The sequence below is a fragment of the Anopheles stephensi genome, chromosome 2 (genome assembly GCF_013141755.1).
Source record: "Anopheles stephensi strain Indian chromosome 2, UCI_ANSTEP_V1.0, whole genome shotgun sequence".
Classification (NCBI taxonomy): domain Eukaryota; kingdom Metazoa; phylum Arthropoda; class Insecta; order Diptera; family Culicidae; genus Anopheles; species Anopheles stephensi.
In genome coordinates this window covers 25,055,793-25,199,971 of record NC_050202.1, presented here as the reverse complement: position 1 = coordinate 25,199,971, position 144,179 = coordinate 25,055,793, and the positions used below count along the sequence as shown (strand labels likewise).

The window sequence follows — 144,179 nt, the reverse complement described above, 5'->3', positions numbered from 1 at the left end:
CATAGAACTATTAAAGTGAATTAAAAAAAATACTCTAAACGTTGTAAAGATGCAGGTTGCTTTATGCAGGATGCCGAGGTTCAAATCCCATCCAGACCATCTCCCCGTACGCAGGGCTGACTACTGTGCTACGGGTAAAAGCAAGTCACAGATAGCCAGAAACGGCAGGCCAAACCCTGTTGAGGTTGTAGTGCCAAAGAAGAAGAAGAAGAAGAAACTAAAATGTCATGTGCCTCTCCCAGGCGGCATACATTTTCAGTTGCAAAACATTTTCACATTTAATATTATAAATGAACGCTATATATTTAATATTATAATTTTTTTAATTATATTTTCATTTAGAAATATGAAATGCAACTGGAACAAAATTACTTGTTCCTTTGATGGAACCGCCGTTTAAATGTGTTAAAATTGCGCTGAGCTCCTCAAAAATTGAGCCTGTTTAGCAATTGCATAGATTAAGGTGTTATGAAACAAATCCTGACCGAAATAAAACATTATCAGTTACGTGCTATTTATAAAAAAAAAAAACAGTTAAATTGATTTCATGGTGCATTCGTGTCATCAGAAACTTACAAAGTCTTCTTTTTTTTTGTGGACGATTTATAAGCACTACAGGATTCAGTTCATTTTGAAAGAGTCTTTCTTCTAAAATATCATGTTCTGAGCAAATACTTTGCGTGTTTAATTAGACAAACATTTTAGCTCTTATAAACACTTTTACGTTATTATGAATACTATGTTTAGTACGATAATTTAAGAACAGCTTGTATAAGAATCTAGCAACTAGTAAGAACAACAGAAGTATAGGAATCGTACTGGTTGTTTCCCAACTATAATAATATGGTTATTCAAAATTTTTCTTCCTTTTGATCACCTCACAAAAAGACGCTGCATAAATGGCAATCAAAGTGTCTGCCGTGCTGCATTCGCCACGGTCTTAAACTTCAATTTCCAGCTGCATTACAGCACCGCTTAGCACTAATTAAATCTCGCAGATGTTTTAACGGCCAACCAGCACAGAGCAATGTTTTGCATTTTTGTTTGTCTCGGTTTCAAGAACGCCTTGTACACGGCTGCCACATTCATTCTCGAGACAGGCAAATCTCGTCTCCTGCCGAGGACGAGCCCAGTACACCGCGCATCGGCTAGGCGAAAATTTTTATTACAATACTTTTCTCCTAATTAGTCACACCGTTCGCTACGAACTCCAGCCCGGCAAGAGGAATCACTTCACCCGCCCGAAAGCTTAACTTCAGCACGGGAAAGTGTCAGGAATGCACACTAACTTTCACCCCCCTGGAAAACGGTTTCGTTTCGTTTGATACATGCCTCTGCGCTTCTTATCGTCCGACAAGGACCAATATGGTGTATTTTATTCGTTTCACTGCCACGTTCTCATTCCATTTTCCCACAAAAAAGGAAAGGTTGGTATCGCTTCGCCAGCATCGGAACACTTCTTGTGGCCTTCTCACGAGCCACAGCTGTTTCTTTTCACTCGAGCTTTTCCGAAGCCGAAGAAGGGTGGAGTGTGAAAATTGAAAATTAAAACTTGCATTAAAATAATATTATTAAATTATAATCATGCTTCCAGAATCGGCAAAGAATACAGTCTCGCGGGTCGCTAAGGAAAAGAGAGAGAGAGAGAGAGAAAGCCAAGGAGGGAAGGAATTGTAAAATGATTATACATCGCGTCTTGAGTTTTCGCTCACTTTTTTCCTCCTCCTTTTTCTTACAGTGCACTTACATTTTCTCCGTGTTAAATTTTCTTGTCGTGGTGGAAACTAATTTTCACAACTTAAATTCAAAGCTGGGAGTATAGTTCGGAAAGTGGAAAAAGAACGCGAGTGTGGGAAGCGTATAAATCTGATATTACTGCTCCCGTCGGTACGCTGTTCTTCACCGCTCTCCGTTGCCGCCCTGTAGCTGATGAATTGTAAAACGTGGAAAAATTCTACCACAACCCAACGTAACCGTGACGATCGTTATCGTGCACGGTGTCGAATAATCCCGATGCCAATCCCGTAATGGATGGTTAGAAGAGTAATCATAAGCATTATTCCTTCCCGAGCTAGCTGCAGGCGAAGGATGGGAAGTTCCACTCTTGTCCAGTTGCGGGAATTAAATTATAACTTTATTTGCCTTTCTCTTCGCATTATCTCATGCGAAGCTTTCCATTTTTTTTTCTGTTGCCTTACTGTCGGTCTTCGCGTACGCCGCGTACTTTCGAATCTCTCCAATTGCCATCTGTTAAATGGTGGAAAGTATCTTTATCTCGGCTGAACGACGAACTGGAGATACACAGATGGAGAGGAGGTTCGCTGCGGAGAGACAAAGATTTTCCACATGGAAATCGCATTCGCTGGCTTCACTCTAGCATCCCAACCGGAGCAGCGAAATTGGCACAGAAGCTCACGATGGAAAATTAAAACTCCACAAAATGGCAGAACAGTGAAGCTTGGAAAAGAAAGCGAAATAGAGAAGAAAGAACAAAAAAAAAACCCATCCGCCAATAAGAATCCCACAGAATGTACCCTTGTCCGGGGGATCCCTTTTTAAATTGGACGCTCGTGCCAGCTGTGTGCTTGAGTGGAACTGGGCAGTGAAATTAGCAAATGAGTTACACACTTTTTACGCTGTGGCCGGATGACCGGATGGTGAGTGTAGAACTGAGGCAAGTAATAATTGGAATGGGAAGGAGCAAGAAAGAACGCAAACTTGATCCGGTCTTCTGTTTTTTTGTTTTCCAGGGGTTGAAGAGCAGAAAAGTTGTTAAACCGATAAAGGTTGGTCAACGGAAATTGATGCGGATGAAATTTGAAACTCACCGGAAAAGGGGTAATCTTATGAAAAAGGGTTAATAATGTTGGAATGCTTCGGGTGGGCTGAATGGAATGATGACAGATTTCTAAAATATGTTACTTGACACCTGTAGGACGAGTTTGTTTTATTTGAGATTTTTTGAGTAATTTGGAGTTTTTATGCTTTTCATATGGATTCTAATAATTTGAACGATTTTTTTATATTTTTTGTTAATATTCTTCTCAATCAATATGAGCCTCTTCACCAGCATAAACACATAATAAAATTTTATATCGATCCATTAGCCTAGACGATGCTTTTAAATTGCATAACTTTAGGCGCTTTGTTATGATTGAAATAGCAAACGGTTCAAAAACACTAAAACGTACTAATTAGGGATGTTTTGTTCAAGAACTTTAAAGCAAATTTGCTCAAAATGTTTGATTGTAACAGTTATTTTCCCTCCAGTTATTATGCCACCCAAACAAACAAACATTTCTAAGCTCTTTAAACCCCTTTAAGAACTTCCGTCTAAACAATAACATTCAGCTAAAAATGGAAGAAACAAAATGCCAAACTTTCCCGCATACAACCAAAATCTTACTCTTCCCGACTTACACCACAAGATGAGTCTATTTCGTTGTTTAAGCACTCCATAATTCTCCCATCCACTCTGCCCTTCTCAGGCTTCAGTTGTTGCCCCACTTGGCACTGGGAAGCATCTCCTCCCATGTACGAACATTCCCCCTTTTGAGCGGCACTAACCACTACGCTACACGGTGCCAAAATAACCGCAAACATTACCACCCGAAAAACTACCACGAAACATTGAAACTTTACGATCCGCGAAGCCATCCTCTCGGGACATCGACATCGTGCCGGTGGGAATTGCCAGGACACGGTGCAGCTCTTATTTCCTGCTCACATGCCAAACGCAAACGGTGGGGGCCCCCTCTCGGAAACTGGAACCCCGGCCCGGTGTGGATGAAAGACAGTGAACCTGTGCCCCCCCCCCCCTCCCGAAATCGGGAAGCTTTGAACTAACTGAACTGCAACCACGGATGCTGGTGGAAAGTTTTGAATGCCCGTGAAGTAGTGGCGTCGTATACGCGAGCTCCTCGTGCAAGGGTTTGCGCCCGAGAACGATGTAAGATTTTAATTGCTTTGCTTTACACCGATAGCCATTGAGCTGAGGGAAAGTTGCGATATTAATAACGCGAGATGGTGGTATCATTCATTGGGTTCGTAATGGCACCTGGGTAGATGGTGAGACAAAAAAAAACAAAAGCTGGATCTCCGAGGGCGTCGTGCTAAATAGAAATCTTGGATCGGTGGTCTAAGTGCTGTTAAGAGGTTGTGAAGATTTTTTTTTTACCCTAAGATTGTGATCGTTTTGCCACCATATCTTGTGAAAATACTTTAAACCTCGTAGAATACGAAAGAAGATAGGGAGAAAATTAATGGAAAAAGTCTGCTGCGCCTCATTGATTTTGTGTTAGCGTTGGTTCACTCAATTGACGGACGAGACTGTTGGGACACTGGCCAAGCAATCATATTCGCAGAATGTTTGAAGGTGAAGAAAAGCAGTTTACGTTTTTTACTACCACTTGCTAAGTATTCCGGTTTTCCGTATTATACCTCCTTCAAACACGCTTCTATCTGCTTCAAAGCACACAAGTGCATCCGTTTTTGTTTTCTCGTTGCAGAATTCCTTTTTTCCCTTCTTGAGCGCATCACAGCCGGACAAAGATTAAGATTACGGAAAGGGAAAACAAACTGAGATTCTTGGGAAGAAAAGTTGTAGGCAAGCGAAAGCAAAAGCTGTTCTCGAGTCAGCTGTTTTTACCGTGCACGGCACACTTTTGATGATAAGAGCATCTGACGTGACCTAAGCTGTTTGTAGTGCATCGTCGGTTACAAGATTTATTTCGTGTTTACAAGTCGTGACCTATACAATTAAAGATTTTTGATTAAAAAAATTCTCAAGGGTTTTCTTGATTTTAAGTGATTTTTCTAATTAAATAAGAACAATTAGTGTTTCTCGAATGAAGGTTTTAGATGCTGCTGCTGCTATGGCACACTGTCAAATCACTGGAAAAACTGTCAAATTCCGTTCTATCTGTCAAGCAAAACAATTTGACAGCTCTCTCATGAAATTTTAGGAGAACAACGTGCAACGAGTTTTCTCTTCGACGAACTTGATAGTTCATTTAGTTTCCCTTACTATAGTCTCAGCGGGAAGATTCTGATTATCCAGTACCAAGCTCGCTCCGGTTAATCTCAATGGGTGACTTAAGCCAAACTTCGCAGCAAAACAATAGACCAAGTATCAGTTTCTTAGGAAAGTCATACCAGCGTTCGCTTTATGCTGCCGACTTTTGCAACTCTGACTTCCGTACTCCCCGGGGCAAGCGGTCCCTCCCCGGCAACGCAGGACATGACTCAGAATTACAGCTAGTCCACGTCCAAGTTTTCAATTTATTATGAATAAAATTAAATCAGTACACTGTTTATCAAAAAGTTCGTCCCCGTTGGCCGCTTACCAACCGGGATGGCGTAGAACCATTCGATAGGTCGTCAAAAAGAACTTCACCGTGTACGATGTGGAAAGTTTTCGGTATTGTTTTCCTCAACTTCCTTACGACGAGTTAAGCGACGTTATCTTACAGTTGTTGGTGGGGTTTTTTTTCTTCCTTCGCTCTCCCTAATGAAATCTTCAATAGTTCGATCTAGCGGATGAAGCAAGAGCTATCGATGCTTTCCGATGCGCTAAAGAATAACTGTATTGACAAAACGGATGTATTAAACCGGAGTTGAGAGAAGGCTTAATGAAGGTGCTTCCTCCGGTAAATCGTGCCCTTCATCGTGGTTCCCGGTTTTCGTCCGCAACCGCGCATATCCTCCACGAAAACCCGTCCAAGCGTACAAGTTGGACATTACGAGGATGAATGCTAGTTTGTGGAGGTTCGGATCGTGGAAAGTTCTTCGATTCCCTTCATTAACTGGCAAAGTTTTGAGGAGGCAGCTTGCCTTTAAATTTCCACGAACACAACAACACAGAGCAAGGGGTTGAACCCCGCGTGGCCAAGGGAGCGTGTGTCTCGGAGTTTACGGAGTTGATAATGGAAGGGTAAAGTTTTTGTTAAATGTTGTCATTTAAGCATAATAGTTTAGTTTTATATTTGACAACCCTCTCATTAGCCAACCACACCCCAAAAAAGCCCCAGAACTCGACCCAGAGTTGGTGGTTACGGCATTATCACCCATGTTGGACCTCGAACTTTCGGTTCCGAAAGCGAAAAACCACATGCTAAACGCCATCGGCCGCGTCTTTCACTGCATGTATACGGTTCAAAGGTTCAGATGGACTTGCGAACGAAAGCGCCGGGAATGTTCCAAGACGAATTTTGGGGGAATCTTCATGATTGTGTATTATCGCGCCGCTTGTTCGGCACTCGGTGACGACTCATCGCACGGGTGTGGTTTACCGAAACGCAATCAGGTCACTTTTGGAACCATACTGGTTTCAACCGAGCTGGTTTGTTGCCGTCCACTGATAGACTGCGGGCCGGATGTGTGCCCACAGTAACGGTGGCCTGACCAATGTGTCTGGACCAATCTGAGATGATTAATTGTGAGGCTACGGTGATACAAGGGAACTGCGTGATAATGGAACAAGAGGCAAAGGTTTTGCCGGTCTCGGCATGTTGAAACGCATGATCAGTTGAATTATGTTCATGCAAAATAAAACAAACAACACTGCACGAAATTGATATTATTCTACACAAAGACGCACATACCAATTAGACTTGGTCAGATTTTCACTTAAAAAGTACTCTTATCACTTAATTTTTCGGGAGAATTTATGACATGCGCCGAGCGGTTTTTACGTCATTGGGAGAGAAAGGAGGTTAGGCAAGAGATCTTTACGATTTCTTGCTAATCTCTTGATTTGACGCCATTGGAAGTTTATGGTTATTCTATAATTAGAGATTTAGTTCTATGAACAAAAAACTATAATAATTAGATTTTTTCTGTACGTAAATCTATAAAAAACTTCCTTTTTTTCGCTCACATTTAATCATGAACAAAGCAAGAGCGATGTTTTAATCAGGACTTGTATTATTTGTATAATTATACGTAATTCAATACAACAAATATAGACAAATGTGAAACGAAGCACACAAATTGTTTAATGAATTTGCTTGAGAAGTAATAAGTAATGAGGGTTGGATATGTTGTCCTCAACAAGTAAAAATGATTATATTTTCTTCATGTTGTTAATAGCAAGTATTGAAAAGCTCATTTAATACTTTAAACTAACATTCAAAAAGTCGATTGATTGTTTTAAAAGTTTTAAAATAGATCATTATCAACGTTATTCAACGAAAAAGGTTTTTTGAATCATTGACCCCCGGTGAGGATTGACTATCCAACAATGCGCCTAGTTAGCCAGAAATGGCAGGTATGACCGTTAGATCATGAAAAAAGAAGACCTGCTCCAATAATTTTCAAGATCACCTGATCACTAACGTCAAGAATGACTTGAAAAATATGTAAACATCGATCGTGGGGTTACTTCCGAATCTCGGGAGGATTACTTCTCATGCCTTTGGTCCCCTCAGAATTAGTACATGAAAGTCCGTAGGCTTAGTGGCCAAGGTGCGGCCGTTCAAAAGTAAAAAAAAAAGATATTTGTTCATCGGACACGTGTGATCCTTGGAGAGTTGTTATAACTTGCTCCAGAAGGCAAGATACAGGTTAAGAGCAGGAAAAAGCTTAAAAGGCAACCTACTGACCAAATTTCCAACTGAGAGATTGGTACAGGGATTTTAAAATAGTGGTATCAAAAGGATTATTATCGATGATCGATGCATCAAAGAGATACGGGGGGCGGCCGTGTGACAGAGTTGACAAGGGCGTCCGTCTTCATACGGCAGGACTGGGGTTCAAATCTCATCCGGGCCGTTCCACCATAGTGAGGACTGACTATCTCATTATCATTAAGTCTAGTAAACCAAACATGGCAAGCATGACCATAACCCAAGAAAGAAGTTTGAAAAGAAATATGAACAGCAAAAACACGATCTACGAAGGAAACGATGTTGTGTCTATTGGCTTCTTTTAGGAGTTTCAAATAAGATATCTAGTCGAAAGCAATAAAATGTTTGGATATTACTTTTCCGTAAGCTTTCAACTATTAAATTACGCTTGTAGTTTTACACAAAAAAGTGTTTTAAAATAAAGCAGTCCGGAGGTCAAGGCAGTAGCGGCACCGATTTTCAATCGGTGGGGCTGTGCATCGAAACCCATTCGGACTATTCCAGGGTGCCATAAAAGGAAAAAGGGTTTTAAACTTGCATAATTGATTTTTATGTGTTTTTTAACTACTGTAGAAGAATAAATTTAATGAAAAGAGGCATACAAATTTATTTTTCAACACGAGAATCTCGAAGACAAGCGAACAAGAAGGGTAGCAATGCGTATTGCATACTTTTAGGCTTGATTTTTCAAATCAACGCAACCTGTAAAACTTCAAGCAGAAAAGTATAAAGCAATTGTTTATTGCTTTCAGTTTTCACTATCGAATGTTGCAAATTATGTTTATTTATGATTAATTTTTGATAGGTTTTATGTCAAATCCTGTCTAATAGATGCATTTCTCTCTCAAGCATTACTATTAAATATTATAACGATAATAACGTTCTTTCGTATACCAATCCAAATTGTAACTTCGAGCTTGTAGATTGTCAATCATGTGAGCTTTTTCCATCTCGTTTTTTTCATATCCCATCTCCGAAATGGAGTGGCAGCCCCTCCAAGCGAGGTTAGTGACCGTGCACTCACTCACTCGCACCCCGACTGTCCCCATGATTTATATTATTTCATTCGTGAAATTTATAACAAAACTTTCTGCCCACGAGTGGCTACACGAAAAAAAAAACCACTCACAACCATCGCGCGTACAACGCACACAAAGTCACAGGTTCAAAGTTGTTTGCCGGGTTATGGGTGTCACGGGCACCCAAACACGCACAGGGCAAAGAAACGAACGCCTTGCGAAATGTATTAGATGGGACGAAACTTATGGGCGAGAGGGCGTAAATTGAAGATGTTTGAAGTTTCCGGAGGCAGAAAGAAATTGCCCTACAAAAACTCCACCGTTTCCCACCGGCGTGCCAGCTAGTGGCCTGGAGGAAAAACTTTCACGGCAGAATGAGCAAACAAAAAATGCACAAAATCAAATATAAAAAGATACGCAAATGAACACCCTAACGTTTATGGGGACCGTTTATTACAAGTGTCATCGTTTTGTTGGACTCACTCAGTTTCACTCGCTTCGGCCGTTCTGCGTTTGCGTGCGTTTCTTGCGTCCCGGAAGGAAAATGAAGGACCAACATCAAAGCTTTCCAACTTTGTCATTTCAATTATCTTACACCATCATCTGTGTGCCTCGGGGCAACAAGTAAAAGCACGACAAAAGAGTTGTCTCGTTGCGGAAGCGGTGTCCAAAACGGTCAGGAAGGATATTTGGCAATTTATTGTCGAAAAATGCTTATCAAAAGTTGTCAAACGTCTCTAAACGGTTTCATTATGCGAACATAACACGCAAGAAAGAAAACTTTCCCACTCGTTTTTTTCCTGCATTCGATTAAATAATAGCTACACCGCTTAACAAAGCAGAATAAACACAGACAAGCGAGCTTCACTTAGCATAAAAGGGGAAAACAAATAAACGGCTCAACTGTCCACACGCGCTCTCGATGGGGAGAAAAAAAAGAAGCTTTCCCACCCTAGTATAAATCAAGCAAAACAAAAAAAACATTTCCACCACTGACCATATTTTTTCTGCTTCTTTCTTTCTCAACTCAACAGGTTACAAGGCGTCAACAAACAATAAACATCCCCCGGCAGCGCTTTTTTTTCGGTTTCTGCCTGCTCCAACCATCCAGCGCGTTCACACCATTCGTAACCGGAAGGCCGAGTCCTCCGAGAGTAAGTGGGCATCAAAAGCAAATATTCCGAAAATTCTTCCAACCGAGACACATCGGTTGGCTCCCACACCGGTGTTTGGAGTTGGAGAAAAATATACTTCCTCTCCCGTTCTCCCGAGTTGGAAACGGGGAAAAGTTGGAACAGTAGGTGGCACGGTGGGAAAAATAAACCACCCTAGTAGCTCAACCTAACCGCAAGAGAAGAAAAGCTTGTCGGGAGACAAGAAAAAGGTAACGTGAGAAAAAAGGAAAGGAAAAGCCCGGACTGGCGACAGATATGCTTCGAGCGGTGACGAGGACAACCGAAAAACCTCAACGCAAGTAGACGCTACGAAAAGTTTCCACGGTCAGAAAGGAGAAAGCGAACGAACGAAGGCGTTCGTGCATGAGAACGAGCAGACGAAAAGGAGGTGCTATCATCCTTGTATTTTTATTTTTTGAAAGCATTCTTATCACGTGTGTGTAATACGAAACGAGGTTAAACGTAGGGTGGTGTAAGTCGCTTTTCCTGACCGAGAGCGCCAAAGATTGACCGAGTAGTCTAACGAAGCACGGTAACAAAGCGGGAATTAAATTTTCCACTAAACGGGGTGACAGAAATCCTTCCTTCAGTCCCACCCCGAGTACGAGTACGTTGAGGAGCGAAAAATCCAGCCCGAAGGCCGTGACCGTGACGAACAATTCATCATCAAACACACACACACACAGGATGAGGATTAGAAAGGGTGTGAATATTAGCAATGGCAGTGTCTTCCATCTGGCGCTCGTCACTATGGCAGGTAAGTACTGCCTAGCATAAGCCTTCCACAGTCGTGTGTGTGTGTGTGTGTATGTTTTGGGTGCGTGTGTGTGTGTGAACTTTTCTTTGGCTTGACTTTGCTAACACCTTTGTAACACCCGGGAAGGTATTGTTAACACGTGGCAAATCCGTTTCCGTTTCTTTTGAACTATGCCAGCAAAAACGAAGAGCAAACACTGTGCGTACGATTAATCACACTCGTGGAGGTCCTCTGGGCTGTGCAACGTTATTCAGGCAGCCTTTGACCTTTTTCTAGTGTTTTTTGTCCGGGAAAAAGGTGTGTAAAACACGTTTTTCCAAGAATACAGATGTATTCTTTGATATGATCGCTTGGGGTGTGTTTGTTTGTTTGTTCATTTCAATATCACAACCAAAGAAGACATGTAAAAAATGAGCCTTTATTATTGATTTTAATGTAAAATAATGTTATAACAAAATTTTTCCTCATTATGGTTATATTGTTCATCTATTACTTGATGTTCGGGAACATGTGATGGTTCTCTGTAATATGACAACTGAAGCAAAACCAGTAACCTGACGAATGTAACGCTTCGTAACGCTTTTCTAAAAGTCTTATTTTTTGCAGGGGAATTTCAAAAACATGACAGTTATGTAAAATTATTAAGTTAATAGCTATACTTTTAAAACCAGCAAAAAAAGAGTTATTATTTTTAAAATTTTAGTTTAGTTTAGTAGAGATGGTATTGGTGTCCCAACCATTCTGCATCCTCTTAAGGTCTTGGCTTGTTATGTTTGGCTTCCTTGACTTGTTCATGACCGTACGGATCAACTAAAGCTGTTGATTATTTTGGCCAATGATTTACGAGAGTTTTAAAACTAAAAATGTAGTTAATTTGTGCATGCATATAACTGTGGTACAAATTTGAAGAGGTAGCGATGCACCAAATAGTATTTTAAAGACATCTTCGATTTTACATGCCTCAAAACTTCAATATCTTACGATTTATTCTATCTGAAAGTTACCCTCATCGAACCATGTCGAACCATGGCTTGCCTGTACTAAATATCCCTCGAAATAATCTGTGAGAGGTCACCACAATTCTTAACAATCACCCCGAATAATAAAAAAGAATATTTTGTCTGTAATGGAGCGGTCCGGTGGCCAAGGCGAGAGCGGCGCCGATCTTCAAACGGGAGGACCGGGGTTCAAATCCCATATAGACTGCCTTCTCCCCGTACGTAGGGTTGACTTCTTTACTACGGGTAAAATTAGGTCACAGAAGGCCAGAAATGGTAGGCTGAACCCTCTCGAAGTATTACCTCCAAAGAAGAAGAAGATTCTGTATTTTTTCTAAAATATATTCTGATATTGTCAAACATACTCGTTGGTGTTGTTTAGTGATGTTAGTGAGACATGAACAAAGCATAAAAAACGCATTTAAGTCCAAAATAAAATGTTCAAATTTGCCAGTGCTCACATGATCAAATACGCCTTCAAAACCAATAACACTTTAAAAGCTACAACCTTTGCATACTTTAAGGGGCAGTTTTAATGAGACCTTAATTCATCGAATGGTTGATTAAAGCCTTTTTTCTAAAAAATTGATATGGAGGCTAAACTTACATTGTCAACATTGGAAAAGAAGTAAACAGATACCAAACCAAGGATAATAATCTCTTTTTCATTTGACTAGATAGACGAGTATTGTAATACTCATGAGCATTCCCTGAATGATGCATTTCATAATGTCCTGTGCAAATCATTTTACCATCATGCAAGATCGGATGCAGAGTCGAAGTTGGCAGACTTACCCCCGAACAAGCAAAACGATAGCATCCACCAGCTGGTTAATGATTCCCCTGGTGTGAATCACTCAAACGGGGCACCAATGTTGCTCACAATTCACCAACGCAAACCCCGGAAAACGGGAAAGATGCCCATGGGGTAGCAAGAAACACAAAAAGAAAATGCTCCTTAGCACTGCTGCACCACACAATGTGTCCAACTTCCGAAGCCACCAGGCAAGAACCGTGTACGTAAGCAAAAACCGGTCCAACCACGCTCCGACTTCCGTTTGCGCTGTGTGCGCGAGTTTGCCAACAAAAACGCATCCTTTAAGTGCTGCCGCTAGTGTTTTTCGCCAGCCCGGTTCTGCAAAATCGTACACCATTATCCGTGCATTGAACGCGGATGCTGATCCCGGTGCAGCAGTTTCCGATTTTCCCGCAGTTTCCACGCTTATCTCACCTTCCCCGGGGGGCCGATTTCGGCAAATTACATTTATTTACATGTCCCGGGGATTTCGAGGAGGGAAGAAGGGCCGGGGATTGCGGTGCGGTGGCGAGAGGATGAGGAGCAAGAAGGACGAAAAACACGTTCCAACCTTAGGTCAGTTAAGCTCCCGCTTTGACTGGGGACAAACACGCTCCGAGAAACGGGGCTAGAACATGATGAAAGGGCGCAGCGACTCGGGCGCTGTTCTGCTAACGAAAAACCAACATTCGATCGCAGCAGTAAAGCAGACCGCAGTACCAAAGCTAATATACTAACGGGCCGGGTTTTGTGCTGCTTAACGAACTTTTCCCACCTCACCGAACGATACCCAATGCGGATGAAACGTGGACCGGGATGTGCAGGAGGGTTTTGTGCAGAGGGCACCTGCTAATCGGATGATCGGACCGGGGAATGGTGGGTCAGCACAGCCTAGACCGGTGTTCCCATTTGGGGCGTTGTGGCCACACGCTCATCAGACGCTCGCGACAGTGCCGTGGACAGTGTCCAGTCGACGGGTTTGTTGTTAACAAAATCAATTAAAACGAAACCGACCGACCGGCCGGTGGCGAGGGAAGGGCCTGTTGTGCGTGTGTGTGTGTGTGCAGTTCTCGAAAATTGTGCGACGCTTTTGGTGTGCATTGGATCGTTGCATAAAGCAATCATACTTACACGCAAATGCAATTGCCACAATGTTCGCGGTGTTTCAATTTGGCGAGTGCACGTTCGGATGAAAGAGAAATCGATACCGGTTGTGAATTCCGGTGGAAATATCGTGATGCGACGCTTCTTTTTTTCTCTCTCGTGTATGTGTGTGCGTGTGTTATCGTTAAAATCAAAATCGAATTTTAACGGGAAGAGCTTTGGTACACCGCTTCATCAAAATCGATCGGTGCAGGGCGGTTTGGTAAGGAAGTGAAAGATTTGTAAAAATTGATGAATGTATATTTCGCTCTGTGTTCGCTTGTGTTGTTTTAAGGGTGAAATGAATTTACTTGATTTTTTCTCCCGAATGTTTGATGATCAACGGTTTTATCCATAAGATTTGTTAGCATTTTTTGTCGCAAGCTAGTTGATCAACCTGACAAAGATATTCGATATCAAATTTTAATAGTCACACCTAAAAGTATGCAATCATAAAATGTCAAGCAATTTTAAATTCTGCACGATATTTATAGAGCGTTTCAATTAGAACTATGACAAGAACATTGAGCCATACATTCAAGAAATATGCTACAAATGTATTTCTTCCTGGTTCGTAGCGGCTCAACGCCAATTAAATAAAACAACGCTTTTTTTTCAAAAATAATATTTGCATCTTTTCAAATAATACTTGATTTTGATGATCGCTTGCTAATTCATACTGGGGGACATATGATTAAATAAAGTCCTCCGGTAGAGCTCGAACTTCGAAAAAACCTGTTCTCTGATGAAGTCAGTTGGAAGCATTCCTGATCGAAGAAATGCTCTTTGATAATTGTAAGGCTTGTCTCATGAGCTACATCTCAGATATGACCTGTGAATTTTCCGAAGTAAAGTTTATCTTGTCCATCTCGTCCATTCTTCACCAATGAGAAAGATTCTTTGACTCCAGGAACCAAGTTGCCCAACGGTTCAACCTCGATACATTTAATCCTTGGGGCACTAGCATAAGCCTACTGTGCGAATACTGTACAGGTGAATGTGGTCTTGAAGATCCAAAGCCTCTATGCATTAAAAAATACTTCAATACTGTTGGCAGGGGGTCCATTCCTAGGTTTTATCGTCTTTTTCTAAAAAGTAAATAAATATTTTTTGAAGACATAGTAACATGTTCAATCGATCATTAGAAAGTATCTCATCATTTCCAACCTTTTTAGCTCAAGGATACAGCTCCAACTTTTCGACGGTTTTGGCCACATCCATAGCTTAAAATCAGCTGGTAACGCTTTATACACTGTACTGGTGTACACTTTATACAAAAAAAAACGTTTGAGTGAAATGTTGAAATGGAGAACCAACGACTGAAAAATCTTTGAAGTCAGTCAAGTCAAGAATGCTTGAATGCATCCAAACAGTCCTTAACATTAAGAATTGCATAATTTATTTAAAATAATTTCACAATCGAAAAACATCCAATAATCGAAATTAAACCACCATGTTCTGCTCTCCGCTTAAAGTGCCAATAATGATCGCCTCACTGCAACATCACGTTCAGCTGCGAACATGTACTTGAAAATGGTAGCCAAGGGACACGCGTTTCATAATGGCGACAACATGCGTCACCGTGATCTTCCCTTGAGAGAGTACTCAGCTGAAACCGGCCCACACCGGTGCCCGCGTAACGGCCTTCCCATCATGTACCCCTTATTATATTCTTTCCACTCCCATTTGTGAAGGCTTTAATCGAAACCCGAAATAAGCCCAATCCCGTCCTTGTGTCTCGCGAAACCCCATTAAACAGCGCTGGCGCGAAACCCACAACCGTACCGTGCCTGGGTCAAATTCTCAAATGCATCTTGCACACGATTGAGCAATCATCCCCAACTCTTTCGATGATTTTTCCACGGCACACAGTACAGTATAGTTGGGCGTTGGGTTAAAAACGAATCGAGCATAAAATGGCAACAAGCTGTACGGAACGAAATTGTGGGTTGTGAGAAACATTTCATCCGGTTCGGTCGGACTCGGATACATCGGTCTCCGCTTTGCTCCATCACATGCGCCGATCCGGGGTCAAATGCTTCCATTTTATACGTTTCGCCGTCCCTGTGCGTGCTGTCCCATGTGTACCGGCTCGTTATTCATTAACGATTTCATCTGTTGTTAAATAATCAAATAAAATTTTAAAACAAAAGACCCTACGCTATGCGCCGTCCGGTGACCAGCGACTAAGGGATGCCCGGTGGGATGGTAGGTGGTGGATGAGAAAGGGGAAGCGAGGACTCACGAAGGGACGAGGGCCTGGGTGAATAGGTTGCGGACAATTATGGCTGACACGAGGGCTGCCCTCATCCAATATCGCCCGGGTCAGGATATCGGTCGAAAGACAAATGTCGAATCCAGCAAACCGAACAACCACCAACCAATCACCCACAAAACTACTACGTGCTGCGCGTGCTGTCAAAGTGTAGCCTTGCCAGGGCACAATTGTGATTGCAATATTTTCCCACCCACCCACTTCACAGTCCTCCTACACACACACCTACCCTCCCTGGAGCTGTTGGAGCGTTAAAACATCGCACCAAAATATAACTATAAACAGCCACTAGCCAAGCACTCAGTCGAGCGAGCCAGACAGCGACAGAAATGCGTTATGAGCGGAGAGGGCAGCAAAAAAAAATAACAGCTATAGAACGAACTCTCTGCACTGTGCACATTTAATTAAAATTCACCCTGTCCTCGAACTTTATCCTGTGACCGGTTAAAGGAAGGAAGCACACGTAAAAAAAGAAGCTGTTCGAACGAACCCAGGTAGCTGTGTAGCTTCCCTGACCCTTTCAAACAGCCGGGCAAAATGGAGCGGGAAGTTGCAGTAAATCGATCATGCCATTTCCCGGAACTTCGCGGCACACACTCACTAGCTTAATTTAACTACCAGGCCAAACACAGACAGGGGTAATAAATGGGCAAAAAAAAGGTGGAAAGAACGATAAAACCGAGCAGAAGGGAACAGACAGATAGTTTGCAACTTCATCTGCAACCACTGACTATCATGAGGATGTGGAAAAGTGTAGATAGAAACACACGAAGAAGAAAAAAACACAACAAACCCGAAGTAGTTAATAGATTGAACATAAACACAAGAGCACAGGCGGTTAGCTTACTTGATTAGGCAATGTTGTTTTTGATTCCGGTTTTTGTGTACTTCATTAGTGTGATTTTGATTTGACGAGGAGCGTGAAGCGTGCATTTAATTAGACTTTATTTTCAACAGACTGTTGTTCTGTTTTATCGGGCACCGCTTTCCCCGATATCGGCTTTTTTTTTTGTTTTCTCAAGTATTTGTTTTCATTTGAGGTGTTTTTTGTATCGTTTTATTTGATGCTTTCATTCTTATTTAATTGTTATCTTCTCTCGTTTGATTGTGCATTGAAGTGTGATATTTCTGTTAAACAGAGTAATAGGTGTATGTTCTATTACGAGTTTTTTATGAGGAAAATCAAATTTTATTTGACGTTACTTCCACTTATTCTTTCCTTTTCTCATCTGTAGAATGCTTATTTCATTCATGCACAATGGGCTGTGCGTTTTGCTGCAATTAATATATAGAATCAATTATTTGCAATTTGAGTTTACACAAATGTGTATCTTATTTATTGAAAAAATCTGTAAATAAGTAAAATAAAGCCAGTAACATTGTTGAGGTTTAAAAACATGCTGCAATTTTTTAACTTCCAATTTCGGTCATGTATGTACATTGCATAATTTTAGGCGCGTTTTGCTGCCCGAACCTTTTTCAACGATAAATTTAAACTTTTAAGGAAACTGCAAGATTATTTAGGGAGTACTTATCAAAATGTATAAACGGCACCAAATTGATCCAAGCCTATTTACGTCTCTGCTGTAAACACATCGTTCAAACTACTTTTTAAAATCATCCCGCACATTACGGTTTCGATGGAATTTAATTTGATTCGAAGCGGCTTGAAAGCTACAACATTGAATGTAATTTTGTAAAATCTAATAACAACCACACCTAAGCGCATTCCCTTCACTAAGCTCATTTATGTATGCGTGTGTGTGCGTGTGTTTCCTCCCCAACATAACTTGCACGAGCAAAAGTTCATCTGGCCACCGAAATGTGCACGTTACTAAGGGATTAGTCGTGCTTGTGCCGACTCGAGTGACGTAACAATGATGTTGGGGCAGTATTTTATTTTATCCTCGTCCCATCCCAACAATGGGGATGGGATGCCCCTTGCTCTGCAAATGTATCTACTTATCAGAGCGATTGGCAACCGTCGGTAGCAACACAATCGTTTCGTCTAAAAGCCCGGTAGCCGTGGACAATTTATGCAGGCATAAGTAGGCAGTTTTGTGCGTGGCCAGGTATGCGGAAACAGGGATCGTGGTTGTGAGTAGTTGTAATTAAAATCTCTTACCATTTCCGAGCAAGCACACGAGCACCGAAAGGTTCGAAAAATATTAGACGCATTACCCCTGTCCGTTTCGTTCGATATTTTATTGCACACGCACAAAATATGCCCGTCACGCAACGTACGCGTGGTGCATCGCTGCCATCGACGGGTGCCTTCGAGTTCATAATCTTCCGGTAATTAGTCGCACCGTGACAACAATGTTCGGCTTACCGACACGGATGCGCACCGGATGTGTCCGCTTAGCGAGCTTACCGAGGCTGGCGATTCGATTCGGTAAGCGTCGACCGTAGCCGGAAGACTAGAGCGAGCGGTCACCTCGTTCGGACATGAAAAATGAATACATAATTAAATAAATTAATTTATTTCCCATCATCGGCAGTTTGGTCGGTTTGCTATGAGTGGTATGGTGGTCTCGATCTCTGCCCTAAGGCCAGAGGTACGGTACCGGTTGATTGGAAAGAACGCTTCAGGGCCTCGTGCAAAACTTTAACGGGTTGACGTACGTACGTGAACATGCTCGAACTTGTCGGTTCAGTCGATGGAGCTATTCTCTAGCGAGAGAGAGAGAGCACAGCCGCCTATCTAATGAGCAACTAGTTGAATGCGATTGCATCAAAAACTGGGCACTGTCGTTGCAAGCTCGATGAGGCTTAACTACCTTTTGGGATAACGAGCCGGCGATAGTTTTAGGCAAGACACAAATTATTTTGGACATTTGTGAGTGCTTTTTTTCTTAAAATAATATTGTTCTAGGGTTGTTAATAGTGTTCTAGCGCGAAGCAAAATTGCTGAAAATAATCATCCATGTTATCCATGAACTACCATTTGTTATGATCATTGCATACTTTCAGGCGCTTGAAAATAAAATTTTACTTTTGGGAGGTTTTTTTGTGTGCCATGCGCGAGTTTGCCAATTATATGGTAATATTAATTTATTGCAGCTTATTATTTCCTGGCATGATGAACAGTTGCCAATGTGTATGGCTTGTTGATACAACATATGAATCTGTAATTTACTACAAATAGAGAAGTATCCGACCAGATAAAATCTTTTTCCGGAAATTCATCTTCGCTGTTCTATGAATAAATTATAGCTTATAGAGTATCCTTTAGTTATCACACACTTGAATCAGTTTCATTTTCACACACATGCACCTTTAAAAGTACCATTAAATATAAAATGGTTCTCTCATAGCTCAACCCCGTCAGAGCTTTGCTATTCCAAAACGAACACAACGAAAAAAAAAGCCCTTCTGTCCACCGATCAGTTATCGACTAATTCACGCACCCGCCAGTAATCTAAAATAGATCGAAAATGTTGTTTCCGCTGTGGGCATAATCGCATTTGAATATCATCTTTTGCAATCGTGAACCACCGGGCCCCTCCATCGCACCAAGGAACGCTTTTAATGGGTGCCTCTTTTAAATGATTCCCACCATCGCACGATAAGCACTTATCACGTATGTGTGTGTGTGTGCATAGGTTCCAAAACTCCCAAATGGAATGGTTCCCAACTCCAGAAGGCGAGTATTAAATTTAAGTTTGAAATCAATTACCTACTCAGTGAAACGGCTCGTAAGCGTTTAGCAAAGCATGGGTTTTTGGGACGATAATTATTATAGACCATAACGCTGCACACACACACACATACGGACACTCGGGTGATCTCTCGCGTTGGTAAGGTGGAAGCCGTATAAGTTAACCTACCAGCAGCAGGGCAGTAGAATGTCAGAAGGATACATGCACCCGTCTATCCTTTAGCTCCAGAAAATAGCTCAGCTTAGAAATATCTTTCTACGGAGCTTTAACATCTCATCGAGATTCCTCCCAACAAGCAGCCTGGGACAATCTGGGGGTGGGGAACGGTCCGGGTTGGGCCATGTTTGAGATGGACTTAATTGAGATGTACTTCTTGCTTGCACCGTCCCCATTGTACCCCGTTGCCCCCAACCTAGCTGGGAAAAAGGGATGAGTGCGCCCGGGATAGATTGATTGAAATGGCGTAGCTAAATAATGGAAGAGATTAGTCGATGTGGAGTGGCGTAGTAAATTTGCAGTTTTAACATGCTTGAGCGAAGCAATCCGGACGCTGATAGGAGCTGACCTGAACTCACTGTGACCTGCAATCGATCCCACCAGGGTGCGCTGGATAGGATTTTCATCGAATAAGTTATTAATTTTAAAATAAACTATGGGCTTCAGTAATGGACCACCATGATGAGCCTTTACCAAGAATGAATAATTTTCAACAAGTTAACACGAATTTTAAAGAAACATTTAATCCTGCTTGTTTATTAAATCGTTTCACATAATGTGTAACAAAATTAAACAGCTCACAGCACGAGTCCAAAAAGCCACTGCACAGCTCGCTGTTATTAAATGAGATTTTTAGAGTCATGAGATGAATATCGTCCAGCGACACTCGACTCGAGCAGCGTTCGACGTTCTAATCCACCGTTTGCAAAGCGATGTTTTTTTTGTGCAAAAATGCACCAAAACTCGCTTACTAAGCCACCGGCCGATTAACCTATCAATGTTAACGGTTGATCGGAATCGCCACCGGGGACATTTTGCACTGATCCCGGGAATATCGCAACCATTCGTGGACTCACATCGAGGCGAGCGCATAAAGCGCCACATGTATCGCATCGCCGGAGTTGCTTCACTTTCGGTGCTAGGGAAACCGTTTCTTTGGGGTCATCAGTTTTGGTCGCTTTCTTCGCGCGGGTTGGTAGCACCGTATCATGATTGAAATTGTCCTAATCGCCCCCGCACACCCACGCATATACACACACACACACACATGAAGAAGGAGGTTTGGATCGTTACCCAGGCCGCTACGGACATCCATTGCCAGTGCATCCAACCGATCCGATGCATCGTTGCACGTTCTTGTCTAACTTTTTGCCTTCTTTTTTGCACAATTTCTCCCACGTTCTTGCAGCGCTCGTGCGACAGGTTATTACGGAGGACTGTGGACAGGAGGAGCTGGTACAGTGCACGAGACCCCTACAGGTCCTGTCCGCCACATCGGAGCTATCGTTCGTGACCAAGAAGGAGGAGCTGGACAAACTTTGCCCGTGAGTAAACCTTCGCCTCACCATCTCTTTTTTTTTATACGCTGATGCTCCGGGATAACCTCATCAACAGCACACTGGCACACCGGCACATCTTCCGCAATATATTCATTGAATCTAGCAGCTCGTTTCTGGTGGCTTTCTCTCGAAACTTTATCCCTTATCCCAGCCGGGACACCCCGAACAGGGTACCGGTTGGTCGTGTCGTCGGTCAATTTTGAGCCGGTAGCTCGGTAATCACGTACCCTCGTACACGTACGTTCAACATTCGGGGGCGAGATTTTGCACGACCGTATTGATTTCATACTGGGTTGGGGTTACGGTGGACAAACCCCCTCCACGCACTAGGAGGACCTATGTAACGGTCCTGTGGTCTGGGTCGTCATCGTTTGATGGACAATCAATGCATCGGTTTTTGGGGGTTTTCTTCTTATTAACCTTTGGCACCGATGCACCGATGCACTGTAATCACTTTTACGCTCCATTGCTAAACGGAACGGATAGATAAATTGACTTTAGCAAGGGGATTACGGTGAGATTGATATTGATATAGTGCCCCTTAAATGGGGCTACACTGTGTGTAAAAATGTGACTCCCCTTCTGGTGCATTTACCTGTAATGGTGCTGATTAGAGGTCACTATGGGACGGAGTAGAACAAATCGCAGTCAGATTTTTTGTTTGTTAGTTGTCTGTTTAGCTGGAAACCGGGAAGTATATTCATTATGCACTGCAAAATTTATTCTACGCAACGGTTATGAGCACATTCATTTTTAAAGCACTAAAAGTTAAATAAAATCGTTTAAAATTTTTCAATAAACTCATTTATAAAAATTTATTTATTGGACTTTACTTATTTTAGTAAAGTACGAGGCGTCTCCATTTGCAGATAGTATGCATGCCATACGGACACGATATAGAGTGATATAAGTTGCGTTTAATGTAAGCATTATGAAAACATATTACACACATAGTTCAATTTAAAGTTTGTATAGTTTTTCAGTTGAAATATTTGATTAAAAATTTATCAAAATAAAAGGACTTTCTTTACTTATTCAGCTCATAAACCTCATACTTTTTTTTAAATGCATACTTCTGTTTGGCTAAACAACCACTCCTGGATACCACGTAGATGAATAGTCAGTCCTTACTCCGTAAGACTTTCCGGATAAAATTTGAACACCCGCTCTGTCATGTGAAAACAGTCGCCTCAACCTCTGGGCTACCCCTTTTTTAACTTTTAACTTTTAACTTTTAATGTTAGAAATACGCACGAGTAACAGTATTAGCATTTATTATAAATACGTATTCATGACGTGACGTTTCTTTAAGTAAGGTACTGGGCGTCTCCATCTACAGACATGAGCCATTGGCATTTACATTACATGAACACAGGCCAAAACTTTCACACTGGAATTCATTAAACAAATTATTTAGAAGAAATGGAGTGTGAAACATACAAGAATAGGTCAATATTTAATTTTTGTAAAACGAGAGGAAACAAACCTAAGGGTGGTCCCCTGGCCGTGGCGACAACGGTCTTCGCACGGCAGGACCGAGGTTCAAATCCCATACAGACCGCCTCCCCGTACGTAGGGCTGTCTACTTTACTACGAGTAAAATTTGGTCACCGATAGCCAGAAATGGTAGGCCGAGACCTTTCGAGGCTGTAGCGCCAAGGAAGAAGAAGCAGAAGAAGAAGAAGTTTTTTTTTCATTTTATTAAAGATATTGTTTAAAATATCCCTTTTTATTTAAACATAAGTTAAAGTTCCAGTTAAAAGCCTTCTTTTAAGCAAAAAAAAATTTGAACTACTTTGAAAATCCCATAAAGTTTATTTTTTACAGAAAATCGATTGCACTTTCTATCTCGATTTTTGAGGCATTGTATCTCAGAAAGCCTTCAAAGTTAGAGTTAAGCTTCAGGTAGTGTAGGATTTTTGTCCTAGTGTGTTGCTACTTCACGCTGCTAATGCTAGTGTGTTAAAACTTCACGGCGGAGGTGTGAAAATAACCTTCATTAGATGAAAAAACGCCTGAAAGTAGGCAATCAGGCGTACTTCATGGGAACATATTTTACAAACCGGTGCAATAGGTCAATCTGCATTCCGCTTACAAACGCTTCTGAGAGCAAGAGTTCTACTTAGACGGACACAGGTTAGAAAGACCTTCATTCATTCAAGTCATGCCACATACACATTGCCCTAACACTGGTTTATTATCCTACCTCGTTTGAGTAAAGCGAGTTCACTCCGTCTGCTAACCGTTTCCAAGCGGGCGAATTATTAACCCACGCCAACCCCATCTTTAACACTAATAGGGGCACTCGTACTCGTGCCCTGTCCACAGTGGTCATGGATGGTGCTGTTGGTGGGATTGTTGGAGTCAGCTAGCCCTACCGACACAAAACCACAGAACGATCCGGTCGGATGCAGTTGAAGTTCGGTTGAACCACATGCTACATGCTGTTGTGTACTGCGTTCACAGACACGTCCCACAAAGACCCTCAGTTGCTTCCCCCCTATCGCTGCCCACCGGAAGCAGCTTTGAAACTTCGGAAAAGTGACTCCCATGCGAGCATGTACAGCCGGTACGAAACCTCAAAACAACCGCCGGAACAACAAAACGATCGGGTTGGGCTGTACCAAAACCCGAGTATCCACCGCCATATACGTCCGGTTGACCGGATGGGGCAAACAATGCGAACTAACGCAGGGCCACGCGGAAAGTCAAATCCGGGCATCGGAGGGTCGAAAACGGAAAGCGTCAAACTATTTTCGGGTTGTCGTCGAGTTCATTCACAAGCGGGCACACACACACACGTAGATACTATCCGGGCCAACTATTCTACACCGTACCGGGGAAAGTGTCGTGATAATATTCGAGACTCGAGTCGGGCGAATAATTAGAAGTGAGAAACTTTTCTAATTTAACGTTTTAACACATTTCCGTTGGACCGAAGACGAAGGTGAGGGTTGACGTGAAAAGCGCTGGCTGCAAATTCGAATTCTAGCTGCATAGAATCCGGTTTCGCAGAGCATTTTCCTCCCAAAAAGGGCTCCCCCTTAGAAAAGAGGTTTAGATTGCAAAAAGGTTGACAAGTGAGTGTGTGCATCCTGTGTGCACGAAGTGATGATTCGAAACCACCTTCGGGTAGTTGAACCTTCAACCAGTATCAACCAGTGTGGAATTCGACCATCGGGAAAGCTCCCGCATCCCGAACAACGATCATCGTGGCGGTCGAGCCAACGAAGACGACGTCTGTCATTCACAACCTTTGGAGCTGGTGCCGGTTCAAGAAAACTCAGTCCCAGTGGCTGCGAAATGAGCTATTCGATGTTCGATGGGAAAAGTTTGTGGCTAGAAGTGGCGTAGGTTTGGTTTCCAATTTTCCGAATAATTTCAAACACCAACAACCGTTCAAAGAAATCTAATTTCAACCGTTCATTTGGGATTGTGGTGCTGTAAATTAGGCAAATTTATTGAGGAATTTGATTGCTTTCCGTTTTCTTTGCATTCTATACAGCAGAACAACTTGTTTCTCAATGACTCTTACGGAGTGATGTCTATGACAGTTGGTAATTTGGAATATGTTGACAGTTAAAAAGCTTGTATGAATATATTTAGATTAAAATCATGTCACACGATCTAAAAGCTAGTACAAATATTGAATCAGGACATTTATAAATTAATAAATTATTTCAAATATTTCCATGAAGATTAATAAATAAATGAGGAATTGGAAACAAACAGTGCTACGCACGATTTTAAATGATAAGCTTAGGAGTAACAAATTGCATACTTTTGGTAGTTTCGTCAACATGTCACCTTTGTATAGAGAATGTCAAGGCATAGAATGATTTTGTATTTTTTTACAATTTGCTAACAAATCAATCAAATAATTTTACTGGAAATTTTTAGGCATGAAAAAAGACTTATTGTCCCTGAAAGTATGCAAGAAATTGTTTAATCGATTTTTTTCATGTCTCTATTCGAAGACCTGCGATCGTTAGAAGAGTGTTTTGTCCATTTTTTATCAATTGGTGGTTTCAGAAACTCGCCATAGCATTGCTGAGTTCAATTACCCTTGAAGAAATGAAAAAAAAAAGATTTGCAATTTGTTTATTTTTATTTTCAAAGAATTGATTTATTAAAGTCTCAATTTCTATAAGAGTGCATAGTTAAGCAGTTTTTTCATGCTGCTTCTTTCATTCAAAAAGGTGGAAAAGACTCTTATTGTCTTACCATCGAATGCTGCTTAAAAGAGCTATGATTTATAATTAAGAAATGATGATAGTAAGCATTAAAAGTTCTAATGATGATTGTTTACGGTTAATCCAACCCAGTTGACGAAATCATCATCCTTTCTCGCTTTGGTAGGTTTACTTTTTACTTAGATAGAGCGAGAAATCATTGCGATTTTATCAACAGGGAATGCCTTGCGCTTAAGACTATGCAACGTGCCGCACAATAGCAAGGAGAGAGTTAGGAGAAAAATGTTTTAGTGAGATAGAGGGTGAGAGAGAAAAACTTAGGCAAATAAGAAATTTGAGATATGAGAAATGAAAATCTATTGAATATAGTTTGTCTTAAACTAGAAACGACGGCAGCTTAATTATGTTGCAAGCGAAAAAAAAAATTATAAAACGCTACAAGATTAGGAAAGAATTATTTTGAAAAATATCTCGAAATATTCCAATATCAGAATAATCTTCCAGAGCAGCTGATTCTATCAATCACAATAATAGTTTAAGGCTCCTCACTAACAATATCTCAAACCTTTCCAATATCAGTTCAAACTCCTTAGCGGCGAGCTATTTCTCTATTGCAAATCGCTCCGAAATCAAGATATTACATTGCACACACGCTGCGTTTATTATTCTCCAAAATGGCTTACTCCTGTGGCATTCCTCATCGGTAGTATTACAAGTGTAGTTCATCGTACATCATAACACCAAACGGGGAAACCTTTCATTAACTTTATTCTTATCCAACGCAACATCCACAATGGGGAAACGGGAATGCAATAGATTTCAGCATGATTTTCCCTGATCGATTTCACCTGAATGTTGCATTCAATAACACCAACGTCCCTTTTAGAGTACGCACGAACGATGATCCTATCGTACAGGGAAAAACCCGGATTAGAGAATCTCATTCCCAGCACAACACGATATGCCCTCGATACATAAGGTTTGGTACGAAAAATTCAATAAGAAAACTGCATTCCCGTTCGGCGAAGGATATTGCAAATAATTCAAACCCTCCCGACCGATGCACAGCGATAGTAGCTGGCCGACTATATTGTCCCACAGCCTCGTTTTCGGAAGCAAGCGGCCATTCTGGGAAAGCGGCTAGAAATTGAATGCAATTGCTCGCAACTCCATCATACCATACCACGGGTTAAACCTAGCAAATTTCCTTTCCGAATGACCTATCCCAGAGAAAACTCGCCCACCAAAGGCAAAACATTTCTTTGCTCCATTTGCTTCCCAAACGGTGTACAATCTTTCCAACCATCAGTGTACGCCCCATGAAGTACGTTCGCGCGCTGCAGTCGTTACAACGAAACTATTGCTATTTGCTCGGCACAAATAAAACATGTATTTCAACATAAATAAACATTGCTTGAGCGTTTGTGGACGACTGTAGGGTTTTTGCCCTGGCAAAAGGGAACCCTATTTTGCCCCAAGAGCTGGGTATGAATGCGTGCAAAGACACACGATAGTAGTAACGTGCATCTGTTCCCCATTTCGGTGGAGCACGAGGACTCTCGGGTACAACTTCAACTGTCCATCCACAGTGGACAGTGTGGGACACACTAGCTTTACACGCAGGCCGGGGCTTAGTCATCTGCCAAAAAGTTCACATATCAAATCAGATGAAATATAAATGAACTAGCAGCACTGGCCACCTTTGAACGATCAAAGAAGAAGGAGGTTCGTCGCGCTCCACAGGCCCAGTTTACGTGGGCTTCGATAAGGGAAAGCTTGCCCGGTCCCCTTTGCGGAAGTGTGAGCCAACAAAGTTCCGGGCAAAGCTCGCTCGCAAATCCAACCTCTTCCCAAACAGTGTGGCAACAAACAGATGTACTTAGTAAATACCAAAAAGCTAACCCGGGTTCGTGCCATGTCACCCTTGCGCCCGTAGACGGGTCCGGTCAAACCTCACTCGAATGACGATTATGCAGAAATGCTGGTGGTAGAAGGGAAAAGCAAATCGACTTAAGCAAATACACCGAACCCTAGACGCTGGTGCGTCTGGGAAAGGATACAGTTGTTATCGTAACAAAGTGACCGGAAATGGAGAAACGGGGATTGAGATAAAGCTCGCACAGTCTTGCACTGGAAGCCGTTCTACGGAATGGTCCCCGTCCCCACAAGGTACAATGTGCTGCTGCTGCTGCACTCCGGGAATAACGGTAACGAGTATGTGTATGTATATTGTAAAGTTTGTACGAGTTGGACATCACCGACCGGATCGGACCGAATCCCCCTTCGGCACGAACCAGTCATCGTTGTTCGACCGAGAGTGTCAGTAAGGCAAATGTGTCAGAACCTCAATTCAACGACCGGCTGGTCGTTGGGAGTCCGTCCGTTTATCGGATTCATGCATGTCACACGTCGTCCCGTGACTTTGAACACACACACACGCTCAAGGCAAAGGGCTCGGGCAGGAGAGTCCCGTACCAAAGGGATCGTCCAAGAAAAACGAAAGGGATTAATCTTTCACAACCCTTTTTCACAAGTTCTTGAAGAAGTGTGAAAGAAATGGTAGGGGTTTAGGTGTGTAATCGTCGTCGTCGTTGTTGGTCCATTCGAACCATCGGAAGCAAGGCATGTTTGAAACTAGGAAGTTCGATAACTATAGATGGTCAGGGCAGGATGCAATGGATGGAGGCAGCGTGAAATAGAACACGGTCCCACAAACAAACACTCAATTACACACTCGAATAGTTGCTTCTTTCGGGCGGAGGATGGAGAACGAAGCTTAGTGTTGCTTCGGAAATGGAAACAGATTTAAGATAGAACTTTGGAAGGGGGGATCTTTAGTACAGCTGCATTGGATTGAGCTGTGTTCAGTGGCAGTGGCGTAAGGAGAATGTGTTTTTGAAGCCATGTAAAATTTAAATTGAAATGTAAAGCTTCATTGAATATAAAAGTGACAAACTGTTGTCCTTGTGGGTTTTAAGTACAACTTATAGACTCTAAAAATACTGAGAAATTATTTCTAACACAATCGAATTTTATTAAGAAAAACTAAAATAAATAAAATCACCTTCCTTCTCGAGGGTTTCTACAAACATAACGAAGCACAATGTCACCTCTAAACGCGACCAACCCCACAGAACACAACTTAATCAGAGCCCAAGTCTAATTATCTCCCACCAGACGAAAAGCGAAACTTTTTGTCACCTTTGCAAATCTTCTACAAATCAAACCCACGTACAACACGTACGTGGCAGCTAAAACACACACACACACAAACAAAATTGCTCATTCAGACTTCGTGGCCACTGTGTGGTGGTAGACCAGTGCCGCTCTACCATTGCTCCAGTTGTTGTTTCAGCACTGTGTTTCATTTTAATGACAGCTAAAACTAGCAGCTAAGACAGCGCTTGATCTGTCAAATCGTCTCGAGCAAGTAAGGTTTGGTATCGGCTCCACTAAAAAACGTAAAAAATTGTGTGTAAAATTATTTGTCCGTTGTGCTTCCCTGCATCAATCGTTTGTTTGTGTATCATTCTATCCGTGCTTACCATCTCCTTGCTTTAACGGTTGTTGTTTGTGTCCTAATTTGGTCGATTTTGTTTAGCGTCGCTCAGCTGTTCATTGTTGTTTATTCCGTGGGCTTGTGTGTTGCGCTGTGTGTGTAAATGGCTCCTGTGTGTTCGGCCTGTGCAGCAGATGCCTCCGTGGCCAATGATGTGCTGTGCTGCTGTTTTTGTGATGCGGTTTGTCATAGAAGCTGCGCCTCAGTTCCTGACGCCGTTCTAGAATGCATCAGCCCTTACCAAAATGTCCACTGGAGCTGTTCCACTTGCACGGTAACCGTTGAAAACCGCCGCAGATTGCCCACGAAGGATGGTAGCTTCCAAGCGGGCTTCCAGACGGCGCTAGATTCCATTGTCGCGTCGCTCAAAGATGCCATTCTGCAGCCTCTCACTAGTGAGATTCGCTCTCTGCTATCTCCTCGGAAGGCCGGCTTAACTCATGTCTCTCACCAACCAGGTACTGATCATGGTGCGCCCACCTCCTCTCCGATCAGGCTTCCTCCTATCCTTAGCACCGACCGTCCTTCTTCCTATGCCGCGATCGCAGGACAAACCCCCGCTCCGAGCCTTGTCGGAATATCGGGCACAAATGCGGTGACGTCACCTAATCTAGTAGCGACTCAAGCGCGCAATCCTCGCAGATTTTGGTTGCACCTCCTTGGAGTTGCACACCATATCACGACCGACCAAGTGAGAGCATCGGTGATACGCCGTCTCAACACCGAGGACGTGCTCGCTTTCTCTCTCTTGGCTAGAGGTGTTGATCCAGCTTCTCGACGCTCTCTATCTTTTAAAGTGCGTGTTCCAGATTCCTGTCGTGAGTTGGCTCTCTCCCCTGAAACGTGGCCTGTTGGCATCCGTGTGAGAGAGTTTATCACCGCTACTCATCACGAAGCAGTTAGACGTCCACCGGCTCCATACAATACTCCTGTTTTAACAGTTAGTAATTCTCTCATCGCCGCTCGACACCGTCGTAGAGAGGCTCCCTACATCGACCGCACTCAGCCTCTCCACAGCACACCTTCCTCTCCTGGACACAGTTCGGACTTGACGTTGATCCACGCTACACCACTCACTTCACTTCCTCATCCCGCTCCCCCTAGCAAGCGTAAGAGAGTACTAACTTGTAGTCCCCATCAGCAAACATTGGACCAATTCTTTCGTGCATAATTCGGCGCCCAGGAAAAAAATTTATGCATACTATCAGAACGTGCGGGGTCTCCGCACGAAACTCATTAACTTCCGCCAGGCCTTTGCTGAATCTGACTATAACATATGTGTCCTGACCGAAACCTGGCTTGATGATTCGATCCCATCGTCGCTTCTTTTCGATGAAAACTTTATCATCTATAGATGCGACCGCAATAACAGGAATAGCAACCTTTCGCGTGGTGGTGGTGTGCTTATTGCATGCTCATCACAACATGCGGTCTCGTCGATCTCGTCACCATGCGCATCGTTGGAGGCGGTGTGGGTTCGCATCAACCTGGGGACCTCGCACCTGAACCTTGGAGCCATCTACATTCCGCCATACAGCAGCTCATCCTCATCTGTAATTGATGATTTGATGGAGGGCATCGGTGTAGTCCTGGGGCGCATGCGATCCGAAGATAAAATTATGATTTTTGGCGACTTCAACATGCCGGGCATCTCGTGGACTGCTGATCCCCATAATAAACTGTGGTTTTATCCTTCCGATTTTAGGCAGCGGGATACGACGTTCATTGACGGTCTGAACTTTAACAACTTGAAGCAACTCTCAGGGGTAACTAACGGTAACGGACGTCAACTGGACCTGATATTTGGCAATTCCGCTGCAGCCGCGATCTGTGATTCAGTACACCGAGTGCCTTTGACGATTATTCCCGAGGACGCTTATCATCCAGCATTGGAGACGTGCATCACCGTCTTCGCGTCGCCCTCTGATCGTCCGTCTCGTTTAGTTTTGACGCGTGAGCTGAACTTCAGGAAGCTCGACAACAGAAAATTTACTCGTCTCATCTCGACATACGACTGGAGCTCCCTGGACGCTGCTCCTAGTATTGACGAGGCAGTAGCCAAGTTTACGTCTGTGATTTTGTCTTTCCTCTCCCAGTGTTGTCCCTTTCGTACCCCTCCTCCAAATCCCTTGTGGTCAGATAGACACCTTCGTTCACTTAAGGCGGATCTTAAGCGTGCGCTTCGTGCGTATCGGATGCACCGCTCCACTTTTCACCTGCGTGTCTTCAAATACGCAGCATCTGCTCATCGCAGTTATAACAGGATCCGCCTTCGTACCCATAACGCGCGCATTCAATCCCATCTTTATACAAATCCTAGGTCATTCTGGAGATACGCCAATAGACAACGTGGATCCTCCGGTATTCCAACAAATATGTCTTTGGGCGATTGCTCTGCTTCCTCCCCGTTGGAAATATCTAATTTGTTTGCGCATCACTTCGAGGGTCTTTTTGTTGATCCGACCCACTCTACCGCGTCTCTTGTGGCCGGGCTCTCGAGTGTTCCTCGGGACTATATTAACGCTCACTCGGTGCATATCGACGAACAGATGGTGCTCACTGCACTTTGTCAGCTTAAGCGCTCCTTCTCTCCTGGTCCTGACGGCATCCCTTCTTCCGCACTCATTGACGCTAGAGAGGTGATTGCTCCTGTGTTGATTCGCCTATTCTCTAGGTCGGTTGATACGGGAGTTTTTCCCTCTCTTTGGAGATCAGCTTGGCTGATCCCAGTCTTTAAGAAAGGTTGCCGGACGTCCCCCTTAAATTATCGAGGCATCTCCATCCTCTGTGCAGCGTCCAAAGTCCTCGAGTCTGTAATCTACTCTTCTATCCTTCCTATTGTTTCCCCGTTAATCCCACCCTCCCAGCACGGTTTCGTGCCGAGACGCTCTACCCTGTCGAACCTTATGTCGTTGATGATCGATCTGTTTCCGCACACAGCCGCTGGTAGGCAGGTTGACGTCATTTACACAGATTTCAAAGCTGCGTTCGACTGTTTGTCGCATCAATTGCTTATGGCAAAGCTCGAGCGAATGGGTTTCGGTGGAGCCCTTCTTCTCTGGCTCTGTTCCTTTTTGAAGGACCGGTCGTACAGGGTAAGGGTCGATGGGGCTCTGTCGGACCCGTTCATCAGCAAATCTGGGGTTCCTCAGGGTAGTGTCTTGAGTCCTTTATTGTTTTCACTCTTCATCGCCGATTGCATTCAATCGCTTCCCCCTAACGGTTGTTTGTTGTATGCCGACGATGTCAAGTTTTATCTTCCTGTGTCTTCGTCCCGCGACTCCCGCTCCCTCCAATCCCACATAGATGCTTTCGCTGGCTGGTGCATATCCAACGGGCTCGTTCTTTGTGTCTCGAAGTGCTGTGTAATTTCGTTTGGTCGCTCTTCTTCCAAACATATACACCAGTATCGGCTCTACGACTCAACACTTCCGCGAGTTTCCTTGGTCAGGGACCTTGGGGTGTGGCTGGACGACAAATTGTCCTTCGAGCCGCATCTCAACTCGGTCCTTGAGCGGGCTAGCAAGGTGTTGGGTCTAATCGCTCGTATGTCCACTGATATTCGAGACCCGTTATGCCTGAGAGCGCTGTATTGTTGCTGGGTGCGTCCCATCCTGGAGTACGCCAGTGTTGTATGGTCCCCCGCTGGTGTCACCGCTATGAACAGGTTGGAGAGGGTGCAGAGGAAATTCACGCGGATAGCCGCTAGACGTTTACTGAACGACCCCAGCACAACCTTACCTTCTTATTCGGAGCGGTGCCAGCTACTGGGTTTGGCTAAGCTGGAAGATCGTCATGGTCATGCTCGCAAGTTATTTATTGCCAACATCCTACTTTCCAACATTGACTCCCCCGCCCTTCTGGCAGCTATCCCTTTATATGTCCCCTCCCATCGCTTACGCGTACGTCCTCCCCTGCTTATCCCTTTTTGTCGTACGCGGTTTTCCCAGAGCGATCCATGGATGCGCGCGTTACTAGCATTCAATTCGGTTGGTGATCTGTTTGACCACAATATCTCCATTAATTGTTTCCGCTCCCGTCTTTTGTCTTCTTTATCCTAAAATCTGTTTTTCTTTTCCTCACTAGCCATCTCTATCTGCTCCCTATATCCTCCTTGTGTGTCATGTATGTTTAGTTATAAGATAAATTGACTTTGTAAAGCCCTTGAGGCAAACAATTTGAATAAAGAATAATAATAATAATAGCAGGGCAAGACAAATGGCTTTTTTTTAGTACTGGCGAGCCACCTGCCTGGGCAATGACTGGCCGTTAAAGGATTTTGTTTTAAGTGTTCTGAAAGGGGCACAAAACAAGCGACAGCTTTTAACTTTGAAGATTCTGGTTTTTTTTACAATTCACTTTAGGACTTAAAACGAAGGTTAAAAATAATTAAGAATATTCTCGAAAAATGCTTTATTGTCTGCTTTCCATTGTAAAAGTAATTATTATTTTAGTACATTCACCTAATATAGCATTTGAAAGTAAGAGCGCCCAAAGTTATGCAATCTGCTGTATTAAATCCTAGCCTTCTATTTGAATCCACAGCGTGTGAACATTAAATTGCATAACGAAAGGCGCATATAAATCCCCGTAAACACAATTTGCCTGCCCATGCCGCTTTTGCTAAACTTTTATAAAAACCCTTCTACAAAACCGGTAGCTTTCAATGTGCCACCTTGTGACATCTTTCGGGACTTTCGCATACACAAAACAAACATCTAAAACAAATCACAAAACGTGCGACACGACGCAATGGCAGCACAAAACTATACGCCCGCCGACACACACACACACATACACATGTGGTACGTAATTAAAATTTATGACAAAAGCTGGTCGTCTTCAGTTTCGGTTTCAACTGTTGTTGCGCGTTGGTGGGCTACTGTTTTAGTTCCCTTTTTTACCCTCCCTTTATCAGGCTGGCTGACACAGATATCTGTTTGTGTGAATGTGCTTGGGGGGGGTGGGTTTTTTGTTTTTCCCTTTAAATTATCTGACTACGCTGGCGTTGCTGCTTTACGTATCCCGTCAGTCATTCGGTCAGTGTGTCTTTTCGACGAGCTCTAGCCAAAAATTGGAGGTACCGAACAAAACACGCATCCCGTTTGTGTGTGTGTGTGTGTTTGTGTACGTGCCGCATCGTACTAACAACTCGTATCCTCCACGGATGCGTTTGTCTTCGGTACGGTGTTGACGACATAATTTCGACTCCGACTCGAAAGCTAGCGGTGGCAAAATGGAGGTTAGCAGCCGTTGGCCCATTCAAAAGTATGACGGTGGCCACCGCAGCAGCTTGGTTGACATTCCCCCTACGGACACACACACACACAGATGTGCGACGTGCAGAATGAATAATGACTGTCGCGCAATGGGTTTCCCATGGAAGAGGGGTCGAAACACATACGCATTTTTTTTCGAAATGTTGTTACTCAAACAAAAAAACCCAACAACTGGCTGCACGTGTCGGGAGCAAAGTTTCGAAGCCTATTTTAAGCAAACAAACACACACACACACACATAGCACTCGGTATGTCTATCTGCCGTGCGAGTAAAGAAATGGGGATTCTAACAACATCTAACCTCACTGGCTGGCTGGTACCGTGCAGCCAAAACCTCATTCCAGCGGTGGTTGTGTATCGTAATGAATGAAACACTGGGAAAACGGGGGAGGAAGTGATTCAATTTATGAAAATTTTCCTAATGAAATTAACTCAATTTAAAGGGAGTAATTTACCAAACCCTTCCCTTTTACCCGTGCGTCCGGTCCGGTGCCGGAACCGGAAATGGGTTGGCAATTATGCGAACGAAATGAGCCCGTAAAACCGGAGTATGTTTGGTACTACTGTCTGTGTGTGGACTGGCTGCTGCTGCTGCTGCTACCCTTACTTGGCTACTGATAAGCGCAAGCACTGCCGTGGAAAAGAAGGACTGCCGGTAATCGCCCAAAGTCACCACATTCACCCTCCGATACGGAAAAACGGGTTATGGCCACAAAATCATTACCATGCCAAATGTACGAAATGTGTACGTACACGTATCTTCCGGGCCTCACTTTTCCACACCTATCCAGCGGTCTGCATCATCCGGAAATGTCAGAAGAAGATATGTTGAGACAAATTACACCATCATTTTCAGTGCCTTCCTTCCGTTCGGGACTTCCCCTTTCCCCGTCGCTTTTTTATTGCTCGCTGTTTCAGGAAGGTGTGTGGGAGCGAGATGTTTTATCGCGTAGGATATGAGCGTCAGCTCCAAACATCATCACCGTCCTCCACCTTCCCCCCACTGGGTCTAATGAATAACAACCAAATAAACACACCATCCGGAACCGGAAGAGAGCGCCCCCGGGGGCACGAGGGTGATATGGCTCATTTTTATGGCTCGTTATCAGATCATGAACTGTAAAATGTGCCTTCAAATGGGTGGGAAATTCGTGCAGGGGGGGGGGGGGGGGGGGTGGTATGGTGGAACGCAATAAATACCGACACTCCGCGTGTGTGTGTGTGCGACATAATTAGCTGTGTGTAAATCAATAATTGTTTACAAAAACACACAACCATCCGGCTTGTGGCGTGCGTTCACAGGCGAGTGTGCAAGTGTAATTTTACAGCTGAAGATGATAGGTTTGATGATAGGTGGGGTGGATTTAAGCCCGTGCCGACAACCGTGGGACATTTGATGAACGGTTGGTTGGTTCATTCTATTCCGGTTGGGGTGGGCTAGGGCTTTTTGCGCGACGCTACCCTGTGATCAAGATGAAAGGAAGGGCAGTACGGGGATGGTGGTAGGGCCACGGTGGAGGCTATCAGCTCATCAGAACATCAACTTTTGAAATGCATCCCACGCGCCTTTTGTTTTTGCGTGTCTGGCGCTTTTGAATGTGTGGGTAGCAATAGCAAAGAGAGTTGTAGTTCAAATTTATTGAATGGAATGCTTTAAAGATGATGGATCAACTCACAGTTCCACATCGTTAGCATCGGAGTAAACAACACATTTATTGCTCGAAGTGACCTTGGAAGTGCGAATTACGGTAAAAGACTCGAGAACGTCCCCCTAGAATGTTTTGTGCAGCACTGAGGCCTGTCATTTTTGTTTCACAGTGTGATTTCTATATGATCAAATCTCTTCCCAATTGAAGGGCGGCCTGTCTTTATTGCTTTTCATAAAAGTTAACTCAAACAAATATAAAAAAATTGTATATTCGTTTTTATGCCAGCAAAGGAAGTTTAAGGTCTGAATTTCGATAAGAGCACTCTCCCATTTCTTTCAACTAAATGATTGACTGTGGGAAACTATAGTCACTTAAACCTTGCTGCTAGACATGATAGACCAATATCGCCAAAGGTTATAGATCCATAGAAGATTGAAAAATGTTCCTTCTAAAATTGTTTGATCTTTTTGCAGGATTTGAGAGACTGTAGGCTCGTATCAATTTGCTGTTCGCCAAGCAGATTTGCATTTTATAGGTTCTAAAGAAGAAAAACATTCCAAATGAGCAATCTTGTACTAAAAAACCTAAACAATTGCATATTTCACTGATCAAAAATAAATTATCAGAGTTCAAAATCAAAACCCAAATCCCTCAGTGCATGGTAGTGTACGGTATGCTTAAAATATAACCATTATGTACTGGGCATAACATCAGCAAGGTCAGCATCATTTTCAGCCCTTGACATACTCACACCAAACACTAAAGAGCCTTTGCCTTTCCCTCCATCTTTGACTTACCCAACCTTATTGTTTTACCCTCCTCGATCTCAAATTCCCAAGCAACTACTTACCATCCGAAACGTGGAAATGCGGTTTTGTTTCTTCCGGTCCTTTTTGTCCCGCCAACCATTAAACCAAGCTAACCGAAAATCTGGCGCCAGCCCAGCTGGTTCGATGGCGACATCATGGCTAGCCGACGCTCATTATACAGTAAATCAATTCAATCAAGCGCCGACTCGCTGTCTGCGCCACAGCATCCTTGTGGCGACCAAGCTAGCGCCACCCAGGCAGCGCCACGATCCATGACAACGAACCAACTTCGACCCAGTTTCTACGGTGCTACGGAAAAGGATACCGAAAATGAGGGCACGCACGCAACGCATCGCATTGTCGTCGCGAAACGGCAAACGGAAGCTGAGCTAAAAAGGCGTTTAGTCCTGCTCGTTTTGACCTACTACTCTCAGGGGTGATCTGATGCTGCCAAAACTCCTGCGCTTCATTAGAGCATTCAGCAAAAACATGAGGGCATGCTTTTTTGTCTCAGCTTGTGTGACGGGTTGTTACAGTGCCGGTCGTAAAAGTGGGTGATTGTCATAACAAATAGATGGCTCGTTGCAGGAAAGGCTAGGGCACGAGTGTTTGTGTAAGCCGTAAGCCGCTAGACGAGAGAAAACTGCGCCTTGTTTGATCAACTCTTGATGGGTAAACATATTGGAAAATGTTTATATATTTTCTATCACACCACAGCCAAACAATAAAACCTTTTATCATCCTCCAACAACATTCAATCATCTAAATCATAGTGATAAGTACTGGCAAAACATTGGTGATAGCTCTAACCCTCTTACACTCCTTTCCTTCCACAGCGATCTCCACACCGGACTGCACTGCATACGAAGCTACACCCGACGCTGCATGAATATTCATCAGCGGGACCACTTTAACAAACTCTACCACGGCACTAATGAAGTGATACACGAGCTCTGCGAGGAAGGCCCATATCAGGAAGGCACGTACGTATTGTAATAATTATATCAATGTGTTTCATCTCTGTTCCGTTCATTCTTTCATTTGCTTCAAACCCCCCTTCGTCCCATACTCCATTCAATCGCCCCAACCCCGGGTTTTTTTGTGTTGTATTGTGCCTGCCGTAGCTTATAGAGGTGGCTCGTGTGTGTGTGTGTCTTGCGGTTAGTCTGCATCAGCACGTAACTCGTGCGTGTACATGAAGGTGTCCTCACCGTTACAGGCTATTGTTCGTTTCCGATGGCCATACGCTCGGGAGATATAATTTGTCGTACAGTGATGGGAGAACAATTAAAACGGAGTAGTACGGTTGAAATTAGTTCACTACTATTGAGCGAGGAAGGTTGGAAAGATAGTGAATGTTAAATTTTGCACAATGTTTGCATACATTTAGAAGTTAACAAAATTTCAAAAATAATTTGTGTTGCTTATTGCATACCTTTTGGCGTTTGTTTATAGTTTTTTCCCCATATTGTTACGTATCACAAATTGCATACATTGAGGAGTAGAATCACAAAATCTGAGCAATAAAGCTACTAAATACAACAACTTTGATCGTAAAGTGGAAAACATTATAATTATTCCGCTTAGCAGCTTACGCAAAAATAAATTGCCATTGCTTGTACGCACCGTGGTTGATCAAGAGTTGCTCCAGAGTTGTAGGCAGTTCATTTACGACCAAACAAAAAAAAGACAAAACCTTTCCCATTCTCCGATTACCAGCAATCAGTGCCTTTTGAGATGGTAAGGTGATCATTAACAGCCTCTCATCCACGTCCTTAACAATCAAACGCTTTCGCACCGCCGGTGCACCCACCGTGCCGCCCATTATGGTACCAGTTGGCCATTGGGAGGAAATTACGCTGATTATCCTGTCGGTAAAACTTTACCACTCAGATTCTCAGGTTGGTTTTTGCTGGTCGTATCACTTTTTTCCATCTCGCTACGCCTGATCGGTTCTACCGGTGAAGGGTGCATTATCATCAGCCAAACAAGAAAAAAAAGGAAAACAGCATAATATGAAAAAAAAAACGAACAACTTTCCCACTTTTCCACTACCGTTTCCCCCCTTCGAACTCCTCGCTGGGATATAAAATTAGTCATCAGCATTACGCTGACCAAAGAATCTTTTCGCCACCATTTTCTCTTTTTCCGGCCGTTGTTTTTGTTTTGGCCGGTGGTTTGCTGTTGTGTCTTAATTAGCTGTAATTGAGCCGTTTTCATATTCAAGTAGCTTAAACGCAACCCACCCTTACCCCAGACTACTCGCTCACGGGTGCCCATCGTTTCGCGATCATCGCGAAACACCGCGGGAAGCAATTGTGGGACGAGATGAAAATTGCCTTCTCAATGGGTTTTTCCCGTTGACGGTAATGCTTCTAAAACCGCACAACTATCCCCCCCCCCCCCCCTTCTGCTCGCTATTGCACTGTTGCTCTTTTATCGGTGTATGTGTGTGTGTGTGTGTGTCTAGATTGAATGCACCTGGAAGCGAACCGAACCGGCCTGAGCCCGGTGTTTGGCTTAACGAGAAAAGTTTTACTTCCCATCAACAAATTGCCGGCGTGAAAGTGTTAGGCAGCGTGCAGTCTATGGGATGGTAGGATCAGGCTCGGACGGTTCTCGATGGAGTAGGTCCATCGCCAACCCGGTTCACCGTTTAGCTGACGCGTCGGGCAACACTCGCCGTGGGAAAGCTAATGTACAGCGAACGTAAATGAGTTACGGTTTCTTCGCGCCTTTTATTTGATGGTCGCTTACGGTGGTTTGCATCGTTAATTTGGAGAAAAGTTTGGAAGGTGTAGACGCTAGCATAGAAACAATTACCTAAGAGGTAAAGGCTAGCAACTTTCTAGCTTGAAAATTGAGGTCGGTTTTAAATTGTAAAAGGTACATCTTCTTGTAAGAGGATCCAAATAATATTATGAAGGAGAAAGATTCACTTTTAATCACTTCACTTATGTAGAATTAATTATTAAAATTTATGAATCATTTGAATGCCCTATATATTAAAAAGTACAATCGTTTTACCTATTTTCCATTCGGTGATTTTGTCACCCAGTGGTTTTTTCATCTGTACAATTTATTCCTGCCACTTTTATAGACAGAAAAATTATTACCGTGATATTGATTAAAAGCAGCTACTGAAACTGTCGAGGAATTCAAATTCTAATTGGTTCGTACAATGATTCTTAGTAACGGGGTAACATGTTCTAAAAAGGATGGCATACTGAAGTCCTTTTTTGACAACTTAAAATTTTACATAATCTTGTTTAACGTGGAGAAAGTTGGAGTTATTTAATTTAAGTCAGAACCCAGCTCAAAAAGGGAGGCAAATCAACAAGAAAAAATCTCATCTCGAAAAGTACATGGAGGCGCCTGGTGTTTTACGCGTTGTGTGGTTAACGCTTCAAATCACCATGTGCGTCATATTTAATCCGACATATTGAGATCTGTTTTCAAACATTGGAAAATTGATCGAAACTGCATACCAGATTGATGAAATGCAATCAATTTTGTAAAATTGTTTTTCTCTCTCGTGTCCGCACCAACATCTTAGCAGGTGTTATGACACCCTGACACGAAAACCCACCCAACCGGTGTGGGGAACACGGTTCTGGAGAAGCTGTAACTTCAAACGGATGCAATGCCTTATCGATAAGCCCCCTTGCTGAGTGTTATTCTATTTCCCGGCCTTTCCTTATGGCTCTCGGTTGGACTGCGGTAGGACAAACAGGACCGGAGACCATTCGAGTCCGATCATCACTACTGACCTGAGCGTCCTCTAGTGTGGTAGGTGACAGGAAGCATTTCGAACGTCCACAACTCGGGTCCTTCTGCCCGGGAGTCATTCAGTCAGTCAGTCAGACGTGGAAGGCAGGCCGGCAACACCGAGGACAATGGTTAGCTAAAAGCACAATAACCATGCGCCTGAAAGTATGCCCGGTTCGTTGACGATGGCGGCGCTCGGAGGGCGTCCTACCTTCAAAAGGATAAACGTGCCCCAGCGCTACCGTCGGGTGGCCCGACGATACAAAAGCAGTACCTTCGGTTATGGAATCAGCACACGGACGGTTTCGTAGGAAGGACAACAAAGAGACCGACGCCGACGTCGTATGGACCTTCGTGGTGGTTGGAAGGAAATCTTATCAATTTTCCTCTGACTGATGATATCCTCCATTTGGAGCAGTGTCACGTACCCAATATCACACGTCCGCTCATGCATCAAAACGACGATGACTTCAAAATGAATACTGTGATGTGTGTGTGTGTGTGGGTGAGAGATAGAAAGGATTCCGGAGATGCATCTCTAACGATGACCGATGTTGTCCGAAACATCGGAAAGGGTTCGTACAGCACAGGATGCAACTCCGGCGGGAAGGATGCGAAGAAAAAGAACTAAACGAGGGAAAGCTTTTTCGTACTTTCGCACTTCCCACTCGCCAGGCTAAGTAGCAGCACATGTGGAGGTGCATCCACCAATGCAATCCGATTTACGTCGGCACCTTTAAACTGGATTTATATGCATCGAACCAATAATATGATACCAATCTTTCAAACTGTCAGGCATACGGGTACGCTGAATCAATGCATTGTTCATTCGTCTAACGGGCCTGATGTCCGAACGGTCCCCGTACCGGACCTGCTTACGGACGTACGTGCGCCACATATTCTATTTCCGTTACGCTTTCGAAACGAAGCGTGGTAGCGCCTAAATGTAGGCTCCTTGCGCTGACGCGCTGGTCACCACGCGATGATGGAATTCTTCTGTATCTATCACGAAAGCTTTGGACGCTTTTCGCTCGCACGTTTTGCGAGCCATTCGTGCTATAATGGGTTGTGCTTTCGGTCGTATCGGTATCGTCAATCATTATGACGCGCTTGTGGTTCTAGATGGACGAGAAGGGTTGGGTTGCTGTCGTGCTCTACTGTGAAGAGTAGACTGCACCTTTCTCAGACACGTCGCGGTTCGTTAGGTTGGTCGAAATCACCAACGAGATAAAGAACCACAAATATTCCATAATGTACTGAACTTCGGTGTACGTGTTGGTATGATAGGTTTGGGAATATATGTTGGAGCTACAGATGAAGTAGCTCCCCAATCTGTACTTCAATCAGGGTTATGAGCTTAATGAGATGGCATGGCGGTGTCATTCGGACTTCACGGATTTACTTTTGAAATAACAATATTTGAGCTACTATTTCAACAATTTGGGGGGGATTTTGTCGCATTAGAAAATTTATAATTGTTGGTTTTAAACAATTCAAGACATTTTTTGTGACATGAATTACTATTTGTAAAATTTTTGCGAGATGTTAAGCTAAGTATGAACTACCTTCAATAAGAGAAACAATATTTTGATTGCAGCTTACCATATTAATTTTTACGTAAATGCGACAAATGATCACATTAAAAAGAGTTTAAAACGCATCTGGCTTGCAAAACATCAAGTCTTTCTGTTCAATTCAACGAAAACGCCTTAAAGTATGCAATCTGTAAAACAATCATTTAAACAAATATCACATGCGCGCGTGTATTTGCTTTCCATTTAAAATTTTAGGGTTATTTGAGTACTTAATCAAATACAAACGTACTCTTAGTATTTTAAGCATAAATCGCAACCTTTCATTAGTCCACTTTTAAATGCAGGATCTTAACAATAATTTCGAAAAATCGCCCAATAACGTTGACTTATGCTCTACTGCGTACGTGATCAAAGCTAAACCCCAGCTGCTCTCAACTGCAGCAACAGGATGTACCTATCCCTCCAGCCCGGAAAAGTAACAAAAACAAAACGCCAAACTAAAATCAAAGCGTACAATTCACGCTCCAGGTGGTACAAAGCGTCCCGGAACAACAAAAAAGTTACCAAACCATTCAAAAACATTACGCCGTTTGCCTGCTTCCGTTGATGTGGAACGAAATAAACTTACACCTTGTGTTTGTGCTCGCAAAAGAAACCATTCAAAAAATTGTTTCAACATGCTGAAAACTTATCAAGAAAGCTGGCCACATTTTAACGTTTTCCCACAGGCTCACACGATAAGCGTGGCGCGTCTTAACCTGATCGTCTGAGATTTTGCGCCCCTTTTTTTGCAGCTAAAAGCCGAAGGCAAGTTCCCCATTTCCATCTCATTTGGTCCGTGATTGGGCACGTCAATGATGTGAAGGAAAAAGTTTGCCACACCACAGGTTCCTGCACTTTTCGGACGCTCGAGGAGGACGTTCGTGGGGGAAGGTGCGTGGTAAATCGTCAATTAGCAGTCAAGTTGAATGAACAAAAGTTTGCTGAGTTGAAAATTGTGCTAAGCGTGGCGTGCCGGAGTGTGTTTGTTTGTTCCTCGAAACATCACCTCCGTGCTACCCATGCTAACGAGTCATCGGGCAGTCGATAGCTAATGATCTCCCGTTGGGCTTGGTGTGATGAGAAGAAGCCAAAAATCGCTTGATTCAGTAATGAGAAGGCCGAAGAAAAAACGAGGCTCGACTTCAATCTCAGCACCGAGATGTACACAACGTTTTACCCACATTGCGCATTGCGGAAGTCCTCGGGAAGTCCTGCCCAACCTCGGGTCATATGTGACAAATCGCACATGAGCAGTTACGGAGAAAATCCACACACTCTTAAGAACACACCCATCCGGTTCCAATATCCGACACCGGGTAGTGAAGTGGAATTATCCCATTTAATTATGACCCAGGTTTTGCTTTTCAGGGGGTAAAATTTTGTTAAAAAGAACTTCCCACAAGGAAAGCTGAAAAAGAATGTTCCTCCGGCGGGGAATTCATTATTTGTCTGGCGGCTGGGAAAGGTACTGGCTTCTTGTACGCTGCTAATTAGTAGCGATTGCTGTGCTTCGGGGTTTTTGCCTTTTTGGTAGCAAGCAAACACCTGACTGCGAGTGTAGAGCACAGTCGGGAGAATGGATATGGAATTGCACAGCTTCAGCAAATTTCGCTCCAGTTAGTTGTGGCTGAATTTGCTACTTAACGGATAATGGTTAGCTTGTGTTAGAGTGTGCTTCTGCAGCTTGTGCTGCGGTTTGAGGCAGAAATACTCCTCAAGTACGTTGTTTACATTATTATCGTTTAAGAGATATTGGAGGTACGACGTAGGGGTTGTATTTATCGCAGTACAACAACGGAACACATCGGAATAAGGCTTTCGGAGATGTGTACAATGTAGTGCACAACTCAACTACCAAATACTGATGAACGAGGTTAATTCAAGCTTGATACTTTAATTTGTGGAAATATGTGACAAATAATCGCACTTAAATGTGTTACAAACCCATACAAACCGATCTTCAGTTTTGCATTTTTATGCAGCGAGAACGCCTTAAAGTATGCAATCTGTAAAACAGTAATTTAAGCAAGTGCCACAGACGGGAGAATATACGCATGGCATTCTACCAGTTATTATTTTTTGAGCAGTTATTTAAATACAAATCTATTTTTATAATGCATGAGAACACTTGTACATTAAAATCTAAAAAAGTTCAACACAAAAAAGATGAACACCTTCTCAAAATTTATAATTTTTTAGCCTCGCTGAAGTGATATTGCAACAATCTTTCTTTTGGGGAAAATGTGACGATAAAGCTTGAATGGTATTGGAAAATCACTTTTAAAACGTCATTGTATCGAGCACAGTTCTCATAGAGTGAGTTTTTTTTGTTGGCAAGGATCGTTTGTTAAAAGTGAATAATTTTCAAGCTATTCATCTCTTCTTCCTCGTATGCGACAGCGTTTGCTTTGACTAGTTTTAGCACAGTCAAAAGGGCAAATTAAGTCAAAAAGATTTTTAAATACGCAAAAGCTTACAGCATTTACAGAAGTCATTGATTTAAGTTGTGTGATTAATTGAAAGCCCTTGACCACGGCCTATAATATTTAGGAATCACAATACGATACAATTTGACCAAGAATTCTGGAAGAAAACTGAAGAAAATATTATTAAAATAAAAAATACGTAGTAGAATCCGCTTCAAAGTGTGCTTAACTAACTTCACTTTTAAACTGCCTTATAATATATCCCCTTTCTTTGTATATATAATTATATCCCCTTTTCTTTGTAAGTCTAATAAATTTCTTCCTTTAACTCAGATTTTTTTTTTTTTAAATAATTCATTGAACATTATCGTTAAAAGTGTGTGAAGAATTTTCAACTTACTTAACATCAAATTACTTAAGCAATAGTAGCTTTAGTGCCCAAAAGCTATTGTTTTAACTTTGTTTAACTTTTTCTGATTGTCAAATCCGGCGGCGCCGGTTTTCAAACGCCGGGACCGGGGTTCAAATCCCATCTGGACCGTTCCCTCATAGTTAGGACTGACTGAATGGCTATCCAACCATATGAGGTATCAATAAGTCTAGTAAGTCAAAAATGGCAGGCATGACCTAGGAGGTCGTTATGCCAATGAAGAAGAAGAAGGGAGTTTATTTATTTATTTTTTTATTTATATTTATAGTTAGACGGCTTGGCGCCATATTGACAACACCGCGTGTGTTGACAAATACAAGTACAAATAAATTAACAAGGCATTTCCTCCCTGTTATTTTGCCTTATCCCGGGCATGCTCGGTTGTCGGTGTGTGGAGATTGCAGTGAAGTTGTCCACGTCCAATGTGGAGGTTGTGTTGATGGTTTGGTCCGGGTCTATTGCTTTCTATTGGTTTGTTGGTGGTAGTTTAGTGTGTGAAGCGGAACTTGCTTCTGTGTAGCGGATCTGGACTAAAAAAATTCAAAAAGAAAACAGTAATATGTACAGTACAAACATTTGCCTGCGCACAGTGTTCCTCAAACTGCCCAGCAATGATAGCCCTAGCTCGATCAAGCCAGCACCGAGCTCAGAAGCTATCGGCGAGTTCCATCCCGTAACAGCAGGGTCTCTGCTAATTACGGGGTTGAACCCGCCGACCACCTCCGAACCCAACGCCAGCCAGGCCGGGCTCGCTCCATCAAGGCTAGACAGAGATGAAGAACACTGTTACAGAAAATTCTGCCTCTCTTCTTACGACAGTGTCGACTTTGACCCCGGATGTTGTTGCTTCGTCAACGAATCACCCGTGGCACTACAAAAAAAAACTTAACACTTAAGACAAAGACAACACAAGAAGAAGGGATTGTTAGAAAATTTATTACATTTCTTGAAAATGTAAGTACCCCTACAATAGATTTTATTGGAGAGCAACAATTAATGGTAGTTATCAAACCATATACATAGATTTCGCTAAAAGTAGCCTCGATTTTTCAGTGTACAAAAGTTATCTTTAACGCATTACAAAATTGAGATCGCTTTAATTCCTATTTGAACACAAATGGGCACCGTTGTCACAAACGTTCCCAGAACGAACAGTCGCAAGAATAGTTCACGGTTTCTACTTTAGGATGTCTGCATTGATTAAAGTCTTCAGGTTGTACGCATCTTTTCAGTAATTTCTTCTCCGAAAGTAGAACGACCACTTCTTGTTACACAGTCATCAACTTATTACGTAGAATCTGGAAATGAATGAATTAATTATAATGGTGTTCTAGCGGACCTAGGACCAACAGAATCTCGAATAAAACTGACAGTAGCATTATAAAGTGAATTATTAAGCCCAAGAAATACGAGGAATTGTTTAAAGTCAAACCCAAAAGTCGAGCTTCAATTTAATCCATCTGTGTAGAAATGCATTAGAGGTCAACCTCCATCGTGTTTAACACGCCTGCTCCTGTCCCTTCCAAGTGCTCTACTCTCCATCGGATATCGATAATTGAGCAATTTACTCTCATACTTAATGATCCGTTTGCCGTGTTGCTCACCAACTCACCAACTGCTCCATCGTCAACTACAACATTATCCACAAACCAAAACCATTGCGGTTCGAAGAAACCACATTATGAGCTCTTAGTCTCGTAGTGTTTGCGTTTGCTTGGAAAGCTTGGAAATGGAAATTGTGTTGTCAGATCTAGGGTAGGTAAAGGCTTGTGCAATTTCGTTCTCAGTATCATTTCAGTCAGTATCATTTCAAACGGAAGGTAAAGCTATTATGAGCTATTGGGAAAGCTTTCTTCTGTGAGCTATCTTCTTGCTTTTGAGATTGTTTAGAGGGATGTTTGTTTTTCTCGTCTGGTTTTGTCGCCGTTCATGTGCCTGCAATGATTTCATACTATTCTTTCCCATACTTTTTCATCTAATCACTAGTCATGGACATAAACCGTATCGTTTTCGTTACCCATTTTCTTTCGCTAGCTTCACTGTCTCTCCGCCGCTAGAGTCGTTGATCGTGTACGGGGCAAGCGAATGTCAACGACAGGACGTACCCCGAACGACAATGACACTAAACGGCAAGACCGGAGAGAAAAGAAAGGAGACCAACCAAAATTGAATTGACATGCACGACATAAGGCAAAGAGCCAGACAAAAACTAACCTTATCTTTTTCTGCTTTTTCCAATTTTTCTCCTTCCATTCCAACCCCCTCACCGGGATCCGGATCGGTCACAACGGAATGTTTTCGGATGCGGTTTCGGGCGTGTTTGGACACTGGCGTTTAACCCCTTCGAACCCCACCTAAACAGACTTTCTTAGACATGCACCGTGCATGCGGCACGTGAAAAAAGACTACGAGGTGTGTGCGGCCCGGTACCAGAGCACCATGGCGAAGATTGGGCAAACGGTGGCGACGACAACCACCACCACGGTAGCAGCCTCACACGCCTATCCAACAATGGCCACACATCCGGCAGCTGTCCTGAGCAGTGGTAGCGGTGGGCAATACCACAGCGGTGACATGAGTCAGCATCAGCATCACCATCACAGACAGCAGCACGAACATCCGGGCAGAAGCCATCCGAACAGCACCAAGTCGATCGAGGATGCCGAAGAGGAGCGGCTGAAAACGGTTTGCTGGTAAGTGTTCCGGGAAGAAGTATTTAAAGATGCCTACGGGCAAAGGGAGAGTTTTGTAAACATGAATCGTGTCCTTCCGTTGAACACATGCGGAGAGAAACTAGAAAAGACGCCCAAAGACCAAAAGAACTTTAAATATTGATTTTAAAGCTTTTTTGAGAGCTGGTAAGCTTTTTTCTCTCAAAATTAGTGACGTATGATTTGTGAATTTATTTTATAAATTTGCGGTAGCCAAACCACAATTTAAATTTTTCAAACAATAACATCGAAACTTTGCTGGCAGCTCATATGCAACGAAAATTGCTAATCAGTTCAGTCAGTTTTTGCTGAGTTCATTATTTTATTTATTTATACATACAAAGCTATCCGTCAAATAAAGACCTTAAACTGGATCTCGGAAACCGAGAGGAAAGCTGTGACCAAAATTTCACCGAACGATCTCAACTGATCTTCACTGTAAAATTGTCCACCGAAGAAAAGTGAATATGGAGCAAAGATAGGTTATAAAAATTAGCTGTTTAATACTAGTTAGAACGACTTATCCAAATGCTCTTACTAAAGTGTCGGTCTTCATACAGCAGGACCGGAGAACCCCTTACGGATCATTCTCCCGAAGTGAGGACTGACAATCCAACTTCTTCTTCCTTGGCACTTTATCCTCGGCCTGCCGTTGCAGGCTTTCTGTGACTTAATTTTACCTGTAGTAAAGTAGTCAACCTTACGTACGGGGTGGCGGACTGGATGGGATTTGAGCCTCGACGCCGTTATCGCCTCGACCACCGGTTCGCCCTATCCAACTAGATGATATCATTAAGTATAGTGAGCCAGAAATGACAGGCATGACCTCGTTATAAGAGGTTGTTAGGCAATGAAGAAGGGGAGTTCCTCAAATAAATAAGGGCTGTTGTTGATCTAATCAACTGCGATAAATGTGATGGTTGCCTTGGTTTAACTAGTTCGCAATGAATCGCACAGTTTCCACAAACTCGAATTTTTTGAGCCATCGATCTTTGACCGATACAAACAGAGGGTCCTTTTTGTGTTTTGAGTTTAGGACTTTAGAAAAGGATCGATTCCTGTAACCACCTTTGACAATAAGCAGGAAACCCTTCGAATTTTGCCTCTGGCGTAACATTTCGCATATGAAAAGTCGGTTTCTGATATTAACTACTTGTTTCTTTACCATCAAAGACCACCTTTGAGATTATTTTAAAAACATTTTTGATTTGGATCTTTTTTATAAATTGTTTTGTGTCATATCAAAGATCAACTTATCAATATCCATTACATTTTTCATCTTAAAAGCATGATTAAGCTTGTCATGTCGTTGCTGGAAACTGTCAAACCTACGATGAATCGGATTCCAATCCGACTAAAAACTTTCAAATCATTGTCTTTCTCATACAAAGATCGAACAGGAAACCAATCTTCTTGTAAAAACTGAAAGCTTTTTTCTCACACGAAGACATCATTTTCGTCCAAAAAGACAACAAAAAAACCCAAATCATTCCAATAGCTACCAAACCTACCAGAGTAATAGCCATTGCCTTTCGATTACATCCCAACAGCACAGCAATGGATGATGGTGCCCCGGTGCGCATCAAATAAAACCCAGCGAACGATTGCCATTTCATAAACAGTAACTAACTACCATTAGCGCCTACCAGGGGGCCGGGTAGTTGTAGTAGGGTGATCCGTACACACACACACACAGCCCAGGCCAATCAAATTTATTGTTTCACACGTAAGCTGACAGGCGGCCGGGTGAGGTTGCTGTGTGACGGTGCACTATTTCCTGGACGCGGACACAGATCTCGTTTACACCATCTTGTGGTTTTGTGGGTTGAGGTTGTTTGCTGGTTGTTTTTCTCTTTGCCCTCTTGCGACAGATGAAATTGAAGCTAGCCCACGGAGCTGAGACAGCAAAAGTCAGCCTGCCAATGACCATTCAATTTCGCCCGAGATGTACCGACCGGAAACGGTTCGCTTTTATTGTACTGTTTCTTATGCCTTCGTTCCGCAACAAAAGATGATGTCAGTCAGTTAGCCAATGAAACGAAGGACAGGGAAACCGAAACCGGACAACAAATTAGGTTTTTGAGCTTGACCTCTGGCTAAGTGTCATGGCCGATAAAATGGCGATTCATTTACACTTGCCCCGGTAGGGCTGACCTGGGTAAACGTTTGCTCCATTTCATTGTCTTTCTCGGTCACATTTAGTGCCCATTACGTTCGTTCCAAGTACCGGGAATTGGAAACTCATCAAATTGCCATCGGATCGATAAATGGAATTCTGGTGTTTGGTTGATGTGAGTGATGGTGGTTTTTGCTTTTAAAAATTAGTTGAAAAATGTATTGGAATTAATAGCAATGAAGCTTAATCAAGTTGAAATGGTTTTAGTAAAATAAATTTAAAGATTTGTCAAGCAGATTGCATACCTTTGGGCGCCTTACAGCGTACAATTTCGCCACAATTTAAAGCCGTGCTCAGCCATCCACCACGGGCAAGATTCAACCGATTTAGCCATCATTTGATGTCACTACATACGCTCATAAATGTAACCGGTGGCATCATCAGCAAGCTGAGTTTCTTACCATCTTAGCGTCTTGCGAGACATAAAGACTCTGCGCCTTCTCCTCGGGCGCATTACGCTACAAGTCAGTATCACCACTTTCCCGTCAATTGCATCGAGTGCATTTCCCGTCAATTTCACACCGATTACACGCTACACTAGCGGCACAAAGTCTTCTTCATCGCGTGTGTGTGTGTGTCTGGAGTGTATTTATCTATCATTCTGAAGGCCTAAGACGGCCCACGGAGCGCTAAGTCGTTCGAATCCCATCGTGTTGGGTTTCCCTCCGTTCGCTGTCTTCTCGACTAACCACCACTCTCTGCTCTCTTTTCCCTTTCCCACTCAACAGTGCCTTCCAGAAGTACATGCAGTGTTCGGAGTTTACGGTGCGGCATGCCTGCGGCGACGAGACGGCGCTTTTCACGCGCAAATTCCTCGACAAGATGTCCAACACGCTGATGCGGGTAAGTGTGTGTACTCGACCGGAAGCGCCCGGTGTGTATACCCGTTGTGCGCCGAACAGGATAGCGTAACCTCCCCCCACCTGGACGCCGGTCCGTTTGGTGTTGACTTTGATTGGTGTGGCAAAACGGGGTTTGGTGTCCTGTTTCTTGGAATGTTGGAGTTTTGTTTATTGATGTGCTGTGGCTTTGGGAAGGTGTGGGCGCTCGTCTGTTTGTGTGTGTTTGTGTGTGTATACTCGCAAGAACAAACATCAATCGGTCGGAGGTTCGTCTTTCGGTCCGTTTTCTGGTCCACTTTACGGTTCAGCTTCATCCGCAATGGTGTGACAATGGTGTGACAAAGTGGGAGCTAATTAGGGACTGGTAATTGTTCTATTAGCAAAGACATTGTAACGATGTTAAACGCAATCAGGCATGCGTTAGCCTTTTGTTCCGGACGGTTCGTCGAGTCGGATGGTGTGATGGATGCTTCGTAATCTTTGATCAACACCATCAAAGAAATGCCTTTTAACCTTTTGGCTTAGGGGAAAGTGTCAAGGTACAATTTGGAGGTGTTTAATGGAATCATCATCATATTGTTTTGAAGCTAAAATGTTCAAATTATTAAAGGAGAATAAACACATTATTGAGGATGAATATATTGTGTTGAATATGAGAGTGACATATTTTGCAAAGTTTATCTTTTGGATTTTTACAAATAAAAACTGTCTTAGTTTAAGTGCCAATACAAACTAATATATAACCCTCTATATATTTATAAATTCTTCATCAACAAGTTTGCTTTTTTCTAAACAAGGTTAAAGCATTGTTATTGAACTTACGTCGCAGAAAACGTGAGGTACCAGGCGCCTCCATGAGTTTTGCGAGAACAAATTATTTTGTGATGTTTGATAAAAGAATTACCAGTCAAATATCAATTCAAAATTTTGTTTAATATTTTTTATGTGAGAAAATTATTTATTTTAAATTTAAATCATTTAATCTCGTTAGATTACCAGGAAAATTAATGGAAATCATAAATTAAATTACCATGTCACACCAAACCATGGAAACGATTAACCTGAAGCAATAATCACCAACCTTCTTTAAATTAAATCGTGTTTTTCCAAGTCATATGCTTCAATTACCCAACGCCCCAACTCAGCAATAAACAAGTTCTGCTAAATCCTCTGCCATTTGTACACCTTAACACACCTCTTAGCGTAACCGATTAAACCAATTTGTATGCCCAAATCCACCTCACACCGTCCCTGCCACCCGAAAAAAACCCCTGATCCTCTTTTAGCATATCGTTTAAGCTAGCTTGGGATCTGCATATGCGGTAGCCAGGATACCTCCCCCCCCCACTCCTCGTTTTTATTGACGAACTTAACAACGTTGTACAACTTTTTTACAAACACAATACGCTCATCAGAACGTCTCGTCACCTCCGCGGTACGGTGGTACAATGTGATGAATAAAACATGGCCCAGCACACACACACACGAACAGAGGCATAGCCGCACCACGGGTAAATACCGGCAACAGATAGTGGGTCCTATTTCACCGCACACTTAGTTGTGCGTGAAAACAACACACACTAAATTCAAACGCTTAACCTTTCGAACGGTGGCCAGTGCAGTAACCCATTGTAATGGTAGGCGTTGCTGTTTTAAATACTCAGGTCAGGGTTGTGTGTGTGTGTGTGTGTGATTTTTTGTTTTGTTCTACTTCGTTCCTATCTAGTTGGATCCGTTTTTCGGCTGGAACATAAATACTGCTTCTACAGGCCAGTTCATGCATATTGCATCGGGGTTTGCACCCGTTTAAAACTAGAGCAAGCCTCGATTCACTGTCCCGCGCGCTATGTTTTCATGGTGACGGGCACACGGCGGTGAAGTTGGGAAAGGAAACAGTAGGCCATGATTTATGCTGCCCCCGTTTACTGGGTGACAATGAAAACTGTTCCATCGGTTTTGTCGAACCAGAAATAAACACATGCACCGTTTCGATGCACCAGCGTGCATTGTCCCACCAATACGAGTAAGGTGGGATGTTCTCCACCGGGGGTGGATGACCAAAATTTTAGGCAACAAACCATGTTACTCTTCTAACTCACCCAATCCCGATTCTCACCCCAACACCCCATTGAAAACCCATTTTGTCCATCCCTAACACTATTGATTTTTATTGTTCTTTCTCTCACTCGCTCACACCCACCCGCACCGCTTGCGGTCAACACAAACGTAAACCGGAAACAGATGCACTGCGTCGATTACACGCCGGAAAGTGGCAAATGCCGGGATTACTTCAGCTCAAGCGCAACCCGGCTGGGTTTAGTGTGGTGGAGTTCATCAAATATGGTCACACTCGCCCTCGTGACGGTGCTTGCGGTCGTACGTGCAGCGCGGCTGGGAACGCTTATTTAATCGCCAGTGACGACAGTGACGCCGATCGGTGCTGCCCGATCGCACCCGGTACGATCTCGATGACGGTGAGCGGCGAGAGGATGCTGCTGGAGCTAATCGCCGGCCATGGAAGGGCTGTAAATTGAGTGGAAAAAAGGGTTGAACAGGCAAAATAGAGGATGAAAAACAAAAACGCTCAAAACAGTAAAATAGTTTAGTCACACAAAAAAAAACAAAAGTGAGTTTTGTGAGAGAAACATACGCAGAAAGGGAGAGAGAAAAGGTAACAAAAACAGCACACAAAAGTGCCACATTGTGTAACAGAGTGGTACAGAATGGCATGGCACAGTGTGAGCTTGTTCTGGCTACATCACAGGAATGAAAAAGAAGCTAAAAAGTTGTTCCCTCCTCTGTTGTGTGGAATATACCGCAAAACTGGAACTGGTGCCGCGACCAGGATACGAACGGTCTATTGTCTTCTGCTGGCGATCATGTCTGGCCCAGGTGTATTAATTTGTTTTAAGTTTACAGCTAGACAGAACAGAACAGGAAAACGATGACTATAAAAAAGAGGAAAACACATAAAAGAGAGTTAAACAAAGAAGGACTTTTATTATTAACGATTGTTACTATATTAATTGATTATTCCTTATAAATACTGCCTTCACTAGAAATGTTTCTTCTCCCCGGGAAAAAAAAATAAAAAGGCAAGCGGTGGGTAGAAAATCCGGAAGGGAGAAAAATGAGGAAGCAAAAGCAGCACATGCACAAAACTATTAAAAAGAAGCAGCTAAAAGCTCAAAGGAATATTAGTAAAATTAAACTAAAAGAAAATGGAACAAGCGTGGACTAAAAACGAAAAGGAAAAGGATCAAAATCTTGCTTGCCATTATTCTGCTCCACGTTTTCAGTTACGCTCAACGCTCCTTCCTAACAACTATTTAGTAAGTAGCAAAAGAAAATGAAGAGAACAAGCGAAGGATAGGAAAGCTAATAACAAACAAGCAACTTACTATTAAAACTAGGGTCTCACCGATCGCCATTTCGTAACCCATCCATGGGTAACGCTTCAAAAACCTTTAACCTTTTACACTTAAACAAAACATTGCCCTCCCCTAAAGCTTAGCGTGCTGTTTCTGTTTTTGCTTTTTTCTCCCAGCTGCTGGCAAACAATCTGTTACTTCTTGTCCTTCAAAACGGAAAAAACAAGCAGCAGCAACAACAGCGAGGAAAACCTATATAAAAATATATAAAACGAAGGAAACTGTTGGGCTTTTAGAGAACGGGACAAAAGGGATGTAGCCATTGGGATGCAGGAGTGCAGTCGAGTTGGATTTGTATGTAGATATATGGTGTGAAGGGTAGATGCGGATGAAACTGTTTGTAAAGTGTGAGTAAAGAGCGATAGGAAAACGTGGCAAACGGACTAACTAGCATGATTAACATGAAACAAGCGATACGAAACTCGGAAGGCAGGCAGCGAACGCATAAAGAAAAAAAACATTGAATAAAAGTATCAAAAAAAATCTGTACACTATGAAAACCGATACGCAACCTCGTTGGTAAGTTGTTTTATTTACACAAGCCATTTTGGTGTTGGTTGGATGGAATGTTTAATAAGCTCATTAATGAGCCGGGCATTCCATTCTCCCATTTAATAGCAACTCTCTCTCTCTCTATCTCGTGATTAGATGCGACCCGATTTAAATGCGCTAGATTGTGATAATATTATGCACGCGCAATAAATCAAAAATACATCAAACGATGGTGTTATGAAAGAAATTAATAAGCGAACAACAACAACAAAAAAAACGAGCGGGAGCACAGCAAATGAGATGCTGCTAAGTGATGGACCTCTTTTATTTCGCTTTGTTTTGTTTACAGCATGTGCAGTCAGCATTGAATCAGCATTTTATGCTGGGTAAACGCTTCACCGGCCAGGGCTGGTCCGGGACGGGACAACCCCATTCGCTTGCTCGCGTATTCTCCAATTATGGCGTAATTATATCAACAAGACCCTATCCCCGTAAATCAATTTAAAATAATGACAAACATGAAAGCGACCGAGTGCATATACACTACTGCCGCATACATATCATTGGGTGCCGTTGCATCTCGCGACGGAAACACCTGGGGATGCCAGCCAACAAGCGGTGGACGGAAAGGGATAGCGCTGCGCGTTGATAACGGAAAATCGTTGCGGGTATTAATAGAAAGGGTGAACAGTGAGGTAAAAAAAAACGGGGAGGAAAAAGGAAAAGAGAAAGCGAAAAAAGCAAACAGACACATGCACACTCACGTCACGAAACCAATGCAATGAACGCCGGGCAAAACCCAATATTTTACTCATAACGCATGGATTATTTCCCATTTTAGCTTGCGCCCGACCGAATACCGATTTGCACAGCGTCAGCAAACACTTTTCCTTGCCCTCCTCCTTTTAAACCCCTCCCCTCCTCCCTCTCCTTTCGATTCCAATCACCCTTTGCGTACATATGTATGTAAAATGATTAATAACAACACACTAGTTCAATAGGCTGAGTGAAGGGGGTGAAAACAAATGTGAGCTCCATATTGAATCACAGAAATCCTGCCCACACACATACACGCGCTCAATAAAAAAAAGTACCCAAACGAACACACTCCTGTAAAGATTCGGCTAGTGTGAGGTTTTGTTTCGATACAACAACTATAAAAAATGTGGCCCCCACGAGGGTTCATCTCCATTCCCAGCATCGCAATTGGCTTGAGCTTGTTAGTTTTTGTGCAAATTCTCGTTATTTATTGGTTATTTCAATTACAAACCACATAACTGTCTTAATTAATACCGCCAGCTCGCTTTTCCATACAACCCCGTCTTTGGTGTCCGTGTAATTGGATGCTTTTGATATTGAAGCCATCCAATTGGTGGGGGAAAAAAAGGTTTGGTTGTGTTTTTATCTCTCACAGTTAAAAAATTAGTAAAACTGTAATGATACTTTGGAGTAAATAAAAGCAACAAGAGGTTTACTTTTGCTCCACAAGAGAGCCGTTTGTCGTTTTGTTTTAAAGGGAGAGTATGCAACGAAAGGACCTGTTTGAAAGTAATAGATTTAAAACATCAGAATGTACTTTTGTGATTAGTTAAATTTGATTATTGTCGTCTGCCATATTGGGCTGTCGCTTAAGGCTTTCTGTGACTTAATTTTACCAGTAGTCCTGCTTACAGGGAGGCATTCTGGATGGGATTGTAATACTTTTGGTTTTATTTTAAATAATTAAAACTTGTAATAACCATATAATAATAGAATGATGAAAATTTTGAATTGTTTTAATGACCTTTCGTTATTGTAAACCGATTCTGGGTTTTGTTTAAATGTTATTTTGCGTGGTCCAGTGGACGAGGGATCCGGTCTCGATCTGCAGATGGAAGTGCTAAAGGTCAAATCCTATCCAGACCGCACTCTCGTATGTAGGACTGACTATCCTTATCCTTAGTTATCAGGCGCTGCGGCTGCTTCACGGTCATGGTCTGCTGCAATAAACTTCGATACTACTCACGGTTTAGCACCGTCGACTGCCAATCTATTAACCCGGCCGTTCTGGCGGACGCATCAACGCCATCACTCCATCTCAATTTGGGCCTACCACGCCTCCTCTGGCCTCGTGTGGACGGCCTAAAAGGACTTTACGGGCTGGGTTGTCCGTTGTCATTCTCATGACGTGAGCAGCCTACCGGAGCCTGGTGAGTCTAATTCACTATACGATGGTGAGACAAGAGGGTTTCGTCAGTTTTGCAGGACAGAGTCCACATCTCAGAGATGTTTGTGAGTACTGGGACTATAAATGTTCTGTACAGCCCCAGCTTCGTCCGTCGCGACAGGTATTTAGAGTGGAGAAGTTTCCTCAGTCTGTAGTATGACCGGTTGGCAGCCAGCACCCTTGCGCGTAACTCAACATCAATGTTGTTGTCGGTGCTGACTTTTGACCCCAGATAGGTGAAGTTTTGGACGACTTCGAAGGCGCAATCACCTATCTGTACATCCCTGCGTGAATCAGTGTTTATTAGCATGGCTGATTGTGGTGTCACCATCATTTTGGTTTTCGCCTCGTCAACCTCCAACTAGCCTGACTATCCAGCTACAAGTAAAATTAAGTCACAGGAAGCCAGCCAACATAGAAGACATGTCCTAAATCAACTGTTATATAGCAAAAAAAACTAATTTAAATTAACTTAAAAGGATTGATATTTTTACAATCAGTTTCCTCACGCCATGCAGACTAACAAAAGAAATTACGAATTGCATACATTTAGGCGCAAGGAAATGGGTGAAAAAAAAACTTGTGAAAAACTTTAAAACTTCTGAGGCTTAAAAAGGTTGTAAAACTTGGACCTTATATAAATCAACCTTCTCACTCACTCCGACTTATTGTATCAAATTTCATGTATGTTTGTTTTGCGTACAACACTACTGTTTGTTTTATGGTCCTGTTCCCCCAATTTCAGCCAATACGTTTATTTATTTCCTTTGGTTCCGTTATTTAAATATTATCTCACCGGCAATCACCATCATCCACCGAAAACATTGATTCCAAATCCAATCAACAAATGAATCACAACAAACACACATTCTCAACCGAAAATAATATTAAAATGTATCAACTCGTTTTTTGTTTTGTTTTTGGTTTGTTATCGGGTAACGTTCAATTGTGCACAATGTTTAGCTTCGAACGCGAGCACGAGTGCCTAACGGGTGCATAAGGGTGCAATTTATCACGGGAACACAAACTAATGGAACCAATATGAAGTGAAAGTGGAATGTAACGGCACAGCTAAAACAAAACCGAATCGAATAAAACAAACAACAAAAATAGCCAGAGGTGATATAATATGTGAGCTTTTTTCCTGTTATTGTGGTGGCAAGCAGCTACGCTAGAAGAAAAAACATGAGACAAAGCAACACAAAGCGTGCTAGTGGAAAATAAATTACCCACCGTGGGAACGGAACGCCCCACCAGGCACGAATGCCCTAAAAAAAAGAGAGCGTGGGATGTGCACTCAACAGTTTCTAAAACAAACCGACCCAGCCAGCCAGCCAACCAGCCAGCAAACAAACAAACAACCAAACAAACAAAACAAACATCGAACAAACGAACCAACTGACAACACAGGAACAAACGTAAAACCTAACCGAACCTAACGAGTTGGTTTTGCTGCGGCTGATTGCAACATAATGCAACCTCGTTTTGAACACACACACACACACACACACACACACACACACACACACACACGCACGCCCCGACCTGACTGACCCACGGACGTGTGCGGTTTTTTTGAAACTTTTGCATTCAATCACATCCGATACGTACCGGGCACTGGGCGCCTCCATTTATCGTTCGGTTGAGTTTTGTTTTTGTTTTGCACCGATTTTTTTTTATTCGCTTAACTTACCTTCAAATATGCAGCTGTTGATTCAACTAAAAGAGAGCAACATGAAACACACACACATTAGGAGGGCTAGGAAATGGATCAAAGTGATTTAATTCGATAAGACTCGGAAACACCGGACCGTAGAAAGGCAAACTACATAATTCCACAAACAACCAGGCGTCTCCATCTGAAGTGAAGGAGCAAGAGAGCCGATGTAGAGTTAGGTGTGTGAGAAGCTAGGTAAACAGTCTCCTCTTAATTGTTTTTGAAAACTTTGTATCATCCCCTGCTTCAAACACGCGCTCGGGTCAGAGTGTGAATTTTATGGTGAGAGTGAAATGAAGCCATATCAGCTTACCTTCGGTTGATGGACAGAGTCTAACTAACCGGTGAAAAGAATGCTTGTCCAGAGTGAAGTAGCTTGTCGATAGAGAGAGAGAGAGAGAGAGAGTGCTAGTAAATTAAGGCAAGAAGACGGGAAAGTTTGTACAGCAGAAAAGACAAACAACACAAAACCCCCAAACTTGCTGTATTTGTTTAGCAAAGGATGCAAAATTTAAAGCTTGTGTTTAGACTAGCACTTTTCCCCGACGACGGGGAAACGAACAGTGTGCTGAGGACGATCATCGGCACACATTTTAACTACCATTTAAGCTCTGCGCTGTACAAATACCGAGCGGGCGGTTAGTTCTTCCGAACCAAAAGTGTAAACTAAACAAACTCAGCTTGCCAGAAAAGAGAAGGGATACTCTTCGGAACCATTTGTCAGCAAGGATGGGGAAGAGTTTGATCCTTCTTCTCACCGACAGTTTAGCACACTCGATTGCTAAGCTCTTGTGATTTTTAAATAAAAGGACGTAAAAAAATCCCACACGTTCTACGTTCTAGCACGGGTTGTGCTTCGATTGGGGTTTCCTGTCTCATTTAACATACCTGCCTTCGCCAGTTGACAGCAGTCTCGAGCTGCTCGAGTTCTTGTTTGTTTTGTGTTTGTTTTCTCTGTTCCTGTTTTGGTGTACTCTTAAAAAGCACACACACACATACACACTCGCGCGTGGAAACCCATTCTTCTCATTTATTTACTACCGACTGCGAGTTGGTGAGATGGAAAATGTGTTCTGACTTGCTGGTTCACAGCATACAACAACGGCGTACACTCGCGATTACACGGATTGAGCAGGTGCGTACGTGTGATGAGTGCTTAACGAGCGCGGCGTGGTCTTGATTTACCACACGGGCGCTTGAATGGAGATGTAATGTGACCAGACTGGGTAATGTGATACTGCTTTGCTAGTTGCAGCTTTTCAGGTTTTTTTTTTCTAAATCTCAGTGCTACGTAAAAAAAGTGGAGAAAATGAGTTAACGCTTTCTTTCTGAAATCTGAGGCTGAAAATTCAAAAGCGCCTGAAGGTAATGATTCACGAATAATTTAACTATTGTCGAAAACGCCTAAAGGTATGCAATCCGTTGCTTCAATAGCAGTTGCATTGCTCTGGCGATTAATTATAATACAAATTTTTCATTTAGTTTCACTTAATTATTTTTTGTTGCTATTATTTATTGCTTGATTATTTCATTATCCCATATGAACTTATGAGTCTATTAACCAGGTTGATTCTGTTCTAATGATGGATGTCAGTTGAAGAAAAAAAAATTATGCTTATTTTAGAAAGAGTTTAAGTTGGTGTTATTCAATCAATTGAAAATTTTTAATATCTCAATTGATGTGTATGATTATTTAACTTCACAATAATGAAGTTTATGATTTAAGCTTTATTAAACAGATATTTGTTGTACCATGAAAACCTGAAATGCATTAAACGTCAATGATTTTAAGCTGATGGTTAATTATTTTCATTGTGCTTTGCTTTGGCCAACAATCACACTACACAACATATCTGAACAATATCTGTATTTTAGTACTAAAAATCATGAAAAGATCGGTCTTTTTCCACGACGAGACTTTTCGTACCTGCGACGCATATGCGATTTGTGCCGCACCCTACTTACGGGTTTCCTTCGGGTAGTGACGAGATCGACGAATAAGTGCCTGAGTGAACCAATTCTTTCATTTTACGACTGTCCATGTAATCGTGAAGATTCTAGATGGGAATCTATCTTACTGGATTGTTGGAGCCATCGAGGCCTTACCTTTGGTAGGGGGACTCTCGATACTCATCGGCGCCTTGAGTCGGCCAGGCGACTCTGGATATTCATAGAGAATATCTCTTAAAGGCTTGTTGGAGATTTGAGGCCTTACCTTGGGTAGGGGGACTCTCAAAGCTCTTTAAAGAAATTGGACGTCAGGTTTTGAGTTGCGTCAAGTTTCAGACCAGAACCATCTCTCTCTCTGGTTGGCTGTGAAAGACAGCTTTATTTATACCAAAAATTTGAAATAAAAATTTAAATGGATGATGTGTACTTTTAACTTTAAATGGAGCCAAAATGAGGTAATTCATCGCCTGAACTTTTAAAAGACAGCACTGTCTATTTCATTCTGTTTCCATCACATGTTTTGTACAATTTCGGAATCTTTCTGGTTGATTATTACCTTGTTTTCGATGACACGTATGGATTATTGGCCGTATTTTCGAGGACCAAACCAAACTCACAACGTTTAAGAAACAAAACACAGTGAAACAACAATCGGCTCAGTTTGTCACTCAAGAAAAAAAACACTTTCATTGCCAGATTTGCAGTTCGAAACGAAGCTCCACTGAAGAAGCGTACCACACCATTCAGCGCTCAATGACCACCCGAAATTGGCTCACGCTCGAACCGACATCGCCTTGCGAAGCGTTGCTCGTTTCGAATCACGAAACCACTCACTGCTGCCCCGTTCGGATGTTTTGATTCAATAAAGAGCTCGTTCCATGTCGTGACCGAAACGTGGCACACACTGATTGAGAGTGTAGCCTGTCCAACAGACGCAACACAACAATCGAGAAAAAAAAAGAGTCGAACTATGGGATGCACTTGATCGGTGGATCGATGGTAGCGTTCGTAGGTTCGGGCACGTCCGGTGTACATTCAATCGAAAAGGATAAAAAAAGAATAAACAACGTGCACAAAGCTACAGCGACGAAGTGATGATGAAAGAGCTTCCCTTATCCCACGCCCGTAGATGCATTTCTTTTGCAATAAAACACACATACAAAAAGTGAGAGAGGAAATCAGACATACCTGATGCACCGCGATAAAAATAAAATGCATATAAATTGGAAAAAAGGCACGCCGGATATTGGGGGAGGAGGGGGGTCGAGAACGATACAAACAGGAATTCCGGTCGCACTCCGGGAAGCCCTTAGTTAGAGCGTTTTCACGTAGTTTTACCCAGTGTTTTTGTGTGCTGCCCGCTCTTCTTTTCTTTCGTGTCTTTCGTAGCTGGAGAAAATGACAGCATTTTGCGACCCGCAGCGAGTTTTGGAAGGAATTTTAAAAACGAAACCATCACCACCACCACCGACACAGCACGTGTGCAGAAACATTGGCAACCGTGTCGTCTACGTATAGAATGCAAGATTTCTTTGATGGTACGACATTATATAAAATGCGGTGCTCCAAGTTGTGCATGACATGCACCTGGTAGTGCAGTTTTTTCCAGGGAAAATTGTTTTCAAAATAAAGATTAAAGTAAAACTCCACAACTTTACACTAATTAAATGAACGACGTTTGGCGCAATGCATACTTTTAGGGGTTAATTGTTATATTTTGTTTTTAAATTATTCAATTATTAGTACAAGGACATGAAAATTGCGGAAAATAAGCAATAAACACTCGTAAAGTATTAAACATAATTTGAAATACATTTTCCCATTGTAATTCATTAAAATAATCCCAATTCAGTTCTGGTTGCTGAGACAAAAACGGGCACGCGATGTAATGATAAAACCCCCTCTTCACATCAAAGCATCCCGTTGCTAGGTTAGTTCTTATTAGCCCGAGGTACAGGGTTTTCACGCTTTTTATCCTATCTGAACAAATTCACAAGAATAATTATCCTTCCCATGCAAAAAAAAAAAACAAAATCCGTCCGTTATGCTAGTAGCCTCCATCCATTTTGCCTGGATAAAAGATTTTGTATGAAAGCTGGTACAAACAAAAAAAAAAACAACCTCGTGAGCGCATTGTTTGATAAGGTAATTAAAAGTGTAAACGGTATCCTTTTTGGCGCCTTTTTTGGGTGCGTGAGGGCTACACACCGATAGGTTTCGGCAGGTGATGACAAGGTTTTGGGTCAGCATGGATGAGAACGTAATGATGTCGTGGAGTTAAGCAAAAAAATAAAAAAAGGTGCCGACAAATTGGACAATCAACCAAGCGAAACGTATGCCGGTACAGTGCTGAGAGTAAGTATATGTTGAAGAATATTTGTTTCATATGGAATGAGCTTATAGCTGCCATGCTGGCGTTGGCGGGCCAAGCCTAACAGGTACTTAATTTTAATTATCAAAATCTGTCTCACAAAATTGAATGTATTTATTTATTTATTTATTAAATATGACAGTCCGATACCGTATTGTCACCACCGCATGTGGTGACTGTGTGTGAAATGCTGACTGACCATCATGCAACAAAACCTTTTGACAAACATAACCAGATCATTAATTTTAAAATTAAATTAAATTTATTATATCAAGAATATCCTAAAAGAACTTACGTACTTCAAAATGGTGATACTGAAAGTGTGTAAAACATTTTATTTACAATTGTTATGAGTTCATACAACAAGTGTTGCCATACAAATCGAACAAATTATCTTGCAGTAATGTATCACCAAATATTCTGCAGGTTGAGCTCTGGAAATATTTTTTTTCTTAAATAGACGAACACAGGTTTCAAGCCAACTTCTTCCACCTCTTTGAAAAATGCTTGAAAATTCATTGTTTTTTTATTTATTTATTCATAATTCAGTATGACGACTTAATGCCGTATTTGCAGCGTTAAAATTGTCTTGAGCTGATATTGTACAATAATCCTGAGGTATTTCCTGCTTGTGTTTTGCCTTATTCCGAGCAAGGTCGGTAAAAAAGTGGTATTTTGTTTGATGTCAATTTTCATGACGTGATATGGCGAGTATGAGATTGCCAATTCATACCAATATTCATACTCAGCTTATCCATCTGATTGCCAGTATCTTAATCCTCTTCTTCTTGACCTGCTTAGAGTTAAACATGTCTATTAATTAAACTCTGTCCAAGGCTGCAGTTCTTCAACCGCGGCTGCATCCGACTCCACCTGATCCCACCATCAAGCTTACTGTGTTTCTCTAAGCCTCGCACCGAACGGGTTGTTGACGAGCAATTATTGGTCCAGGGGTAAAAGTCCAGGATATTTACACTGCTTCCGGTTCATATGTGTACTTTAACATTGACAAATCTAAAATCTAATCTAATCATCAAATAAAATAAACCATTTTTTGTATTCATGTTTTATATTTATGCCACTCACTGTATGCAAAACGTTCTCACACCTCTTCATCATCCCGTGGCTTTGATTTATTTGAAGGAATCCTTCTCAAACAAACAACAAAACCAGCCAAAAAGAACTAACCTAACTCGACACGGACTCGTTGAGTTATCCTTTCGGGCCGTCTTCGAGTGTAAACTCATCAGTCGGAGCAGTCAGTTGGTGGTAAACAAATCGCCTTTCGCCACGTGTCGATTTGCCCTAGTTTAAGGTGTTCCTTATCCTCGATCGTTTTCTTTTACCTTATAACTAACCCGCAAAAAAAACGGGACCCATTTAGATGGAAGGTTGGTGCGTGAGAACACTCCCATCGGAGCAGAAATATGAGCAAATTAAATCATTCCTCGTGCCAACCATACGTACCGAGAGAAGCAAAAACAGGAAGTAATAGACCGGAGCAGGATAAAGAGCATCCGGTGTGGTTGGGTTAAAAAAAACGGGGGAATAAAAACCAAAACACACAAGGATGGGTTGCTGTTTGGATCATAAATTAATTATTATGTTTTTATTTTTTGTTTCCTCCCTGTTTTATTTGCTCTTTGATGGGCAAGTTGCGCTTGAACACCTTCCGGTTCGTTCCGGGCGTACACACACACCTGCTCCGGACCACGGTTTCACCCTCCCGGATGGGAATTATCGTTTCAGCATTGTTCTTTCCCCGCAGCGGATGCAAACGAATGAATTGTGTGAGTGAAAGATCGTCCACGGGTGGTCCACGGGCAAGGTGAGAACGAACTTTTTAAGCCTCCGGTTACGATTCCCGATGACTCCCCACCAAACAAGAAACACTGCCATCCGGACCAGCATACGGCAGGATGGCTACGTTCCTTGCCGGCCCGCACGACCCATTCCGAGAATGGTAATGAAAATTAAAATTAACCAGACCAGCTCCATCATTTATTCACGGCCATTTTCAACCACTTTCAACCAAACACAGCGGCCCTGTCGAGCATGTGTGGCAGGGAAAAGGTTGCAACTTCACTGATAGTGAGCAAGAACATTCTAGGAAAAACCCATCCCGCTTTTCACTGTGGTCAAACGGCCATAAGTGTGGAGTAGTGCGTGCATACTACCTCTTCTGTTTACCCAAATGGATAATATTCAATTTTCGCACAGCGCTGGACGAACGCCTACGGAGCCCGACCACCCGGTGCATTTCGGTACGCATTATGAGCGCAATTATTTGCACCGAAGATCCGGAGATCCGGAAAAACGGGAATCCATCTCGAGGCTATCCAATCGGTCGGGTGCGTTATGGATCAGTGTGGATAAAACATTGCTCGATGGGTTGGGTTGGGCCGTACGGGTGGTTGCTACCCCAGCAAACAAGCCAGGATGGTGCATGTGTACCCTGTACCTCCGGAAAGCGAGATTTATTTGAGTGTTATTGAAGGTACTTGTCGAAGGTGCACCCGAAGAAAGGGATCAATTACTGCCGGTGGACATTAGCCATGTTGGCAGGGAAGCGATGCATGAAGCTCCCATTTTGTTGCACTTAATAAAGATGATTTAAAATTCATTTGTTAAACGTTTCTGTGATGGAATTTCTATTTCGTAAGCTTAAAAGGAGCCATTCAAAGATGATAAGTATTGTGTATTTCTGACACTCAAATTGTATACTTTCAGGCGCAAAAACAAATGATTTTTGGCTTGAAATTAAGCACGTATTAAACGATTTTAATGTGTTTTTTTACGAATTCCTAAGAGTTTCCATCCTTTTAATATTATTAGCCCGTAAATAAACAATCCTAACTAAAATAATGCAGCTAATACTGAAAGTGTAGAAATAATTTATTGAAGATTTGCTCATGGAATTCTCTTGTTGTGTAAACTTTTAAGAATAGCTTATTTTATTTATGATCGTTTGTCCGGCCAATGGTAAACATTCAGGCTTACAAAACGTTTGATTTAAATTTTATAACTAGAAATTGTAAGGAGCATCTTTCATACAGCATTATTACTCTCCTCTGCCGATATTTACTACGAACGCCTGAAAGTATGCATTTTTCCAAAAATATAGAAAAAACCCATCAATGATAATGACAAAGCAACAGTCATCCCACCCCAGTCTAGGGATTGGAAAAAACGCAACGAAAGCAAGATAGAGCAGCACTGGTCCACCTGATCTTCTATTAACCGAGAAAAGGCAGTCCAAAATACGGTCTTTTAGTAAACGGAAGAGAGAATGGCATTTGTATGATAATTTACCTCTAAAGAAGGTTTGAACGGTAAGTGTTTAAAATTTAAAATATTATCAATATTTCAACCAAACAGATAACACCAAAAAAAAGCCTCCAAATGTAAAAAGCTTTCAAACATTCTATCAACAATCTCTCTTAATATGAGCTGTGGATGCTTAATGACAGATAGTGGCCCGCAGCCGTGTGAATGCGAGTTAGGTGGCAATTTTACAACAGTCTAGAATTTCTTAAAACTAACGGCAGTCACAAAGCGATTCATTTTAAAACAAATTGCATACTTGCAGGTGCGTACCTACTGAAAAAAGAGCAAAGGCTCAGAAGATAAGCTTTTAAGCAAACCCCACTTAAAGTCATAAAGTTTTATTCAATTCCAAATGCAACGTTACACTCTTTAGAAAAAGAAATGCATTTACTGGTGTACGTGTGTATGCACTCACGACGCTTCATTGCTGCTGGTTCATGCTTTAGCTAAAGAGCGCCTAGAAGTATGCAATATACAATACAATACCATCTCCTGACGAGTTAATAATCGGCACTACTTCTAAGAATCACTCACGCTAGGACTAAGATAAAAATATTATAAAACGACGTATTATCACTCGCATCAAACGTTCTTCTAAATGGAATTGCATACTTTCAGGCGTAAAATGAAAAAATCTGTCTAAAAACCAATTTAAACAAAAACCTCTTCGAAGCACCAGTATACCATCCCAATAGGTTATAGATTCTGCTTCACCGGCCTAGCACTTTCGGGCACCTCCGTTGGGCACGGTATCTTCAACCACTGTTCACACTTCTTCTTGGACGTTTCGATCTGTTCCCACGGTACTTCGTCCCGCGTCATCCAATCGAACCGCCGATCGTAGTACAGATCGTAGTGCGGACCGGAGGTAGGAAACAGTTCCCGCTCGTTTTCCGACATCGCGTCCAGCATGCGCCACATCCCGGACATGGAATCCGTTTCCAGCCCACAGAACGATTCTTCCGACACGATCGCCCGGACACGGCCTTTCTTGCGCTGCTGCAGCAACTGTTGCTGTTCGCGTCGTTTCTTCTCCTCCTGGTGATGCTGCAGATCGCACTTGCGCAGCATCTCGTCTATGAACGACCGGAACTTGGGACTGAAATCGGTGGCCGTCTGCATATCCGGACAACCGGCACAGGAATCGCTCGGACCCGGTTCCACCTGCACCACATCTTCCGGCTTCCGGAGCCGGTTTGCACCCATCAGCTCATCGTAAGCGTTCCGGAACTCGGGTGTAAATTGATTCATCAGCAGCAACTCATCGGTTTCGTCCACTCCGGGTTTCTGGGAAAGGTAAACACACGGTTAAGCACTTCCGAGTTCAGTGTGCATAGAGCAACAACGAACCTTTTTCCGCTGATCCAACAGTATGTACGATTCGTCCAGATCGGAGAACGGGTCGGACAGGGCGCTGCATTCGGACGATTCCTCATCCAGTGGCCGGTTAGTACGCGGAGGCATCTCCGACGCGGACAGCGGACGCAATATTTGGAAGATGTTTTCCGCAAACTGTTGGCGTACATCCGGATCTTCGCTCGTGATCGGATAATCGTCCATTCCGGTGCACTGGAACCGTACGTTTGCCGATGTGCCGGTGTGCCGATGCTAACTGGACCCAGTTTTGTGCCAGCCAGCCTTCGGGGGGTGCACCGGCATGTTGTTGGATCGATAGGCATCGTTGACCCCGCAAACGGAACGAAGGGATAGCTGTGCCGAATTCCTGAAGCATCGCAAAATGATAAACTTGACATTCCCCTTGCACTACATTTCAGCACGCGTTGTGCACGCGCCCCGTTGGCCATTTTGCTCGTGCCAATCGTGCCCTAGGTGCTCGTTTATTGCCAATCAAACAAAGAATCACCGGCAAAGTGGACTACCGTATAGGGTTACGGTTGTGTTGCGCTGAAAGGCGATGAGTAGATAGTTTTTCCTTCTCCAGCTGGTAGGTTTCGGGTGCCGTTTGGGGTTGTACGGACGAGTGACAACCTACGACAACACGATATCCCACTCCACGCGTACGCTTTTGGTGTGGGAAACCGTTGGCGCGGTACGGTATCATTTTCTTTCCTCATTATTGAGTCGTTGACACGCGAAACGAGCGATTCTGGAGGAGAAAGGAGGTTTCCTTTCTGTTTGGTTGTATTTCATGAGTAAACGAACCACTGCCTAGATGAACTGTTGTGATCACCAGTTTACTAAATATACGTGTAGTTTTATAACCTCTCTCTCTCTCTCTTCTGGCTCACTAGACTTAATGACACGACGTAGTTGTATAGTTAGTCCTCACTACGGTGAAACGGTTTGGATGGAATTTGAATCCCAGTCCTGCAGTATGAAGTCCGACGTGGTTGTCACCTCTACCTCCAGACCGCTCCCAGTTTTAAAACTTAATCTAATTTTATTAGGATAATGGACAAAGACAAAATCTACGTGTTGTACGATTATCTCACCACCGTGCAGCGAATTAGCCACCAGGCTCTGGTGGGTTGGTCATGCCATGAGAATGAGACCGGACGACCCAGCTCGTTAAGTCCTTTTAACGGGTCCTTTTTTCTGTCCACGTGAACAGAAGAGGCGTGGTAGGCCCAAACTGGGATGGAGTGATGGCGTTGATGCGTCCGCCAGAACGGCCGGGATTCCATGAGCTTTGGGTAGAAAACATAAACTTGCAGAAACGTTTGATGTGCTTTCTGATAGCTTTTAGAATTGTATTGTGCACCGTACCCAACAATAAAATCAATCCAATGAGATAGAAGTAATGAAATAGAACGCTTACGCTGGTTAAAAGCTTTCGTAATAACACTCCATCTAAGGTTGAATCTGATAGGGTGTATGAAATGCCTGAAATTCAAATTAAGCAAAACAACTTCAAATGCTAAAAACGAATACGGTAAAAATTTGTTCTAATAGCTGAACATTTTGAAGGATGTTGAATTGTTTTAAAGAGCAAAATCAATGCACTCCACAGAACGTAACACTTGTTGCTCTTATAACGCCACTCTAAAATGCATCATGAGAAAATATCAGGTACTAGAATGAAAAATATCAGGACATTGCCAGGAACAGCCTAGCGTTCTATAATTGCAAATTTTACCTAGGCGGAGATCGCTGGTTCGATATACCTTTTATTTTTCATTAATATCTTTTATTAGAGCTTCTGACCAGCTTTTAAACAGCATCAAAGCATCGTACTGAAAACTGTGCCCCTGTGGTTTGTATAGAGAACTGGAGTCTTAACTAAAATAAACATCAACCTTTTTTCACTTTTTTCTGTATTTGCATGATGCGCATAGCAATTGTATGAACTAGAACTGTAATTAGAGTTCGCCAAATGCATAACCCAAATAGCCAAAAATAATGAAATCGAACTATCGTGCTGCTCGCAGGCTGCTTAAAGAAAAAATGTACCACCGCCTAACTTTGAGGCAAGTTAAAAAGAACGTGGAACTTGATGGAACTATGAAGCTTTTCTCCTTGCACTCGGAACTCGATGGAACTATCAGGCTTATTTATAAACCATGCATAATGTTCATCCGAACTATACGGCTTATTAAGAAGCATGCGGTACTTCATGGAACTTTATGCCCATTGAAGAGTGAAAGATGGCCCTTCACGTTGTTTGTTTACAGGATTATCTCAATAGGACATTGCTATCTGCCATGCGTCGTCAGAAAAACATTGTGTGGAAAGATGTGTTGAAAGTGTGTAAAAAAATCGGGAAAATTTTATGTAAAGCGCACTTAAATTAGGCGTGAAATATTTGAGAACGAAGACGACTGCGAGATAATCGATATTCCAAGCGATATATTCGACAATTCTAGTTTGGAAGATGATCAGCAGATTCAAAATCCCGAAACAGATGCCTTGCATGAAAATGAATAGCACATAAAAACATTCTTTAGCAGCTCGATTTACGAAAGCTGCTTAAGGCCCGGTTAAGAGTACGAGGAACTATGACGCTGCTTCTTCTTCCTTGGCACTACAACCTCGAAAGGTCTCGGCCTGCCATTTCTGGCTTTCTGTGACTTGATTTTACCCGTAAGCAAAGTAGACAGCCTTACGTACGGGGAAGGAGGCGGTCTGGATTGGATTTGAACCCCGGTCCTGCCGTTTGAAGACAGGCGCCGTTATCGCCTCGGCCACCGGAGCGCACCATGATGCTGCTTATCTGAAATTGTGGCTGCTTAAGATAAATCATCTATTTTTGGGAACAAGTTACAGACAACTTAAAATCTGGTCATTACCATTAAGGTGGTATGTCTTTCTTAAACAGCAACCAAGGAATTCCATAATGCTCTTAACAAGTACCGTAGAGTGCATCGAGCACTGTACAGCTTCTACTAACGAGCTACACAGTTCAACTGAATAGCGTGCATGAATACAGAATCTTCAATGTTCTATCAAATACTGCTGTATTCACTTATATCTTCAAAGATAATTAGTGACTCAATTTTTACTTCAGTTCAGAGTTTTATTTCAGGTTATTTGTGTTTCGTGTGTGTTGTGTATTTGCATCGCTCCTGGGCAGCCTGCACGTCCCACGTTCGTTTTGTTACTTGGGTTTGTTGCTTGGGAGCGGCCCAACTGACATTTCGTTGCAAAGCCAAAATTTGCGCATTGTTTGTGTTTCCGCGAAACATGACAAACTGCGTTCTTTCCTGCTTGCCGCCGATTTTTTTCAAAATAGAAGCAATTGGTGGTGTAGAGCTTGTGGTATGCGTTTCTTTCCTTTGCCTTATAAAAAAAAAAGGTTTGTGAAATAATGTCGTTCTGTTTACACGTTGTAGATGCAAAATGGCACACGTTCTGCATGAGCTCGACGATGCACAACCCTCGACCAGCATTCCCAAAACGGTTTGCCCGGTGTGCGATAAATGGATCCCGAAGGCCGAGATCGAACAGCACGTAGATGATTGTCTTAACCAGAGTGAACACGCCGATGAACAACCGACATCCAGCACCGTAAATGACGGCACCACAAGTTCCAAAACACCGACCGCCGAAACAACACGCACGCGGCAACCTGTTGACGGGAAAGCGAGACGCAACTTTAGCATTTTTGAACGCAGCCCAAAGCCAGCTAAGCGGGCACGCAACGACGATGCATCACCCCACCCACCTAACCACACAGTATCGAGCGCCGTAATAGACATACATTCCGACGGTGAAGAAGAGCAAACGGCTGCAGAGCAGCAAAGCACGAAGAAGTCGAGAACCGCTCCGACGCAGACAAAAGCACCACCCCAAAGCAAACAACCGTTACCACCACTCGCCGAGCTGATGCGCCCAACGGAAATCGAACACTACGTCGGGCAGGATCAAATAATCGGCCGGAACACAATCCTTCGCAAACTGCTCGATAGCGGCACCATACCGAGCCTGATACTGTGGGGCCCGCCGGGCTGTGGTAAAACGACACTGGCGAACATTATTGCCGGTCGCTGCAAGCGCGATACAGCCACGTTACGGTTTGTGAAGCTTTCCGCCACGATGGCGGGCGTGGCAGAGGTGAAGGAGGTGGTAAAGGCCGCCAAAGCCGATCTCAAGTACAACCGGCGTACGATGCTGTTTATGGACGAGATACATCGGTTTAACAAACTGCAGCAGGACATCTTTCTGCCGCACGTAGAATCCGGCACGATCACGCTGATCGGTGCGACGACGGAAAATCCATCGTTCAGCCTTAACTCGGCCCTGCTCAGCCGGTGCCGGGTGATCGTGCTGGAGAAGCATACGGTGGACAGCATGATGCAGATACTGACCCGTGCGCTGCCCGAGTACGAAACCGTCATGGTACCGGAGTGCGTGAACAATAATGTGGATAAGGTGCCCGACTTTAGCAAGCTGCCGTTCATCCCACGGTAAGAAGGTTTGGAAGGGTCGGGGGGTATGGTTGGCAATAATGCTTGTGAAACGCTTTTCAGCACGATAATCCACGAGGAAACGGTACGCTGGCTCGCGGAAACCTGCGACGGAGATGCCCGTATCGGACTGAACAGTTTGCAGCTAGCTCTGTCCGGTGGTGCTGCCGAACCGTTGAACGGCAGTAACGCTTACGATCCACCGAAAACCGTCACGCTGCAGGACGTCCGCGAGGGTATAAAGAAATCGCACCTACTGTACGATCGTAAAGGCGACCAACACTACGACATCGTATCCGCCCTGCACAAATCCATCCGCGCTTCGGACGATAATGCGGCCCTGTACTGGGCGACGCGTATGATCGCGTCCGGCGAAGATCCACGCTACATCTGCCGCCGGATGATACGCATGGCGAGCGAGGACATCGGTCTGGCGGACACGAATGCGCTGCAGGTAGCGACCGCAACGCTGACCGCCGTGCAGTCGGTCGGTCTGCCGGAAGCGGACTGCATCATTGCGCACTGTGCCGTCTACCTGGCCCGCGCACCGAAAAGCCGCCAACTGTACGATGCGTACCGCCGCTGCCGGGTGTCGATCGACGAATGGCGGCGAGGGCCGATGCCGCCCGTGCCGCTCCATCTGCGCAATGCACCGACGAAGCTGATGAAGGATCTGCAGTACGGTGCGGGTTACAACTTGCTGCACAAGGATCAGTCCGGCTTGAGCTACATGCCGGAAGGATTGGAGGATGAGAACTACTTTTCGGAATAGGAAGAAGAGCGGCAGTGGCATTGAAGAATGAGTAAATAAACCGAGTTTTCCTTCTTAATCGACGCCTTTTTATTCAAGTAACAGGATTCCGATATGAGTTCAAGGTACGACATCAACGATGTCACTCAGCCGCCTTTCCGCTAGCCAGGTAGGACGACTGACAACAACCAATCACATCCCAATCTGTTGCATTCCTCCGTACGGGTAAAATCAAGTCAAGGAAGCCGGGAATAGGAAAACAGACCCCCGAGGTTGCTGTCTACTGTCCAGGAAGAAGGTTCCGCCTTTTCCCCCTCATTGCCTTTTGGGAATGTCCCCCCGTCCTAGTGAGGAGCAAATAAAATAAAGTGAAAATCATCAGACTTGATCTCTCAGAGAAGTGATGTTTGTTGAATAGAAACAACATTTCAGGTTGGAGACAATCTGAACCCATGCTATCATTATATCTCAACAAAATTATACTATTATTTCATCAAATTCCATATGGAAGTACTTTCGTTCAAGCTGACTCTGATAGTTACCTTGCAGGGTGTCACCAAGCCAATCCCCTCGCATGTTTAACCGGAAACTGAGGATGACAGGAGAGTTTTCCAAACACCAACTGCAATAAAAACAGATATAAACAAAAATATAATTTACAATCGGTGTTATGGATTTTTGTATTTGAGTAGAGGAACTGGAGCGTATCAGTGTTAAGCATAGTTTGTAGAATCAACGGAATTCATATAATAAGAGAAGGAAGATTTTTTGTTCATCATTTCATGCGTTGCTAGGTTACATGCCCGCATGTATTAATGGGACATTACTGGAATGACACTCACCGTTGAAGACTATTCGTATCAATCGGGATGTCAACACTGGTTTGTTGGAAGATTCGATCAACAGGTGCCTGGTAAAGATAAATAGAAAGCAATTGGTTAGCGAGAATTATCGATAAAAAAATGCTTCAAAAAGCATTAACTTTCATCTTATTTTCGTCAGAGTGGTGCATGACAAATATGAATCATAAGTGGTTCATTTAATAGGTTTGGTCATAATCATCATTTGAAAAAAAAAAAAACATTCGCATTCAATCAATTTTAATGCAGGACATACTTACACAATCGAAGCAGCAGTAGATCAACGGGAAACTCGTTAGGGACGATTAGGAAGAATCTCTCTTTCCATCCAGTCATCTACCTTTTTTACCCAAGCCATGAGGGAAAGCAACCTTAAATGAGAAATAAGATTTTATTTACTAAAGTTCCAACGTTCGGGACAAGTATTAATCGCACTTTATGGGATATATGTTCAGTTAGTAGTGCATGTTATCGATAAATATCATTATAACATCAAATGAAATTAAGGATTTTTTTCATCATTAAAAACACTCTCTCTGGTACAATTTTACTCTTGATAAATATATTCATTCAATCTTACCTTTTGTAGGAGGACGGTTCAAGTTATGTCGAGTCGGGACATTGTGGAATGAGGGCCAACGGTTTCCATTCATCTGCAAAAATTAAAAGAAGCAATTGGTGTTAGCGTATTATCGAGAACGTTTGCTATTCGTAATTAAGTCAGAGTGGTGCATGACAATTTCGAATCATGAGAGCTTCATTTAATGGGTTTGGTGGTCATAATCATCATTTAAGACATGGTAAGTTGATTCAGTCTTAGCAGCGCGTTTGCAATCGCTTGTGACATGAGGCGGCTCACTGGGTGCCGAGAGCGAGAGAACAAGATTTGTTCCGCTAGCGAGGTCCATAACTCCTCTTTGCTAATTGGTTAGCAAAATTCACCATATGCATCTCCTCAGATAAGCTAGAAGGAGTGAAGAAGAGTGGGACTATGGCAAAATTCGAAGCAGCGCTGAAAACGCATGGTTAGGGAAACATAACCTAACAAACCGTAGCGTTCGTACACGCACTCTTATTATGGAAATTTCGACATTTTCGGTCATCCCATATCGGAATGGTTCGTTCCAAGCTTAACCAGCAGCATTGAATTTGATTTAATCAGCAAATAGGTTAACTTACCCATGATAGCTACATGTGCGGTGGCATACCACGCGACTCAGCCACGACCAAGACGACGATTGCCGCCAATATCGGAATTTCAACGCATGATTTCAGTAAATTTATACACACTCAGAACGTACTGGTCAATCCGGATTAATACTTATGTAAACTACACAAACATATATTAATTTGTTCATCGCTGTAAGGACAACTTTTCTTTGATTTACGACAAATTCAACCTTCCACTTCGAGCGCACGTTCAGAAAGAATTTACCTAAATCGTTGACAACCCTTCCAAACCGCTGCGGGAAACGAATCCGAAGCCGAAAAGGTGCCGAAGATAGCCGAGCATCTGTCAACGGTTTCGAAATCGAAAATGAACTCTGCGCAGCTCTCGAAATAGCGGAAAGATATTCAAAAATGCAATGAAATGTAAAAATGTACATTTAATACAACGGATAGTTAAAAACAAATTATTTTACTGTTTTTTTACACCCATTCGTGGCAGCGGTACACTGCTCATGTTCTATAAAGAGTACTAAAACATTATTTTAGCACACAAATCTATGTTCTAAAACATTATTCGAACGTGTCAAACGCGTTTACAGCACCAAGTTCCGTACTCCCACATTACTTTTTCCATCAAGCATTTACGGGTTTTAATAACTTTCTAGCGTTTTTATTTGTTGTTAAAAATTTGGAAAATATTCCTATTGGTCTTGTGCCACTAGCCTTGTTGCTTGCACAATTTCTCCCACAAAGGTTAATGATGCGATTGCGTTATTCACGTTGACCTAAGCACCCACCCACTGTACTGCGAGACGACGAAGAAGAAAACTGCTTTTTGTTGTTTTCCACTGAATTCACTCGCGACTGTTCGCATTTTTGGAAAACGCAGGCTCACTGGTCGATTCTCCCCCTCGGGTGCTACCGTGCGTGCACAAGATATTCGTGAAGTAGAACCGTGAAGCCCAGACCCGGAGAGGCACCGGGAATCGTTCACGCTCACTGGTAAAGGTGAAAGCAAAATCCGCACGAAACCGTTCTGTTCGGTCAGGAAAAGGAAAGGGCGAGATACGTGCGGGTGCGTGTGTGAGAACAAAACTTCCCTGTTTTGTAGCTCCACCGATCGAAGCAGCCAGTTGTGAACGAGAGGGTCCGAGTGTGCGTTTTTATTTGGTGTTCGCCGTTCCTTTTGCCTGGTGGTTAAGAAAAAGTAGGGCTCGAACACGTTCCCACAGGGCCGAAACTCGCACCTCCGTTTTCCGTGTACAGGTATCCCTTCACTCCTTTTCTTGTGCGGGCGTGTACATGTGTGTGTGTGCTTATATTTAAAGTATTTTTGTGCGTGAAAATTTAGCTCCCACTTTCGCTACCACCGGACGTAGCAGAAGAACGTCTCCAATCTGAAAGGAACCGCACAGGAAATTGGTCAGTGTGTGTCGGAACAGGGATCATTCGGTACAAAAAAACCCCGTTACCAAACACATACACACACACACACAGACATACCCATCACTAGGGGACAACCCCCTACCCATCAGTAGGAGTAATGCGAGGTGGGGCGAGGTCTTCTCCGTGAGGAAGAATGTTTTTTTTTCTCCCGTCGCTCCACTCTACTACCAAAAACCATTACGTGTGTGTGTGTGTGTGTCTGTGTGTCAGTGCGCGCGCGCCCCCTTTGTGTGTGTGTTCGGTTTAGTGTCGCATATCGGAACCGGAAAAAGGAAACGTTGGACACACAGGTGTAGATGGGGTAGAATGTAGCAACGGGAAGAAACGGGAGGATTTGGCAGAGACGGCACATAATGCACGGCGCACCAAAGTGTGTTAAAGCAAAAAAAAAAAAGAAAAAAAAGGTGCATCTTTGTATTTATTCCGCTGCAAAAGTACGCGGCGAATGCAGAATTTCCGTTCTCCTGTAGTCGCTGCACTCACGGAGGCGAACATTACACCGTAGGCTGTAGAAAACAAGAGCCTCCAGAGCTTGCTTAGAGTCGCAAAACTGAGTTTGGATGTATCAATGCGTTGATAGCATTAATTCTACGTTCCTACTTATTTACGTAGGATAACATAACGAACAATTTATCGTACGGTACTATAAGGAGATTTAGAGTTAGTATTTTTGTTGGAGATATAGCTAGAACACATGAGGCAAATCATTAGAAAAGGACTATAGTAGCGGTGCTAAATCGTACATCGTTTCTTATTTTGTTGCTGGTTTCTTTATGGTCAACTTAACGCCCAATTGTAATACGATTACATAATATGGTTTACACGATTTAAATTAATCAAGGAAATGATGATGGCCTTTCAAGCGACACGATGCTTGAAGCTGACCAGCCTCCCATACATGTTACAATTTAAATTAATTTTAATTTAAAAAAAATCAGTTGTAAGGAAATCGTAAAACAGATTCTTAACAGGGACAATTTTTATGCAGCTCTTACTTTGCTTTATTCTTTAGTATTAAAATTTAGATCTTTATTTAAATTTTTTCGCACCAAAAACAATGTCCTAGATTTATTTGAAGGTCGATGTTTTCAGACACCTAGTTATTAGAGCTATAGTTTGTTATTTGAGTACTATATTTTAATATAAATCAACACCATACTAAAGGATTCAAATCTTGCAACGACCGGTTCAGCTTCGATTGCTTGGCTGTCAGTCCTGGTTTTGAAGGTGATATTTCTACCAAGAAGTTTGTGTTTTCTATTTAAAAACTGTTCAAAATAGCACTCAAAAATTAAATCGATTCCATTGGTTTGTTGATAGCGGAACCATCCGTTCCGTGTGTTCTTTCCCGTTTGAAAGAGATACATCACACTTTCCTTGAAGGATTATTACTCCCACAAGGCTGATTAAACAATCGTCTCTCTTCTTTTCCTCCCCGCAACCCGCTTTTCCCACGGTTGGCAGTGCAGATCTGAGCGTCGAAAAGCCAATCACCGCGCGCGCCATCATCAGCACGTTATGAAGTTCGAAAACAAACAACAGGAAAAAGACGATTTTTAAGCGAAAATCAAAGTGCTCTGCCGCGAACGAAAGCAGTTGTTACCGTGGTTACCGAAGTGCACCGTAAAAAAAAAGTGGAAAAAAGAAAAATCGAAATTTTCCTCTCTACGAAAGTGTTGCTCTCCATGAGTGTGTTCTGTGTGCGATTGTTGGAAAAGTGAAGTAAAAATTCAATCGATTCGAATCCGAAGTATAAAGAGAAGCAATAGAAAATAACAAGTGAAGTGTTTGTGTGTGTCACTGCGGGCATGTGCGACCAATGATAACGACAAGTGTTGAAAATTAACGTCTCAAGGTTTCTTCGCGTGAATAATTTGCACCATCCTAGATCTGCCTCGGGAATGTATCGACGGATCTGGCGATAGATTAGCTGCTGCTGAAGAATTTCAAAAATTGATTTGCCACACCACCGTCCAAAGGATTTCCGGCTTTATTTTTGTTTTTCCCGAACCTTCAACCAAGTTCCGAATTTGTCCCCGCTCGCTTCCCCTACGATCAGCATAACGGCTCTCCGCAGTGATCAGTTCAGGTAGGTGGACAATTTATTCGATATCGATCTGATTTTTAACTAATGAGAAAAATGGTCGTCGTCCTACTTTTGACCATTTTGTTGTATGAATTTAAAATATTCTAATAAAATTTTTGGGGATGAGCAAAGTTTGAGGGTTGCCTACCCTAAAGCCAATTATCTGGATAGCGTCACAAATTCACAAAAATGGGTAGTTATCCTTCGCTACAACCCCTTTGCGGTTTTGGTCAGCTTCGGAGGTCCTTTAATCCGCTCATTATCCCAACTATTCTAGTGAACGTATTGGTTTCATCAATTTTCCTCAATATGGAAAAGCCTACCAAGTATTGGAGCGGCCCGGTGGTAGATGCGGTTTTCACACGGCAGGACCGGAACAAATCCCATCTGGGGCCGTTCCTCCGTAGTGAGGACTGACTATCCAACTATACTTTATCAAAAAGTCTAGTAAACCAGAAATGGCAGGTTTGACCTATAAGAGGTCGTTAGGCCAAGAAAGAAGAAGGAAAGCTTGCTTTGTCTTAGTCGAGGAGCGACCTTAAAAAAAACTTAACGGGATGGGTCATCCGGAAGATCCATTCCCATGGCATGATCTTCCTGTCGCGACTAAGAGGATTTCGTAAATTTTTTGACAGACTCCAGGTTGTCATTGAGACAGGTTTCTCTGAGGGAGACTGTAGTTTCGTCAGGCTGCGGTTCGAGCTATTCGCATTTCATTCCAGCTAGGTGAAGCTTTAGACGACTTCAAAGAGCCTTCAGTTAAACAGAAGAGCTACAAACAATGATGTCACCGTCGTATGCCAGGATCATAATAAATCTGTAGTCTAAATTCTCCGAATGTCTGATAGCTCTTTCTAGCTTAAGATCTATGAGTAGACAGCTCATCCTATCATCCTTGCACAGGGCTTGGTGTTAGCAGGGTTCGGAGAGCTACAAGATCGCGTATGAAATTCCCATTCGAACCTTCTTTCATATGCAAGACTACTGAGAGAGCTTTCAAATATCGCTTCAACGACTGGAAATGGTCTATCTTGTAATGTTTTAGAATACTGTAGGCTGTAACGATCTTAAGATTTTTAAACGCTTTCTTTTCTATGGTCTGTATGGTTTTGGTTAACCTGTGATATATTTAATTGATGTGCACGATTTAAAGTTACGATCGTTACCTATATATCTGGTGTGGTCCCAATATCATCAAGATCAACCAGATGATTGATCTTCTTGTTGACGGTGAGATGTGTCATTCGCTTCACATATGTAGGTCAATTTGCAAATACAAAAAAGGCATCACCAAATAAATGATAACTGCAAATATTTGCTCGCTTTGTAAAGCCAACCACCACCGTAATCAAGCTTCGACTAGGTTATAATTGGGTGTGTTCGGAAAAAAAGATTCAATTAACCAACCAACACAACCAACCTTGGACTTCCCTCCCATGTGTATGACAAATAATTCATCAAACCCAAAATCCCGCCCCTCCGTTGTCGTATTTGCATCGAAACACTGTTTGTGTTGTGTTTTGCAACGGAGCATCCAACCATGTGCATTTCAACAAGGCTTACCTTCAAGGCTGGCACGTTCTTATCAGTTAGCGATTGATTATTCGAGTGGTTTCAACAAAAAATTACATTAAAAAACATATCTGCCAAAGGGAGGAGGATCGATTAATGTGGCAATTTGTCTTTTACTTCAGACACGCTCCTTTTTTGTTTGGTTTGCTTCGTCTGCATGCATATGCTTGCCCAGAATGACAGTCTACCGATGATGTTGTGGCCGTTGAATGGTGCAGTTTGTTGTGGTTGTTTAGGGTTGTGCAGGCATCTTATCTCGGACGATCAACGAGTGGCGGTCTAAGGGATTGGGAACTGGTCATTGACTTGCGCAGTCTTTGCTTGCCTGCTTTATTTACGTTTTTTTTCTTATCTTGTGGATTAAAGCAAATTGTTTGCCTTTTGGATGATGTTTGAACAGTGTTATGACTATGTGTGACTGGCGTTTTGATATTTAAACATGTTTTTATCTACCATATTTTGGAACTATTGTTTATTATGCGTAATTTGATTTTATTATGTTTTTAAAACAAAATCGTTTGTGATACCTTTGTGACAATTTTTTTTAATTATGATGTTTTATCTTCCACTCGTAAATGCTATAAAATGGAACCGTCTGTTAAAAATAACAACATTTCAATCTTTTATCGAATTCGGCTGTTTGTTAATCGATTTTTACCATGATTTTACGTACAACTGGAACTGGTTGAAAATTAATAAAATATACCAGAAAATGTGGTTGACTGATGGGTTGGGGCGGTCCAGTGTCCGAGACGATAACGGCGCCGGTCTTCACACGGCAGGACCGGAGTTTCAATTCCCACCCAGACCGCCTTCCCGTATGTAGGACTGACTACTTTACTACGTGTAAAATTAAGTCACAGAAATCAAAAAATGGCAGGCCGAGACCCCTCGAGGTTGTAGTGCCAAAGAAGAAGAAGAAGATGGGTTGGTACGTTGGTATTTTGTTTGAACGGTCTTCAAATCTTTGCAACTGCTGTCTGTGATTCCAGATTCTGATTTTCTCTTTTTTTATCTTCAACTTTGCCGGAATAGCCTCTTCTTTAATGACCTGTTCTGCAATTCAAGTATTTTAATGGCAGACGCTTATCTGCGATTTAAATTACACAAAGCCGAATAATCAAGCCTAGTGTATGAAGGGCATTGATTGGTCAAGATTTAAATCCATAACAAGCATGTTGTTGGTGCATACTATCGCCTTGTGTGTTTGGGGAGTTCCATAACATTTAGATTTGATGTTAGAATTTCAACGGTGTAGAGTGGACCGAGTGGAATTCGATACTTCGTTGCACCGTTAAAAGGCTAAAGCTGATAGCTACTCGGCTATCAAAAATCCCTTTCTAGAATTTAGAATTTCCAACTTAAATCAGTTAACATTTTCCTTTTTTTTAATTAAGCTTCAGTATTTTTTCCAATATTTTGAAACATTGCACAACTTGTGCAATTTTAATTTCATAAAAGATGAATATGAAAATGTTAAAATTTAAATTTTCTAACGTAAAATATACCTTCCTTACATCTTACCAGTTGGAATGTCTGCGATAATCAATATTCTACTTTCCTGCCTTGTACTCTGAACCAGGTACCATCGATAATCGTTGTCGAAGATTAAAAATTTTCCACTCGTCCATTTTTCCGATCCATTACACCGGTTCGGCAACGTTTCTCATTTTGCAAAACAGGGGTTTTTGTGTGTGCGTGTGTATCGCCTCGCAATTATGCGTTAAAATAGCACAACCTCTATAAACAATCCTGTGCCACACGTGTACGGCGGTGGTGATCGGTGGCAAACGGTCGAGAAGTTTAGTTAGTCTATAAGGGGCGTAAAACCACAGGGGCGGTTTTCCACCATTCTTAACCTTGGTCGCCCGCTTTTCCCAAATATCCCTAAATCACCAACGAACAGGTTCCGCGGTTGTTTTTGCTTGAGTCAAAAATTTTGTGCAAGGCCGTTCGCTGATTCGCGCGTCTCGTTGCGTTTTTTTTGGGGTTGTTGGTTTGCCTGTTTTTGCCCGTTGAGAGGAGTTCAAGTGCCGTAGACTAATTTTGATCTCTAAAACGAGCATTACATGTGATGAGAAGCTGGTATTTCAGCCGTACACTGCTCTCATCCACTCTATCCCAGTGTTGGGGATCGTTTATGTAATAGGGGATGATTACGCCGAGAGTGGTGTGGGAATCATCGTGAAGCTGGGGTTTTTTTTTATTACAATAAGAAATAGAGCTAGCTTATCGACTGTACTATTGTGCAACATATGATGGTTTAATTTAGTTATTTTGCAAAGTTGCTCCAATTTTATGCCAATCATTTTGATGTATATCTAAAATTCCAAAGTTTTTTTTTTGACAGATGTCAAAAGTCGGGGAACATTTGTCAGGCTAAGAATTTAATCAAATTAGACAAATCTCTTTAGTGTTTTCTATAAGAAATCTCTTAAAAATAAACTAAAGTAGAATAAATGAATAGCTAAAATATGTACCCTCTCCTGCATACAATATGTCAGTTACGATACTAAAATTTTTGACATCTGTCAAAATTAAAATGAAATAAGGAATATTTTTTTAATTTAATTTTTTAATTTAATCTCGTCTCGTTTGATGATAAATTGTTGGTCAATCAAATTATATGGTTGTTTATTTATTAAAAAGAAAAGTCATCTCTTCATTATATCCGCCCCCCTTTTCTACATAATTTCCTCTTGAATAAAAAAAAAATTCCTTCATGTGTGAAAAATAAATTTCCTTTCCCCTGATCAAGCGCCGTAATAGATGCAACACCTCCCATTATCAATGTGCGGTGATTGCTTTTTTGATGGATTGTAGATTAAACGTCACCTTAAAACGTGTCAAATTTAAAACTACAGCACGCTAAATGATAAGCTGTAGCATTAGTAGGATGGAATGCCATTGTCATCGTGATCAAACCAGATCGACTGATTTCCTTCGAAACCATATTTTCGTGTTACGAGTCGAAAGTGTGGAGAAGAAAATTTTGGAGAAACATTCCACCACACACAATCGCCTCTCTCGTCGGCGGATGTGTGCAATTTTGTGCGCTTTCATTCCGAAGTTTTCCACCGGCGGCTTTTCTTTTTGCCCCGCTTCTTGTGTCACCCCACCATCGCGCATTCCATTGCCCTTTTTCCGGGCGGTCGTTGTGTGTTTTGGAATTTGATGTCTGTTGATTTCTTAAACGGTGCGTTTTTTTTATTGTGCATTTGTTGTCCCGTTTTGGTGTCGGTTTTGCCAATGTTTAAGGGTTTTGTGTTTTTGTTTAAGTGTGTATCTAATTTATTTGTGCTCTTTTGACGATTTATTATGTTTATCTTTTACTTTTACATTTTTGCGACGACACGCTTGCCAGAGAAATGTGACTTTTGCGTGTGTGATATCGGCGGTCAGGTCCACTGTGATATCGGAGGGAACGCGTCAATGGTGTGGGATACTTGTGGTGCCGTGTCTATGGAGCCATTTTTGCATGACTACAAGTTTAATTCGTCTAATCGTTGGCGTGATGGTAAAACGAAACCTAACGAGTTCCTTCCGAGGTAGGGGACAAGGTCGTGACCGCTAGAAAGAACTTGTTTCCATCCGTTATGGCTATGTTTTAAATCAAATTAAGTACGGAAGCCGACGTGCTCCGTTCGTTGTGTTTTCTTTCCTGCACATTCTCTACCCAGTTTGACCTAGAACATTAAGGTTGTCTGTCTTTGATGTTTTGGATTAGTATAGGTTGCTTTTTTCAGGCGAAAGGAATGTGGTAAAACGATTGATTGAATTATTGAACTTTGGGAAAATAAAAATTAGATTATTTGAATGTCTTCGTTTGATTGGAATCACTTGAAGATTAAAAGATCGATTTAAACAAATAGCACTAATGTCATTCTTGGGAAAGCTAAATAACTAAACGTACTGACCGATCTCTTGATCTTTATCCTTATATAACTTTATCTTTAATCGTTACAATCGGATTGGTGTGTTCTGCGAACATCACTTTTCGCTGCGCATTAAGCTACGTACATATTTATTAAATATTGCATTACCTTTTTTAAAAAATCTTATTTTTTAATTTCTAACAGAGTGCCTCACTGCTTGAGCTAGATGAACTGTGAGTACAGAAGATGTAATCAAAACAGAATTTAACAAGGGGTACTCTGATGACTCTTCTCTTTTCGCATGTTAAAACAATGCTTACAGTCACAGATTATATTAACAATTCATTAAAGTAACAGTTTAGTACTTTATTGTGTTGTTTTAGTGTCTGTAAAGGTAGACATCATATCCCGTCCGTTCTTGGAACGTGTTCTTCTTGTGTTCCTTCATAGGTAGTATAGCCAGTGATCCTCCAGCATTCTGGAGGAAATTCTTGTTTAAAATAAATTTGTATCTAATATTTCTTCCTTGTTCGACAAGGCGTTCAGGATTTCGCTAATTTGGGTACCTTCTCATTGTGGAATTCCCGGCAACGAGAAGGCAGACTCACTGGCCAAAACAGGCGTCCAACAAGGCGCCTTTTACGACCGTCCGATCTCGGCCCGAGAGTTTCTTCGCCTACCACAGCAACTTTTCCTGTCTCGCTGGCAGAGCATGCGGGAGGCAGATGATCTCGGGCGATTCCTTTTCTCGATCTCTCCGCAAGTGTCCCTGCGGCCTTGGTTCGGTGGGCTCTCTGTTGACCGGGCATTCATACGCATGATGTCTCGACTTATGTCGAATCATTTCGCGTTGAATGCTCATCTTCAGCGTATAACTCTGGCTCAGACGAAGGTGTGTGGCTGCGGTGACGGATTTCACGATGTGGATCACCTTCTGTGGTCCTGCGTGGAGTTTGAAACTGCAAGACCCTCCTTGTTAAGCGCAGTTGAGAGCATCGGCAGACGACCGGGTATAGAAATAAGGGAAGTGTTGGCGACTAGGGACCTCGCCTACATGAGGCTCATCTACCGATTCGCCAGAGACAACGGTCTCATCCTTTGATTCCGCATCCCTATTATCCTTCCAATCCACATCCGCCACTCCTTTTGTTATATGTTGTGTTGTCTTTGTGGTAAATGTTTTATGTTGTGCAATGTGTGATCTGTTGACGGAGCAATTACATTCGAGGGCAATTTTCTTACTGCCGTTAAAAGGAGGCAGGCTTGTGTGTTTTTTTTTTGTCTGTAGTAGTGTGCTCCAAGTCAGTCCAGCTTTGGAACAGCGGGGTCGCCTGGGTTGGCGTTGGGCTCGGGAGTGGTCGGCGGGTACAGCCTCGTAAACAGTGGAGTCACTCCAGCTGTTGCGAGATGGAATCCGCCGATCTTTTTTGAGTTCGATGTTGACTTGGTTGATCACGGGCTGTGTCATTGCTGGGCTGCTTGGAGAACATTGCACGCAGAAAAATTCATGTTTGTACTGTGCAAATAACTGTGCTTGTTTGTTTCAGTCCAGACCCATAATAGACAACCGGACCAAACCAACCCCCTTCGAAGCCATAGCCACAGCAATAGAACCGGACCAAAAAATCTACAACACACACACACGCACAAACAATAGAAATGGACAACAACCACTCATCTTCACTACACAACCGAGCATGCCCGGGATATGGCAAATGACTAGGAGGAAATGCCTAGTCAATTTTCTTTCATTGTTTGTTTTCGCGAATTTAATTCACAGTCACCACACGCGGTGGTGACAATACGGCATCAGTCCGTAATAATAAATAAATAAATAAAAAATAAAATAATATTTCTTCTTAATAGTATATCGATCTACTATGATACGCCGGTCATTTAATGGCTTACTAGACTTATTGGTATCACGTAGTCGAATAGCCAGTGCTCACTACGGACGAACGGTCCGCATGGGAGTTAATCCTCGGTCCGGACGCTAGTCCTGCTAATAATGATAAATATTAATGTAATAAATTCTTGTTTATCATCAGAGACTGTTAATTTTTTTTTATGAAGAGTTCAGCTTTATTCTTTCTTTTGAACGCTTAAGTGGAAGCCCTTGAAGTTTGTTCTGGTCGATTTGCTCCAGTACACTCTCATGATTATTATGTTCAACCCGTCAATTGGACCGGGAACAAAAGTGGCAAGAGGTCACCGTGAATCGAATGAAGCGACGACTCACATACATGCAATTGAGCTAATTGACCTCGGGAATTAAAATGTCCAGCGCATGGGCAACTCCTTCGGCGCAAACTGTCTTCTTCTTCTGACTAAAAGGTTTGAAACGATGACTAATCGTGTGTTAATCATCTCATGTAAGATATGTTTTTTAGCTTTACTTTAATGCAATGGATAGTGGGTTAAGTTGATAATAATCAATAGGTCACGTGTCGCAAAATTGAAGTTACCCGTTTACGAGAATGTCAATTTCCATCTTAACCGTTTATGATGGAACAGATTTGGTTCTCTATCCATGGGTCTTTGTAGATACATTAGTGCATTCGATACACGATCTCTACCACCAACTAATGCTCCTATTGGACGTTTGTTTTGACCGTTTTGAAGTGCTCCACTTCAGGTTTGGTGTAATACGTGGTCGGTGTGAACATTATTAATATACAACGAACAATCCGTTACGAGCGAGTTTGTGGACAATCAACAACCAAACCTTCCTATATACCATCCTACATCTCTGCTACGTACCAAAATTCGCACAACGTTTGATGATGCAACTTCATCCGGCCCTTTTCCGTCGTGTGTGTGTGTGTTGGGATGGGATATTCGGTTAGCTTTCCGGGCACGTACTTCGAGCTCAGGGTTAGCATAAAAACACCACAACACACTACACTGGGTCACCACGCATTTCGTCCACTCAGCTGGAAGCAGAGAAGCTACGTCTGCAAAACTCATTTCATCCGTCCGGGTTTTTTTTGTCGCACCGCTTCTTAAGGAACTTTGTCAGTGTCAAGTTAATTCTCCATTTCGGTTGTGTGGACACCGGGATGTGTGCTGCTTCGGTATGGTGGGATACATATTTTATTCAATCTACTGAAGGCTCTGCAGCGTTGGGCAGCTACGATGTCCTCTCTCTATCTCGCTACAGATACAGAAAGCAAAATCTTGTTAGAGGTTTAAAATGAAAACGTATGCCTTTTGTAAGTTTGTTAATGCTGTAAGCAGATTACTCTCTACCTTTTGTTTCAACATCCACACGGCCTGGAGCAAAAATACGTTTGTTTGAACTTCATTCCGGCTGACGGGTTTTTGTAGTTTAAAATTCAATTTTCTATCGAAATTAGACTTTCGATATAGTGGTGTTATATTCCCGTAGCATGTCAATCATGTTGCTGTGTGCCACATCTCTATGCTCCCCGAAACATGGGAGGTAAATGAGAAAATTCAATTTCCCGTCATCAAGCGCACCAAACTGTGATGTCGAGTGACGTCCGGGTATTAGTGACACTTGCTCATATGCACACCATGTCAGGGTGCAGCAGTGCGGCCGTCCGAATCAACAGGTTCAATGGTTGCACTTTGCTTAAAGTTCGCCATTTACCAACCTGTCGAAAATTATACAACAAAACATCCATATTCTCATCCAAAAACCCTTTAACACGTGCTCACTTACTCTCGCCAATGTTTTCGGTGAATTTATGCGCGATGGATGCATTTTACAATGCAATCCCTAGACGGCTAAAGAAGTTCCTCATCGCTGCCCATTCCATCTCGTTGCGTCAGATGATGAAGAATTCCGACAGCTGCGTTGTGGTCCGGGTCTTCTGGGGAGGAGGCTAGAATGGTTCCGCGTCGGTGTTTTCTTTATTTAGTTTTTTGCTTGTTGTCGGAATAAATAAATTTCCTTGATTGATGTGACGAGTAGATGAAAATGTGGAAGCACCGAGGTTGGGTGAAAAGTGAAAGGAAATGGAGAAAAAAAAAGAGTTACGGCTGGCGGAATGCCATCCGGAAGTGATGAACTCTGGTCCGGTCTGGTGAGGCTTTCGGTTTTCGTCGTTTTCTGCATGCCAATTGTGTTTGTTTAGACTGCATTTCTAGCTGGCCCAGTTTTGCCTTTCCTTCGTTGTCGTAATGTATTTTGATTGCATTTGTATGCTGTCGGAATGTAATAAATGAAGTAATAAAATTCTGAAAAAAATGTTAATATACATTTTTACGATTATCTCATTCGTACCAGAAGTTCATCTAAAGACATCGCGGTGTTTTGATGGAATAATAATATTACTTTTTGAGCAAGGCACAATTGAGTGGTATTTCCACTTTTTATGTTGACTCAATGAAGACGAATTTAGTTTTCTGATAAATTGTTATATATAGTCTCTTCTTCTTCTTCTTCTTTCTTGGCCTAACGACCTCTAACGGACATGCCTGCCATTTCTGGCTTACTAGACCTATTGATTCCACATAGTTGGATAGTCAGTCCTCACTATGGGGGCACGGCCCAGAAGGGATTTGAACCCCGGTCCTATTGTGAGAAAGCCGGCGCCGCTGTCACATATACGGTCCATATTTAATCTCATATGACTAGCTATTTGATAGGACTTTAGATTAATACAACGTAAACAATTTCAATCATGGACTTTTAGAACTTACAAATAGTTTAGGAAAACTTTTTTCACGGTTGATCCATGCTCCTTATTGATGATTATTTAATTAATAGACGTTTTCTTAGCCATAAGTGAATATTTATTATATGGTATGTAGCCAATATTTGTTGGATGTCACCAAATATTAAACAAATAAAAAAGCGTAAGATTTTTTAAAAAATATTACTGCATTAATAGAAAAGACATAAAACAACTCGCTGATAAACCATCGGTCATAGTCACTCATTCGAACGCGGTATATACACAGGGAATGTAATTAAAATTTGTTGTTAAATGATAGGGAATAATGTTTGGTATTCCGATTGTGTTTGTTGATTTTGATCAGTCAGATCTTTTTTCCTTCCAACTCTGTCTGGTGACTAAGGCTCAATCAAGATTAATCGTTGGATCGTACTATTGAAAGAATATTCTGAGAAACACCGATCAAAGTGATCAAGCCTTTACGATTTGAATCTACTATACTTGGAACACTTGATGTCACTCTTATCACGTGACGTGATTAGTCACGTTTACAGCCTTGAACCTTGAACAGTAATTAAAATCCACCCTTGAAAGCTCAACTAAAGAGTTTTCTCAATTTTCGGTTGAATTCTCAACTCACAGACACACTGGTTCTATACTTCTGATGTTTATATCGTGTATCCAAACCTATGAAACAAGGCACTTCGTTTGTGTTCTTCTGTTTTCCTTTTCTTTTTCTTGGCTTAGCGACCTCTTCGGTCACAACTGCTATTTCTGGCTTACTGGACTTGATACGTAGTTTGGAATTGTCAGCCCTCACTACGGAGGGACGGTCTTGATGGAATTTGATCCCCGGTCCTGATGTATGAAGTACGAGGCTAATAGTGATGGCAATTACTTCGTTGATATTTTCCTTAGAAGCTCGCCAATACATCCTACACAATTTAAGTAAATAGTTATTTATTTGTTAAAGTAAAGAGCTCCATAAAGTGTCTGATGCTTCTTAAGAATATTTTATGATGCACATAAACTGTCAAAGTGCTTTCTCATGTTTCTTCCGTCTGAATAAACCTAGCGTGTTGTTGCTTGCTTTGTAGCTCGGAAAAGGGTAGAGATTTTGCTAATTTCCGGGATTGCAAAATCAACCCCACGCTGCAGAAGCTAGCTATCTAATTAAACGTACGATAATCTACTGAAACCGGTGCAGTAAAACTGTGCCAGGTGTTGAATTTAACAGCTTGCAGCTAATTGATACCCGGTTTTATTTTGTACCGGTTCTATCTCTCTAAATTAACATACACAGCAGTCGGGCCCGCAACTTCTGGAGTTTGTGTATCCGTGGTGTGGCCCACTGCCAATGTCAAGATGATGCTGAGTTTTGCTCACTCGTTTTGCTCAGCCGTGGCCAAAGTCGTGTGTCATTTGCAATTAATATATAAGCGAATAAAATGGCACGCTGAAGGCGAAAAAGAAACCTTGAAGGGGTTGGAACTGGTTCGGGATGCTAATAAACGTCAGTTTAGCGGTAGCAATCATAACGAAGGTGTGGTTATGAGCGTAAATTAGGTGCAAAATGTTTACGACCGCATGACACAACGCTCTGCCGTTAGCGTAACGACTCCCAGTAACTGCGAAGAAACACAAAGAGAATATTTTTGCGCAGCTTCTTCTGCTCGTTCAGTAAGCTCAGTTTACTTTCACCGGAAATAAATCTAAAATTCGCTTGTTTCGCGGAAGGCGCCGATTGGAAGCCACGAACAAATTAGCGGACGAATCTTTCCGCTAATGGATCGTTTAATTGGGTTCGTGATCGAGAGTGTAGAAGGTGAGGAGGCATTGGATGCTGTGAGGAGAAGGTGAACAATTACTATTCCGAAACATTATCATTATCAAACGGTATGCGCAGCGCTTGAACAGCTTTGGATGCGTTTTCCATCTCGCAAAAAGAAGCCAGCACTGCTGCTGCTGGCTTATTCGATGTGCATAATTTCAACAAAGTTTGGCTCCAAACAACACCATCCCAAAAGTGGCCGCCGCCTCGACCACGGTTTATCTCTCTTGTTTGTGCGTGTGATTTATGGTTTTTGGCCCGTCGTTATGGGTGAGGTAATGGAGAGCTCTCTTGAATGCAGGAGAGGTGGAAAGATGGGTGATTAATTTGAAACTGAAAACACCTGTTATTAGTGGCGGAATGATTGCTTATTGTAAAACACATTATACCATAAAGCCATAACTTACCGAAACATTGCAAATCAGCAAACGGCATCGAACACAACGCGAGCAATCCTTTCCTGAACAGATGATGTTAAAGTTTGGGTTGTTGTTTATGCTTTTTTTGTGCGTACAATTCAATTAATGTCACGTTTTGTTTTTTGATCTATTATGGTATCGTTATAGCCCGTTTGCGCTGGGTTTGGTTTGTAATGATTTGCTCTGGAATGCTTTTATTTTTTGATCTGCTTGTTGCTCAGCCTGAATGATCTGAATGGTTCCATTTATTTTTAATTTTCCATCGCCTATTTTGTATAAAGCCATCACTTATTTGTAGCTTTTGCGCAGTGCCGATATCATAACCGATGAGGTTCAACCAAGTTGCGATTGTTGCTAGTTGAAAACTAAGCACTTATTTGTGATTATGTGAACCTAGTGATTAATTTTCAATGCGAATGGCATTTCATTCGGGCGCTTTTTACATAAATGAACGTTATTTTGTACAGTGTTAGTCATAAGTATAAGGCCATTTGCTCGTAAAATGTTTAGTGGGTTCTGATGAGTCTTAATAACTATTTAAATTGATCTTTCTTCTTCTCTGCCAAAAAAAGGAGAACAAAATAGTACAAAAGTGTACTGATATCGGCAATCTAATGGCTTACCAGACTTCTTAATACCTCTTGTTTGGATGTTCAATCTTCACTTTCGGGGGAACGGTCCGGATGAGATCCGATCTGATACACTACTGATCCAAAACAATATTAATGACTGCCCGTAGTTATAAGGCCTGGCTGGTTTTTAAATTGAAAGAAAAAACAATATGTCGGAGGACAATTGATTCAAAATTTAATTAATATTTTAACTAGTAAATTGTGGAATTGATCATTATAATCCTCCTACTTAAAGAGGTATAGGTTTTATTCATTGACATTTCGTTGATTTCAGTTTTGTCTTGCAGCAATTGGGACCGCTATCACTAAACCAGTGATTCATAAAATATTAAGCGTCAAAGCAATGTTTTGTGTAGCCTCTTCCTCTTCTTCGGTGGCACTACAACCTCGAGAAGTCTCGGCCTGCCATTTCTGGTCTTCTGTGACTTGATTTTCCCGTAGAAAAGTAGTCAGCCCTGCGTACGGGAAGCTCTACTTTTATTATTTACGAATATTAAAAATGCATTTATTTATTATATTTTAGGATCAACATTAAAAATAAAGAGAGGATTTTTTTTAGTGATCATTTAAATTTTATAAAAACAACAATCAAAAAAGTATTTTTTCATCGCAATGTTTTTATATAAATTTTGATATTAGTTAAAAAACAGAAATTCGAAATTGAAAAAATTTTAATTTTTTTGGTACGTTAACAAATTTTAATTTTTTTTTTTGTTAAAATTTTTCAACGCTGGATAAAAAGGCACTCATTTTTTTTTGATCATCACTGTTGTTTACTTGAATTTTTAATGTTACGATTCGATTCCATTTTTCGACCAGCACTGTATGTTGGCGCAGAATTTAATTATTTATTGGTTCAGTTTTATTTCTTTAATTAATAAAACTATTTTATTTATTTGTTTATTATTATTGTAGAGCTTATAATAATGCCTACGCAACAGACGTATACTCAGCAATCCTTTGATGACTATACGTCGTATCAACTCGCACAAGCACCGTCCAACTGATTACAGATGCTGCCGCCACGAGTGTGGTGCACTTGACTGACGGTTTCAAGCGCCACCATCAGCTTTCTTGAGAAGCACGGTCGTAAGATCGTTCAAGAGCAAGGCAACGCGCAATCCGCACAAGAGCTAGGCATCTTCACATCGCTGTATATTCTTATCGGGCGTACGTATTGTAAAATGATGATTCCGGTAGCGATGAACACACACTCCGCTACTACTGCATTCACCCAGTTCGCACGTGCTCTTTCGCGTGCAGAAAATGGTAAATTAATGCTGCATGATGATAAAAAAATCTTCCTTTTTTATGGCCTCCCTCTCTGCCGAGATGTGGTTGTCTTATCAGCGCGTATGGAGATATAAAGCGTGTGTCTTATGGAAAAGTAAAGGTTTTCTTCGATGGAAAATCATTCAAATGTGTAAATTCAAAACTGCACTCGTGTTGAATTTAAGCAAAGGAACAAAAGCAAACAAATACGTACAATGCAGGAGAAAAAGCGTGTAGTAAAATGAGTGGAAAAAATAAATAACAACACGTTTCGTATACCCCAGAATGTGTAGTGTAAAGCATGTACAGGCCAGGCCGGCTGAGTGCACACACAAGCACACATGCACACATGTACATTGGGCAACAGGAAGGCAAATCGGATTCTAAATTTATCGCACAGCAACGGTTTGGCCGCCACCACTTCTACTACGGTCCTAGACACCAGCGCTTTCTGTTGGCGTCAGCGCCAGGTTCGCTTTTCCCCCGCTTCCGTTCCACACACACACACCCCGGCACAGCTGCCCTTCCGACGTACGCTTGTGTGTGAAGCGATGGATGGATGAAGGACCACCGTTCGACCATGCCTAAAATTATCCTCCTCCATTACTGAATTTTCACACACCCAACATGAGAAAAAAGAAACCAAGCAAACACCCAAAACCCGCAGCCGCAAGACGTGTTGCATTAAGGGTTGTTTTCAGTAGGTTTTTTTTTTTTGTTATTTCTACAAACGATAGTGGTTGATTTTGTGCCGACAGGAAGTAAAGGCTTTCTCTTCCGGGTGATTTTTTTTAACATTTTGTAAATTGTAAAGAGTTGAAAATGATTACAACTACAACTGTTGATTGTGAAGATATATCATCATAAATCAATTCTAATTAAGATGATGACAAATTAAGAAACTTTTCATTTCAATCTGCAAATAAGATTCTTCTTCCTCTAAGTAATTATTGCCCACAATAGTAAATTCTTAATCAACTACTTGTAGATCGAGATACAGCGCCCCGAGCTGGTATAATTGCTTCCAAACGAACGATGATGTCATTGCTGAGTGGAAAGTTTGTTGTTTTCCTGTTTTCCAATTTTCTCTCGATGAAAACATAGCCGGGAAATTGATACGTTCGAACGTGAACTCCACAATTCACTCTGTGCGTGTGTGTCGGGTGTGTCTAATGAAATGGGATCTAGCTTCATAGCTTCCCCATAAGGAACCAATCGAACTCTGGCAGTGTTGGTGGTGGTGGTCATCAGTAAAGGAAACACACCACCATCGAACAATGTTAATTGTGGATTAAATTAGGCCCACTACCAATGGGGCCAGGCCTTTTCCCGCCTGCCAGACGTTGCTTTATTATCTGATGGATACTTCATTATCGGGGGCCATTGACCGGGTGTAGAGTCCCGGCCGGCTCCACGATCCGCCACCGAGCGGAAAGATGCCGGTGCCGTGGCAGGTGAAAATTGGAGTGAAAGTGACCATCACCCCGGCCATCAGGTGTATGTGGTGCTTTTGTTTGGCTTCGGGTATTCCCTTGGATGACAATTTGTTTTCAAATTTCGTGCTCTGGGGAGGGGTTGGTTCATTTGTCACCTTCTCGGGGGTGGTTTTCTGGTCTCTGGTCGTCTGCTGCTTATCTTGAATGAAACGCTGGTAATGACAAATGGATGAGATATCTCGCATTGGTGAAAAAAAAACCTGAGTCGCTCAACAAAACAAACTGGACAAAGTAACGTAATTTGCTTTGGGATAAAACATAATTTACGCGGTACCCTATTGGTATGAGACATCTGTTTTCAGTCTTTTGTATTGGTGGAATATTATGGACGGAGAGTGACATCATTTTTGGATACTGATTTCTTCTGATGAATGGACATATTTCTTGGAGAATCCTAACGATTCCAAACACATTGCCTGGTTTCTTTGACTTGATTATACTCAGTAGGATAGTCAGTTGTGAACATAAATATTTTTTTCTTGGAGTTTTATTTTTCATTTATTTCAGTATTTTTTATTCATGAGGTACAGCCTGGCCGTATTGCTATTTATTTCAGTATTAAGCAGTGACATACCTTAGTGTCACCTCAAACATCACATGCAGACCCTAATGAATAACAAAAAAACGTTATCATCAGTACTACAGCTCAAAATATACAATTTAATAATGATCCCACCATGTATTGTTTATGGCTGGAAGAAACGTTTCTTTGCAAAATAACTTTTTTTTAACGTATTAATTTTAGTTTTAATTATAAGTAAATAGTTATACAATCGGACCAGTCTAACTGTATAAAATAACATAAAAAACAACACTAGAGCACTTAAAAATGTGAATTATATTAAACTTTTCCGTTGCTTATAACGATCAAACGAGTTAATAATTAAACACTGGTAATTAGAAACCTAACTAGAATTCGTTTTGTTCAGTTATATTTTAAATTGATTTTCGTAGATTTTATGTCCTCAATTCTATCAAATCCATTGAATGTTATGTGATGAATATGCCATAATAAATATTGGAAGTGCATTCATTTCATCCCAGCAGCTCAGAGTAGACAATTTTATACTGATCCCACCAAACTGTTTTCTCTCTTGACCATTTTTTTAATTCAATAGGAATGGCCTTTCCGTATTGCTTCTCTAAGCCATTTCTAGATAAGATTTGTTTTAAACTAAATTTTATTTTATTTGTTCCACAAACCTGTTACAAAATGCATCTAAAATTCCGATATAAATTTATGAGTTCCGCTCCTTTAAAGAGTTCTAATTATTTCCCAACAGCTCAGAAGAGGCAATTCAATACTGGTCCCTTCTTGTTTTTAAATCTCTTCTTGAACTGATCACTGAAGCACACTTAATGTCTCCGTAGCTGAAAAACCATACGGTTTATGCTAGAAGAAGAACGTTACACGATTTCAAGCTGGATGAAATGCCCGATTACGTGACGATGTAAAACGAACAAGATTAAATACTTTGCAGTTAGTGTTTTTTTTTCCTTCCATTTCGTGCGCTAATGATGGTGCTTTATTAATTTAAACATCATTTACTAATGCGAATCAACCGTTAACCCTCGGCAACCTGTTTCGACATAGCGGTGTGCCACGGGGTGACGCCATGTCTGTCGATTTCTTTCGTCAATAAATACGAAATCAGCAACCTAGCAGCGCAACCACTCTCGGCATGAATCAATGCTCAGCTGTGTTCTGGTATTTGCCGGATTCATTAGTGCGTAGTTCAAGCGAGTGTGTGTGTATGTGAGCTCGCGTTTTTTTTTCGCTCGAGACAAGCTGATCATCATGTAGTTGCTTCCCAGACGCGCTACGACTCGCCCGATCGTAGGAGAATGTAATGATCGTTAGTAAATCAAGTCGTTTTAATGTGCGTGTGCTCTGGGTTGCCTGCTTCCTTCCCGTGCTTTCCGGTCCGGCGAGAACGCCGGAATGACTAACTTTATTTAGAAAACCGTTTAAATGGATTTAGCAGAGCATCATCATTCAGTACTGCCGTCGAAGAAGAAGTAGAGCTGCGATCCTCTGACGATGTACCCACTTTAGGTTTTGGTGGTTGATTACGCGTGTAGCGTGGGGAATCAGAATCCATTTCGTTTCGGAGTTTTGATCCACACTCGCCGCTTCTAGTACGTTGGCGTCCACACTTTCTTGCCCAGAGGCTTAGCGTACTTTGTTTGGAGCCGGAATGGATAATCAACTACCCAGAACGTAGAACAAGGCCCCACAGCTGTACTTCCTGCTCTCCAATGCGTTACAAGACGCAGGGGCGAGGGTCCGCGCTCTGGTTTGTGTCGCACTCGAATGGATTCGATCGTGCTCAAGAAAACTGGAGGAGGAACAGGCAGCGCACTGACGACGGAGTATGAATCACAATGTGCAACCGTGTTGCAGTTGCGCTGCAGCCTTGTTGTGTACAGCTCGCGAGAAGGTTTTTTTTTTCGCTTTACTACAGCCGAGTCTTCGAGATGATGTTTGTGGAGCTCTTGTATAGCGCAATTGGGTGTAATTGGCCGCGAGCCGTCGTCACAAGTTGCTCTGTGTGTGTGTGTGTGTGTGGTTGCAATCGTTCAATTTGCATAAATTGATCTAAACATTCTTGTTTTCTCCAACCTTTACCGTAGCTGATCGTGGCAGAAAAACGGAGCGCCCTCCCACTTATGGATGTAATTATTATTTGCGTTCGATGTGGCTGTGGTAAGCATGAATTCGTTTTGAAATTTATTTCCTCAACCCACATACACCCGTGCAAACGGATTCGTGGCCAAGTTTTTGTCAGTACGAAAATTAAATTGAGCTAAGATCAGCAAAATTGTGTAGCAATGCACTCGCTGTGCGCGCGATACTTGATGAGGTCGACATATTGTGCTTCAAGCCAATTCAGTTGCATTCACTCCCAATTGCTGTAGTTTGGCTGCGTTCTCATGTACATCGAAAGCATGAGTGAGGGCACCAGACACACCAAACCGGCCGGGTATTGACGGCGCTGTAGCGAGCGGATCACACGCGTGCACAAGCTGATGGGAAGTTGGGTTGGTTTCGTGTTCCACCGCGTTGGAATGCGCGCCGTGTTAAGTTTTGCTGTTACGATTGCTGTAACACAAAACTCACCGATTCGCGGCGTGCAACTGATGACTGCTGTTGCGTTTGTGTGCGGGCTGTGTTCTGTCAGACGTTGCATTTTCAGCTCATCTCCATATAATTAAACGCGCAAGTGGCAGAACGTACGCGATAATAGAGAAGGCAGCAGGCAGGCTTAGATGCGCCTTTTGTGTGCGGCCGGGTCTTAGACGCGTACAGATGCACATCTCGTATCTTCCGTCATTGTGTGTAGTTATTATCGTTTTCTGGACGGTTGAGTCACGACCGCCCGAACGTTCAGCGTAGACGCAATCCAAGGTGATGTGTCTCCTGCTCGTGCTCCTGCTAATAGTGTTTGCAATGAATAAGTGCTGCAGAAGTCTAAGATGATAGTCGTTGTTAGCTAGCAAATAAATTGTATGAGGGGAGTTAGCACATCGTAAAGATTGGTTAAGACGTGAGAATCTGGCAAATTGATGTTAGCATAGGAAGGAATTGGATATAGGTTTCTGGAGGTTTCAGAATATTATTTAAGATTTACGGAATTAAATTAATGGTTATTATCCAAAATCTAATAATACAGAACATCAGACAAATCATAAGACATAGTCCTCGATGCCACTCACAGTATAGTGTCGTCGTCTGCCAATCCAATATCCCGGCCGTTCTGGCGGATAGTATAAAGGTCTACAGCACCTCCTCTGTCCATGTGGATGGCCTAAAAGGAATTTACGGGCTGTAGATTTGACGGGGCCAAGCTGAGAGCCTGAAGAGTCTAATTCGCTGTTTGATGGTGAGGTCACTCTACAGCTCTTTATTGTAGGGGCTCCTTCATTGTCCTTGGACACATACGTAGTCAAATATCTTTATAAGCATCTTACTCTCGAACGAGGCTAAGGGGGTTTCATCAGTTTTGGACAGAATTTATACCTTATAGGCGTATGCAAATGCTGCGACTATAAATGATCTGATAAATGATACAGTCCCAGCTTCGACCTTCTCGAAAGGCAATTTGAGTGGAGAAACTTCCTCAGGCTGTAGTATGACCAGTTGGCAAACAGTAGCCTTACGCCTAACTCCAATGTTGCTATGCGTACTGTCTTTTGAACCAAGCTAGGTGAAGTTTTTCGGTGGTGAACTTCAAAGTTGCAGTCACCCTTGTATATATTCTTCTTCTTCGGTGGCACTACAACCTCAAAAGGTCTCGGCCTGCCATTTCCGGCTTTCTGTGACTTGAATTTACCCGTAGCAAAGTAGTCAGCCCTGCGCACGGGGAGACGGTCTGGATGGGATTTGAACCCCGGTCCTGCCGTATGAAGACCGGCGCCGTTGTCGCCTTGGCCACCAGACCGCTTGTATATATTATATAGTCTTATTCATTCAACCATCACTGTACCATTTGATGATCTTACTTAGGCGCTCGGTGACTGGAAAAATGGCCGCCATAAATCTTGCTCCTTCGGTGTCTTGTTTGGTTTATAAGATATTACGAAATGACTATAAACTTAACCCGTAATAACGGGGAAACGTGAAGAGATTACCATCCCATCCCTTACTTCCTATTGGCACAATTTTCCGCGCTCCCATCTGTCATTGGGTTTAATAGTCGATATTTTCCGAAAATACCACCGGTTATAAAATTATGCACCGCGTTTTCGAACTCGTTCGATTTTAGCAGCAATCAAGTAACGGTCTGTGCCATGTAGCAGAAGCACAAACACACCACGTTCGAAGTTTTACGCCCAGACACACGGAACGTGCGGTGTAAAATCATCATCAAATCGTTCCATTGCCAACAAAACCACACTTGTATCGGCATTCCAACGCACCACTCAGCTGTTCATGGTCATATCCAGTCCGTCTGTCAGTCATTTCTTGTCCGGCAGCAGCGGGGCAGGGTCTCTGCTTTCTGTGTGTGTGTGTCTCTGTCTGTCTGTGGTCTTAGTCCTGCCATCGTTTCCTACGAGCATTGCTTTCGTATGGTCCGTGCCTCCATAACCGGGTAACCGAGTTGTTGTACGATGGTTCACCCTTCCTCACCGTTTTCGCTACTCCGATGGGGGACTCCCCCATCCGATAAACCGCGGGTGTGGTGCGGATTTATCAATCAAAATTTTTTACGATTACGGCTTTCGCATCGCGCCTCGTGTGTATTATGGCTAATAATAGCAAACGGCTGTAGCGCGAACACTGCCTGGCACCTGGGACACTACCAGCACCGCAATCACATGTCTCACTGGTCTGTCAGCAGCAGCAGCAGCATCAACGCGTTACCATCATCATTTGCGTGGCATTTGCGTCAACTTCCTCATTCCGGGTCATTCTCGGGTGGTACGGTACACCGTTCCTTGCATCAGAATTATGAGCTCGAATGAGAGGTGCGCGTTAATTAAATGTCTTGAAATAATATCGTAATCACTTCCTAGAGGTCGGCGCAAATTTCTCATTCTCCATTAATTGCGACTGTCAACATCATTCAATTTAGCCACACATGATACTGTCCCAGGGTATCGAATTGCCGTTCGTTTTTTTATATACGTTCCTAATGTCCTTTCACATCCTCACGCACTATATCTCTCGGTGTCGTACTGTGCGTGTATTCTGTTTGCATACCACTCAGGCGCAGAAAAGATCCTTTGTGCGTCGGTTCCAGCGGATAAGCCAATAACAAAGTTACTAAAACGAGAAAAGAAATTATTGATTTAAAGTATCGCTACCATTTCCGACGACGACCTGTTCGACCTGGTGGAAAAACGCAAAAATCAAGCCAAGCTTTTCCGAAAAGAAACACTGCTGAATGTGTGTCGACATTGGAAGAGCTTTGTGTTTGTCCTTTACTTCTGTCCCCTTCCCTCCGATAGCTCGGATTTCTCCTTCTGCTTCATGTGACGTTGTTAAACTAATGCCATTTTCAAAACACTCCCAGCTGACTGCCGACACGGTTCGAGAGCCGTTAGCTCCGGTGGCGAAACGAAACCGAACCGCGTACGTTAACCTTCCTTAGCAGAACGCAACGAGCATTATGGTTCCCTTTTGGTTCTTTTTTTTCTTCGTTTGCTGAACCTCCATTAAATTATGACACTGCAGTATGCAGAATGTGTGCTACATCTGTGGCAGGCTTTTTTATTATTAATGGTGAAAAAAGCCCTCGGCATGTCTCGGGCAAGGCATCAGGTGAACTAGACACACCGGTGTTAATGCGGCAACATTAATATCGTCCTAAATAATGTATTATTTTATGAAATCTGTTCAAAATCTGATACTGATGGATTGTTGGCAGTGGGGTTTTAAAGATCAACTCCATAGCAAGATGATAAAAAAACGATAGATGAAAATTGATCAAAAATCGTCATTGGCGATACTATTTTTATTTCTTGCATATTTTTATTTTTGTATCGCAAAAAATCGCCCGAATTTATCCCCTAAAAACTAATTTAATCAAGTAAAAAAACATATTTCGTCTCACACAGGACTATAGCCAAATATGCGTTACAAAGCGTTACAAGGCGTTACAAATTAATCGCCTAATTGTTCTTTTCGCCTTACTCGGTATTTTTGTCGCTATATGGCCTAACCCACTATCTGGCAAAACAACAATTAGTAGCATCAGCAGAAGAAGTATACGTCTTAATAAGAGTGTGCCATAACATGTTAATTAGTGTGGTCTACGGTTGGTAGTGATGCCTTTGATAACTGGCTGCGCAAGTCCCGCGCGTACTTTTGAAATTAATCTGTTTTTCACTCCAACCCGGTGCACTGCTAATTATTAGCGTGTTGTTTGTTACTCCGAAGCCTCATGTTTGCTGTGTTGATTGTGTCTCTGGCAAAAGTGGAGCGTTTGTACTTCTTGTCCACAATTTCATCCCCAAATGGAAAGAAGAAAAAATCCAACGTTGGTAGTGCAAAGGAAGCATGAAAGGAATGCAACACTTCATCGCCATAGCTATGGCCATCATTATCCGGTTGATCACCGGGAACGGAAGAGTACCGTCGTGGCATACGAACTAGGAGGTTATGGTACGGTCGATAACGTTAACAGGAGACCAAACGTTGTTTTTCGTCGCTAGACCTCGCCTTCTTTTCAAGTACATACTGTTACCGTTTTGTTTTCTCTCTACTTTTTGTGATATTTTGATGTCTGCTGCGTTGTCTAAGCGTTCCGATATAGCGGTAATGCTTCCAAGCGGAACTTATTCGATCGTGTGGTCTGAAAGACAAAGATAACTTGGAGAAGACGACATCACACAATAAAATAGAGCGGTAGGGGGTGGTCGTTGAATCTAGATGTTTATATTATTCTCCACACCCATCACAAGTCCATAACTGAACTTCAGAACGCCATCCACGAGTGTGTGTCTTTAAATATAAATCAGCCGGGCTTAATCGAATGGCGGCTAAATCGTCGTCACCGTCGTCGCTGTCGGTAAAGTCAAAAGCATACAGTTCATGCGGAAATATTTAAGCTCTGTTTTTGGAGAGATAATCTACCGCACGCATCTGGTCGATTGTCCATATTCGTTTCTCCCGTTTTTATCACTCACCCTGTGGTGCGATCTTCTCTCCCTTTTTTGGACAGTATAAAGGTCTAAACGTGTGTGAGCGCCTGTGTATGGAAAATACTAATCAAAAAGCAATCAACTTAAAGCCGATTTTACCTCACCAATTTCTTAAAGTTGAAGTTGCATATCGGTGAGCTATGTTCCAAGACGATGATACCCTTCGAATGCGGGGTAAAGAAATGATGAGACGGTGCTGGAGCTAATTCCAAGAAGTTCTAACGATTCATGCCAACCCCTTCATGCATGTAATGCAGATCTACCGTCCGCCCGTTTTAAGGTGGGGTCAATGGAATGTTTCATATCGTATTCGATGAACATTCTGGGCTAGAGAGTACGTGCGTTACTTCTTCGCCCCGGCTACGATGAATGGAAGACACGTGGTATAACTTGCGGGCCGCAACTTGCATGATCCGTTAGCTTCAGAATATAGTTTTACGTGTGCGAGTGCACCGGTGCGTGCACTCTTCTTGAAGAGTTCTCCATTACCTTGACAATGCACACCTAAGATGTAGAACGATAGTGTATTCATGTTTCATGCTGTAGGGTTTCATGTTTTGGAATCTGCTGGAGCAACCCAACATAGTCATACGTCTTTTTGTGAAATATTCTCTACTTGTGTAACCTTTTGGTAGCTCCTATTCTGGACAAAGTGAAAACTCAAAACGTGTAGGTTAACCATTTAGCTACAATCTCACTACGTAATGTATGCAACTCACTTTCCGTAATGAGCTTCAGTGCCGTTTTAATGATTCCTCTGCACATCAAGCGTCGTTATGACTCAAAAAGCTCACTGGGTTAAGGGCGCGTCGGTTCGGTCCGGTTTCCTTCTACGGCGGAAGTGTGTTGCTCATCCGTGGCTTAGTTCATATTCGCCTTCCTTTCAAACGTACGTATGAGATGTGGAGTGCTAAACTCCCCAGAGAAAACGCAACGAAGCATCCAATGTAAAACGTGGTTTAAACGTTGATGACCCGACATATGAGAAAAGGAAGGAAGGATGAGTTAGTACGTTCAAGTTGAGGATGAGGGTGTGTGTGTATTGGTTGCAACCTTGGCGAACCGGTTCGTTGCTCTTAATTTATACTACTATTTATCCGCTTTATTGCCAAACACGCCAGCCGTCAAACAGCAGTGGAAGATGGCGATGAGAGATGCGATCTAAAGATGGCGTCCTATTACGATCGTTTGTTAAAACTGTTCCTTCTTTCTGCCTACTTTCATTTCTCGCGCAGGTCATGGTTTTTATAAATAACAGAGATGAGTATTTACCATTCCTGAAAGCGCCAGGAGTAAGAATGCAAACTCCTTTGGTTAACAACGTGACGACGAACACTACGACACTCACTCGAGACGTTGCCGCACAGGTGCAGCAGCAACAACAACAGCAGCAGCAACAGCAGCAACAACAACAGCAGCTTGGCAACGTTAACAATAACAACACCACCACTAACAATAACAACAACAACACCCTCATCAACAACAACAGCATCAGCGTGAGCGGGTCCTGCGGGACACTGAATGTTAACAACAACATAAACAACAACAACAGCATCAACAACAATGGTCAGCCGCAAGTTGCCCGGGCACTGCTCATCTGTCGTCCAAACTCGCATCCCTTTAACGTGAGTATCGTGGAAGGCACTGTACATGCCATGCAGGTATTCGAGCTCGAGTTAACTATCTCTTCCCGTGCTCCACACATTCCAGAACCGGACACTTTACCTTGAGCCGGGTGCCCAAGCTAAGGTAGGACGGTCGGTTGCGAGGATTCGCGTGTCGGAAAACAATGCAATTTTCGACTGCAAGGTCCTGTCCCGGAACCATGCCGTGCTGTGGTACAAAGATGGCCGTTTCTTCATCAAGGTATGGAACGAGCGCTGGAGGATGGTGCGCCTCTCTTGGACAGAGAGAAATTGAATGGTTTTCTTCTTCTTTTGCGTTTTTTTTTAAGGATACGGGCAGCAGTAATGGCACGTTCATCAACAACTTTCGCCTCAGTCAGACGTGTTCCGAGTCGGAACCGTACGAAATCAGCTCCGGCGATATCGTGCAGTTCGGCGTGGACGTTATGGAGAATACGCGGCGCGAAACGCACGGTTGCATTACGGCCACGCTCAAGCTCTTCCTGCCGGACGGTCGGGAAACGAAGGCCAGCCAGAAGGTGGGCATTGGGGGGCAGAGCGCCATCATACCGCCGGTCGATCTGTACCGATTGAATCAGTACATCCAGGAGGCGAACCAACGGGAGCAGATACTCGAAACGAAGCTGATTAGTCTCCAGAAGATGGTCGAATCGACAAAGTGAGTCCCCCGGGAGATATTAGATGAGAGATGAAAAAAGGGAAACAAAGTAACGAGATGTGTCGTTTCCGTTTCGGTTTACAGGCAAAATTCCTTCCTCGGCTGGCAGGCAATGATCGACGAGGATCGATTGCTCAGCCGTATCGAAATGCTGGAAAAGAAGCTACAGTACTGCCAGAAAAACATCACCGCGGACAAGCTGCACGACGAGCTGATGAAGCTGGTGCAGGAAAAGGAAGAGTATCAGAACGCGGCCAAAGAGGCTATGTACAAACTGTACCAGGAGCGGCACGAAGCGGTGCACAAGCAGATTTCGCTCGAGAAGGCGCTCTGCACCAGCGAGGACGAATGTTCGTTGTTGCGGGAGCAGCTGAACAAAACGAAACAACAGTTGCAGGTAGGGAAATGATAAATGATTTCAATTTTACCGGATTAGCATTTAGCGGTTGGTGGTATCTTGCTTAATGTCCTAACTACAGGAAATGACCATCTGTATGGATACGCTGAAGAATCAGTACGATGAGAAGGTCGCTTCGAGCGAAGAGCAGCTGAAGGCAAAGGAGTCCGAAATTACGAGTCTCACGCACAAGCTGGATCACTTTGTTGACGTGTATGCTGTAAGTGTGTTTGCCTTGGGAGGAGTGTTTAGTGGTCGCAGATACTAACCATGACTTATATTCGATTGTTCCCAGATTGGATCATCTGATGACGAACAGCAGCAGCAGCAGCAGCAGCAGCAACAGCAACACCACATACACAGTTCGGCCATGTCAAACTGGCTGAAGAACTCAGATATTAAGAAACTGGAAGGATCTGAAGACATAATTAAGGCCATTTGTAATGATACTGTAAGTACTGTGTTCGAAGTAATGGTATGAACAATTCTAACTGTCCTTTTTTGCTACTTTTCATGCAATAGGAAAACGAGATTACCGGTAGTGATTACACGGAAGGACTGACAAAGCTTCAACGACGTATCAATACGTTTGAGAAAAATTTCACCCTGTTGTTCGGAGCAGATCTGAAATCGGAAAATGGTAGGCACACTCGCACACAGCGACATTGGGTAACGAATCGTTGCTTAAATTGTTCCCTCTGCTACTCTGTCTCGCCGTAGAAACGGACGATCTAGATAACGATGCCACGGAACCGATCGTGCTGACGAGCACAGCCAACAACGTAACAACGACAACCGCCGGTGCACAATCCAAAATGGATGAGCTCGTCGGGGACGCTAGCGCTGCAGAAGGAGACGAGAATGGACCACCAACGCTGCAGGTAGAATGCGATGGCAATCAGAACGATGTGAACAGCACCACTACGACCATGAATCGCAACGGTGGTGGAGATGGTAGCGAAGACAACGGCACTATACCGATGGAAGTGCGCGCCGGCGTTGATCAGGATTCGCCGCAGCAAACGTCGGACGGAGATAGCGGCACGGTACCGGCTTCCAATGCAGCACCACCGTACGGCCAAGGAGCAACGGATCAGATGAACAAGAACGTGCTCAAGCGTAATCTTCGGCTGATCAAGAACGACTGTACGACGCTGCTGCGGCAAGTCGAGCGTACGATAGCGCAGAAGCAATCGGAGCAAATTATCCAGAAGGCGAAGTATGAAGAGCTGGAAACGGAGGTAAGTAACGGGGAAACGGGGACCAACGCGCTGCAGAAGAACGACTGGTGCGAACAAACTTCATGTCTTTCGCAGCTGTTGGCATTTAAGGCGGAACTCGAAAGCCGACCGAAGCAGGATGAGCTGGACCAGAAGCAGCAGCTGTGCGATAGCCTCACCGAAAGTCTTTCCCACCTACGGCACGAGGTGGACGAGCTGCGTACGCTGAACGATCGCTGCCAGCTCGAGATGGAGCGTATGGAGGTTGAGCTGCTGAAGCAGAAAAACATCGAGAACGAAAAGATCAGTGCAATGGCGGCGGCCGCCGCTGCTCAGGAGGAGTCCACCGCAAACGTTTCGATCGTGGCTAAGGAGAAGCAAGAACCGACGGAAACGGAAACGACGGCCAAGGGTGGCGAGGTCGAGCGGCAAACGCAACAGGAGCTGATGATGATGCCGACGACGTTGCTGGTTGTGACGGACAGTGCTCCGATGGCGGAAATGCCCTCGCCGGTGCTAATACCCACCGTGCCGATGGTGGACGTGGAAACGCAAACCGATACACTTCCGGATGTGCCTGCTGTTGGGGAGGAGCCGTCGTCAGCTTGTATGCCAGTACCAGTTCTACCTCTAGCCGTCACATCCAGCACCACCGATACGAGCGATGGTGGCGATATGTCGATCTGCTCCAATCTGGACGATCTGGATGACGACGACGACGACGATGACGAGAAGACGGAAACCATTGAAACGACCGCAATGTACAATGCGGACCATCCTGCGTTGGACCTGTTGCGGAACACAATCGGTGCACCGAGCGGTGTTAGTAGCGTAGAGGACGACGATAAACTGTGTGACGGTAGCAACGATAATTGTAGTAATAATGGTGGTACTTCACTCCTCACGACCCTGGACGATACCACCGGCAATGGAGCGGTCCTGTCCGGGACGGCCACCACCACCATCGACTATGAGCTGGCCATGATCAACCATCCGGATGTGCAGCGTGAGGAGGAATTGGTTGCCTTCAAGGAGAAGTACTCCCATCTGAGCGAGGAAAACGTACGACTCAATCAGAAGCTACAGCAGCTGACGAACGATATGAGCCAATCGCGGCAGTGGTTCGCACTCCAGATCGCCGCCTGCATCGTTCCGGTGATGGCCATCTTCTTCTACATGCTGACAGGTGCACGCTCGTAATGGGACCTGCGGTTCCCGGTTGCCGACTGCAGCAAGAGGGCATTAGCGATCGTCGGTCGTTGTTAGCCACGCCTGGCCAGGAAGCAGAGACAGAGAGAGAGAGCGAGAGAGGGAGAAAGCAAGCGAGATGTGTAGGGAAATTTGTGGAAACGGAAGTGTTGCTTACTAATGTTCTTTAATTCTATTATTTTTTTATTATAACTATATTTTGTTGATGTGCAACCAAGTCTTGTAAGGCGAAGCGAAAAGGGACAAAAAATTATCTCGTTATCACACCGTACCGTGTAGTGTTTGTGTAGAAAACGGAAAGCGAAGGAAACGCAACGAAGGTATAGGTTTGTGTTTTTCGTTTTCTTCTCACTTTACTGTTGTTTATGGATATTATTTATTATTATAATTTTTTGTTTTATTGCGAATCCTGTCCACCCCAGCACAAGTGTGTGTGTTTGTCTCGGCTCCGCTGTGCATCATGTGTACCTGCTGAAAGCGAGTTCCAAACGAAAAAATCTCACAAATCGCGACACTCACTCACTCACACACACACCATAAACCGAGATCATGTTCGGCTGTACATTCATATAATCGCTACAGCACTGTATTTATTAACCGATTAATCTGATGCTAATTTTATTGACACCAGCAGCCGCCTACAGAACACTGAATACTGAAGAAAAATCAATAATTATAATCTTAAGGTTTAATGCACTAATAGTGAAAGGTGGGGGGGGAGGGGCGCTGCGAGTGTGTGCGTATATCAATAGCATTATGGCGGAGGAGAAGAGGAGAACGAGCTGAAGGAGTCCGAATGGTGGTAATACCGGATGTTACGATGAGCAATAGGAGTGTGGTGTAGGAGAACTGTGCGTGTGTGAGTGTGTGTGTATGGAAGAAGCCTGTATGATTGCACATTCGATGTCCAGCGATGTCCACTTGGTCCCGAATGATGAACGTGTGTGCTTGAGTGTGTGTTTGTGTGTCAGCTTACGAACGAATTTGGTAGTGAAGAGTTCGGGTGTCGTCGCTTTGGGTAAGTAGTGCCGCGCTGCACTCTGTCTCCCTTGTAGGGCTTCATTTTGTCTTGTTCCCCGTTGAAAATGCTTGAAGTCCCGCAAGGCCAAATGTATCACCTTCCGGCGGTGGAGGTTAGTAGCCACAACAAGCGATGAGGATCATCGATATTCAGTCTTCTACTAACTCGTACACGATCGTTCGGAATAGGATAGCTTTTGTAAGAATCTATATAGACCGTAACAGTACGTTCAATACGCTACCACACCTACTAATACTACTACTATTGCTACTACCGCTGCTACTAGTGAGAGACTCAACTACCACACACACAACACTACACACACACACATATATAAATATGGACATTTACGAAGCAATCGAACAGGAGGCACTACTACTTGACTGGATGCATTTCTCTGAAGAGTAGAATTGTTGGTGGCAAATAAAGAGACAGAGAGAGAGAGAGAGAGAGAGAGAGAGAGATTGAAAAAAAGCATGGTTTGTTTTGCTGTGGCCATTGGAAATGCAAAGTACAAAAACGAAAAATAACTGCATAAACGAATGTGCAACGGAGCAGCACAGTGTCGCAAATGCTGAAGAGGCGGGAAAATGGCTTGATGGTGTCTTATCCAGTTGGTGGTATCGAAAAGGGCACAAAAAGCAAGGCTAAGAAATGCAATAAATCAATAGTCGCCACAGTGCAGTAGCAGCTTGAGGAGTTTCGAACGGTTCGAGGGGCAAACGACGAAGGAACATAGTGATTGTGAGCACCGATCGACGAGGTCCTGGAAGGTAGTAGCCGACTAGGAAATATTAATATAATGTAGCGGCAGGCTGGCATAATACTACGCAGATTCGAGATTTCGATTTGAACGGCACACACATTCTCTCTCCCTCTCTCTTTCTCACTCTCTCTCTCATTTGGAGGACACAATAACGCTTGAGTTTATAGTGTGTATTATATTGAAAGTGTGCGAACAAAAAAAGGGGGGGGAGGTTGCAAAACTGTCGAAACTCGAAGACGATGGGCAGAAGAACGAGAAAGCCTGATGTAGAGGAACAGCAAGGCAAAGAAGCTGACGACGAATAAGAACGTAAATAATAAAGATGAAAAAAAAAGCGATATAATTATAATATAATAACATATGGACGAAGTTTGAAGTGCACGGTCGGGAGTGCTATAATATCACGAACAGAAAACTGAAAAGGATCATATCGGATGATCCAAATGCGCTGCAATTCATCTCCACCGCAGTTCCTTTTTGAGGAAGTATTCCACAACGATATGAATCTGTAAATTTTCACAAAGATCATGTGACTAACGAGCAACTTATTACCGAGAGATGTCTTGTCTCGTATGTCCAGTGGGCAGTGGTGGGAGCTTCAGCAATCGAAAGATTCGAAGATTCAATCCGCAGAAAGATTCGAATCGGATAGAATCCTAAATGACGGATTCGAATTCGTTTCGGATTTGATAGGGATCCGAAACCAATTCTGATTCCATAGGGATGCGAATCCGATTCGAATTCAATCGATTGGGATTCGTTTACGATTTCATTGGGATTCGATAGGGTGTCGATTGGGATTTGATTGGAAATCGATTAAGAATCCAATGGGAATTGGGATTGGAATTCTATTCGGTGTCTATTGGGAATCGATCTGGATTTGACTAAGATTTAATTAGGATTCCATTTGGGAATCGATTGGGATACGATAAGGATTCAATTGTGTTTTGGTCGGGCTTTGATAGACATTGGACTGCTTTGGAATAATACTGTTGTTTGCTTTGGATTCCTGGGAGAGATTCGGGTTCGGATTTTGAGATTCGAATATCTATTAAGACTGGGATTCGAAGATCTGAATCCCCACTAGGATTCCTGTTTCCCACCATTAGTCCCGAGCATCAAAATTGAACTCTTCCGTTGTCCTTCGTCACATTTCTCGGCAACTACAAACCTGCCTTAGTTTACTCGGAGTTAGATAGTTAGGTCTCCGTCGATGGGATTTCATATGGAAGGCCCTTTCATGTTCACAACTCTTCAAAGCATTTTAGAGAGTTCCTGTTTCGGAGATGAGTGAGTTGTCTCATAACGCTCTCGGAAGTGGATGGATCAACATATCTTATACAGTTTTGAAGGACTTCTATGACACTAAAAGCCCTTCTTAAGACGTTCGACCTCTTCAGCAAGGATCGTACATCACGTCATTTTATTGGACATTGAACAACGCGACAAAGAAAAACACATAACAGTTACATTACGTTACGATTTGTCGATTTTTATTTATCTACATTATTGAACATGGCAGACGGAAATAATGAACCATACTAGGTGTAATACCGTTGTACTCCGGGAGTGCACTTAAACAATTCGGTCACACATTACACACACGCAGTACAAACACACAGAGCGAATGTCGTGATCGTGATTGCCAATATTTACTAAAATTGTTCCGGTGTTAATTTCTACAACAACAAAAAAACTCGGCAGGATTGCCTGGAGAGAGGAGGAGCATTGGTATGGAGATTTGGTTGGGAGCTTTCACGAACGGGGGGGGGGGGGGGGGGGGGATAAATGGTGATGTGTACGCATGTTTCAGAGAATGTGTGGTGTTGTGTAATATGTAAATGTGTCTCAAGGTGCACTGAGTAAGAAAAAAATGGCCGAACTCCCCTTTCCCCCCCCCCATCCGCCCCCTTTGCTGTGTGTGCTTTTTGTGCGGCAAGAGCGTCTTTTACTGCGACGAGGATCACTTTTTCGTTTCTTCCTTGGGCGCTTCCGGGTAGCAGTTGGGAAAGCCGAGATAGTAATCGGCGATACGGCCCGCCTCCCGCAACCCGCTCAGCAGTGCACCGTGCACCGTGGCCGGATAGTTGCGGATCGTGTGCTCGCCGGCAAAGAATAGCCGTGGAATGTCAATCGGATTGCTGTCGGCGTCATCATCGTCCTCAGGCTCGTTCTTTTCACCGTTTTTGTCATGGCGTTGCTGTGCTTGTTGTTGTTGTTGTTGTTGTTGCTGTGGCGGAGGAGGTGGAGGTGGAGGAGGTTGTTTCGCACGTGCCTCTCCTTCGGGAGCTTTCGGTGTGACCGGCGCGGCCAGCAGATCGTAGTCGCTGCCCGATGATCCGACCGATACGAAGCTGTACGACCCACGGGCCCAAGGATCCGCTCGCCATCGCGTGACGACCGTCTCCTTCGGCTGTGGGACGGCCGAATTGCCGAAGATACCTTTCAGCACCGCGATGCACCTGCCCACGATTACGTCGTCCGATACGTTCTCCATGATGGCAGCCGATTGACCGGCGACTAGCGCCAGCAGGACTGGCGATTGCGAGATGTTCCAGAACAGGAACAGCTCGCCGCGACTGGCCGTGGTACTGCCGACGTGCCCAAACAGGTTCGTGTTCGGATCCCAGAAGATGCGGTCGAAACAGAGCACGACCTTGTTGAGGTTGCCGAAGCCAAGCCGCCGGATGGCGGACTGCTTCCACTCGGGCAGTGGTGGATCGAACCGGACCGTGTTCAGTTGCTTCGATTCGTCGGCGATGGCAAGCTTTAGGATGCCGAGCGTGAGCGTGCAGAGAACGAGATCCGCCCGATAGCAAACGGTGGAGTTGTTTGATTTGAGATCCGCCGTCACTTCGACACCGCCGGGCCGGTACCGGATGCAGGTGACGGCCGTGTTGACTCGCACGTCCAGATTCTCGGTGAGCGCGATCGGTACGCAGGAGTATCCATTCTTTACCGTCGTGTGGCTGCCGATAAACTCGAAATCATCGTCCTGGTCCCAGTGCTTCAGGGAAAGATTGCTGAGCGGAGTTGCGTTCGCAAACTCCAGGTTCGCAAAGTGCCAGTCGAGGATCTGGCGATCCTTGGAGGAAAGGTACACCTCGGACACTTGTTCGTTTTCTAGCTCGCGCACTTTTGTCTCCAGCTCGGTCTGGTACGCCTGTAACCGTTCCACCTCTTTCCAGGCCAGCTGCTCCTCGCGCGCCGTCACGCGCAGCTGAAACTCGACCTCGAAGTACTTTGTGGCTGCGCTGTCACCTGAAGGTGTACAAAAGGTAAAAATTTATTACAACCAATGATTACAATTATAATTGCAGATAGGTATTAGCGGGTAATTGTATTGTAAATAGGTAACCACATCTATCACATCTTATGATGAAGAAGCATTCGATCAAAATACTGGTAGATATCAGATAAGGACCTAAAAGGACGAACGAATGCTTAAATGTAGTACATAAGAGCCTGGGTTAACATAATCGCGGTCCTGTGGCCGAGGCGATAACGGCGCCGACCTTCACACGGCAGGACCGGGGTTCAAGTCTCATCTGGGTCGTTCCCCCATAGTGAGGACTGACTTTCCAACTATGCGGTATCAATAAGTCTAGTAAGCCAAACTTTTACTACAACGCACGAAATGCGCCATATATCGTACACTGATACGGCCAGTTGTGTGTCCTCTACGGGCCCGAGTCCTGGACTATGCTGGCGGAGGACTCCAATGCACTCGTCATTTTCGAGCGGCGAGTGTTACGGACTATCTTTGGTGGTGTGTGCGAGCGGGGCGTGTGGAGAGGAAGCATGAACCACGAGCTAGCTGACCCGGTTTTCATTGCAGACATTCTGATGGTCTGACCAAAGTCGGAAGGATACGCTGCTTAGGGCACGTGGGAAGGATGCCGGACCCATGCCCTACTAGGAAGGCACCCGTCAGCGATCCGTTCGGCACGAGGCGTAGAGGAGCTAGATCAAGCGGATTCAGACCTGACGGAGGTCGGATGCAGGCGGCAGTCGAGGAGTCATGGACCGAATTTCTTGAACACGAATTGGAAACTAGGGATGTCTTTTAGACGTGCTCCATAGGAGCAGACCAAGATAGAAGAAGTAAGCCAAAAATGGCAGGCATGACCTAAGAGGTCGTTGAACCAAGAAAGAGGAAGAAGAAGAGCCAAGGGTGCACCACATGTCGTTGACAACTTTGATCCGAGGTTCTCGAGTGAGGTGCCTTAATATTGTGCAGCGAAACGGATTTTCCAGTTTCTATTAGTCCCGATCATGTCAAGAAAATGACACCAGACGACCCAAAAACTGTGTTTAGGCTGGCAAATTAACAGGAGTCATTAACAAGCTTGTTCGCGGTTGCGGATGCGGTTGATGGAGCCCGACAGGCGCTCGATCGTAAGCAGCACAAGGAACTTCTTGAGCAAGAAAAGGATTTTTAGTGTTGACTTACCTCCTGAGGCATCGTGTGTCGCTCCTCCGCCACCACTACCTCCACCACTACCCTCCTTGACCGGTGGCGGTGGTTTCGGTGGCTTGGTATCGTTCAAATGTTGCGCTTTCGCCTTCAGATCCCTTATCCTGGCAAGCGTTTCCACGAGCTGCTGCTGATTCGCCAGCAGCTTCTGCTGCCAGCCGATGATGCCGCCCAGATGCTGAACCTGTTTCTCCTTCACGTGCTTCTCCTGCAGCTTGATAATCCATTCGAGCGCCTGACCGAGCGAAACCGGATGATTGCCCGCGTAGTTAAAGTCCAGCTGGTGCGAAAGGTAGCTGGTGGCTTCCAGCAGTCGGTTAAACTCCCGCTCCACCATATCGTCCTTGTGCTTCGGCACCGGTTTCCCGCCCGCCCCGTACAGCGGACACGTGCTCTTGATCGGACACATCTCCATGCCGGTCTGTTTGCTCAGTATCGTCAGCGGGTTGCCCCAGATGCCGGTCACTACCATCGCACCAAGGTCCGCCGTGTAAGCATTCTTCCGGAAGGTCGCAATACGCCCGCCAACCCGATCCCTTGCCTCCAGCACGATCACATCGAACCCAAACTGCTGCAACTGGCGGGCGGCGGCCAGGCCCGAAATGCCCGCCCCGATGACGATCACCTTCGCGTGCTTTTTCACCGGCAGTGGTTTAAGCCGCTCGAAAATGCCGAAATTGATGAACCCATGCCGCTCGAGAAAGGCGTGCACCTTGCGCACGAGCGCCGGATCACTGTCGAACGGTGATTCCATCTTCTTCAGGGCGTTCTCGGGCGTTAGCTGTACCGTCGGTTCCTCGATCCACATCTGCAGGATGCGGTTGCGCACGTTCAGAAACATGCGCTGCGTAACCAGTCCGTGTTTGATGATGTGTGGAAAGCAGACCGCTTCCGCAGCCGTCATCTTATCGACCGGAAGTCGCGACTGAAAGGCGGCACCCTCCAACCCCGTCATCAACTCCTGGTACGGGTTCGGATCCGGGCCGGTAGCTGATTTTTCTTCCAGCTCACGTTTCTTCGATTTCGGCGTGGGAGGATCCGGTTTCGGTCCCGGTTCGTGCTTACGATCGCCGGGCGCATCGGCTCCCTCACAGGCACTCCCGGGACGGCCAGCGCCAGCGTTCGTTTTCGCACCATTATCCCCGTACTCTACCTTCACCTTTTTCCGGCGGCTCGTACGTCGTCCTTCGTCGGATTCGGATTTACTAGGACGCTTGACGGAGATGTCGGTCATTTCTACGTCCGAATCGTCGCTGATCAGCGTTACCGTTTCGACCGCATCCATGGTCGGTCCGGTATCGTCCCGCGTTTGTCCTGCGGCCGCCGTACCGTTCATATTCGCCTTCGCCGCGCCGTTCGAATAAGATTCACCGCTTCTCTCCTGCCCTTCTGTCTATGGCACCATTTTCTTATTGTTTTACCAGCGAAAAACGCCCGGGAAACCTGATGACCTTTGTGCTTGAGACTTTCCTTGTTCTGCTTGCTTGCTGGCGGGGTTTTTGTGTCTTGTTCTTGCCGTTCTACTGTTTGATTCAAACCCGAATACTCCAGCAGGTCACCAGAGGGTCATCGAGGAGCGTGAATACAACTTTTTTTGCTCGTTGTTGCATGCACAGAAAAACTGTTTGTCCTCCTTTTTTGGTTTTGGGATTTGACAGATACCGATTTGTTTGGAAAAACACGAACTGCCCCAAAGCACAAATTTTCAGCTGCGCACAGGGTGGTTATAAACTTTTGCGAGGAAGCTGTGTTGCAAATTGAATGAAAAACAAATTTGCACGATTCGTTTCGCTAATCAGCAGCAATGGTTTTATGCGATTTTTCACCTCAAAAATTAAGAAACAAAAAAACATATTTTTTAAGGTATCAAAAATAAAATTGCATGCACAGGATGAGCCACCTCGCTCTAGCAACCTTGTGCGTCTTGCAGCTGCTTGACAACTGTCACATGAGTTTTTCAGTCGCAGTAAACGCGAAAACAGCAAGTTATGAAAGGAAGGAATTTAGCTGTGTTTTACATAGAATTTCACAAGCGTACCGCAAGTGTAGGGAGTTTTTAACAGTGTTTTTTCAGGGACAGAAGCATCCGCACTAGCACCAGAGAGCCACACCGTCGAATGCGCTCCACCGTGCATGCCTGCATCGTTGGTCGAGGGCACGCTTTCCCCATGCACCATGGAGAATCCGGCGGACGACGAGAAGCAACAACTGCCGTCGCCCGTAAGCGGTGACCTTCCGGAAGGCTTGGTGCTGGTGAGCAGTGGAAGCGAAGGTCCAGACGAGGATGAGGATCATGAGGAAGGCGAAATACAGGACGAAGATGACGAGGGCCAGCAGCAAGAACTGGAGGACATCAGCTCGGAGGAGGAATCGACTATCCGGGAGCGCATGGCAGCGCTGGAAGCGATGGACAAGAAGGTTGGCATGATGAAGCGCAAATTTGCCAAGCACAGCAAATACGGTACGGAAGCGGTGTTCTAGTTTTACGATGCCGAAACAATTGCTTACATCGAGGCATTTGTTTTTTCAGACTACCTAGACGTCGAGGAGGTTATGAACGGGAAGGAAAATTATTATTACTACCCGCAACATCAGCACCCGCCACATCGTACCCATAAGCCATACAAAGCAAGCACCACAAGCAAAGAGGACAATCGCTACGCCGACGGCAAACATACGCGCTCGGTTGCAACGAAACGGAACGCTGAAAAGACGAAAGAAAAAGGTTCGAAACGATCCTCGCACCGTTCACGCCATAAACGGCGACGGTACGCTTCCCGGTCGCCGGCACCCGCCGAACGGCATCCACACTCGTCGGATTCCGAACCGGAAGCGGCCGTCGATCGGGAGTATCTGAAGCTTGCGTTGGGTATTGGCAATGGCAGAAGCCACCGGCATTCCAGTACGAGGAACCCGCTAAAAAAGAAACTTTTGCTGCAAACCGCGAAGCGAAAAAGAAAATCCGAGGTTAAGAAGAAACCAGTGGTGGAAGAGTCGGACGAATCCGATGCGGTCGTGATAGAGGACGATGCGGACGGGGAGGAAGAGGAAGAAGAATTGCAGCTCCGGCTGCTAGCGCTCAGCACGAAGCCGATCGTGCGGGAAGCGGGACTTGGAGAGATTATTTCCGAATTTCAGATACCATCACCGCCGCCACCGCCCACGATAAACCAGGCGGAAGATCGTGTGTCCGACGCGGTATCAGCGGAAGAGCAAGAGTTGCGCCTGATCGCGCTTAAAACGGCCGTACTGAAGAAGCACGCATCGCGAAAGAAGCGCCGCGAGCTGGACAATGAGCAACCGTACTCGCCGAGCGACGATATCATGCTTTCGCCCGTCCGGGAGGTACCTCCCGTTTACGAGAATGGTGTGTACAGCGATGGGCACGATTCGGTGGAAATGATCGAGGACGATGCGGACGATGTGCAGATCGTGGAACCACAATACGTACAGATCGACCTTGTCGATTCGGACGATAATGGAAACGATATGGAGATTAGCCCACTGGGCAGTCCGATCGAACGGGGTGCAAACGGGCCGGAAGATATGGAGGAAGATTCACAGCAACCCATCGATATGGAGCTGGCCAGTAGCGACAGTATCGGGAGTGCCCCATCGCCTGCGTACAGTGGTAATGCGATCGAGCAAAGGTTGCTTCTCGCGGGGACCGATTCTTGCGATTCTGCACTGTTCCATCGGAGGGGAGATTTGGCACCGGCAAGCCCTTCCGTTACACCCGACTCGATGGAGGAAGCGGAAGCGGAAGCGTTGCGCCATCTGCTGCTAACGAAAATGCGCCAAAAGCAAAGCAAACAGCAGGAAGTGGTTGACCCACCCTCGAAGAAGGTGGTGGAACCGAAAGAGCAGGAACCGATGGAAACCGTCCAGAACGAAGATGACCCCGTGGTGCAGTGTGAAGAGAAAGAGCAAGAGTTACCGGCGCGGGCAGAAGAACTAGAACAGGAAACGGATGCTATCTATCCGACGAGCAACGAAAACACCAACTTGATTACCATCCTCGATCGGAGAACACAGCGAAAGCGAAAGAAAAAATCACTCTCGAATAGTGCTAATGTTCCGGTGGAGCAACCAACCGCCACAGACGTTACCCCTGCCATTCAACTGCCACCTGAGGTCCGGCCGCACCAACCACAGCAACAAGAACCGGCCAAACCGGCTTCCGTCGTTCACACGCAAAAGCTCGTCAACAACCCGAACAAGCTGATCAATCTGAATCGAACTGCTGTGTCTGCACCATTGCCTCCGCTGCATCTTACGACCGTGACCAGGACAGAATCACCCAAGGAACTAACTACCGTCGATACGTTTGTTTCACGACCAGTAGCGAAGCTCGTGATACAGCTTGGCCATTCCGATTCTGATTCGGAAGTAGATTTCAGCGCTTCGTCTCCGGAGAAAAAGGATGATGCGGCGGACAGTGGTGTCGGTCCGGTGGTGCCCGTTGTGGCGTCAGGCACGACGACGACGACGACGACGGCGGGACGGTTTGAGGAGCAGTTGGATAAGTTTTTGAAAAGTGTACGAAGCAAAAGCACGACCGCGCCGACAACCAACCAAGAAGATGGTGCCAAAGAGTTGGCGGAACATTCCGGGAATGTTGGCGGGCGGGTGGCTGCCTGCGAGAAGAGCTTATCGGGAACGAGGCAGCATCAGCAGTCAAGAAATGCGGCAAAGAAACTTCCAACGAGCAGTAGTGGTGGTGGTGGTAGTAATGCTGTGGCGACGCCGACGGTGAGAGTTTGTTTTATTTCTATTTTATTATTGCATATCTTTCTTGCTCTTCTTTCTCTTTGGCCTAACGACATCTTAGGTCATGTCTGTCATTTCTGGCTTACTAGACATATTGATACCGTATAGTTGAATAGTCAGTCCTCAGTATGGGGGAGAAGGGTTTATTTCTTTCCTGAAGACTGAAAGCTGAATCCAAATGGGCCAATCGTTGCCATGGCAACTCTCGATTTGCACCTACTTTGCTCACAGCCTGGAACTGATAACGCGAACACGAACCTGCGAGCGTAGTTCCTTTGGCTAGTTTGTCAAACACGGTGTCCAATCAGCTGATAACGTAGTCAAACGGTTCTGGCTGTACACACCACCAGTGGTCCTGATGCATTCGTTGGTCGAATCGGCAGGGGCTTTTGCTTAAACAATCGCTGAAATCAGTCCATTTTGTTTGATACATACGTTCAACCTTTGTGTCACTTATTTACCCTTCGCTCTGCAGGCTGTGAGACACCTTTCGAAATCGGCACAGATGGAGTACATGAGACTGGTCGCCCGTATGGCACAATTAGAGCGCGATAAGCTAGCACGACAAAATTCCGCACAGGCTCCTAGCAGCACCGCGAAAGATAACTCAGTTCCTAAACCAGACACCCAAAAAGTAGCCAACAGTGGTTCAGTCGTAGAGCAAAAATCGACCGAACCAAGACCTGCCCGCAGTCCTGGCAAACGGAAGCAATCGTTAAGTGTTGCCGCTTCCCAGCTAACAACGGCCACTACCGCCACCACAGCAGAAGCTATTGAGGAGCAGCTGGCCGCCACTGCCACGCAAGATCCGATCGAACGAAAGTTGCAACAGATACGATCAAGTTTGCCGAACCTATCGGAAGCGTCCCGTAACCGGTTGCTTCTGACCGCGGAGAAACAGCTCGAAAAGCACAGGTAAAGCAGCACCAGAGGCACGTTTGGCCGTTGTCCTCATTCTTTCGCCCAGCGTCCCCACAACCCACGTTTCACCACATATTCTTCTTCTTGTTCGATCCGACGAAACCCCGTACAAACTCCTGCAGCGGTGCGTTTATGAGTGAGCTCGAGCGCCATAACGCGACGATACTGGAGGCACAGCAGGCACGCCGGGAGCTGTTCCATCTCGAGAGTCGCATCGAGCTGCTGAAGGAAAAGCTGGCGCTGCTCGAGAGCGTGTACGAAAAGCGGCGGCACCGATCGTGCGACACGATTAGCAGCCTGCAGGCGACGCGCAAGAAGATCCTGCTCAGTCGCAAGCGTTCCGGGGAGCTGGAACGCATGTGCTACCAGATCGGGCGTACCATTAAGGGGGAAACGTATCAGTAAGTTGGAATTGTTGAACACACACAGACACACAGTAGACACAACACAAGAGGAGACGGGGGAATACGGGGGCAGATTTGACGGAAGAGTGTCCCGCGCAAGTTGGCCGCCAAACAGCGGGTTGGAAACAGGGTCTTAGTCACACTAACGCTTTCTTCCAGACTGCCGGCATCGTCGAGCGGAACCGTGGTGCAGCAACAGTTGCGCATTTTGATCGCCGAAACGCGGGAGCTGCGTAACATTCGCAAACCGACGCTGCAAGAGTTTAAGGATGAGATGATCGCCAACCACAGGCGACGGTTGGCGGCGAGCAGCACGAACGATCAGCCCGGTTACTGGAAAACGGTCACGTACGACAATGACGAGTGTGACGAGGGGCGATCGAATGAGGTGGGAGCTCAGCGTGAGGACGAGGACGGAGACGCTGTAGCCGAGCGCGAGCAGATGAATACGTGTGAAGCGATTAATCGGGACGAGGAACCAGTTCCTGAGGAGTCCTGTCTTCCCGTGGAGGCTCCTGCTGTGAAAGAGCAATCAGAACAAGTTGTAGAAGAGGGTGAACCTCATCCGACGCATGAGGAGGATGAGCGTGTGGCCGAAACTGAGCCAGCAGCAACTGTACATACTGTAGCACAGACGGATGAGGCTTCGGCTGCGGCTGACGTCATTGTGCAGGAGCGGGAGATACCGAATGATGCTGAGCCAATGCTAATGCAAGACCCGTCACCGGGTTTGATCCGGCCGGAAGACACTAGCGCGATGGAGTGCGGCGAGGAAGGAATCGTTCCAGGCGAAACGTTCCGAATAGAAAAGTACACGTCACCGCTGATGTCCTTGAAGCAAGGGTAAGTTAAAGTTTAAACACCATCTCATCTGGATGATGATCGCGCTTGATCAGCAATCGGTCCTTACTTCAATTCAGCAACGATAAAAATTGAACTCAATATCCTTTTTCCATTTTTCCCCCTCTTTCCTTCCCCCCTCCCCACCCCTTTTTTTGTGTGTCTTTCCTACCCTTCCGATGACTGACTCATTTACAAAATCATTTGTCGAATCGTGTCGATTACTAATTATTCCATCATTTTACTGGCGCTACTGTTGCTCCTGCACGTGATGAGATCCTGCATTTATGTTTTCCAACACATCATGATCCTGTGTTCCGCCCTCAAACACATTACCTCACGACGAAATGATGTGCCGTTTTGTGTAAAATCATCATCACCATACCCATACACACGCTGTCCCCGTACATTGTCCCTTTCCCCACCTTTCTCCTCCATTCTGTTTTCTTTCTCTCTCTCTCTCTCTCTCTCTCTCTCTCTCTACTTTCCAACAGTGCACAGAACATTCCCACCGGTATCCTTTGTCCCTTTGAGCTCGGAGGTCAATGCGTTGATCGGGACTGCAAGTACGAGCACTTTAGTGAGCGTCGTACGGTGGCGTAACGGCGTTGTGTTGCTATGTGATTCTTAACCTGAGTGCCATCGCCATTTTGTTTCGATTTCGTCCTGAATCCTGCATTTTCCAAACCCCCCACCCCCCACCACCCATTTTTTTCTCGCGCACTCAAGTTTCTGTCCCGAAGCTAACCATCTCTAGAGTAGGTTTGCCATGCCCTGTTTTCGCGTTGAGTTACCGTTTAAAGTGTACATTAAATGATCCCCGTATGTTGGTTCCACGTCTACCGGCCCCGCTCCCCACACCCTGGTGTTCCCTGTGGAAGAAGTGCAAGAAGATCGAATGGCCTGGGGAATCGAGCATCACAGGAAGCTTCCGATGATGAAGCGACGCAATCATACACGGACGGCGGCCTGTTGACGGTGGTTGGGCTCCGGGACGGACCGGGTACGAGATGGAACGTCGTGTTCCACATTGGGTAAGTTGTTGTTATACCAGATATCCCTCCGATATTCTGTTTTCGGTTTGTTCACTGTCGAAACCATCGATCGGGTCGGGGTTGTTGCGGTGGAGCGCAGGCGAGCGATCGTGTGATTATAGTGCCGTGCAATCGGACAATCGAAGTGGAAACCAGCTTTCAACGCCAAGGCAGCACACACGCCACGCTGTAAGCATAGAAGAAGTTTAGTTTAGTGGTGCAGTTAAAAAGTTCACGCGAGTGAAAAGCAAAAGTCGAAGAATGCGCGGGGGAAAACAATGTGCGGGAAAACAGTTCCGCGTGTCGTTTTGCTACAGGAGTTTTAGCATGATCGATCCTGCTGCCGAGTCGGTGCGCAGAAGAACGTACCAACCTGCCAGCTGCCTCTCATGACTACTTCGTGTGGGTCGTTGCGCACCGGTGTGTGTCCTTCCCGATGCTTCTTCATCGCCCACGGTGGCGATCATCATCTTGGTAGGGGGAAATTCGAAACTTGGAGCAGACACGAGTTTCGGATATGAATTTTTGAATTAATTCTTTTTTCTAGAATTTTTGAATCTAAATTGTTTACTTTTTTGTTGCTTTGGTTTCTTCTCGAAAAATTGTTTCATTTTCTTTTACTACCAAGTACATTTGAATTAAACGTTGAAATTCACTACGGCAAACTCAAACGGTGTTTGTGTGTTTGTTGTGCGTGTGTGTGTGAGTGTTTATATATTTTGTCTATTATTCACTGTTCCCTTTTATTATAGTTTACTTCTCTATTGTTTTACTAGAGCACTTGTAACGCGAGCGAGTATTTATGAACTTAAATTATGCCGTTGATTGATCTATCTTATAGGGTTTTCCTTACTTTCAAACACTTCTGTTTTTGTTTGGTTTGTGTTTTTGCAACACACACACACACTAGTTTTGGAGCAGCGACCGTTGTGTACATATATTTCGAACCGCTGATACTACCGTTGCTCTGAACGGATTCCTTTTGTTGTTTTGTTTTTATCTCTTCTCTTTAAGTCTTTAAGTACTCTTCGGTGTAGTACAACATTTCTATCTTTCGCTTTATGTTAAGGTGTGCTCTAGTGCGTAGTACTTTTTATTTTTCTTCTTCTTCCGTTTGGGATGGATCTTCTCTCCGAGCGGTACGTTGCGGGAACCAGTACAAAGTGATACAAAGTGAAAAATCGAACAAAAATCGAAACGAACGAACTAAAACTAGAGGAGAAGATTTATTTGTTTTTGTTGTTGAGACTGAATCAAAATGAAGACGAAGAAAAAAAGAATAAAACCATGTAAGGAAAATGACGGTAAAATAGATCGATGCGTTTGTTGTGCGGCTGAGTTTATTGCGGTGAAGGTATTGAGAAAAGAGCGTGATCAGTGAATCGGATTGAAAGAAATCAAGCAAGGGAGATATTCGCACTAGATTCTGTTTTTTTTTTTTCCTGGAAAAGGGTAAGGAGTTCTGAAAACGCATACATATGTGAAAAGAAAAGAAAGCAAACTTTAAAAAATCGCTCTTTAAATCGCTATCATTTCTCGAGGATTACTATAGTTTTCTTAAACCAGCCATCGGACGATAAGGAATGATCAGCAAGAGTTTGAGAAGTAAGAGTAAGTGCCCAAGGGATGAAGAAATACATGTACGAGATGTGAAGAAGAGATTGACAGACAATCGAGTACTTAATTTCTCTAACTATAAGGATACGTATTGAAGCGCTAACCTATCTCAAAATGCCGGGAAGCTTCTATTCCAGTATTTGGTGGAAAGAAAGATGTCCCTATAACGTCAATATCGGTGGTGGATCATCTTAGGAGCGGAAGGAACGATCACGAAGGTCCTCATCGGTTAGGAGAGCCTGTTCGTCGATGGAAATCCCGTTGGTTTTACTCACAAACTAGTCACCATAGGAGAGACCTCAACTACCATTCCGCTCGGGGCCTCCAAAGTCCTTGATCCGCTGCTGGTCAATATGTAACTAGTTAAACTAACAATACGGTCAGGTCATTTAAGTTGAATTAGGAACAATAAATGGTTAACCTAGGTCAGATTCTTTAGCATTAGAAATTTTGGTGAGAAAATCTCAAACAGGGAGCATCTCCCATCATATCATATCGACTAAGACTTAAAGAGACAGAGCAGTTGAAGACCAACAAGAGTTTAAGACTGATCACAACTGGACCATAATAACTGCCATAAACTGTAACCATAAACTGGTTACGTTTGTGTTGAACTGAGTCCAAAAGCGATCATCAGGGTCTCGGTTTCACTCTTTTTTCGACTAAAGTCTGTCTGTTGTATGCCGACGTGGTCAAGTTCTATCTTCCCGTTTGCTCGTCTTAAGACTTCCTTATTACTTCAAAGATGATTCATTTGCGGATTTGTGTTCCTCTAACGGGCTCATCCTTTGTGTAGAAAAATGCTGCGTAATCTCGTTCGACCACTCTCATGATAAGCAGCTATATAGCTACCAGCTCTGCAGCTCACCAATCCCACGATTCCATCTGGTAAAGGACCTTGGTGTGTGGCTCTATGACAAACTGTCTTTTGAGCCACATGTTAACTCTGTCCTCGAGGGAGCCAACAAATTATTGGGCCTCATCACTCGAATGGTGTCTGAGGTCCGTGTGATCCGCTGTATTACGTGTGATCCGCTGTGAGGCGATGGTGAGGTGATGGCGACGATCTTCATACAGCAGGACTGGGTTTCAAATCCCATCCGGACCGTAGTGAGGGCTGACTATCCAACCACGTGGTATCATTAAGTCTAGTAAGCCGGAAAGGCAGGCATGACCCAAGAGGTCATTAGGTTAAAGAAGAAGAAGATCCTTGTACCCAACATTGACTCCCCTACTTTCCTGGTGGCCATTCCCATTTAAGTATATTGTATCCTACCGCTTGCGCGTTCGCTTTTCACTCCTTATTCCATTGCGACGTTCGCGGTTCGTGCAGACTGACCCTTGAATGAGTGCGCGCTATCCGACTTTAATGCCGCAGGTGATTTGTAGTTGTTTGCTTCCTGCCGTTCCCGTATTTTGTCTACCTTGTCCTAATGTGTCTCGTCCCTTTCTTGATCATTTTAGTAATTTAAAAAAAATTATATTGTATCAGACGCTACTGTAAAGCCCTCGAGGTAACCAGTATTAAACAAATAAATAGTAAATAATAATAGTATTTTAGGGCGGTACGGTGGCCGAGGCGACAGCGGTGACGGTCTTCACACGGCAGGACCGGTGCTCAAATCCCATTCGGATCGTTCCACTTCGCTACGGGTGAAATCAAGTCACAGAAAGCCTGAAATGGCAGACCGATACCTCTCGAGGTTGTAGTGCCAAGGAAGAAGATGAATAATAATAAAGGCAGGCTAATTCTAGGAATATCTTTCCTTATAAATAGTTTTTTTTAATGGAAAGTCGGTCAAGTTGAAATGCTAACTCTCGATCTTATCTGCATTACACAATCGAACACATGAAACCATTTAGGCTCTCTTTAGCAAAATATCAAAAATTATATAAAAAACTTATCCTATCGTTAATAATACAACGATGGGATCCTTCAAAATGAAAATATGCCGAAGTAAAGATAACTTAGCCAAATAGTACCCAAGCAAGCAATACTAAGTACTTATCACAAAACTGTCCCAAACAAGTGTCTAAATGTCCACGATCACCGCGACGATACGATCGTGTTGCAATGATGAAATGGTTTGAATAAATCTTCCTCCCGAAAAACACCCTCCAGTACCTATCCGTGTCCGTGTCGCAGTCAGTGTAGCTATGGGGAGGGGTGGAATGGTTCCAAAACGTCCCACGCAAAACAGCCAAGACTCGTTGTTGGCATTTGCAGGAACAAACTTAAAAGTTTGCGCAAGCAGAAATTAATGAGTTCTTATCAAAATATTTGATTTATGAACTGAAGCGAGAGATAGAGCAAAAGAAAGAAAAAAAAAACACACACACACACAGAAGACTGAATCTGATCTTTAAGCAGTAGTATGGGTTGGTACGGTGAGATTGATGGTTAGAAAGCAAAGGCAAACTGAGTGAAAGAAAAACGCAGCAAAAGGTAAAGTAAGTGCACGGGCACAACGAAAAAGTTAAAAGTAAGCAACAAAATGCGAAAGTCTAAGTAAAAAGAAAAGAAAAAAGATGGGGATGAAGATGTGGAAAAGGAAAGCAACAACCCCCACGAAACATTTGCAAAGTAAGGAAGGAAAGAGAGAGAGAGAGAGTGGGAGAGAACGAGAGAATGGATAAAAATTCCTCTTTAGTATAGCAACCAACGCTTCACTTTGAGTGGTTGCTGTGTTGCTGAGATTGCCCTGGCAGTCGTAGTAGGCTGTTTGTTAAAAAATGGCGGATAGAAAATGGAAAAGTTTTCCACCGTTGCCACTGGCCACTGGGCTGTAGAAAAGAGCGTGTGTGTGTGTGTGTGTTGAAGGTGACCATGATGCAGACTGAAGAAAGGGGGGATGTTGGGACTGTTTTCGTTTTCCACGGTGGGGGCAATAACAGAAAAATAAAACTTACCCGCAATGGCCGAACCGAATCATCCGTGCCGAGATGGGAAACCACCGGGAGCGCGTTGTTAAGCGCGAGGAAGAGAAAATTAAAAGAGCTTCGGGTGGGAAAAGTTTAGTCGGCACCCGGGCAGTGGGAAAAAAATTCTGTTTGAATTGATTTCGGTAAACAACAAATTTATTTACACCGGCCAATTTTGTGTGTTCACTGTGTGTTCACCCCGCGCCGGCCGCTCCAAGCACCTCGCCCTCCTCCCCTCGGCGGATCCTTTCGGTCCTGCAAAGCGAACGGTTGCTGCCTCCCATACAGGGGGTTGCTGTGCGATCCTTTCCAATCCGAAGGGCATTTTTCGGGGTTTTTTGGAGCTGACATCTCATCTCATGGCGCTGAGGAGGTTATTTGCACAAACGTTCCTGGCGGGCCAACCAGTGGCGAAGTTTTTTGATGGGTGCATCCAACCGGAAACGGGCCACTGGCCGGTCGGTTGTGCGATTTGTTTCCTCGCGCCGCGTGCATGCGTGGGTCTGCTGCTGTCGGTGACGGTTTTTGTTGGCGTCAAAAAATGGACGACAAGCTTTAAACTTTTCCCGCGCGCTCGGACCATACGATGGCAAGTTTCCTAACCTAATCAGCGGTGCATAGCAGCAAAAATTTGTGCCGGTGCCGAAAGTTTTCGGTAAAATCCGCCTCGAAAGGCAGTGGAGTTTTCCAGTGAAGTGTGGCGATGCGTGAAGAGCATTGTTTACGGATTCGCGGGAAAATCGTTTGATTGATATGCAAAGAGTGAAGAAGGCTGATGGTAACGATGGTGCTTTCAGAAGGTGTTGTGTTGTGTGGAGGTAACCGATAATTGTGCCCCCGGGAGAGAATTTGTTGGGGTGAAATTAATTTAGGGTATTTTATATTTTCTTCTTATTATTGGATTAATTATTGTCTGAGAACTGACTAGTTTAGCATGCCTTATGTGATGTTGAATATCTTCAAGTATCCCTGCTTCCTGTATCGAGTAGGGATCCTTGTTTCTTCAAGGTAGGCTCTCTGCTGTTTTGACCGATACGGGAGAATCATCAGGATATTGACTTGCTAATACGATGACCTCTTTATCGAAGTCTTAGAGTATCTCACTTCTGTTGAAACTGTAACATATGCTAGAATCGCGATTTACTACCATCGTAATGGTAGAATGAATCGGATCCAAGGAACATAAGGACAATGATGTGTCGGAAATGAATGTTCTAAAAATGTAATTAAATTTTAAGGAACATGTTTTCACAGAATTCCCCTTGGCCTTTAAGATCTTATCTTAAATCACATCACAGAGGATCACATCTCAGAGGTTTTAGAGGATCACATCTCTGAGCAAAGCTGATGCAATTCTTTGCCATCAATCATTGAAAGAGAGTCTTCAACTACGGTATGTGTTGAGCAATACTAGAATAAGAACTGTAACATTTTCATGCTTACTTACTTTACGGGCACTACAAACGGATCGCGGCTGTTCTGGAGGACGCATCAACGCCATCACTCCATCTCAATGTTGGCCAACCACGCCTTCTCTGTCCATGTGGACGGCCTAAAAGGACTTTATGGGCAGGGACGTCCGGTACCATTCTCATGATGTGACCAGCCCACCGAAGCCTGAAGAGTTTAATTCGCCTTACAATGGCGAGATCACCATACAGTTCGCTTCTTCTATTGCCCTTGCACATATACGGGGACCAAGAGACAGAGTCCTTGTCTCAGAAGCGTATGTGAGTGCTGGGACTATCTCCCAATGCCGTTCCATACTCTACAATCCTTGTTAACCCCCCTATGATATGTTATATCCTAATGTTTTCTACTCCTACTTTAGTGATAAGATAAACATTACTGTCACCATCGTGGCAAACATATTTAAATAAATAGTAAATAAATAATATAAATGTTCTGTAGACTCCCTGCTTTGTCCGTTGCTACAAGTATGTTGAGGAGACAAGTTTCCTCAGGCTGTAGAGGACAACTCATCTAGAGATTAAGTATGGTCAGTGGCGGATCAAGGTCTTTGGAGGCCACTAGCACTCTGATTCTGATTCGTTTGCGACCAACAGGATTTCCCTCGCTGACGAGGCCCCGAGCGGTCGCTCCTTTTGCTCCTAGCTTGAACCGCCACTTAGTATGGTGTACAGTATCTGTCTATAAAAAAACTATAGTCATGCCAGATAGGACAACAGGATTTAGAGAGTTCAATAACCCAGCTAGATTGAGTAAAAAAAAAAAAATATTCATAAGGCTTTCTCAGTAGCGCCATGTATGTTTGAGGTCGAAGCAACTTATTTAGTTATTTATTTATCTTGTCTAACTCAAGTCATCAAGATCTCTGGGTACTACAGTCTCAAAATGTCTCGGTCGCTATTTCTAACATTTTTCATCTTCTTTCTTGGCCTAATGACCCCTCCCAGGTAATGCATGGCATTTTTGGCTTACTAGACTAACACTATGGGGGGACGGTCCACATGAGACTTGAACCCTGGTCCTGCTGTGTGAAGACCGGCGCCACTGTCGCATCTACCACCGAGTTGCCCATTCTTTCCGACATTCTTTGATTTGATTTTGCCCAAAGCTGGATAGTTAGGTTCATGTTCGTTCTAACTACGGTGTTGCGTCCATATAATTCGTTTTCTAACGTTAGGTTTTAGACAGGCGGAAGAGAGCAGGGCAACATTTATAATAAGGAAGGAAAAACTACAGAAGGAGAGTTATTTGAAAGATTGTCCTCATAAGAAGTCATTACAGTTACCCACTTTGAGTCATTTGATCACTAAGGTAGTTTAGCGTCTGTTAGCCACGAGACTCTTGGATAGCAAGACTCTCCGGATATCAAGTACCTTTATTAACAGTAGCTCAAATTGTAGTAGAAATTTAAGGGATCTTACAAATACTATGAGCAACCGTGTGTAGCTGAGTAGCTAAGAATCTTCCTTATTCTTCTTTCTTAGCACTATAACCTCGAATGGTCTCGGTCTGCTAGTTCTGGTTTTCTGTGACTTGATTTTATCCGTAGCTGGATAGTAAGCCCTGCGTACGGGGAGGCGGTCTGGATGGGATGGGAATTTGAACCCCGGTCCTGCCCGTGTGAAGACCGGGGCGGTTATCACGTCGGCCACTAGATCTAGATCTTAGCCACTAGAGCTAAAATTAGTTAGCATTATTTTAACAATCCAATTTACTACTATATTGGTCGCTAGTTTGTTTCCTAGATGCTAGATGTAGAATAGCTTAGAATTTGCCAAACTGCCACGCCGTACACCTTCAAAATGATCCTTACAATATAAATTGCAAACTAATATAAAATACTAAAGATCATTGTCTTCACGATGCGGCAAATCTTGGAGGAGATGGCGGAGCAGCAGCTCCACTCCTTCCATCTCTTCATTGATACTAAAGCCGCATATGACAGCATAGCCAGGGTAAAACTGTACGACTCAATGAGCTCTTTTGGAATCCCGACTAAGCTTACCAGGCTTGTAAATATGACAATGGCCAACATCACATGCCAGGTGAAGGTGAATGGAAAACTCTCAGGCGCCTGGTAGCCTTTGCTGCCACCAGGCGCCAGAGAGATGGGCTTACCTGTCTCCTTTTCAACCTGGCGCTAGAGAGAGCCATCCGCGACTCGGAGGTGGAAACTTCAGGGACCATCTTCTAAAAGTCAATCCAGCTCCAAGCATACGCTGATGACATAGACATCATTGGGTTTGAGGTTCTCCTATGTAGAAGAAGCTTATCAAAGGATCGAGCGTGCGGCACAGAACCTCGGGTTGGAGATTTACGAAGCCAAAACCAAAATGATGGTGGCACCACCAGCGGCCTTGCTAACAAACACTGGTGGCACACTTCGAAGTCGTCCAAAACTTCATCTATCTCGGGTCAAAAGTCAGCACCGACAACAACATTGATGTTGAGTTACGCGCAAGGGTGCTGGCTGCCAACCGGGTTCATACTACAGCCGGAGGGAACTTCTCCACTCTAAATACCTGTCGCGACGGACGATGCTGAAGGAAGATGCTCAGAAGTCATGAAAATGACACCGGACTACCCAGCCCGGAAATTCCTTTTAGGCCTTCCACACGGACGGAGTGATGGCGTTGATGCGTCCGCCAGAGCTGCCGGGCCGGGTAAATAAGTAAGTAAGTAAAGATCATTGTGCTTCATCGTTCTCCGATCATATCAAGAATCTCACCTAGTTTAGGCGTAGTTGAGGTAAATGGACGTAATGTGCTGCTCCTGTCTGACAATAATTGCTAAGAAATTACTTAATTGGATAACTTCGACGGAAGGAAAGAAAAAACTTAACGCCTTTGCTATTTAAAAATGACTAAATGTATGTGATCCTAAAGACATTTTATCATCTTAAACTTTTGATTCATATTTTAACAACACCTTTACTTTGTCTGATCTGTATCTTAAAGTCGCTCTACACCTTGCCTTCACTGCTCTCAGCAGGAAGTGAAAGTTTTTCCTCCACTCTATGTTTGTCGATCACTTATCCGTCATCATTGTACTGTTTTGAATAATTCGATTCAAGCCAGCTCCACCGCCGGGAATCCGGGGCTCCATATCTATCGGTTTAACGCATGATTTCACAGCCCTCCGTTAACGGTTTGTTTTGATTGTAATCAAAAATTAAAATTGCTTCTCCTGGCTGGGCGTTGGCCACCGTCGGATGGGAACGGTTTTAGGGGCTTGCAGCTAAAGTTGCTGGCCTGCCATGTCCAATCAGTGCAATCGGCCATACTTCCTGCCACTCAAGTGCTTGCTGCTGCTGCTGCTGCTGCTGTGCGTCCATCGTTAAACGATCTCGCAATTGCTTTAGCATGTTCGACGCGTATCGACATACATTTTCGACGCTGTTGTTGTTGTTGTCGTCGTTGGCCTCTGTTTCTCGGTGCCATTTCGTCCAAACATTCTATTCGTTAATTTGCTCAGCTTATCTTTTCAACTTGCGATGAGTAGCCTCGATGGGTAGGGAGATGAAGCTCGGACGCCCATCGATGCACCTGTCTCTCGAGATAATAATGAAATAAACAAATCAAAAATCTTAAATGCAAATTATCCTCTCACCGGCGCACGTTTGCGGCGGCGGGGTAAGGATAATGGGACGTGGGATTGGGCAGAGAAAAGTAAATCTTTGGAAGCGATTTCTTGGGACTGTTGGTAGTAGCAACGATGGTGCTTTATGGCTCGTGTCGTTCAATCGAGTGTGATTTGAAGTGTCCTTCCTTTATTTTATGATTTAGTAAGCTTAAAAAATGTTTAATTGTATGTTTAAGTAAGTCTTATATCAACCTACTAGCACAATTTTCTCTTAAGCTGATCTAGAGCTTTAAGTGACCCTTTAATCAGCATTGAAGTGATTTGTTGAAAGTTGGCCAATTGGAGTTGCTTTAAAGGACCATTTTAATACAAAATTTGCCCAATTGAGCTCTCTACACCTGAGTGCGTCATAAGATGCAACTTCCCGGACTGTGATACACATTATCTTTCACAAACGCTGACCGAATGGATATGGACGATGGCATTATTTGTTTAACATTCTGTGTTTTTTCTTTGTCGACGTGGCCTTTTCTTTATGAAACAGAAAATTCCCTTATTTTTAGCTCTCGAAGCAAGGCGTTCAAGTTGGGAACAAAATCAGCTCGAGCTGGAAAAAAAGAAAAGAAAAGAAAAGAATCCGATCATAAAAGCAAATGGAACATTAAAACTGGCATCATATGACCGGCGGCTGCGATAGGAAAATTACAAAAATTAGTCCACGCGCTGGGCGGCGAAGTGGCTCAGCTGGCACAGGACCGGCATCATTTCGGTTCCATTATCGTTTTAACTCGCCCCTTGCCCACAGCCGAAGTTTGGTTGTTCCTGTTCTTTTTTTTTCTTCTTTCGGGGAGAGCGGCTGATCTCACTTGAGCTGGAAAGAGGGGAGTAGTACTGGTAAATGGTTGTTTTTTTTCCCGTGCTGCAAAACGTCATTAACGGGTGTTTTTCTTTTCTTTTTTTTTGGAAAGTGTGTAAGTTTGTATGGAAATGGGCAAAGTGAAAAAATTTTGCGGTAATAAAACCATCCTTTGGTTGAAATTTGTTGCACGCCATTAAAAAGTCTGCTGCTGACCGTGCATTAAAGGGCTTTTAAGTCGGTCGGTGATAAAGTTCGCATCGATGTCTCTTTGGAAGGTGCAAGTATGGTTTTATGAGAGATTGTACTCTAAACTTATTTAAATTTGCAAACGTTTCACGTTTGATGCGTTGGGAGGTGGCAAAATCAATTAAAAACGATTTTTTGTTACTTTTATGAGGGTTGAATGTCTTTTTAATACTCAAAACATCTTAGGCAACCTCCAACGTCCAAACGTAATGAAAATCGCAGCATTAGTTGGTATTTCACAGTAGATAAGATGCTTATAAATTGAAGGAGCTGCTAAACAGCACGTAAGGAGCTTCTTGGCGCCGGATGAGTCAAATTAATTTTCGCCTTCGCCTATTATTCGCCTTTTTTCAACGGGAAGCATATATCTTCAATTCAAGTTAGTGAAGTATTACGATCATCTGAATATTTAAACAGCAACACTGTATGCTCAGGCTAGGCATTCGTTTTAAATGTTGCTTCTATGATAGCTTTATTTTTAAGCATTTTTGGAGATTTCTTGGTTTGTTTTGTATCTCCTCAGAACATTTAATTGTTCAAAGTTGTTTATAAAGGCGAACAAACCAGAACGTATCTATTAAAATAGATGTATGAAACGGATTTTATAAACAAAATTTTATGCAAAAGGCTGTATTTTTTTGTACTTCTCTTGAAGTTCCATGAAGTTTGGTTGTGTTTTGAGCATGCCGTTGTATTCTATCGGGGATCTGGCAGCTTCTTCAGGTCCAAGTTAGTTCACCTAGCCAATGCATTAAAGTCTATTTGAAATTTCATGAAATGCTATTATTTGCGGGACTTAAGCAGTGCTTAAACAGTGAAAGAGTTGTTTCTTCTTCTTACTTGGCACTTAAACCTTGAAAGGTCTCGGCCTGTCATAACTGGCTTTCTGTAACTTAATTTTATCGGTAGCAAAGTAGTCTGCCCTGCGTACGGGAAGGCGGTCTAAATGGGATTTGAGCTCCGGTCCTGTCGTGCGAAGTGCCAAAGAGTTTAATTTAATTAATTCCTCCTAGCTAGATTTCAAAAAAGGCATTATTATGAATACCATTCCATAGGCACATATTTCAACGCAAAATTCAAATAACTCAACTTCAGATGACATTCACCGCGTAATTATGACTTCCATCTTAAATGAATCCGGTTTCCCTTCTTTTCTACGAATTTTAAACTCATTCCACTAAGCTGCTCGGGAAAGCATCAGGGGGCATCCATTTCATTCGGCCTACTTTTGCTTAATTTTGGCCGTTGTCTCCCCATGTGCATCGGGGAACGCACAGTACATACCACCTCAACCTGCCCTCCCTTTCTGCTGTGGTTATGTACTTATCCTTTTCCCCTCTGAGCGAGGAGCGTGTGGCGAACGCATCCCATCCAACCGGAGCAAATCCCATTCCAACCCTTGGCCACACGGACCAACCTACCGACCGACTGTAGCCGTTCCGTTGGGCAAACGGAAACGCGAATGAATAAAAATCCCATTTTTTTTTTTGGTCCGCCAAACCTCGACCAACGAGGACCGGGTTTTATTTACTTTGGGATTAAAAAATTATAAAATTACGCAAAACCGACGGCTAGCGCTCGCGCAGCATACCGTAGGCGACCCTGTAACGGGGTTGACCTTTTCTGGTTCCCTTTTACGAAATGTAAAGTGTGTCCGTGTTTTCTTTTTTCTTTTGCTTTGTTTGGAAGATACTCGTGTAAAGTACAAAGAAATACGAACAACACTGTGATAAGAAAATTCTGGCGGGCAAATTCTTCGCCTTGCTTCTTTCCGTGCATAAGCGTGGATCTTGTTGGGAGGAGGAGCTTGGCCACGCGCTCAAGGGAGGATTCAATAATTTATGTCATCTCAGGCTAATGCTAAGGCCGGCCATGAAATCTTTTCTGGGATCATTTTTTGCTTCTCCGCAGCATCCAAGTGCTTTGCAGCAGCGCCAATCAAAGGGAGGGCGAACAAGCAACCGGCCAGTGGTCTTCTCGGTCGAGCGACTGATGAAAAATCTTCAAATTTATTACACCTCGTCGCGGTTCGACCGTGGTGGTGGCCATTGTCGCCGGTGTGGCAGCACCCCGTTACGGCACATTTGCCGTTCGCGATTCATTAAATGGTGGCGGTTGTGCGGTTACACTGTGGACAACATTTTTCCAGTGCTGTACACTGCTAGCCACTGCCGGCAGGCTAGACAGATAAAATGGTTAAAAAGATCCCACTTCATGACCAATGGTACAAATTTGTCCAGTAAGCCGCTCCCGGTGATCGGCGATGGTGGCTGTCGATCGAAACGGAAGTGGGAAGGTTTTTTTCTCGGTCTATTTACAACGAGCTGGTTTAACCAACCAATTGTTGGGTGGCGATGGTAAATGGTAGCCAGTATTTAATTTCACGCTACATTTGTTTTGGAAGCAGTTGAGAGAGACTGTTCTATGAAAAAGCGTGCTTCTTACAATATAATAAAAACCATTTTTCTATTATGTAAAAACGAAGGAAGTTAGTCGGGAAGCATAAAAGAAAGAAAGGAAATAAGGAAGAACAATAGTAAGTAAGAAAGAAAGTATGTAATAAAAGGAAGAGAAAGTAACAAATATGTAACACAAAAAATAAAGTAAAACATAGTTAAATAAATGATTGAAAAGTGATTTTTAATATAGTAAAAAAGAAAAACAAGCTTCAAAATGCTGAGAAATCGAAATGGTAAACTGTTTCTTGTAATAATTTTTTAATAGACTTGATTGTAATACATCGCTAGCACAATCCAACACTAGGGCAACCCCCAGAATGCTTCTTATAATAAAATAAAAGCATTGTATTAGGTACGAATAAATTAAATAAAGAAACGAGAAAGGTAGAAATTTACAGGGTTTTTCAGTTGAAAAGACAGTAGCATCCATTTTAATGGCAGGCTTCTTAGATGGAATGGCAAACAAAGCTAGTTGATATGGAAACGGCTTCAGATGACAGGGAAATCAAATACCTTTTATTGCGATATCCTCCGATGATATGGTCATAGTAGCCGTTGATATTGCACATGTCCTTCCAGCGCTCGGGTAAGTGCGTGCAATATCAACGGCTACTATGAAAATATCATCTGAGGATCACCATATCAACTAGCTTTGTTTGCTATTCCATCTAAGAAGCCTGCCATAAAAATGGATACTATTGCCTTATAAACTGAAAAACCCTGTAATGTTTTTTTTACCTTTGATTACCGTCACACACATCTGTTGTATTGATCTTTTTTTTTCTCTGTCGCTTTGTTTCATAAGTTTAGCTGAACTGTTTCTTTTTAATATAATATTCGCTTTCTAACCGCATTTTACACATTTTTAAAGAATGTTTTAAATTTTCTACCACTTTTAATTACAATTCGCTAGCTCATCCCGTTTACCTCACCATGATATCCCGTAGGCTACAAATCTTCTAAACAACTTCTTTCGTGTTTCCCTACTTCCCGTTCTCCATCTTCCCCTGTTAGCCGAAAATTTAACCATTATCCAAGCGAAAGATATGCTCAGGTGGCTTTTGGTCTTTTTAAATGAGAACTCATTCAGGCCGAAAGGGTCTCGTTCTGTCTCTGTTTTGCCAAGCCGACGCGCGAAGACTTCTACCATCCCCGAGAAGCCTAAACATCCTTTCCTTTCTGTACATAGGAGGCGAACGTTTTGGAGGGGGAGGGAGCGCAAGAAGTGGAGATCGGCGCGGGAACGATTTTCATTTCATTTTAATACCAAATTGCTATCTCTCGCTCACAAACACACATAAAAGGGAAAGCAAGCGAGCGAGAAGCGAGGTGGTACGTCCAATAGCGCAAAACCCAACCACCCAAACCATGACCGGAAAGCGCGGGGGTGGAGGGGGGGGGGTGGAGATGGTATGGGGGACCCTGATAAATTAGGGGTAGATTTTCCTGCCCCACTTTCACTTGGTTCGCGAAAAATCATCTCCACCCACCACCCTTCTTTTGGGCGGGGTGGTTTTTTTTTCCTCTCTTGCTCGCTAAAGCAAGCCCGAAGCCTTTCAGCCATTTTTTGGGGCTTTCATTTTAGAGAGGCTTTCCGTTGTTAGTTCCCTGCCCTGTGGTCTCCCATGCGTTCCCTTGCTTTTTTGCAACCCCTCACTTTTTGTGTCCGCTTTTTAAGCACTCTCACTTAAAAACTCTCCATGGCCGGCGGGACATTAAAACCGAAGCGCCAAATGGAAGTGGGATGAACGAGTGAAAGAGTGTGAGAGAGAGAGTAAAGAAGGCAACCTTAGAAACAAACGATCTCTCAGAAGATGGTGGAAAAGCAGGTGGGCGAGAAAGGGGGAAGGGAGTCTAAATTGGGGCTGCCAACGGGGTGGACGTCGCAGCGTCGGAAAAGTGTTGCCCTTGTATTGGTGCGTGTGTCGGCGATTAAATGGCAAACTGGGCCCCCTCCGGCCGACGGCTAGCTAGGATGGCAAATTTTCCAACCACGAAGGGGAGGGTTGGGGTCTGGGGGGGTTGTAGTCGGGGGGAGCAAGCAAAAAGGATAACAACCGGAAGGGACGATGGCATCGAAAGTGTAAGCGTCGAAGATGCTGTTGGGGTTGACGGTGCTCCATGGGTAAGGGGGAAGAAATGGCAGGGGGGCGTATGGGGTCGGAAAGAGCCGGGGGGACGTGAAAAATAATTTCCAGAATATTTAACCGTGAGGGGGTTGATTTTTTGTACTTTACGCCTTGTACTGTTTTTTAACCCCGCTCGCACACCAACACGTTTTTCCTCTTTTTTCTTGTGGGGGTTTTCCAGCGACTTTTTAGTCCTTTTTTTCTAGAAGGCTACCGTTTGCACCAGTGTCCCTATTACTGGGAGTTTTTTTTATTCTTTCTGCTCCTTCCTTTTGCTTATCGCTTTTGGCTGCGTTTGTGTGTGTGTTAGTTGCTTGTGTTGTCTTTCACTTCACAGGACTCTTCATCAGGAGACGAGCGAGCGTTTTTTTGTTGTTGCTTCTTTCCTTACATCTATCCCTCTTTCTGAGAGTTGTTGCCTTTGGCTTAAAATAAAAAGAGTGTGTGTGTGTGTGTACTGGAAAACGACCAGGCCCGGCAACAGGATTTTTTGGTCACCCCAATAGGGGCACCCAGGGAGACTCAGAGCAACGAGCTGATGAAGAGTGGTGAACGGGGGAGGAAAATGAAATTTGCATTTTAAAGGAAAGTTTTTTGGAGTATTCGGTTGTGTACCCCCGTGTGTTCTCCCTGGTTGTGTGGCGGCTGGCTGCTGCCTCGATGCTGCAGGTCGAAGAGTTGCCGCTAAGATAGCATAAATTTACGTTCATTTTTAATGACGGTAGTTTGTTTGGAAGGATTTTTCGTCGAGCGAGGTGGGCAACGTGGGAAGACAGAGAGCAAAGAGGAAGAGAAAAAGAAAAACAGGGAGCGCGAGCCAGAATTAATAAGAGGAAAGACACGGGTGTTAAGAAGAGCAGAGAACCAGCTCAACACAAAAAAAAACACTCACCCCGAAAGAAATGACAATCAAAATAGGCAGATTTGGGGTAAAAAAAGAGAACTAGCAGAAGAAAAAAAATCACAAGCAAACCCTCGCGCTTCGTTGTTTAAAGGGCCAAAAGAAAAGTTGGATGAAAACAGACAAACAAACAAAAAAAAAAAAAAAGCCGTGATCTTGCAAGCAGAGAAATACTGCAGATGGAAATGTCTTTAATTAATGTTGGAATGTTTATTGCCACTTGCTTTAATTGATTGTAATTAACTTTTGAATAATTCTTTTCGTTTTTTTTCTGGCAAAAGGGGAAAATGAATGGAAAACAGGAACAAAAACGTGACTCTGAGGAGAAGCCAAAAAAGGGATACAGCTTTTTTCTGTATGATTTATTTTTAATGAATTATGAATTTTAATTTGCTTTCTGTAGGGCGATGGCGAGCAGGAGGTATGAAATTGTATCAGCATGTTTTTTTATTGCCATTGAGAATGCTTGCAGTAAAAAAGCACATGTTTATTTCGAGACGGTTGCAAAAAAATATTTAAAAAAATACTAGAGTTAATCTAAAATTTACCAGCCAATTTTGTTACGCCAACCACATAACTTTAGGCGCTTTGTAATGCGTGTTGCATACTTCTTACGCAGTGGAAAGCTTTCATCGGTGTGCAGTTGAAAAGGCTCGGTTGTTCGAACTATAATACAAAGTGACTTTGAATGGAAATTAGGACACTTCTCACCAACGGCTCAACCCAAATAGCCAAATCATCTTTAGCAGCCACAATTTCAGCACGCTAAAGATCGCTGATCTAATACGTGTTTTGCAGTAGATAAGCAGCGTCATAGTTTCTCGTACTCTTAACCGGGTCTTAATCAGCTTTCGTAAATCGAGCTGTTAAAGAAAATTTTTTATGTGCTATTTATTTTCATAATTTAAGTGCGCTTTATAAAACAATTTCCCAATTTTTGTACACACTTTCAACACATCTTTCCACACAATGTTTTTCTGACGACGCGTGGCAGATAGCAATGTCCTATTGAGATAATGCTGTAAACAAAAAAACTTGAAGGGCCATCTTTCACTCTTAAATGGGCATAAATTTCCATGCAGTACCGCATGCTTCTTAATAAGCAGCATACTTCGGATGAACACTATGAATGGTTTATAAATAAGCCTCATAGTTCCATCGAGTTCCGAGTGCAAGTAGAAAAGTTTCATAGTTCCATCAAGTTCCACGGTCTTTTTAACTTGCCTCCAAGTTCGGCGGTGGTAAATTTTTTTCTTTAAGCAGCCCTTGAGCAGCACGATAGTTCGATTTCATTATTTTTGGTTATTTGGGAAGGCATAACAGAGTCTCCACGGAGAGTAGAGTAAAATCTGGAAACCCATCTGGATGACGTACCGCCCTTTTAAGATTAGCTGGCAGAACAGTTAACTAGAAGACAGTGCTCTTCAAGATGGAAGTTTAATCTTTTCAACAGCTAAATTGAGTGCTACATTGACTTAGATGAAGATCCGAGGACACGGTTCTTGCTACCGAAAGCTCAAAGCTTAATGGACACTTTTTATAAAGTAAGTAGTCGTTACAGAGTACCTATGGGTTGCAGACATCACTCATATTAAAGCTCATATTTTTTTTGTTTGATTTCTATTGTTCGATTTCATGCAATATGCACAATCATTTAACGCAAACTAAGCCTTTTGTTCTGTGAGGCTGGAAAAGTAATTATCATATCCTAAAAAGAAATTATAGTCCCAATACTCACATACGTCTTCCGAGAAATGGACTCTGTCCAAAACTGACGAAACTCTCTTAGCCGCGTGCGAGAGGAAGATGCTCAGAAGGATTTTTGTCCCCGTATGTGTTGAATGGCAAATGGAGGAGGCGCTACAATGCCGAGCTCTACGAGCTGTCATGAGAATGGCAACGGAAGACCCTTTTGACGATACTCAAGATTCAAACGATGAAACTATAAATTAGCTGTTAATAACATCTCAATAGCTGCAAAAGGATAATCCTCGTTAGAGAATAATTAATAGTAGTACATCCTTAAAACCTAAAAATCAAATAAAAATATAAAAATATTTTAAAACTATAAAAGATATACAAAATGAGTAATGTTTTTCTATAACAATTTTCTTTATCAAAACCAATACCAATCGAAAATATTAAGAGATTGTTAAGAAATATAAAACATCGACTATAAATTGTCATCGTTTCCACGTTTGATCGGTGATCGTGGCCCGGTTCAATTCGTCCCATTGCGTGTATGCTGGTAAAAGCAACCCCTACCAAATGGACAGGGACCGCGGCACTCCTGCACATACTTGCAGGGGATGGAACGGCAGGATCGTTTATAGTCGGCGATAAGCTTCCGTTTTGCCTTCTTGTTCTCCACCCACACGAAGCTCGGACAGACAAAGTACGACACGACGCGGCACATCGGACACCCCCGCCGCACGGTTGGATTCAGCGTGCTCACCTTGCGCCAGTTGCGAATGCACTTCAGACAGAACACGTGCATACACTTGGGCAGTATGCCGAAGCGTTGTTCGCGCGGTCGCTTATCCATGACAAGTTCCATGCAGATGCCGCACACCTTGTCGCACGATTGTTCCACTGCGATCGCGTACTGTCTTTCGAAGAACTTGTCCTTTTTACATCTGATGCGATGAAACCGACGCTGCTCACTGTCGTTCGGTTCCAGGCAGTAAGTGTGGCAGATATCGCACTGCTCCTTGTGCACGTCACATTCGGCATAAGGGCAATCTGGGTCGTCCACGCTACAGGGACGCAGATCGCCTGGCTCAAACTCTACGTCATCTTCGCAAAGGTATGATACGAACGATGAAGATGAGGATGAGGATAAACTGATGCCAAACGCGCCTTCTTCATCGTTCTCTTCCTGATCTTCTTCGTCGGTCCTATTTTCTTGTTCGATACCGTTGGAATCTTCTAGTGTGTCCGTGTTAAGCCCTTCTTCATCAACCCGTTGATCAGGGTCGCTGGGTGTGCGGCTCGTGTCCAAAACACAGCATTCATCGTCCTGATGAGGCGTATCTATGATTTGTTCGTTGCTAGTAACACCCGATGTTCCAGCTGATTCATCTGTGTCCTCCATCATGCACTAGTGTATAGCACTTTCTAGGAAAAGGTACCATAAGGAAAATAAATTACACTGCACTGTGTTTGGGAAGTAAAATGCGTCAGCGTCTCCACATCTTACCAGGAATGCTTGATTATCACGAGCCACGCACAGAATTCGTAGCTAAAGCGTGCCGCAACTGATCGCCGTTTTCTTGTGTGTCGCACATGAACAACGCTACTTCCTATCTAGTGTTAGAAGGGTATGACCATACAGAACGACAAACATGGGCAAAGGGAGTTGAATCAAGTACGATCGCAAAATGACAATTGCCGCCAGCAAGATGAGAGCTTTAATTGCGTGGTTTAAGGGTTTTATTACTCGTTTTAATCACCTAAAATTACCAAAAATTAATGTTTTGTTATAAATAACTCAAATTTTACTCAAAATCACTTGATCAGAGTTTTTTGATTGGGGTTCGAAATAAATCTGCACACCAGTTGTCAAACTGACAACCAAACATGGCGCCTTGATAAGCGCGGTATTGACATTACCTTTGACAATTTAAAAAAAGTGAAGCCCTTGCGCGGGGTGATTCTTGTGGATGAAGTGTATTTTTTCCCTTTTTCTTTTGAAACGCCGCACGTTGTGTGGCCAATTTTTGTAGATTTGGTGTCTCAGTAAACTGCGGCTACGGACGGCACGGTCTAGCCGTACGAAATTTAGTCGCAAACGGATGCGCAATGAATGTGTGAGTGTGGACCACCATGCACCATCGCTACAAAGGGCTCGCTCCCCTCCCCCCTTTCAAGGACAAACGACGACTACGATGGATGCATGTGTATGGGTAGTGGTGAGAAATGTGCAGGCTTTAGGTTTCTTCTTTGCAAGGGCATTTTAGTGCGGTTTGTTTAAGTGTGTGTGTGTGTGTGAGTAGCAGAACACGAGCGGTTTAGCTAATCTTATTTCCTTTTTTCAACAATTTATTTATTTACTTTTTATGCTGAGACGAGTAAATTTATTTATGTTCTAAGAAGAACTTAAATTAAAATGAACTTGTTTTAAATTTTTTGTTCTTATTGAAGGCTTGAATTGAATTGAATTTGTCAAATCAGCTTATTGAGTAATAATATTTGTGCTTTTATCGTTTGTATTTTCTCTTGAGTTAGCATTGAATAGTGATTTTTTCTCTTTTAGGTCAATATTCCATCTCTGTACGATTCTCGATCTGCTTCTAGCTTCGAGCACTCGATAATAAAGTTCTTACCATCAAACTTCTTTCTCCAAAGTACCAAAAGTGCTTTCACTTTCAAAAATTTCCTCCCCTGCGAATAAGCATAGTTTGAAGGTTGTCGATTTTCTCTTCACTTTTTTTAGGTGTGAACAAAGACAGAAAGGAAAAACTTTATTTCCACACCGTGACCGTAGCCGTTAGTGACCGCGGGTTATCGGCTTTACTTTCCTGCACGTTCAATGCGACCTCCCTTTAACCGTTGGAAGCCAATAGGAAGGTTTCAAGACTTTCGCTAGCGATTCTTACGCTTGGTGGAAAGAAAATTAGATTCCTACCGAGTCCGGTTTCCCGCTTGGAACCGTCCACTAAAGTACGTGCGTACTCGACAGAAGGAGGTGATTTTACGACCCGACGAGTAGCATCACAAAACGGATGCAGTAAAACCGGGCCCGAGTAACGAAATGACCGCATTGGTCAATTGCTTGCCCGATGTGATGAAAGTGGCACATTGGCGCAGTATAAAATATTTTTAAATCTTAACTCTGATAGTGTGACGGGGGTAGAAGGTGTGAAGGAGGGGTTTGGCAACGGAAGAGAGAAACTATTTCAATGTTAATAAATGCAGCAGGAGTTCGTGCAATCTAATCGTTGGCAGAAGGCTTAAAGAATTTAGACCAACCGGGTAGCGAAAGTACCGGAAGCTAGTCAGACGATCGTGTTCAACGACGCTTCGCTGGAAGGGCCACTCGAACGAAGACGGGAGCAGTCGCTTGTTCGCTGGTGGAAATGCTAACGACGCTTGAAACGTGATCATCGCACAAGATGATTGCTCCACAGTTCTCGTAGCATTTGCTATCACATTTAGGCAAAACTGGCAAAGAAATCACTAAAGAACAATGCGATCGTCAGCTGAAAGCAGTGAATTTGAAACCAATACGACTGGTGCTTGCCATCCAGAAACATATTGAATGAAGGTCACAATCAGCACCTTTAACTGTTATCGCTATGATTATATTTGAACATTTATTGCGATCAACCTCCATAATTGTTTTGTCTTTAGGTTATAAAATAGCTTCATTTTGATGATTATTTTATTTATTTTGGGGATACACAAAACAAAACTAGATAAGTTTTATTGTAGAGCTGATCGCTCGGTATCATCTGAAGTTGGGGCTGTCCGATGGCCGGGGCGATAACGTCGCCGGTCTTCATACGGCAGAATCGGGGTTAAAATCCCATCCGGACCGTTCTCCCGTCGTGAGGACTGAACGATCCGATGGTCAAGACGATAGTGGCGCCGGGTTTCACTAGTGTTGGGAAGTTCCGGGTAAAGAAGGAACGAAGCGAAACTAGGTTCTTTAGGTAAGGGAACGGAACGGAACTGGCCAGCTGATTGGAATGGTACTGTGACGTATAATTGAAGCATTAAGGAGCCTTTTCTTTTGAAAGGATCTTTATTTTCCATGGACCTGCCAGGTTCAAAATGTCGAACCTATTTACGATCGTTCCTTTTGAGGATCGGAACGAACCTGCCTGATTAATTCCGCAGTGCTCTTCACTAGTCTTCACAAGGCAGAACCAGAGCTCGAATCCCATCCACCTCTTCGCACGCAGGACTGACTACCTTGTTACGGGTAAAATGAAGACACAGAATGCCAGAAAGATGAAGAAAGATTTGGATTTGGATTTGGGAGACTAGCCTTTCCTTTTAAACATGAGGCAGAATGTTACGGTTGAATAAAACCTTTTTCACGACCGTTTTCGATATCGTGATTATTCTCTAGTCATTTAAATTTAACCTAATCGATTTCAGAAGGATTAAACAAGCTAAGATCATCTCAGGAGGTATGTAATGCTCATCGGAATGAATTTAAAAAAAACGTATAATATAGAAATGAAATGGGTCTTAAGTAAAACACGGTTCAGCACCGGAAAACCGCCTAAAAGTAGGCAAAACGCACTACAATACGAAAAACGAACTCAAAATAGTATTTGTTAAGAGTAGAAATAAAATGTAAAGCTATTTGCGCGCTACCAAAATATGCTAGAAGGAGTTTGAATCTGAGCCTGATAAGTATAAGAGCAGATTGAATTGACTACAAGAAGCAGATTGAATTGCATCCTTTTTGAATGGAGCCTAAATGTATGCAATTGCTTGTTTGATAAACACTGTCGGTTGCAAACAAATCGTGAGAAGATTCGTTTTCGTCTCTTGATGTTAGCCGGGTGTGCCCATTCCTCCTGAACTCCTTTCCTATCTTGTCAACATAGATTTATTTGTGAATTTGTTACTAATGGCTTTGAAAGTATTTAGAGCCGCTTCTGGTACAACAAAATGGATAGTTGATTTGGCCAATTAATTAACCTGTTTCAACATGATCAGCGTTTGATCTGTTCGATTATACAATGTATAATTGCTGCAAGACTTCAATATCTTTCGACGCATAATTATCGCACAAAGCGGACGTGATTTTAGGCGATTGCTAAGCACTTTTCCACTCGAATCAAATTATCGCATCCGGAAGTACAAAAACCACAACTGACAGCCCACTTCGGTTAGAGGTTCAACGTTTCTTTTTTCTTCCTTCCTGTGACATAATTATGAAAATGTTTAATTCATCTTAAAACCTCCGTTCGTCGAGTGTCACGTACCGTGGGTCCGAGTTTGTTTGGCATTTTAATCGCAGCCCCTCACCAACAAACACCCTCGGCACGTCACATTGCGTAAGGATCATTTTCCAAATTTTGCACCCTACATACGCCGGTGAGAAGCGCAACCTATGGCCAGGATGAAATTATTTATTCGAAATTAATAAAATTCATTGCCCTCTCCTTCTCTCTGCATCTCACCCTGCA

At 43.5% G+C, this 144,179-nt stretch overlaps 7 protein-coding genes and 1 long non-coding RNA gene across 14 annotated transcripts in view; 4 read left to right on the top strand and 4 right to left on the bottom strand.

Moving 5' to 3' along the window:
* The window catches only part of LOC118505894, a 61,395-nt gene extending 7,625 nt beyond the window's left edge, over positions 1-53,770 (top strand). The window contains exons 2-7 of the mRNA XM_036042348.1: positions 9,679-10,576; positions 20,856-20,991; positions 37,332-37,474; positions 47,059-47,389; positions 50,312-50,426; positions 52,667-53,770. Of these exons, the coding sequence (XP_035898241.1) occupies positions 10,507-10,576; positions 20,856-20,991; positions 37,332-37,474; positions 47,059-47,389; positions 50,312-50,426; positions 52,667-52,834 (963 nt within the window). The 5' untranslated portion in view covers positions 9,679-10,506 and the 3' untranslated portion in view covers positions 52,835-53,770. The remainder of the gene's footprint in view (positions 1-9,678; positions 10,577-20,855; positions 20,992-37,331; positions 37,475-47,058; positions 47,390-50,311; positions 50,427-52,666) is intronic.
* A 12,449-nt stretch (positions 53,771-66,219) lies between these two features.
* LOC118505893 lies at positions 66,220-67,567 on the bottom strand. The gene is made up of 2 exons (XM_036042347.1): positions 67,270-67,567; positions 66,220-67,206 (listed from the first exon to the last, which is right to left on the bottom strand). Exons 1-2 carry the CDS (start codon positions 67,477-67,479, stop codon positions 66,616-66,618), a joined length of 801 nt encoding a protein of 266 aa, XP_035898240.1. The 5' UTR covers positions 67,480-67,567; the 3' UTR covers positions 66,220-66,615.
* A 2,940-nt stretch (positions 67,568-70,507) lies between these two features.
* Positions 70,508-72,613, top strand: LOC118505891 (ATPase WRNIP1-like). The gene is made up of 3 exons (XM_036042346.1): positions 70,508-70,635; positions 70,710-71,783; positions 71,847-72,613. The coding sequence occupies exons 2-3, from the start codon at positions 70,717-70,719 to the stop codon at positions 72,553-72,555; spliced, it is 1,776 nt and encodes a 591-aa protein (XP_035898239.1). The 5' UTR covers positions 70,508-70,635; positions 70,710-70,716; the 3' UTR covers positions 72,556-72,613.
* On the bottom strand, positions 72,601-74,869 carry LOC118505892. The gene is made up of 6 exons (XR_004905466.1): positions 74,574-74,869; positions 73,975-74,047; positions 73,655-73,765; positions 73,377-73,444; positions 73,077-73,156; positions 72,601-72,878 (listed from the first exon to the last, which is right to left on the bottom strand). It is a non-coding gene; the product is annotated as an uncharacterized LOC118505892 (long non-coding RNA).
* A 499-nt stretch (positions 74,870-75,368) lies between these two features.
* Positions 75,369-106,964, top strand: LOC118505890 (sarcolemmal membrane-associated protein-like). 7 transcript variants are annotated; one of them, XM_036042344.1, is made up of 12 exons: positions 75,410-75,830; positions 77,475-78,099; positions 83,748-83,776; positions 102,719-103,108; positions 103,194-103,349; positions 103,438-103,787; positions 103,872-104,184; positions 104,267-104,404; positions 104,480-104,635; positions 104,707-104,824; positions 104,905-105,425; positions 105,501-106,964. In XM_036042344.1, the coding sequence occupies exons 4-12, from the start codon at positions 102,722-102,724 to the stop codon at positions 106,602-106,604; spliced, it is 3,243 nt and encodes a 1,080-aa protein (XP_035898237.1). In that variant the 5' UTR covers positions 75,410-75,830; positions 77,475-78,099; positions 83,748-83,776; positions 102,719-102,721; the 3' UTR covers positions 106,605-106,964. The 7 variants fall into 7 exon arrangements, with proteins under 7 accessions (XP_035898234.1, XP_035898237.1, XP_035898233.1 ...); XM_036042341.1 differs by lacking the exon at positions 83,748-83,776 and having other exon boundaries at positions 75,369-75,572; positions 77,480-78,099; XM_036042340.1 differs by lacking the exon at positions 83,748-83,776 and having other exon boundaries at positions 75,410-75,566.
* Positions 106,965-110,311: 3,347 nt separating this feature from the next.
* Positions 110,312-114,544, bottom strand: LOC118505889 (possible lysine-specific histone demethylase 1-like). The gene is made up of 2 exons (XM_036042337.1): positions 112,854-114,544; positions 110,312-111,661 (listed from the first exon to the last, which is right to left on the bottom strand). Exons 1-2 carry the CDS (start codon positions 114,211-114,213, stop codon positions 110,364-110,366), a joined length of 2,658 nt encoding a protein of 885 aa, XP_035898230.1. The 5' UTR covers positions 114,214-114,544; the 3' UTR covers positions 110,312-110,363.
* A 276-nt stretch (positions 114,545-114,820) lies between these two features.
* LOC118505888 lies at positions 114,821-121,517 on the top strand. The gene is made up of 6 exons (XM_036042336.1): positions 114,821-115,338; positions 115,408-117,629; positions 118,123-118,562; positions 118,691-118,969; positions 119,132-119,815; positions 120,307-121,517. Exons 1-6 carry the CDS (start codon positions 115,011-115,013, stop codon positions 120,413-120,415), a joined length of 4,062 nt encoding a protein of 1,353 aa, XP_035898229.1. The 5' UTR covers positions 114,821-115,010; the 3' UTR covers positions 120,416-121,517.
* A 17,735-nt stretch (positions 121,518-139,252) lies between these two features.
* Positions 139,253-140,125, bottom strand: LOC118507098 (probable E3 ubiquitin-protein ligase makorin-2). The gene has a single exon (XM_036045098.1). The coding sequence runs from the start codon at positions 140,123-140,125 to the stop codon at positions 139,253-139,255; it is 873 nt and encodes a 290-aa protein (XP_035900991.1).
* Positions 140,126-144,179: the final 4,054 nt, after the last annotated feature.

Coding starts and splice junctions, on each gene's coding strand:
- LOC118505888 (XM_036042336.1), top strand. CDS start 115,011: ATGCCTGCATCGTTGGTCGAGGGCACGCTTTCCCCATGCACCATGGAG. Junction 117,630..118,122: donor ATGCTGTGGCGACGCCGACG/GTGAGAGTTTGT, acceptor TTCGCTCTGCAG/GCTGTGAGACACCTTTCGAA. Junction 118,970..119,131: donor ATTAAGGGGGAAACGTATCA/GTAAGTTGGAAT, acceptor GCTTTCTTCCAG/ACTGCCGGCATCGTCGAGCG.
- LOC118507098 (XM_036045098.1), bottom strand. CDS start 140,125: ATGGAGGACACAGATGAATCAGCTGGAACATCGGGTGTTACTAGCAAC.
- LOC118505890 (XM_036042341.1), top strand. CDS start 102,722: ATGGTTTTTATAAATAACAGAGATGAGTATTTACCATTCCTGAAAGCG. Junction 103,109..103,193: donor CAAACTCGCATCCCTTTAAC/GTGAGTATCGTG, acceptor CACACATTCCAG/AACCGGACACTTTACCTTGA. Junction 104,185..104,266: donor AAACGAAACAACAGTTGCAG/GTAGGGAAATGA, acceptor TCCTAACTACAG/GAAATGACCATCTGTATGGA.
- LOC118505893 (XM_036042347.1), bottom strand. CDS start 67,479: ATGGACGATTATCCGATCACGAGCGAAGATCCGGATGTACGCCAACAG. Junction 67,207..67,269: donor TGTTGGATCAGCGGAAAAAG/GTTCGTTGTTGC, acceptor TACCTTTCCCAG/AAACCCGGAGTGGACGAAAC.
- LOC118505889 (XM_036042337.1), bottom strand. CDS start 114,213: ATGAACGGTACGGCGGCCGCAGGACAAACGCGGGACGATACCGGACCG. Junction 111,662..112,853: donor GACACACGATGCCTCAGGAG/GTAAGTCAACAC, acceptor GTACACCTTCAG/GTGACAGCGCAGCCACAAAG.
- LOC118505891 (XM_036042346.1), top strand. CDS start 70,717: ATGGCACACGTTCTGCATGAGCTCGACGATGCACAACCCTCGACCAGC. Junction 71,784..71,846: donor AAGCTGCCGTTCATCCCACG/GTAAGAAGGTTT, acceptor AACGCTTTTCAG/CACGATAATCCACGAGGAAA.